The following is a 113,132-nucleotide window of genomic DNA, read 5'->3' on the forward strand; positions in this document are numbered from 1 at the left end:
AAAAAAAAAAAAAAAAAAAAAAAAAAAAAAAAAAATTAGATCATTTCATTAAAAAAAAAAGAATAAGAAATGAGAAAAACAAGTACAGGGTTAGACGAGCCAGCAGGAGTCTGTGGAACTTGAGATTTCACTGCAACAGGAAGGGGACGAGAGTGCCTTTTTTTTTTTTAGATTAAGGTGTTTTATTATTATTATTATTATTTGGCTGCGCTGCAGCATGTGGGATCTTAGTTCTCCGACCAGGGATCAAACTCAGGCCCTCGGCAGTAAGAGCATGGAGTCCTAAGCACCAGACCACCAGGGAATTCCCAAGGCATTTACTTTAGTTTGAATGGAAAGCGGCAAGTGGCATAAGCAACTGAGAATGTGCCCCTAATAGAGAGCTCTCCCCTCCTTGCACTCCTTAGTCCAAGGTATAATTTCAGGAGAAAAAAGCATCCTGTATCTAGTTAGTTATGTTATCTACGATTACACCTCTAGTCTGTTTCCCTACACCAACCGATTCAGCAGGACTGAATTGAGTTTAACTCAATTCTGACACTATCTACCTGGAGGTAGCGTTAGATCCCACAGATTAAGGGCTTAGTCCCACAACACTGATGCCTATCACAAATCTGGGACAATTGTACTTCTGACTCAGCGGCTAAAAATTGGGGATTTACATGACCTCTTCCTCGGGTCCCATAATTTGCTAGAACGGCTCACAAAACTCAGGAAATGTTGGTTTACATTTACCAATTTATTATAAAGGATACATAAAGACCACAGATAAACAGCCAGATAAGGAGGTACATAGAGTGAGGTCCAGAGGGTCCTGAGCACAGGCGCTTCTGTCCCAGTGGAACTGAGATGCTCACAAAAGATTACCTGTGAATAGCAGAAGGCCACTCGTATCGCTCAGGAAATTCCAAGGGTTTTAGGAGCTCTATGCCAGAAACTGGGGACAAAGACCAAAATATACTTCTCTGCCACAACTTTCTTCTAAGGCAGGCATGGCATTGACTGATACCTGGTTTAAAGTCTAAAAATCGTGTCCAGATAAGGCACACCAGCAGATAAGACTCTCATTCCGGTTAAAGTTGAACACGTGTCTGAACCACTGATCTTGACTGAGTTAGAGCAAATGACTGTGATTTGTCCACATTTCCACAGTTGTTTCCATGTAAAAATCAGTTTTATAGCGACTTTTATTAAAAAACATTCTTTGTTTAAATAGCTATGGCTTATTTTATCATAAGGCTTTTCTTTCTTTTTTAAAAATTTTATTTTATTTATTTTTATTTTTGGCTGCATTGGGTCTTCATTGCTGCGTGTGGGCTTTCTCTAGCGGCAAGCAGGGCTACTCTTCATTGCGGTGTGAGGGCTTCTCCCTGCGGTGGCTTCTCTTGCTGCAGAGCACGGGCTCTAGGTGCACAGCTTCAGTAGTTGTGGCATGTGGGCTCAGTAGTTGTGGCTCACGGGCTCTAGAGCGCAGGCTCAGTAGTTGTGGTGCAGGGGCTTCGTTGCTCCGCGGCATGTGGGATCTTCCCGGAGCAGGGCTCGAACCCATGTCCCCTGCATTGACAGGCGTACTCTTAACCACTGTGCCACCAGGGAAGTCTGCCATTAAAAAATATTCTGATCAAATAATCTTGCAAAGGAGATAAGCTTCAAGCCTTCAAGCTTCAAGCCTATAATATAAAAGCAAAGAGTAAATGATTTTCTGCTCAGTTATCACGTTTAGGATCTTTACAAGGAGTGTGCTAGGCCCCAGGGAGCACTCCTTGCTGTTCATGCCCAAAATTTCACGTCCTGTCCTGTCCTTGAGCGTGGAAATGGTCAGCCGACTGGTTGCAGTCCACACTGTTTCTCCCACAAACATCCACACAGCTGTCACATAGTTCTTTCCATCCAGTGTGAAGCAGTGATAAACTCCTGCAGGATGAGTTATCACATTTCCTTTCTCCATGAAAATCTGAAGTCCTCTTTATCTCTTTCATCAAAGTATCCACTGCCATCCAAGATGTAGCAAATTTTACATCCTAGTACAAATGCTCCCAGCAAAACATCTTAACCTTTTCTTCATAATTTGGAAATTTATTTTTGCATATGTTTATTATGACCATCCCAGAGTAGTCTAATTCTGGATCATTCTGATATTTGCCAGCTTCCAGTAAAGGACTCCAAGCTGGTGCAGCTGCTCCAGGAGGACTGGGCAGCTGGGCTCCAGGCCAGGGGGCCACCTCAGGTCATCTTGGGACTCCTCCATGTACCAGACCTCCTGCACCATGGTCTGGGCCTGGGATGGGGGTGGTGCGGTGCATCACCCGGGGCTCCCTGACCTGCATGGGCTGAGCTAGGTCGAGGCCCCAGTGGCCATTTTTTAGGGGGGCATCCCAGCTTGGGCCACTGCCCAACCCCCATTTCCCGACTGGGCGAGGCCTGACCCACGGTATTCACTTACAATAACAAAATGTACAAGTGATACTTTCTCAAAGGTTAACTGCAATGTGGAATCTGAAACAACACCAATATGCCTTTCCTACTCTGTTACATTCAAACCCCTCATATTCAAATCCATTCTGGAATAGGTCTCTTACCCATGCATAACTTTTTAACATCATGCATTGGTCATTTAGAAAATACTGGCTGAGTTATGCAGATCTTCCAAAAGTTGACACATTTCATTACACAATATGAAAAAAAATCACATTTGGTAGACCATTAATCTCATTAGAAACATCATGAAGAATTGGGAAGCTGGGACTTCCCTGGGTCCAGTGGTTAAGACTCCGTGCTCCCAATGCAGGGGGCCAGGGTTTGATCTCAGGTCAGGGAACTAGATCCCACGTGCATGCCGCAACTAAGAGTCCGCATGCTGCAACTAAAGATGCCGCATACGCCAATGAAAATCCCGTGGTGCCACAACCCAGCGCAGCCAAATAAATACATAAATAAATATTAAAAAAAAAAAAAGAATTGAGAAGCTCTCAAACTCAGGGTATATACAAGGTTTCCAAAATTTTAGTTTTCCCTTGAAAGCTCCAATATAAAAAAATCATTGGTAACATATACTATAAGCTATTTCCTTGAAGTGACTGGCTCATTTCATTCATTTTTGAGAAAATATCTGCCAAATATTTGAGTCCAAATGGCTTCTGCATCGGTTGTTCTTTTCAGCTGAAATGTTGTTCTGTGAAGAAAGCAGCTGCTTCAACCCACAGCTCAAATAAAGCACTCCCGCTCTTCCTCAGTGCTTTTCCAGGAGACAACCATCTTTCCAGGGTCTGCAGCACAAGTGCTTTGTATGTACTTCCATTTTTATTACGTAAGATATTAGAAAGATATATACCCAAGAGTTACGATTTAATCAAATTATTAATTTCTACTGCTTTATTTAGTACATCGTATTAATAGACTTAAAAAAAAAAAGACAGAGAGTGCACGATGGTGAGCAATAAAATCACTACTAGTATAGTTTGGTGCCTCTGCCATGATTCAGGGTAAGGTATAAGCGGTTTTCCCCACCGTTGCTTTTGTACCATTTGGGCAAATGTTAACACAGTGAGAAAGGCAAGTGACTTCTTAGTATTACGAAAATTATTTAGATCTCGTGGTGCCCCTCCTCCCCCAGGGTCCGCGGACCACACTTTGAGAACCGTCGTTTGCTCTAGGTCGCAGCATCTTGTCCTAACCTCCACTTAACTTTATATTCATTAAGTTCTGATCTTTCGTCCTTCTGAGACCGTAAAAACAGCCCAGCAGCCTCCTCTCGAGCACCTGGGGAGGCTGCTTCCAGCGGGAGCCAGAGCTGCGGGGCGTGGCCAGCGCCTCACCGCAGCTGGTACCCGAGGGGCCCTCACCCCTCTTTCCCTTACCTCACTTCCTCTTCCCCTCCCCAGCCCCTTTAACCCTTCGTTTTCCCCAAAGACGGAAAGAACGCGAGAGGAAATGCCTCAATTTAAAAGAAGCCGCCAGAGTGAATGGTGCTGGGACAGGGGACACTCTGCACAGCACATAAACGACTGTGACCGTTTGTTTCAAAAAAAAAAAAATCTATCTACCTATCTATTTCTATATATATCTTGATTGTTCTTTTTCTGGTTACAAAAGTAATAGATGCTTTGTTATATAATGTTCAACCCCCACAGAATTGCATAAAGTAGAAATTGAGTCTCCCACTATACCCCACTCCCATACCCTCTTAGGTTTCTGTGCCTTTAATTTTTCATATATAGGTATGCATGTATGTTAAGATATTTCTCTGCAACTTTCTATTTTCACTTAATTTATCACAATGCATTTTTCTTTTTCTTTTTTATTTGAGTCTTAACCATGCAGAGTCTTAACCACTGGACTGCCAGGGAAGTCCCCCAATGCATTTTTCTATATCAGCAAATATTTACCTCATTCTTAATGACAATGGACATTTAGGTCATTCCCAATTTTTCCCTATTACAAACAGTGCTGCAGTGAACACCTTGCACTTATGTGTCTGTACAATTTGGTAAGTATTTCTATGCTGTCAGTCTCTCAGAGTGGAATTTCCAGATGAAGAGTTACGTGCACTTTATAATAGGATGGATGATACTAAATTGCCCTCCAAAGAGATTGTACTAACCAACACTCCATCCAGCCACAGCAACGATATTTTGAAATGATCTGTTCATATCTCCATCTTCCGGATACCCTCACTGGACGCTGGTCCTCTCAGGAATAGAATGTGCCCTCTTGTCCATCTGTGGGTCACACCTGTCATGTCGTAGGAGCTCAGTAAACTGGTGTGGAGTGGATGTGAATGAACAGATAACATTAACACTATGGCCAGGCTTCTCCTATGTGTGCCAGGCACCATTCAAAGCAACTTATCTGCATGAATTTATTTAATCCTAGTAACTGCTAGGAGTAGGGATTTTTATTATCTCCATTTGCAGTTGAAGAAACTGAGGCTCAGAGAAGTTAAGTGACTTGCCCAGGCATGAGACAATCACGACAAAAGACTTCCACGGGACTTTCCTGGTGGTCCAGAGGTTAAGACTCCGCCCTTCCACTGTAGGGGGTGCGGGTTCCATCCCTGGTCCGGGAACTAAGATCCCTCATGCCATGCGGCCAAAAAACTTAAAAAAAAAAAAAAAAAAAAGACTTCTACAAACAGGGAGAAAGCTTTATACTCTGGAAATCTGTTACCAAGATGGTAATGTTGCTTTTAGTTCTTTTTAATCCCTTTCAATCATTTCCCCTTCCTCTAACTTTGGACGTCTAGTTTTATTAGGAATCTTGAGGATTAATTAACTTATGCAACCTAAGAGAAAATTTCACAAAATTTAATAAAGTTTTATTTATTTATTTGGCCATGCATGTAGGATCTTGGTTCCCTGACCAGGGATTGAACCCATGCCCCCTGCAGTGGAAGTGCGTAGTACTAACCACTGGACCACCAGGGAATTCCCTAAATAGTGTTTTAAAATCTTCCAAATTTGTTTCTGGACCCCACCTGTTACTGTCCATAGATTTATTTTACAAAGTTAAAATCAGAGTAGTAGGGTTTCCCTGGTGGTGCACTGGTTAAGAATCTGCCTGCCAATGCAGGGGACACGATTCGAGCCCTGGCCCAGGAAAAACCCACATGGCGCAGAGCAACTAAATCCATGCACCACAACTACTAGGCTGCACTCTAGAGCCTGCGAGCCACAACTACTGAGCCCACGTGCCACAACTACTGAAGCCCACGCACCTAGAGCCCATGCTCCACAACAAGAGAAGCCACCGCAATGAGAAGCCCGCGCACCGCAACGAAGAGTAGTCCCCGCTCGCCGCAACTAGAGAAAGCCAGCGCACAGCAACGAAGACCCAACGCAGCCAAAAATAAATAAATAAAATAAATAAATTTATTAAAAAAAAATCAGAGTAGTAGTTTGTGTTCTTTTATTGGGGGGGTCTGTTTACCTTTCGTGATGATTCAAGTGTAAATGAATGCTATACCCCCCCTTTATCCCCACCCCCAGTGCAGGCTTGAGAGGGTGAATTTGTACTTGGCCTTCAAGGATGAGCTGGGTCTGGCAATGCGGAGTGGAAAGAACCCACTTGATGGAAGGAAGGGACAGTGCAACTGCTCAGAGTCAAGGACTACTCAGGGGAATGGCTAAATTTAGGGTTCTTGTGGAGAGGGAATAGTAACTGTGGGGGGTAGGTGAAGGCCATGAAATGTTATAAGCTATTCAGATTTTATTGTATCAGGCAGTGGAGAGCTACTTCACTATCTGAGCTGTGGAGTGACTGCTCAGGGCTGTGCTTAGGGTGACAGCGCTGGAAGTGGCGGGGAGGGCTGATAGGAGGGGGAGGGAGCACAGACTGACTACTGGCAGGGAAATCAGTTTAGAGATGACCATAAATAGCTCTGCTATCAACGCCTCCCCCTCAACCTTCCTCCCTCCCATCTTCTGATTTCTAATAATGGCATCACCATTCTCCCAGCCCCAGGGATGGAAGTCTGAGTCACTGTGACTCCTCCCCCGTCCAGCTAGCTGCAGTTCCTGCATACGCCATCTCTACACTGCCTCTGCACTCTTGCACCTTCTTGAGGGTCCTGCCAGGACCCTGTGTCAAGTCTCTCCGGTTCAAGAACCCTGGCCTCCCTTCCCCAGGCCTGATTCTCCACTGTCTGACATCCCCTCACTGCTGTGCCAGATGTTACCAGATGTTACTCCCTGCCTACAAACATAGCACGAAACTAATGTCCTGGTGTGTCCACCTGGGTGAAGTGCAAGGCCCTCACTCTACTCGTGTCTGCATGGTCAGCCTCCTTCCACGTCGTAAAGATCCGTGAGAACACACTTGATGGATGTTCCTGCCCTGAGCTCATCAGGGTCTCCCCCATCAGAGGTGATTTTCTCTTTGCCAGATGCCTAATGTGTCATCTACACTCCTCCTGGGACACTTTCCCCTTGTGCCTGGTTTGTGGTGATTTGTGGTTCCCAGAGGGTAGAGACTGAGTGATATGCATTTCTGTGCCTCCACGGGGAACTTGCACATGACCTAGACTCAATAACTAATTGAGGTTTGATTTAAAATATGTAAGGGGACTTCCCTGGCAGGCCAGTGGTCAAGACTCTGTGCTTCCAATGCAGGGGGCGTGGGTTCAATCCCTGGTCAGGGAACAAAGATCCGACATTCTGTGTGTGGCCAAAAATTATAAATAAATAAATAAATAAAATCTGTAAGGGTGAGAGTTTCCAAATCTGCTGACCCAAAGGAGGATATAAGCACCTTTCCTTTAAATATCACCTTTCTCTGAGGTGGCTTACAGGGCCAGCAGTTATCACCACAAAAAATTCCAAAGAAGTACAATAAATAGGGGCTCTGGGTCCTATTTTTTCTCCTTAAAAGAATGATGGACTACTAGCCAGGTATACGAGTATGAACTAGAGCTCTGCTACTTCCTAGCTGTGTGACTTTGAGCAAGTGTCCTAACCTCTCTGAGCCAATGGAGCTGACATCAGCTGCCTCACCAAATAGATACTGCATGAGGAAGGCTGGCATGGAGCTGGAGCCCTGGGACGTGGGCTGTGAGAGCAGTTTAATCGGAAGATTTTGCCTTGACTGTCCTGGGCTGCTGCTGTGCTGTCAAAGGACCCATGTGCTCCCACCCTGATCCCTCTGCAGGTGAAGGCCAGACTCTGGAACACACTGAGGCTCTAGTATTGCCTCTTGCCAGGCCTCTGACACCTTGGTCCACCATACAGAGAAACAAATGAGCCCCTGGTGGGGGGAGAGCAATTTCTTTATGACCATTTCAGAAATGGCAGTATAGGTAGTTGTCATACATAACAGAATCTGATTGTTTGGGCCAAAAGGAGCCTGGGGGAGCAGTCATCCTCCCAGTTTATAGGTATAGACACTGAGGCCCTGGTGCCTGATAACACTAGGATGGCATGAAAGCCAAATACCAGAGGCTTCCATGGTCTCTGCTGTGTTTTGTTTTTTTTTTAATGTTTTGTCTTATTTTGTTTTTTGGCTGTGTTGGGTCTTCGTTGCCACGTGCAGGTTTTCTCTAGTTGCAGCAAGCGGGGACTACTCTTCGTTGCAGTGTGCGGGCTTCTCATTGTGGTGGCTTCTCTTGTTGTGGAGCATGGGCTCTAGGTGCACGAGCTTCAGTAGTTGTGGCGTATGGGCTCAGTAGGTGTGGCTTGAAGACTCTAGAGCACAGGCTTAGTAGTTGTGACACACGGGCTTAGTTGCTCCATAGCATGTGGGATCTTCCCAGACTAGGGATCGAACCCGCATCCCCTGCATTGGCAGGCGGATTCTTAACCACTGCGCCACCAGGGAAGTCCCTCTGCTTGTGTTTTGAGTAAGAGAATTGGAACAGAATGAAAGGGATAATGGGTCACTCTAGGACATGCTGGCTCAAGGTTAGGCCTTTGAATGAGGTCTCAGACTTTGGGGGTGGCCCCAGAACAGCCTCCCCTTAGGTCCAGTCTACTAGATCTCTGGGCCAAAGTAGTAGCTTTGCCTGGCTGAGACAGGGAGAAGGAAGCTTTGAAGTCACTAATTCAAGGTCACTTTCCTGGCCCAGCTCCATCTGGCAATGTTGACTCTGAGGCAATGAAGGGGAGAGCTGGGAACACAGGGCAGAAAGAGGTGGCTAGCATTCGACCGGGTTGGTGTAGCTGGGAAAGTGGGGGCTGGGGTCAGATTTTTCTAAATAAAACCCAGCCCCAACTGGTGTCTCATTTCAAGAAGATGAGTGAAGAGAGAGCGAGAGACTTTGGTTGTTTATGGCAGAACCAATCAGTATTGTCTTTTGTATGAAAGCAGGCAAAAAATGGAACCGTTTGCCTGAGTACTGTCTGACAAGCATCGTTGGTTGTCGTTGAGCACAGGGTGTGTCCCAAGTCTTTAACATAACGTTATTTCACCCAAGTCTCCTGGCAGCCCTGTTGCTGTTATAGTTCCCATCTCGGAAAGGAGGAAACAGACTCTGGCTATGCTTAATGACTTCGAGGACTAGCAGCTTGACCTTCTGGTGAGAAGCTGAGGGATTTCAACTCTTTTTTTTTTTTTTTTTTGCGGTACGCGGGCCTCTCACTGTCGTGGCCTCTCGCGTGGCGGAGCACAGGCTCCAGACGCGCAGGCTCAGCGGCCACGGCTCACGGGCCTAGCCGCTCCGCGGCATGTGGGATCTTCCCGGACCGGGGCATGAACCCGTGTCCCCTGCATCGGCAGGCGGACTCTCAACCACTGCGCCACCAGGGAAGCTCGGGATTTCAACTCTTGACTCGCGTCAGTCTACCTAACGCGTGGAGGGGATAGGAGGATCTGAGAGCGAATTTGAGGAGACCCGAGGTGACCACGGTCTTAGTTCAAGAACACGGAACGCGCACTGGTTAAATGCGCCTTGGAGTTTCAGCCCAGCTAACGCGAAGGACGCAGGAGTTTGTTCAGATTTGCCTTTTGGGGCTTAAGCTGATGTGTCAGCAACTGATACTCTGGTTTAAATAGGGCATCCTGGAGAGAGGGTTTTTCCTCGCTAACGGCTCCCCTAATCCTCCAGTTCCCACCCCCAGCTCCCGGGTCCCGGTGGGTCTCACCCCTCTCTCACCTCAGTAGCGCTGAGCTTTCCGCGGTGCCCAGAGACGCGCGCGCCGGGCGCGAGGGCGGGGTCCGGGCTGGTGCAGGGCCCAAGGAGGAGTCCGGCCCCTGCCGGCCCCGCCTCCTCCCGGCGAGGCCCAATAGGGTGGCGGGCCCCGGCAGTCCCGCCCCGGCGCTGACCGCTCAGCCCGCGCTTAGCAGGCCTAGGTAGCCCGCCGCCAGGCAGCTGGGAGCAGTGGCCGGCGCTAGGATTTCGCCTACCCCGGTTCGTTCGCTCGCTCGCCAGCCAGTACGACCCCTCACCCGCTCGGGATGGCTGGTTACCTGCGGGTTGTACGCTTGCTCTGTAGAGCCTCCGGTTCCGGGCCGGCCTGGGCGCCGGCAGCCTTAACAGCCCCCAACTTGCAAGAGCAGCCGCGGCGCCACTGTGAGTGCCACGAGGAGGGTCCGGGCGGGGTGCGCGCCTGGCACCGCGACGCGGCGTCCTTCCGGGCGGGGACCAGCGAGCGCGACCCAGGACGCTCGCGAGCCGGGGACGGCGGGGTAGGGCACACAAAGAGCCGGCGGACGGGGACGTGCTCCCCTGCCCCACCTTCCAGGCCGTGCCAGTCGCGGGGGGCGGGGGGAGGACTTGAAGGAAGGTGGCAACTGGTGGCCCGGGCGATGCCGGCCCTGCTGCCCTGCGCCCCCAGATTTTCCTGCAGGGGGTGCGGGGGGTATCCCGGGCTCGGAGCGTATTCTGCCCGTCCTGCGACCCTGGAGGGAGACGAAGCAACCGAGTGGGTACTGGAGCGCCTGGCCCGCTCCACGCGAGTGAGGTAGGGTCCCGGCGCGGTCCGTGCTCAGACAAAGGAGGGGAAGGAGGAGGTATCCACTTCCCCTGCCTTCTCACCCGGGCGCGCAGTGATCCCTCCTCGCTGTCAGGCCCTCGTCAGCTATTTTTGGAGCCTTTTACGCGAGAGTTGGAGGAGTCTCCTTTTTATTTTCGCTTTGGACGCCCCCATTCTCCTTGTCGACCCACTTGAAGCTCCATCCTGGGGCCTCTCCTTGGCTTGACCTGTCTCTTCTCGCCAGCCCGCTCCTGAGCTGCTCCTTGGCCCTGCCGCGCTCACCCGACTGGGGAGACCCGGCAGCCGCGCCAAAATGTCACTTTCCCGAATTGTTCGTCACAGCTTCTGTGATACCCTTAGTTTCCTGCTTAGGAGAGAAGACAATAGTCTTAATAAGCAGGGCATAATAAGCAAGAGTTAGCCTGAACTTCCACTACCAAGGCAGGCTGCCAGGTCTGGCATTGGTCGGCCCCCTGGCTCTCCATCGCCAGCTACAAGAGACAGGGAACGATGTAGGTCCCTTAGCTCTGTCGAATGCCTGTTGCCACGGAAACCCCTATCCTGACCTGGCCAGCAGCTCCCTGGAGTGAGGAGGAGGGGATGGGGCCCAGGCAAGCTGGTCTTACTGCTAGAGTAGGTAATCTTTAACCTAGTGTGGGAGCAGCTGACCAGAGCTGAGAAGAGCCCCAGCACCCCACCTCCCCTTTCAAGGAGAAAGGGGCATTTCTGTTTTTCTACTCATGAGATTTATCTCTAAGGAGTCGGCCCTGCAACTCAAGGTTCTAAGTGTCCCCAGGTCCCAAAAAAGTTTCCCATGTGGCACCACGTTCAGCAAAAGATGGTGGAAGTTAGATACATTTTCCAATTCTCCCCTTTTTTTTTTCTGCACTGATGGTAAAAAAAGAAACAAAAAACCCCACACAAACAAGAAAAGCCCCTTTGAGGCCTGAATTTTGATAACACATGAAAAGAGCAGTCAGTTTCAGGTCCTTCCAGAAGCCCCCAAGTGGGGTTGGTTATTAACGAGGAGAACTTGGTTGGACATGAGACTGTACAATTGTGACCTCTGCTAGCTTGTTACTTGGCAACACTGCTGGAGACAGAATACTTGGCATTCCCCTTGATGACAAGGAAAGAATATGCTTTGGCTAAAATACTTTTGTGTTTTTGCTGCCAGGTAATTCCCACATGTGTCTCCTTCTAGTTTTGCAACTCATAGGCCTCCAGCGACTGCTGGTGGTGGTTCTGATTAAGTTAGTTTGGGGAAGTGAGGGACACTGCTCAGTGGGAGAATTATCTATCCTTCCTTGGCTCAACTCCTAGTCTGGGAACTTCTTCATTTCCTCACCCTGTCCCTTAACTTTTCAGATCTTGGTGATTCGCCTGCACTCTTAGATTCCAGAGGAAATTATTTAATGATTGTTCAGTTTTGCAGACCCACCAGTAGGGTTGTGTGTTCTCCACTGAGCCTTGTTTCATCCACATCAGATAAGACCACAGCTATCCCATCAGAGCTATTTTTGGGTAGTTGTGTTTAGGCCCAGTAGGTTTTGACGAAAAGCCTCTAGAAAGGCTTGGGGCCTGCCTCCAGATCCTTTGTGTGAGGCTGAGGCCTCTTTCACTGATTCCAGGATGGGGTGCTGGACACTGCTGTCTGATTACTGGAAGCCAGCCTCTGTGGCCTGCCCTGGAGTTTACACTTCTGTAAACCATGTTTAAAATGCCAGCGGATTGCAAATATTAACACATGATAAACTGTGAGCTACTCCTGGTGCAGTTTTGTGGTGAGGACTCACTGGCCTCTGTGTGGTAATGCATCCCAGGATGGGGGAGGGGAAGGAGTACTTTTCATCCAAACAGGAGGTTATGGCAGAGCAGTCCTTAGCACAGATTGAATTGACCATAACTTGACATTCATTCATGGATTCAACAAATATTGTGCTTCTACTATGTGCCAAGCACTGTGCCAGGGACACTCTGGGGACAGAGTTGGGAATAAGAGACAAAAACTTCTGCCCTATGGAACTTAAATTCTAATGTGGGGACGGACAGTAGACAAGAACTAAGGAGAACAAATAAGCAAGGAAGGTGTGGGTGAAAGTTTGGGTCGGGCTGCCAGAAAAGACCCCACTGAATGCAGTACTGAGGGAGTGAGGGAAGCAGGCCATTTAGTGTTCAGGGGAAGAGAGGACTGCAGGTGCCAAGGTCACGATGCAGGAGGGCACCTTTGCTTGTTGGAGAAGCAGAAAGTAAGGCTGGCTCAGAGTGCAGAAGGCGAGTGATGGGACATGAGGTCAGACAGTGGAGGTCATGGGGGGCTTGTAGGCCGTTTTTGAGGATTTTGGCCTTCTCTGAGTGAAAGAGGCGGCCTTGCAGGGTTTTGAGAGGAGTGTTGTGACCTGATTTACATTTTAACAGGAGCATTCTGGCTTCAGGGACCTGGTAGGAGGCCTTAGTCAGAAGGCTCTGGCAAGAGAGCATGGTGGCTTTGACCGTGGTGGCGGTACTGGGGTGGGTGGATTCTGGATGAATTTTGACGGAAGAGCCAGTAGAGTTTTTTTGGTGGTTTTGATGTGGGTGTGAGAGAAAGGGAGGAGTGAAGGATGACACCAAAGAAAATACTAGAGTCTCTTCCAGAACTGCTGCCCTGCCTTCTTGAGCCCTCTGGAATTGGGGGCTTCCCCCTACATTCTTCTGGGCCATGCTGGCTGAGCAGCCTCTCTTCTGCTGACAGCAGCATGGGTAGGAATGTGATGAAAGCAGTTCAGTTAAGTAGACTGGGAGGTGGAGGGGTGGCTGTCTTGGGAGGAACCTCTAGCCTGGAGGCTAGGTCTACTTACTTGAGCAGCAAGTAGATACTGAAACCGGGATGGTTTTGTTGTTTTTGTTTTTTAATGTTTATATATTTGGTGGTGTCGGGTCTTAATTGTGGCAGGCGGGCTCCTTAGTTGCGGTTCCAGGGCTCCTTAGTTGCGGCATGCAGGCTCCTTAGTTGTGGCATGCAAACTCTTAGTCACAGCATGCATGTGGGATCTAGTTCCCTGACTAGGGATCAAACCTGGGCCCCCTGCATTGGGAGCGTGGAGTCTTATCCACTGCATCACCAGGGAAGTCCCTGGGGATGGGTTTTGAAATCCTTACTTGGTGTTCGGTGCTAGGAGTTGGCCTAATGGGCCTCTTGTGACTGATGTAATTCCATCCCACACCCTGGCCAAGAGGACAGTGTTTGTGCAGCCTGTCATCTGAAGAGATCATGGCGGCTGTCCCTAGTAGGCCTTCAGGGAGGCCCAGCCACTGTTCTTTGAATTTCAGGTAACCTGTCACCTCTTGTCTCCCAGAGAGGGGCAGACGGTGTGGATGTCTCCACCATAGTGGCTGAACAACAGACATGGTCTCAAACCCAATGCCTTGGGGCACTCTGGAGGGCACGTGGCAGGCCTGGAATGGAGGGAGAGGCTGTCCTCATACCAGCCCATCCTTCATCCTTGCCAGGAGTGAGCGTGGGCTCAGTGGGACGAAGCGACTCATTCTTCAAGAGGGACTGGATTTTTATGTAAAATCTTCTCGGTGTTTTTTTTTCTTTTGGTGGGGCGACTGGTTTAAATTAAACATTAAAGACTTTTTTAATTTCTTATTTTTTATTGTGGTAAAAAATGCATAACAAAAATTTCCATCTTAATCATTTTTATGTGTGCGGTTCAGCAGTGTAAAATACATTCACATTGTTGTTCAACGATCTCCGCAGCTTTTTCATCTTGCAGAACTGAAACTCTGTACCCATTAAACAACTACCCTTCATCCTCTCCCCCCCAGCCCCTGGAAACCACCATTCTTCTTTCTGTTTCTATAATTTTGACCACTCTAGGTACCTCATATAAGTGGAATCAGACAGTATTTGGTTTTTTGTGACTGGTTTGTTTCACTTAGCAGAATTCCCTCACGGTTCTTCCATGTTGTAGAGTGTCAGCATTCCTTCCTTTTTAAGGCTGAATAAGATCCCATTGTCTGTATATAGCACATTAAAAAAAATATTCAAGTTAAAATCTATTGACCTTCTGAGTAAGGTGTAGGAATTGTGAAAAGCTTAGGTGATATAGTTATTAAATCCTTACATATTTAATACTGTTTCTAATTTATCATGAGTTATTTCCCAAAAATGTTAATCACAGCTGGATTGAAAAAGTATTTGGGTAATACATAAAGTGTCCATAGGAGCAAGCACCCTAAGTTTTTATCATATGCTGATAGAGAATTGTTTTAGGTGTTAGAGCTTATGAGGTCCACAGTTTGACTGAATGGGTTAAATAAGCCTCTGTTGCTGTTTAACTGCATTGTAATTACCAAAAGTAATAATGCATATAATTAAAAATAACAGAGAAGCTTTTTTAATTAAAAGATCTTCTGCTCCAAAAAACAAACAAACAAACAAAGTATTTGGGAAAGGTGGTGATGTTGTTTATATAAGTATACCACATTATAAGTCTACTGGTGATCCAAAGAGAATTTGTCTTTGTGGAGTTTGAAGCAAAAGAACAAGCGGCAAAAGCTATTGAGGTAGGTCCAGATCCATCACTAAAACATGGAAGCACTTCCTTTTTTAGTTTCAAAGCAAGTACATCCATGTTGAAGTGGTGGGCAGCCCAGTTTTGGAAAAAAAACTTGGAATCATGAACATAGTTTAACTTTTTGGAGGAAAGTTTTTCTTAAACTTCCTGGGTTAGTTCCCAGAGTCCTATTCTCCTCTTGAAGGTTCATATCACATTTTGTTTATCCATTCATCTGTTGGTGGACACTTGGGTTGCTTCCACCTCTTGGCTATTGTGAATAATTGTTATGAACATGGGTATACAAATATACATATATATATATATATATTTTTTTTTTGCGATACGCGGGCCTCTCACTGTTGTGGCCTCTCCCTTTGCGGAGCACAGGCTCCGGACGCGCAGGCTCAGCGGCCATGGCTCACGGGCCCAGCCGCCCCGCGGCATGTGGGATCTTCCTGAATCGGGGCACGAACCCATGTCCCCTGCATCGGCAGGCAGACTCTCAACCACTGCGCTACCAGGGAAGCCCTATTTTTTAATTTTTTTGAGGAACCATCACACTGTTTTCCATAGTGGCTGCACCATTTTACATTCTCACCAGCAATGCACAAGGGTTCCAGTTTCTTTACATCCTCACCAACATTTGTTACTTTATGTGTTTTGGTCTTTCGTTTTTTGGGGTTTTTTGATAGTAGCTATCCTAATGCGTGTGAAGTGGTATCTCATTGCAGTTTTGATTTGCATTTGCCTAATGATTAGTGACATTGAACATCTTTTTATGAGTGTATTGACCATTTTTGGAGAAATATCTATTCAAGTCCTTTGCCCGTTTATTAATCAGGTTATTTGTTTTGTTGTTATTAAAATTGCCTGATTTTTAAGCCTTGGTCACCAATCAACATTAAAGAAAACCCCTACGACCTGGGCCAAACAAAATGAGCCTCTGCTGCTATGACTCACATCACTGCCCCCAGTCCTCAGCTCCTCTGGGAAGTTGCTTTGAGGGAGGCTGCACACCTGACTTTGATAACAGCGCTGCTTGCTCTCTCCATTACTGATAGGTTTTCCCTTCCATACTCACTCTTTGAGGACAGGCATTGTTGTGTTTAGGTGTTTCAGGAAGGGGTGCTTACCCTTAGCACCTGGTTGTAAATAAGTGGGCCCTGTGGTCTTGAGGGTTTGACACCTGCATACACAGCTGGGAAGGCTGCCTGCTGTGATCTTGATATTGAGCTCCCCCATCGAGGAGTGTGGTGTCCAAAGACACCAGCTGCTGTGCCTGAAGCCCAAAGCTTGAGCAGAGCCCAGGCTGAGGCTGAACCCTTTAGGACTGGCCCCAAATGGGTCTCTACTTAGGGAACTTGATTACCGTAGGCTCGGTACATTAAAAAAAAAAAAAATTGATTGGCTCTCATCACATTAACTCATAGAAGATGCTCCTAAAAACTAAGCTAGCTCGCAACAGCCCAACAGACTTTCTGCAGGTCCTAAAGCCCTTTCCACTCAAGCTTTAGACCAGAAATGCTGAAGGAATTTAGTAGCTTGGGTCCAAAGTCCCCACTGCATCTTGGGAGGAGCTGAAGCGGTGTCAGCCGTGTCCACCATGTTTTCTGGGGAATGAAATATTTTGAGTCTGTGTTTGCTTTCTGCTTCTCTACATATGGCCCACAAGGGCATCCAGAGGCTGCACTTGAGCCAGGGCCCTGGGACACAGGTGAGGCCTATCCTGACCCTGACACAAGCCATGCTTCCTGGGTCTCATTTTTCTTCCCTTTTAGATTAAGAAAAAAAAAAATCTGTTTGCACATCTCTGGAAAGTGAGTTATTCTGCTGCACATAATTCACCTTTTTCTTAGCGGGTTGGGATGCCATCATGAGTCATGGCAGTGGTGTGTTTCGTAGGACAGTGATGTGTTTGGGGTCTTTTGGGCTTTGGTCCCTTTTGTTTTCATGAGCCTAGGTAGCCATGCTTCTTCATTTTTCTAGGCCTGCTTTTCACAGGCTTCTGTCCCTTGCTGTCAGCCTAGCAGATGTCACTTGGGGTTTTCATCCTGTCCCCTCTTCTGATTTGCTGTGTCTAATCTTTGGTGAGTTGAAAGACCCATAGCTACATCTGTAAGGATTGTGTATAACATAAGACTAAACGGGCCCTAAGTAAGGGCTGAGCAGGGCCCCTTTGGAGACAGGGCCCTGCTTTCATCTGGGGTTCAGCAGAAGGTGACACTTCCTGGGGTGACTGAGGCAGGGTTGTAGGTTTCACATAGATCTTGTTGCCGTGCTCTTCAGCTGCTGTTTCTTCCAAGGCTGTGGCCAGAGGCACGTGCTGGTGCTTGGGTGCCCCTGCTGCAGGTTAAGGGTCAATAAGCCTCACCCACGGCAGCCTGCACTGATAAATTGGATGGGCCATTTTCTTTCTTTTTTGGGGGGCTGTGCCCCACGGCATGTGGGATCTTAGTTCCCCGACCAGGGATCGAACATGTGCCCCCTGCATTGGAAGCACGGAGTCATAACCACTGGACCTCCAGGGAAGTCCCGTGGACGATTTTCTTGAGTTTTGTTTGGAATTCGCTTCCCAGACTGTTGGTTTTTCTCATGAGTCAGACTTTCCTTGAAGAGCCTCCACCAGCTCCTGTTTCCTCCTCCACCATCTCCCTGGGCCTGGATCAGTCACTCGTCCAGTCCTTTGATGCATCTGTGGCAGGACTGGCGGACCTGAGCCTGCGTGGATCAGGGCTTCTGCATTCCATTCCCAGGTGCCCATCAAGGAAGGTGTGGATCTTCCTGGATCTGCTGTTTTCAAGCTGTGTGAGCTCTGGCAGTGAGCTGACAACCTCTCTGAGCCTTAATTTCCTCACATTTAAAGTGGAGATAATGATACAGTAAGTCCCTTACATATGAATGAGTTCCGTTCAGAGAGCGCGTTCCTAAGTCCGACTTTTCGTAAGTCCAACAAAGTTAGCCTAGGTACGCAACTAACAAAATCGGCTCTATAGTACTGTAATGTAATAGTTTATAATACTTTTCACACAAATAATACATAAAAAACAAACAAACACACAAAAAATAAAACATTTTTAATCTTGCAGTGCAGTACAGTACCTTGGAAAGTACTGTAGTACAGTACAACAGCTGGCATCCAGGGGCTGGCATCGAGTGAACAGGCAAGAAGTTACTGACTGGAGGAGGGAGAGGAGGTGGGAGGTGGTAGAGCTGAAGGATCGGCAGCAATAGGAGACAGAGGGCAAGCGGCAGTTTCACTCATTCACATCCTGGGCTTGAAATAAAGATACTGTACTACTGCACTCTATACAGTACTGTACAGTAAAGTACACAAAAGCACACCCACTTGTAGAGGATGCGAGCATGTGACAATGTACACCAGACACATGAGCTAACTTACATGATTGGACATGCGAACGCACGTTCGCATCTTTGAAAGTTCACAACTTGAAGGTTCGTATGTAGGGGACTTACTGTACTCCCCTTGGGAGTGGTTCAGAGGATTAAATGTGAAGGGTGTGGTACACCCTCAGGCCCATGGGAGGTGATCTGTACAGTTTCCCTGCTCACTTCATGTTAGTCAGGCTCTCAGGTTGCAAGCAACAGTTAGAGGAAGTTTTTGGAAGGACACGGGGTAGCTCAAGGAATTGCAGGGATTGGACAGGAGGGGATTCCAGGCTACCCTGGGGAACTGGGTGGCAGCAGCCGAAGGCAACCTCTGCCCGGCTTGCTGCTTGACAAGGTGACCCCAGCTGGCTCTCATTCTCTGTGTTGGTCTCCTCTGCTGTCAGGTTCCAGGAGAAAGGATCTGACTGGCCAGGCTGGCATCTGGCTAGTCCCAGCTGGCCAGACTCAGCGGGGGATCCAGCTCCCCCGGGCGGTCCCGGAGCTGCTCCTGCAGGAGGGGGAGTGAATGCTGGGCAGCTGGGCCCTGGCTGACACTCCTCCCTCCATGGTGAAGGGTGGGTCTGGCCAGAGAGGAGAGGGGCTACCCCACCAGCCTCCCCAGGGGTGTGATGTACTATGTGTGTCTGGTCCTAGATGCCGACAAGAGGATCAAGGTGGCGAAGCCAGTGGTGGAGATGGACGGCGATGAGATGACCCGTATTATCTGGCAGTTCATCAAGGAGAAGGTAGTTCCCTCCCGAAGTGGGCGGCCTTCCACATGGCCGGCCGGGCTCAGTGTTCAGTCCCCACTTCGGGTCCCCAGGGTTCACCCGTCACCCTGGTGGGCAGGAGCAGTCCTGATTTTCCCCTTCCGTCCACCCTTCTGTCATGTCCAGACCACTCATGGCTCTTATGACGTCAGGCAGGGGACTGTCCTCAGCCATCTGTGTCACGTGCTCGTGCCAAAGCCAGCATGTTTTCAAAAATGTGTGCAGATTCAAGCCTGACCCTGTATCATGTCGTTTTTTTGTTTTTTTCATTTGTTTTGTCTTTTTCAAACTCGTGTTTCAGCATGAATTGACTATCCTTCGGGAATTTCTTCTTTTCCTTTTTTTAATTTATTTTTTATTGGAGTATAGTTGAATATACATTCCTATGTGCACCCTTGAGGGAGTGAGAGAAGAACAGGGCCGGAGTGTGGGGGGACCACATCATTAACCTTTCCTTAGCGGTTCAAGGATGTCATCGCGAGTTGTGGCGTGGGGTCTGTTGGAGGACAGTGATACGTTTGAGCCACCATGGCAGACGGTTCCCAGGGTGGCTGCTTGGCTTCTCCAAAGTCGCTGTGGGCTGGGTCTGCCTGGGAGAGCACCTTGTCCATGTGCCTGTCCCCAAGAAGAAGGTTGAGAATCACCACTTCTGAATGGGGAAGAAGAGGGAACCCGCTGTATAGAGAACCCTAGATGCACTTGGAGTTGGGGTTTGGCTGAACTGATGGGCCACCGCAGGGGGTGTGTGGTCCACGCTAGGGGATGAGCCCTCCGAGGGGCTGCAGCCTGGTCTGCCGGCCTCTCTCCAGAGCCCCGGCCTCTTGCCAGCTTTGGCGAGCCCACCACTGGCCTTTCCTCTTCCCTGCCCTGACGGGGTGTCCCCTGCCACCGTCCCCACATGCCCCTGAGTCACAGTCATCTGGGCTGATGCCAGGCCCCGGCCATCTGTCTCTAGCTCATCCTGCCCCATGTGGACGTCCAGCTCAAGTATTTTGACCTGGGGCTCCCAAACCGTGACCAGACCAATGATCAGGTCACCATCGACTCCGCGCTGGCCACCCAGAAGTACAGCGTGGCTGTCAAGTGTGCCACCATCACCCCTGACGAGGCCCGTGTGGAAGGTGCGAGGGGCGCGGGGGCGGGCGGCTGGGACAGTGCGGGCTGGGACGTGACCCTGGTCTCCCTGCGAATGCCCAGCACTCAGCGGAGCCTCCAAGGTTCCTGTGGAGGAGGCTGGGGAGGGGAGGTTGAGGGCTGGCCTAGGTTCCACAGTTGGGGGTGGCAAAGCTGGGGCCAGGGTCTGTGTCCCCTGCTCCCAGGCTGGTGGTGTTTCTGCTGTGCCGTGTGGCTCTGGCCAGTGTGGGTGTCACTGGTCACAGAGCTGATGCTGACACTGTCACAGTGAGGACAGCCTCTTTGGGCAGCCTGCCCCCCTGGCCTCCTGGACTGCTTTGCAGGCAGGTTTACAGAGAGACTCTGGGGCCCCCTCTGTCCAGGGTAGTGCTGGGTGTCAGGCCTGTGTCCTTCAGAGGCTCGGAACGTCCCTCGTGTCCCGCCACTGTCTTGGCACTGCAGGTCTGCCCTTTGCCTCTGTGGCCGTGGAGCGGTCTCAGGTGCCCCACCGGGCTTGGACAGGCCGCTGGTCCTCGGTTCTGGGGGCTGCTCTTGAGGGTTCCATGAAATGGCACCAGCGTGTGGGTAAAGGATCCGGGTTTGGGAAATTCAAGAAAGGGTGGTTTCAGAACTTGGCAGAGTTCTGTCTCCCCACTTCCTGCAGTATGAGGGGCCTTAAGGAAACCTTCAAGACATCTCCAAACTCTGCAGGCCTCCTCCTGTCAGGCAGGTTGTTCCTGACCTCAGGGTATGGAATCATTTTAGTGCTAAGCTCTTTCAGCTGGTTTTCTTTGATTTCTCCTGAACCCTGGGATTCATACATCCCCACTTTATGGACAAGGAAGTAGAGGGTCACAGTCTTAGTAATTTAGGCTGAACCCAGCGGTGAGTGGCAGTGCTGGGGCTAGAACCAGAGCATCTGGAGTGAGGCCGCACACTGCCAGGTTCATCAGACAGCTATGTCCAAGTGTGATGTGGGAATAATAATAACTGACAGAGGGGACTTCCCTGGTGGTCCAGTGGCTAAGACTCCATGCTCCCAATGCAGGGGGCCCAGGTTCAATCCCTGGTCAGGGAACTAGATCCCACATGCATGCCGCAACTAAAGATCCTCCTGCATGCTGCAACTGAAGATCCTGCATGCGGCAACGAAGATCTCGCGTGCCACAACTAAGACCCGGTGCAGCCAAAAAAAAAAAGTATATATATGTATATGTATATACATATATGTGTGTGTATATATATATATATATATATATATATGTGTGTGTGTGTATATATATATATATGTATATATATAAAATAACTGACAGAGCCCTTACCACGTGCCAGCCACTGTTCTAGGTACTTTACACATGCATGCATTTAATCCTCACGACAACCCAAAAGGCCAGGTGTTTTATCAGCAATTTCATTTTATGGCTTAAGTTCAGCCACTTGCCTAAGGCTGACAGTCAGAGGTGGTGCCACAGCTGGACCCTGAAGACAGGAAATCTGATTCGGGAGCCCACGTGCACACTCTAGACTCTGCTGCTGCTTCCCCGCAGATGATTTTTAGGACCCCCATCTGTGTTCTTGCTTGGGGTTCAAGTTCTGGTTGGAAGGTGGGGGCTGCAGTGGGGCCACTTCATCTTTGTCCTCATAGAGTTCAAGCTGAAGAAGATGTGGAAGAGTCCCAATGGAACCATCCGGAACATCCTCGGGGGGACTGTCTTCCGGGAGCCCATCATCTGCAGAAACATCCCACGCCTCGTCCCTGGCTGGACCAAGCCCATCACCATTGGCAGGCACGCCCACGGCGACCAGGTCGGCCACGGTGGGAGTGGGGCTCCAAGGGCCTGGGTCCCGCATCTGGAGCACTTGGCCTGAGCCACCCTGTCACCTCTGCAGTACAAGGCCACAGACTTTGTGGCTGACCGGGCTGGCACATTCAAGATCGTCTTCACCCCAAAGGATGGCAGCGGAGCTAAGGAGTGGGAGGTGTACAGCTTCCCCGCTGGTGGCGTGGGCATGGGCATGTACAACACGGATGAGGTGAGCAGCGGCTCCCCGGCTCCCTCCCCCCACGCCTGTCTCTCCATCTCCAGCCACGTCGGGTTGGTGGTTCTGACTATTCCTGCATCGGTGGCCTGAAGGTCTGAGGCCTGAGAGCAAATGCATCTTAGGTGTGTCCGAGGGCCCTGCGGTGGGCCCGGTGTGGAGGGCTGTCCCACTCCTGCCCAGCCAGGTGCTTGTGCTCCCCACCATTCCTAGACTCCCTCTCGGGTGCGTCCTTGGGGGCACATTGGTGGTCAGCTCTTGGCTTACAGCAAACTGGGTAAGCACTTCTTCCCCTCCCTACCCCCACCTCTTGGCTTTCCTTTCCTCTGTGGTTGGGCTCACTCTCAGGCTGTGAAGAAATGGCCACCAGTAGCTCCAGGCTTATCGCTGCCAGCCTGGCTACCCTATCAGAAAAGAGCCCCGCCTTTTTTTTTTTTTTTTTTTGCTGCACTGTGGCATTCAGGATCTTAGTTCCCGGACCAGGGATTGAACCCATGCCCCCTGCAGTGGAAGTGTGGAGTCTTAACCACTGGACCACCAGGGAGGTCCCGGAAAAGAGCCTTTTTGCTCATGATTCCAGCAAAAGTACAGGCCTGGGTCACATGGCCATCTCTGAGCCAATCATGGAGGCCCAGGGGAGGAAGGGCTCTGATTGGATAAGCCCAGGACACACTATCAAGTCTAGAGACGGGCAGGTGGGCTGAGGGCATTAGCCCCACCCCAGCCATATGGTCTAAGAAGTGGGGAGGGTGGTAGCTTTCCAAAGCAGTTGGGGCTACTTCGTCCCAGAAATTGGGAGGGGGATGCTGGGCCAGTAGAAACAATAGATGCTCACTCCAGGGAGGCTGGGTTAACCCCGGCTGCCTGCGAGGGTCCTGTGGAGGGAAGGGATGCCGTTCCCAGGGCCTGGGCCCGCCCTGGGGGACCACACCAGGGACCTCTCTCTCCCTGCAGTCCATCTCGGGTTTTGCGCACAGCTGCTTCCAGTATGCCATCCAGAAGAAGTGGCCACTCTACATGAGCACCAAGAACACCATTCTGAAAGCCTATGACGGGCGCTTCAAGGACATCTTCCAGGAGATCTTTGAGAAGTAATGGCCCCTCCCTTTAATACTTCTCAGGGACGCCATGGCCCTTCTTCCCTGTCCCCTCAGCCGCCCTTACCCACCCAGGGAGATGGCTGTCCCAGTGCACCTGTCTCAGCTCTGAGGCTCAGGGAGGGATCCCCAACCTGTCAGCCTCCCGCTCTCTCCCCACAACAGGCCCTTTTGCTCCCAGGCACTACAAGACCGAGTTCGACAAGAATAAGATCTGGTACGAGCACCGCCTCATTGACGACATGGTGGCTCAGGTCCTCAAGTCTTCGGGCGGCTTTGTGTGGGCCTGCAAGAACTACGACGGAGACGTGCAATCAGACATCCTGGCCCAGGGTACGCTGGCAGCACCTGCTCCCTGCGGGGATGGACTGTTGATTTTCCCTAGCTGGGGGGATTTTCTCCTTCGGGGAGAACACTTCTCTAGCGGAGCAGCAGGACTGGGGCTTGCCTGCTCATTTCAGGGTCTCCTGTGGACAGCAGGGGCCAGGGGCTCCCTGGTGTCTGAGTGAGGAAGGATCCTAAGTTAGCTTTGGACTGGGGTATTACTAGGGCTGCCGTTCCAGAGGAAGGAGGACGTAGGAATTCAGGTGCTAAAGGGCTAGATGTGTTAGCCCTGAGGTTGTTCCTGTCCATGAAAGGGCCAAGTGACTCTGCTTGGCTCCAGGTTTGGACTAGGTTTGGCTCTAGTAGAAAAAGGGGAGTAAGCACAACCGGATGCTCTTTACATTACAGAGAATTTGTTTTGCACAGTAAACCTTTTGGATGTAGGAGAATATTGGGGATGATGCAAACCCCCAGGCCCCAGAGCATCCTGAAACACAAGTTGGGTTGCAGCAGAAAGCCTGCGTGAAGCCGTTAGGGAAGAACAGAAAGAAATAGCCCAATTGTATTGGGAATGAGAGCAGGAAAGAGTGGGAGGAGGCAACATGTATCCATAGCGAGTGGAAGAGAAACCAGGCTCTGTGAGAGGGGGCGAGGTCTAGCTCCTGATAAGGAGAAAAGTGAGGCGCACGCCAGGTTGTGATGAAAAGGCAGAGGGTCTCAGTGCTTTATAAAAACCTTTGACTTTATTTTGAAAAGTTTGGTGTGATCCTCTCACTAGAACAATTCCCATCTAGGATGGGAGCATGAAAAGCCCTAGCAGACAAGAGAAAGGCGTGAAAGGTACCCTTAAGTGTATGAAGATTGGTGAGTGTGAAGGTCCCAGGTGCAAATGGAGAAGGGATTCCCCCTTCCTCTGCCCCAACAGCAAAAATTCTTACACAAATAATTTTCCTCTAGAAGTTGCCCACTTTTTCTTTCTTGGGCATTCAGAATTCTTATTTTGGTGCTGTGGGGGTGCTTTTGAAAACTAGGAGACCTTGGCCACAGAAAAGGTTGACATCTGGATTTGGGAAATCTTGGAAATAAATCACAAAGCTTTAAAGTGGCCTGAAAGAGCAGATAAAGTGATCACTGTGAAACAGCTGGCTGCAGGCTTTATTCTTTCCGCTTGAATGAGCCTCCTGGTCACCAGCCAGGGTGGGTGGGCAGAATTTTGGGGGATCTTATGCCCTGGGGGGACCATAGACTCTGGGGCACCTGGAGGTAGGGGATGCAGAATTATGCTAACAGGCTGATGACAGCCACCTCTGAGTGCCCCTCTGCCCTGTACTGGGCCCTGGAGACCCAGGACAACAGTAGACAAGCCTGAAACAGTCTCTGTTCTCCCAGTTATAGGTGGGGGTGGGTGGAGACACAGCAAGGAAGCAGCTACAACAGCTGGAGGGCAGGTGGGCTCAACCCCAGTGGCCTGAGGAAAGGTGCCGGCACCGAGAGGATGTCTTCCTACTTTCCAGGCTTTGGCTCCCTTGGCCTGATGACGTCCGTGCTGATCTGCCCGGATGGGAAGACCATTGAGGCTGAGGCTGCTCATGGGACGGTCACGCGCCACTATCGGGAGCACCAGAAGGTGAGTGCGAGGACCGTGGCCTCATGACCATCTGCCCCCGGGGCCCGAGCCCACTGGCCCTGAGGGCTGGGAGCACGGGCCTGGTCCTGTCAGTCTAGAGGTGGGCAGCTGTGTCCAGGTGGCCCTCTTGTTGGCTGGTTGGCTCTTCATCCCCCTGTGACCCCTTCCCCCAGGGCCGGCCTACCAGCACCAACCCTATCGCCAGCATCTTTGCCTGGACGCGTGGCCTGGAGCACCGGGGGAAGTTGGACGGAAACCAGGACCTGATAAGGTGAGTGCAGAAGGAGCGCCTGAGCCGGATCTGGGCAGGTTATGGGCCCTGGCTCCACACAGCTGGGGTCTCACTCTGCCCTGTCCCCTGCAGGTTTGCCCAGACCCTGGAGAAGGTGTGCGTCGAGACAGTGGAGAGTGGAGCCATGACCAAGGACCTGGCGGGCTGCATCCATGGCCTCAGCAAGTGGGTGGCCTGGGGTAGAGGGCAGGGCTGGCCTTCTGGGACCTCGGGGTCAGGTGGAAAGAAGCCCAGGGTCCTTCTTAGAGGCCTCCTCCTGAGTTAACTTAGCTGCCGGGGGCAGGACAGGTCCATGGCCCTGGGGGATGGCTCGGGCCAGCCTACGCACACCAGGCGCAGCGAGTGGGTCCCCATCCCTGAGGCTAGCTGCTCAGAATGTTTCCATCCCCTGCTGCACCCATCTCCCAGCTTCTCCCCAGAGAGCTTGTACCTAGTTGCCCACTCACCTGGAAAAGCAAAGACAGGCCTTACTGGGTTCCTGCCGAGTTTGCTGTGGCCTCTTGACCGTTGGCTCCAGGTGCCTCTGGCCTGTAGACCTCCCCGTGACCGCACGAGGGGGCTGCCGTCCGGATGCCTGAGCTCAGGCTCTGCCCTGGGAGGGCCCGGCTGGAGCGGCCCTCACGTGCAGGTGCTCTCTTGGCAGTGTGAAGCTGAACGAGCACTTCCTGAACACCTCGGACTTCCTGGACACCATCAAGAGCAACCTGGACAAAGCTCTGGGCCAGCAGTAGCGGGTGGGAGCGCTGCTGGCTGCCGTGGCGGCCGGGCTGGGGCCGAGCGGGTGGCCACAGGTCCCCCCCAACCCCGACACGCCCCCGCAGCGGAGGGTGAGCTTCACACCCCCTCTTTGGAGGCCTTTCTCGGGGACACTCTTTTTTATAAGCAAGATGTTTTTAAAAGTATCTGTGTGTTTCCCCTCATGGTGACATGAGGCAGGAACGGTGTGTTTTACCTCAGCCAGTGGTATGTTTTGCATACTGTAATTTATATTGCCCTCGGAACACATGGTGCCGTATTTAGCTACTAAAAAGCTCTTCACAAAACAGTCTGCTGTGTTCGTCCCTGAGGGGAAGGAGGCAGCTGGGGCCTAGAGGCAGAAGCCCTCAAAGGGCTGGCGGATTCCCCCGGGGGCTGCCCGGGGTGCCTTGGGTCACAGCAGGCCTCTGTCCAGTCAGGGGGCCACCGGGGGGAGGGGACCAGGCAGAAGGCCTGTGGGTTCCCTGGAATTTCCTAGCACGACCTGGCTTCTGTATCCTCTTTTCCATTTTGAGATTGTCACTTCCGATAGAGTACGGTTATATATATATATTTTTTTTCTTTGATAGTTTTAACTTTCTAAACGTGCCCAGACCTCTTTATTTGCCTGTTTCTCAGTCCTTGAAACAGGTCCCACACAGTGGCCGCCTCAGTTCTCTTCCCCACGGCTGCCTGGGACTCGGGCCTGGGCCTGTGAGTGGGGCCCCCATGTGGTCCAGGCTAGTGAGTCCCAGACTTGGGTTCTTCTTCACCATTCTGTGGCAAAACTTGGAAAAGTAAGTTTACGAAGTTGCTATAAAGCTAAACAGATCCAACTTAAAGGGCTATCCTTTATTCGGGGATTATGTTCTACTTTTGGTGTTAAAATGTCCTAGGGAAGAGTTGTGTCTTTTTTTTGGCCACATGGCTTGCTGAGTCTCAGTTCCCTGACCAGGATCTGCAGTGAAAGCGCAGAGTCCTAACCATTGGACAGCCAGGGAATTCCCGAGTTGTGTCATCTTGACTTGAGAAAATAAATACTTGGCAACCCAAAGTCCATTTCCCACATTTGGGTGGGCTCTCATGTATTCTGAAACCCAATAGCTGGGAGCCTTGGTAGCTTTGAGATGGGCTTCAGCTGCCCACCTCCACTGACAGCCGCCTTCTGCGCTAAGACCACTCTTCCTCAGTAATCACTGGACTCCCGGCGCTCTAGGAGGAAAAGCTGGCGTGATGACTCTGGCTGGCCCAACTCCTGGGGGGAAGCTCAAGGTTTCCGGCCTCTTCCCCATCAGTAACGAAGGGCTGGCAGCTCCCCAGAAGGCACAGCCTCTGAAGCCCAGTCTGGCATGGGGAGCTGGCTTCTGTCCTGGTGGCCTGTTGGTGGGGAAGCGGCTTTTTCTCTTCGAGTGGTGGGAATTCTGGGGCCTTGACCTGCGCCCCTTTCTCACGGGCTTGGAGCTCTGCAGGTGGCCATTCTAGTGCAAAGGATGGGCTGGGGCTCCTCTGGGCCCCCAGAGAGGGAAGCCTTGTAGGGAGCTCCTTCTGAGGGAGGGGTGAGGACCGGGTCCCCAAGAACCATGGAAAGAAGCACTTGCAGTCACCTCACTAAAGAATATTCATTTATTTATAATTATTGCTAAGTAAACTTCTCTTTTAAACAGGAACATAAAAACACAGTAGGGCTTTGCACAAGTGGAATTTCTAAACAGTTGGTTTGTATACACGTCAAAATAAGTTAGAATGGGATTTGTCCAGGAGTTTCCAAGTCACCCGAGAGGCTGCACGCCTCTTTTGAAAAGGTTGGGGTGGGGTGGGGGTGGGGACCGGAGCCTTGCCAAGACCACCGCCCACCCAGCTCCAATTGTGAGTTGTGCTGCTTCCTTCTCTCAGCCTTGCCCAGGTCCAAGGCACAGGGCATGGGGGGCGTTCAAGTATTGAACCTTGCAGAGGGCTGGTGCTGATGGCGGGGCTGGGGGCAGAGAGGAGAGCCCCACCCTGGGGGCCAGACCGTCTCTCATGGGTTTCCAAGACCAAGGCCACTGCACTGGCAGGGAAGAGGAAGAAGAGGAGGTACAGGGTTCTTTTTGGTACCAGGGGAGAAAGAAGTTGTGGGAAGAGGTAGTTTGCGGGGATGATGCTTCTGCTCAGCAGGAGAAAATGTCTTCTACAGTGACGGGGTCACTGCCACCTGAGGGTCATCATGGCGGGCACCTGGGAGGCTGGGGGGCCTCAGGGTCTGGAGAGCCACAGTCGGGGCGAGGCTCCCGTGAGCCCCAGCCCTCTTATTTGCTGCTTAGCATGAACTCTAGCAGAGAAGGAAGGGGCACCTGGCTGCCTGATCCCGAGGCTACCTTGTCCTCCCCTCCGTCCTGATCTCAGCCACCCTGAGGCCTGGCTTGGTCCTTCACTAAGGATACGGCCTTGGGGGCACCTCCCTCCTCAGCCGCTCCCCGCTTCCTGGTTTCTGGGCTGAAGCTGGTGGCTTCACCTCCTGTGCCTCTGGGAATGGCCTTGCCTGCTCCCCTCCACGGAGGCCGCAGGGGGCGAGTGGGTGGGCGTCTGGGTGCCCCAGCATTCCTGAATGTGCTCTTTCACCGCCCTGGGCCTGCAGTCTTCAGTTCCGGGGCAGGAGCTGGCGCGGGGACCGAGGAGATGAGAGCGGGCTGGCGAGGGAGCGAACCGTGGGCTGAGCAGGGGCGGCAGCCCGGGCCGCTGCTCTGGGTGGTGCAGAGCAAGTCACTAGCCGGAGGAGCTGGGAGAGGGTGGACGGCCTGCCGGGCTCTGCCTCCTCCTGCCTCTCGCCTTGGCCTCCGGAGGCTTCCTGCCAGCAGCTGAAGCCCCAGGGCCAGACCGACAGTGCCTTCCGAGCCCGAGTCCCGCCAGGGCAGGCCGCGCTGCTCTCGGTTGGGGAGGCACAAAGCACGCACAGCACACGAGAAAGCTTCCGCTGGCAAAAAGAAAACGATCTCCATCAGAAAAGATAATAGGTGACACAGAGTTGGAAAGGAGAAAAATAAATTACCTTCAAAATACCCCCCTTTGCTCAAAAAACCTTTTTTTTTCCCTCTATGGTCTTCATTTTCCTTTTTAAATATGTTGCTCTTCCTGGGACCCTGCTGACTCTTGGCTGTCCCCATCCTCAAAATGGATACTTATTAGACCTTAAATAAGAGGAAAACTCCAGGCCCCCACCCCTACATAGGCCCTCCTTGGCCTCCTTAAGGACAGCCCCTCTTGGTCCCCAACGACCCCATCACTGGTCCCCCCACTCAAGGGGCCTCCATCTGTCTTTGTTAGTGTGTGTCTGACGCAAGGCATGTCCTGGCTTTGTTGGGGGACCCTGGGGTGGTGCCCCACTTCGAGACAGAACTGGATAACAGTTTGCTGAAATCCACTTTAGGGACGCCCACTTCCAAACAGGGCTGTAAGATGCGAGGCTTCTGGGGGTCGGCTGGAGAGGACGGTAGCTAGGGGTTGGGCTACACCCCGCTTTCCTAAGGCCAGGACCAGGCCGCATGCACACCTGGCTGGAGGAGAGAGCGGGAGGCACCAGGAGGTAGAAGGCAGAGGGCCCTGCCTGGCTGTCCATGGACAGGGTGGGGGAATGGGCTCTGGGCCTGGGCTTTTCGCAGCCCAGGGGCCGGTGGGGGGTAAGGGTGGGGGGCAAGGCTGACCAGCACAGGAGCTCAAACATCCCTAGAGGCAGGAGAGGGTCCAGAGGAGAAACAAGACATGGCTCAAGAGATCTCCCTCCAGTGACAGGAGCCCCGAGGAGCCATCAGGATGGCCCTGCCCACACAGGCCGCCCCAGCTCTGCTGGGCCTGGAGAGACTAGAGAACCTATGCCCTTGTGACCTGTCCCCAGACGGCCCCCATCTGCATTTCTCCCACAGCAGCAGGCCAAGGAGACCCAGACCTGGGCCTCCCGTGTTACCCTTCCTTCCCTAGGATGCCTGGGGCCTGTGCCTGGTTCACAGCTGAGGCCAGTAGTACAGTCTCCATTTGGTCTACAAGTCCCTAGTGGTGCAAACGACTGAGTGGGAGGGAGGGCTCAGGACAGTGGGGCAGTAGCTTGTTTTTCAGCTGCAGGAGGTGCAGCCTGCAGCACATGGGTCTCCCCCCACGCCCCACGCCCTCCTTGCCCCGTCCTGGGTGGCCTGGCCTGTGCTATAGCACGTTGTAGTAGGCCATCTCTTTCATGGCCTGTTCGGTGAGGACGCTGGCCTCGGCGCTGCTGTCCACACCGGCGTAGGCGTAGGCGTTCTCCTCGAAGTCCTCGATCTCCTGCTGGCTGTCAAGCTCGGAGGGGTCGGTGCCCGTCAGCTCCATCATGGGGTCTGCAAGAGAGGGCACAGTTAGGCCTGGATGCTGCCTGTGGTCACTCCCACACGGGAAGCAGAACTAAAGAAGTCATTGCCAGTCACTGCTTCCAAAAGACTCTCAGCTGCCTCCTCTGCCCTCCTGCTCTGGGAGGCCCCCGACTCCCGTGGCTTCTCAAATGTGTGCCGAGTGGGTACAGGCTTGGACTTGAACTCTTGGGGTCATCCCTCTCTTGCACCTCCTGAGTCACTAAGCCCTTATTTATTCTTCGCAACATTACTCATTAGTCTCCTTTGCCATATGAAAGCCTCCTGTACTATATCATGTCTGCAATACCACTCGTTTGGCACCTACTGTATGCCAGGCACTTCACATATATCATCTCATGAATGCTCACAGCAACCCCGTTTAGGAGATCAAAAGGAAGTTCAGAGAGGTTAATCACCTTGCCAAAGGGCACCCAGCAAGTGCTGTTGTTTTGATCCACTGTGCAACTCTACCTCACTTGGCTGGAAGGCGCTGTTTCTCCTCTGACCTGGCGCCAGTTCTACCCAGTGGTATCCTCAGGCCTAGCTCTCCAAGGCCAAGCACTCAAGGTAGGTTAACAAAGACGATGAGATAAAAACTCTAAGAGGCCTCTTGTAATTTTATCAAATTGAAATCTTTTATAAAGCTCTTAGTGTTGGAACAAAAGCCAGATAGAAAACTCCACAAAGGAGCTTGGGTGGGGCTGCCTTCCAATGAGTTATGGAGGGAGGGAGGCCCAGGGTGTGACCTGGGGACCTGGGAGTCTTGCTGGCAGGGACTGTGGCTGAGCCCCAGTGTGCATTCTGCCCCTGTCCATCTGGGATATGTGATGTGTGTTTGGGGAGAAATGGACCCCAGCCCAGGGGTAGCCCTGATGAGTCTAAGGCAGGGTTTTCCAACCTTGGCATTATTAACATCTTGGGCCATAATTCTTTGTTGTGGGGGACTGTCCTGTGCATTGTAGAAGGCTTCCCAGCATCCCTGGCCTCTATCAGCGAGATGCCAGTAGCATTGCCCCCGCTGTGACAACCAAATGTCTCTAGACATGGCCAAATGTCCCTGGGGGGCAAACTCACCCCCAGCTGAGAACCACTGGTTGAAGGGTAATCCCACTCATTGCCAATGAGTGGCTCAGGGTTAGGGATGGGACCCAATTCTGGCCAGTGAATCATGAGGAAAGGCCGCTAGTGAGTTCTTAGAATGTTCTTATTAGTTTCACAGAGCAAAGGAGAGCAGGCTCTTACTCTTCCAATGGAGGTGAACAAGGAAGCATATTGCCCTAAAGGCCACTGGCAGCTATTCTGCGACTATGAGGAAAAGCACAGCTAATAATGTGGACAGAGAGAGGGAGCCTCACCCTGTCATTGTTGAGGGGCTGAATCAGCCAACTTTGAAGACAGCCTGGACTACAAGTCATTTCTTAATTTATTGCTTTATTGTTTAAACCAGTCTGAATGGGGTGTCTCTTACTTGTGCCCATAGCATCTGACTTTATAAAATGAGGCCAGCTGTACCAAATCTCTTTCAGTTTAAATTTTATTTATTTATTTTTTTGTGGCCGCACGCACCACACGGCTTGCGGGATCTTAGTTCCTTACCAGGGATCAAACCCCGGCCCTGGGCAGTGAAAGCATGAGTCCTAACCACTTGACCTCCAGGGAGTTCCCTCAGCTGTACCAAATCTTATAGCCCCTAGGCACTTTCCTCCTCAAATCCTAGTGCCACACCTTCATACCATATAGTTGATTAAAAACAAGCTAAGTAAAGACCCTGGGAAAATTTCTACCTCTGGGTCTCTGTTATCCTCCCAACCTCCCTTTATTAACTCTATTTGGCCTGTCCAGTTGGCCCCAGGGAACACTCTGTACCATTTTTTACAAAGATGTTGATCTACCTCCTGAATTACAGTCCTATCGTTTATTGGGTGGTTCCATCTAGACTGTAGGCTGCCTTCCTCCTGCACAAATGTCAAGCCTGAGCTTCTCAGACCAAGGTTATACGTGAGTGGTGGGTGGACCTGGGCCCCAGCCATTCCCGTGCCAATCCCTGCTTTACTTTCTGTCATCTGGTACAATCAGGAACAAAGCAACCCCTAGGCATCCCAGGTCAGGTGCTGACCTCAGGTGGAAACAGCTTAGGCCTTAACCACCCCCTGGGAGCGAGGTGTGCAGGGACAGCTACTTCCAAAAGGACCAGTCCTGCTCTGGTCCCTCCTGATGGGTTAGCTACCTGGCATGTCCACTAGAGTACTGGCTCTCAAACTCTACTGCGCATAGAATGAACTAGGGTGCTTAAAAAAAAGTCCGGATCCTGGGCCACACGCCAGATCAGTTACATTCGAATCTCTGTGGTTGAGACTCAGGCATCAGCATTTTAAAAATTCTCAAAGTGATTCCAATGTGCAGCCAAGTTTGAGAACAGTTCTCTGGAGTCTAGGTCAGAGGTTCTCGAAGTGAGGTTCCTGACCAGCAGCTTCGGTTTGACCTGGGGAACTTGTTGGAAACGTAAATGATCCGACCCTACCCCAGACCCACAGAATCAGAAGCTCTGAAGGTGGGACCCAGCAATTTGTTTTAACAAGCCTGGAGTGATTCTCATGCTCCCTTGCTCAAGTTTGAAAACCATCACTTTATTCAATACTTCCTCAAACTTTCCGGTGCAAACAAATCACCTGGGGATCTTTTGGAAATGCAGAGCCTGATTCAGCAAGTCTGGGGTGGGGTGGAGCCTGCCACTCTAGCAAGATCCCAGGTGATGCCAATACTGCTGGCCCTAGAACCACATTTTGGGTAAGAAGGGGCTACAGAGCAACTATATGCAGCCAACAGCGTTTCATCCTCACCCAGAATGGAAAACTGATGACACCTGTTTCTGCCAGAACACTCCCGGCCATTCACTGCTCCAAAACTAAATCAGGGTTATTGCAGCATCCCCCAGCATCCGATTGACTCCTAGAAAGTAACCTCACATGGCAAGTCAACTCACCCGGTGATTGTCGGGGCACATTCCCAGCTAATTTGTCTCAGAAGGAGCACCAGAAAGTCAAATAGCTCCAGACTATACAAGGAACCTTCCTGAAGTGTGGTTGGCTTCTCCTTCCTGTAGGATCTCTCAAGTGCCTCCTCCCCATGAGAGGCCAGAGCGACCACAGTTCTTCCAGTACTGACCAGTGTTGAGGGGAGCAGCTATCACTAACATGTAGGGATGTTATAACCAACAGCCAATGAAACCTCCACCAACTGCAGAGGTAAGGACACTTCTCCTGAGTATGTGGGCTACATTCTTTTTGGCAGGCACTATGAAGAATGTGACTGATTGTATATCCCTTTTTGCCTTGGCGACTAGGAAGCTCAGGGCTCCCCTCTGCATGCCCATAGGACCTCCCATGGTGTACTTGGGGTTGTGACCTCACTTGGCTCTCCCTTATCTTTACAGTTGCCAATTTTCCTTTTGTTACTTTCTTTCCCATCCATTTAAAAAAAATGTCATCTCTCAGTAATGAACTTGCATGAGTTACCTAACTTCTCTGTCCTTCAGTGCCTGCATCTGTAAAATGGCGATAATAACAGAGCCAACCTCACTGTGAGGGTTACGTGAGTTAATAAAGGCCTGGCACACAGCACTCAACAAGTTATTTTTATTATTGTTTATGTGAGCCCTCGTAAGTCCTCTGAAGAATACACAAATATCCCATCATTATCACCATGGTGACCCTCCAGGGTGCTCCCTCTCCAGACCTGAGCCCACCCCAATGAGGTCTCAGGCCTGGCCAGCCTCCCCACTCCCCTCACTGGACAGGAGGCTCCTGAGTGTGCCATGACAGTACCGCTCCTGCTCTGTCCACTGCGTGTGGCCCACCCACCTTGGCTGTCCAGGCCGATGTCCATGACGCCGTGCTTGACCTTCATGTGCCGGCTCAGGTTGCCCTTGAGGTTAAACTTGCTGGAGCAGTAGGGGCACTTGAAGGGCTTGCTGCCCGCGTGCAGGTGCATGTGGCCCAGCAGGTTGTACATGCGGTTGAAGGACTTCCCGCACACCTGGAACACACCCCACCCGGCCTCATCAGCCCGGGAACCCGCGCTCTCCGGACCCCCAGCCACTCCTACCTCCACGGCTGGGCCGGAATCCCATCGGCTGTGGACAAGCACTTACTTCGTCCTTTCCTATGTGACCCCAGAGGCCGAGGACTGAGCCACTCCCTGCTGGTCACCGTTCCTGTGTGTCTGCCCCACGATCCCTGAGCTGAAGCTGTCAGAAACCCAGGGCTCGGATCTCCGGGTGCACTGAGTCTCGGGTCGGGGCTCTTTCCCTGCGGCTGTACCGTTACCTTCACCCCCTCCTCCAATTCTCAAAAAACAACCTCAGTAGCTTGTAGGACCTGAACCCTCACCGCCCACCCCAACCCCCAGAGCCCAGGCAGTTTCACCCAACCAGGGCTCCCTTGCCCATACCGGGTCCCGGCTGCTGCCGTCATGCTGAGGCCACTCGTGGGGAAGTCCCACCTGGGGGCCCGAAGGCCTGGTACCTTGCATTTGAATGGCTTCACGGGCGAGTGTACAATCATGTGGGTCTTGAGGGTCTGCTTCTGCACGAAGGTCTTGAAGCAGATGTGGCACTGGTAGGGCCGAACGCTGGTATGGATCAGCATGTGCCGCTTCATGTTTGCCTGCAGGGTGAACTCCCGGCCACACACCTCGCACTTGAACTCCTTCACACCCTGTGCGGGGTGGGAGCGATGGTCAGGGCCACACAATGGACACAGGCTCTGGAAGTGCGTGCGTGCGTGCATGTGTGTGTGTGTGTACCACAGGGTCAGTGCTTCTGGGAAATGACTTCCTGGGGATGTTCCAAACAGGGGCCACTTGTTTGAAATGCCCAGGAGGATGTTGGGGAAGAACCATTTACTATGGAAAGCATTCCAGTGATAGGGAGAGATCGGCTGAGTCTTACTGTTCTGACCCATACACCTGCTGTCTCCTGCCCAAGAGGGCGGGTGGATTTGTAGGTCTGTACCAGGGCACCGAGGCAAGCGTGTTCGTTTGCACATTAATTCATTCATTAATTCATCAACCATTTACCAGGCACCTGCTATAAGCCAGCATCACATCAGGCACCAGAGGCCTCTGGCCAAGAAGTCACAGCCTTAGCCTGGGGGCCTGGATGGCTTCCTGAGATCAAGATGCATGTATATATTTTTCGCCTTAGTGCTGTCTCTCAGTGGTCTTTTTGGTTCACAGACCCCTTTGAGAGTATGATTAAAGGTATGAGCACCCCAGGAAAAATGAAAAAACATTCAGGTCTGTGTAGAATTTAAAGAGTTCTCAAACCTCGGAGCCCGTCCACGACCCCTGAGAGTGTATTCTAAGCTTCTCTTGTGATAAGAACAACCTGTAGCTCTTGTGGAACATAAAGCCTCTCAGGCCCCTCCCTGGAGATTCAAATTCCCACGAATTTTTAATCCCAACAGGTTCCGCAGGTGATTCTTATCACTGATGGACTTTGGAACACAACCCCAGGAGACAAAGATTCCAAGGGAAAACCCTCTGGTTTGGATGGTCAACATGTTTTCCATGGTCTGGAGGTGACCCCCAGAGCAGGACAGGGTGCTGTGTGCACAGGAAGCACAATGTATTGTCTGGGGAGAAAAGTGAGGACAAAAGTTCCTAGAACCCCAGTAATTCAGTAGAACTCCAGTGGCACAGACACATTTCTGTGGTCACAGCTGCTGTCCCAACTGCTTGTTTGGTACAAAGTTTCATGTTATAATTTAACAGTTCCCGTGTCTATTTCTCTCAGCAGACAGGCTGTGTCTCCTGTCTTGTATGCTTGCCTGACAGAGCGAAGATGATGTGTATGACCACGAAGGGGCCCTGCCCTTTGGGATGGTGTGCGCATGTGTAAACTGAGGCTGATAATGGGAATGTTTTCAATTTTATCAGCCTCTGATTTTTGCTTTTGCCTTTTCTTCACAGTATTATTTCTCTTTTAACACTTTGTGGACTTGTGGGGATTTTTAAGTCTCCTAGTAGAGGAGAAAGATGGCAAATATATAGCACATGTACTTATCACTTTGCACTCTCCCCACCCTCAACCCCTGCAACCCCCAACTCCCCGCAGGCGGAAAGAATCAATCATCTGGTTTTACAGCTGAGCCCAGATTCAGCTTCAGAATCCTTCTTAACATTACACTCTAGGTAGCTACACCAATTGAATGAGGAGCACCTGCAATGAAACCTAAGAATCACCTCTGCTCCAGCAGAAAGAGCTCCCAGCGCTGGGAAAGGCTGGATTCTCGGCCTGGCAGGCTGTTTCTTCCCTACTCACCGTAGTGTCCACTGTGAGAGATAAGGACATGAGTTTGACCAGGAGTGTCTCTAAGTCCGCAATTATGGAGAGTGGCAGCTCTAGGCATGTTCAGCTTCAAAGAGTGAAGTTGGTTGGATTTGGGGTGGAAACCATGGGTCAGGACAAGTGCCAGAGTGGGACTGTGGGACCTGAGAGGCCTCATTCCCCTTCTGGACGTAAGAGCCTCTTAAAGGAGGTGACGTTGGCTGAAAGGCAGGGTGGCCAGTGGACTGAAGGAAGAGGAAGGTAGGGGAGAACTGGTCAAGTTTATGTCTAGGGACACAGTGGAAAAGGACAGTGTTGCTCCACCTTCTGTCCCCACAAGCCACTTTGCTTCATTTTGTCATATTCTAGAACCAATTGTACTTTTCCATAGCAAATATTTTTCCTTACATCTATTCCCTTTTTTTTTTTTTTTTTTCCGTTACGCGGGCCTCTCACTGCTGTGGCCTCTCCCGTTGCGGAGCACAGGCTCCGGACGCGCAGGCTCAGCGGCCATGGCTCACGGGCCCAGCCGCTCCGCGGCATGTGGGATCTTACCAGACTGGGGCACGAACCCGTGTCCCCTGCATCGGCAGGCGGACTCTCAACCACTGAGCCACCAGGGAAGCCCACATCTATTCCCTTTTAAAATGAAATATATTTAGCATTTTCCTAAAGGGAAGGCACACAGCTTTTGATAGACTCGTGTAATTACAGGGAGCAAAGGAAGCCCTCTGAGCTTCTGACCATCTATCGCATCCACCTCCCCGTGGCACCCTGGCCTCTCTCCGGCCTCGGTCCTCCCAGCCACAAGATAGAGAATCAGCGATTCTCCAACTGTGCTCCTTGGGTCCTGCAGGGGTTCCTCAAACATTTCAGTTAAAAAGTTTTAAAATAAGTCAAGTTTTACTGTTTAAAAAAACTAATTTCAATTACATTTTTTTCTAACACTCGTCAAAAAAATATAACTATAAAAATGAGAGATGTTCACCACCTAAAAGATCTCAGGCAGTGCTTCGGGAAGCACTGGATGAAAGCACGGCAGGAGGAGAGGGCAGAGCCTCAGACCTGGGGCCAAGCCCCCGGCGGGAGGCGGGGGGAGACCCCAGGGGCCGGGCCCTTGCTGGGGGAGGCCTGTGGCGTCCTTACCTTGTGGGTGAGCGAGTGTTGCTTGAGGTGGTGGATCTGGCTGAACTCCATGCCGCACTCGGTGCACACGAAGGGCCGCACGTTCTGGTGCTTGAGCATGTGGTTCTGCAGCTGGCTGCGGTAGTGGAAGGATTTGTCACACTCGAGGCACTGGTAGAGGGTGGGGCCCTGATGCGAGGCCAGGTGGCGCTTGAGCTGGGTCAGGGTGGAGAAGTCCAGGCCGCACTCGACGCAGACGTGGCAGCGGCCGCTCTCGTGCTTCACCTCGTGGGCCTTGAGCTCGCTGGGGTAGGCGAAGCCGCGGCCGCAGAAGTGGCAGCTATAGGGCTTGACCTCCGAGTGCAGCAGCATGTGGCGCTTGAGGTGGCTGGTCTGCGTGAAGGCCTTCTGGCACACCTGGCACTTGTGCGGCCGGGTGCCCTGGTGCGTCAGCAGGTGTGTCTGCAAGTGGCTGGGCTGCTTGAACAGCTTGCTGCAGTGCGGGCACGAGTGAGGCTTGATGCCATTGTGGCCCAGGATGTGCGTCACCAGGTTGTACTTGGATGTGTAGGACTTCTCGCACATGCGGCACTGCCAGCGCTTCTGACGGTCGCCTGCCTCCACCAGGTACGAGTCGTCGATCTGCACGTTGATGTCCAGCCGGTCCAGCTGGGCCTTCTTGTGGCGTTCCACCGTCGAGCCGGCTGCATCGGCCTCAAACTCGCCTGCCTCCTGCCACACGAAGCCCTGTTCCGGCTTCACGGGCTCCGGGGACTCCATGGTGGGGGCCTCAGGGTCGCTCAGGGGGGCCAGGTGCGGCGGCTCGAAGCCACACTCCGTGGGCAGTGCCTCCGGCCCGGGCAGCACCATGCTAGGCTCAGGGAAGCCGTCCCGGGCTGGGTCAGGGAAGTGGGGGTCGAAGGGGGCTACGTCCAGCTCTGGCCGTGGGGTTCGGGGCAGGTGCCGCAGTGTCCGGGGCTTGCGGCTGAAGACGCTGAGGTCGATCATCTTGACAGCGCTGCTCTGCACCAGGGCCTCGCAGCCGCCACTGGCCACCTCGGTGGGGGCCTCCGCTGGGCCCGCATCCTTGTCGTCGCCGGGCACGGACACCTCGTAGACCTCCTGATCCTCTTCCTCCTCCACCTTCTCAAACTTGACCTTGGGCACCAGCCGCACGGGCGGCCGTGTCTTCCGCCGGGTGTGCTTCTCGAAGGCTGCCTCCACCTCCAGCACCTCCTCCTCTGCCGGCTCCTCCAGGGCCCGCCCGTTGCAGGCCAGCTGGTAGACATCTGGGCCCGGGGCCCGGGGCTCCCCCATGGCCACCCCGGACAGCTCCGGCCCCAGGTCCGGGTAGAAGGCTTCGGCGCTTATGGTGGCTCCAAAGAGCTCATTTTCTGAGACCAGGCCCAGCACAGCGGCCTGAGCCAAGGACAGCACCACCACGGCATCCGTCTGTGTCCCTGAGTCCATGAAGCCCTCCATCCCGTGGCGGCTGGCTAGGAGGGCATCGCTGCAGAAGGAGAAGGGAACGTTAGCACTGCCGCTCAATGTTGCGCAGACAGACAACAGACAGACAACAGACAGACACACTCAGCAAGGGCTCAGCCAGTTTTGGGCGTGTCTGTCCCTGACGCCTTTCTATTCCTGCCTTGGGAACAGGGCACGCTTGTAATTATGGGGAGCAATGATAACCCTCTGTGTATCTGATCATCACCATGTCCTCCATCTCCCGGTGGGATCCTGGGTAAGCCCTGCCCCCTTGCTGACCTCAGTCTTCCCATCTGTGATACAGGGTGGTTGGATTTCCTCAGTGGTTCTCAAACTATGTTCTGCATGTCCTTCAGGAGTTCCAAAAAAAAAAAAAAAAATCGGATCCAAAATTGCAAAATATAAAGATTCTGCTATTTTAAAAATCCATCTACTCAAATGTAATATATACCTCATTCCTGCACATTCAGTAGGCCCACTGGCTTTGTTGCCAAGGTATAATTAATTTTGCACAGACCTTGAGACTGTACAGTGAGGTGTTAAACAACTGTCACCATTTGTAACGGCTTGGCCATGTGAATGTGGTCTTTTGGGTTTTTTTTTTAATATATTGGGCAAAAACAAGGCAACACACAAAAATCAACTAGGTGCCGAGGCCGATCTCAGACAGCAGCTACCTCCTGTCAGCCCTGATGCTAAATGATTGTGCCCATCACAACAGGTCACTGTTCTTGATTAGCTAAATGTTAGACATTTAAATACCTAAATTTATACCGTGTAAAATATAGCTTGTGGGGACTTCCCTGGTGGTGCAGTGGTTAAGAATCCGCCCACCAATGCAGGGAATACGGGTTTGAGCCCTGGTCCGGGAAGATCCCACATGCCGTGGAACAACTAAGCCTGTGTGCCACAACTACTGAAGCCCGCGCACCTGGAGCCCATGCTCCGCAACAAGAAAAGCCACCACACTGAGAAGCCTGCGCAACGCAACAAAGAGTAGCCTCCGCTCGCCGCAAATAGAGAAAGCCTGCGCACAGCAACGAAGACCCAACGCAGCCAAAAAAAAAAAAAAAAAAAAGATATTAGTGGGTTTAAAAAAAAAACATGTATAGCTTGTGTCTGATTTGTACACTGGAATTCCATGTGAGATCTGATTTGAAAGAAGGGCTCCATGATGGCTACCAAGTTTGAGAAAACTGGCTGAAATGAATGCTAAAACTGGCTCCCAGGGCTTCCCTGGTGGCGCAGTGGTTGAGAGTCTGCCTGCCGATGCAGGGGACACGGGTTCGTGCCCCGGTCCGGGAAGATCCCACATGCCACGGAGCGGCTGGGCCCGTGAGCCATGGCCGCTGAGCCTGCGCGTCTGGAGCCTGTGCTCCGCAACGGGAGAGGCCACAACAGTGAGAGGCCTGCGTACCGCAGAAAAAAAAAAAAAAAAAAAAACTGGCTCCCAGGTTCACAGCTATGCTCTCTGATCCAACAGGTGTTTCTAAAAAAGCCAATGAATCCACCTATCAGGGTCCAACCCCCGGTGCATCAGCTTCCTGCCTTCATAGAGGCTCCAGGTGCACCAGTGCCCTCCGTGTAGCCCGGCCTTTGCACAGGGATTCTCCCACCCAGGTGCCCTTTCCCCAACCCCGGGGAGCTGCCGGCTCCTCCCACCAGCGCCCCAGGCTTCCCTCAAATTCCCCCTGTTCCTGGGGCTTCCCAGCCCTCCCTGCCAGCCCGGATGTGGAAGGGCCTCCTCCCTGGCCTGGGATACTCATCAGATTGTACCCCGCCTCCGGCTCAGTGCCCAGCACAGCACATCAGAGGCACCCCATAAGGAAGGGGAAAGGAAGACAGGACTGGGGTGGCTCCTGCCTGCCTTGCTGGCTCTTCTCCCAGGGCCAGGGTCAGGTGCATGGCCGGCGGCGGCCCTTCCTCAGGAAACCAGCTCCCGGCCTGGTGCCTCCCTACCCCCACAGGCCAGAGGAGCTTCCCCTTCCTGAAGCCGGCTAAAAATAAAATACCCCAGGGAGGAATTTAGCCTCCTTGAAACAGACACTAAAGATTAAACTATTAAGCTTAAACCAGGGCTCTCATGGAAGGGGTCAGATGGAAGGACACCTTTGGGTCCACCTGGAACAGGCTGGGGGGTTAGCCCTGATTTAGAGCCCACCTCCCACCCCCTGCTGGAAAGAGCACCCAACTTGAGCTTGGCCTCAAGTCCCAGCTCTGTCGTGTACAAGTGACTAAGCAAAGTCACTTCAAAGTCACTTCTGCATCTCAGTTTCCCTGTCCAAAAATGGGGATGGAAACCCCTACCCACGGGAGGGTTGTGAGAGCCCAGAGGTCAGAACGTAGATGAAGGGGGTTCGTTAATTATAAAGCCCTCACCAAATGTAAAGCGTCACTATTATTTATCTGCCCAGATCTCTGGAAGCAGCCTTTTCTGATGAAAACCACAGAGCTAAGAGACTTCTCCATTCTGGGGCCCGAAATTCAAGCAAAGGTTTGGGTGATTCTGTGACAGCCTCTAGAGACTAAGAACTCATTCACTGATTAGTGCAGCAAATATTTGCTAAATCCCTGCTATGGGTCAGGCCCTGTGCTTGGAGATGTAAGGGAGATGAGGACACCCCTGTGGTGTCCAGAGATGACCCCTGTGCCCACCGGAGCCCCTGTGGGGGAGCATCACTGCCTTGGATGGCAGCGGCCCATCTGACACAGCGCCCAGCAGCACCCAGCAGCAGCCCTCGTGTCTGCTGTGGGTTTGAGAAAACAAGCAGTTCAGCACTTTTGTCTAGACTTCCTCAAAGGCAGGGCCAGCGGAGGGGAGGGACTGACCCTCAACAGCGGAGCCTGTGCTAGGACTTGGCCCTGGATTCTAAATTCAAATCTGGACAATATCCTTTTCTAGCTCAGGTATATCCTGTCACATCCTGAGCCTCAGTTTCCTCATCTCTGCGGAGGGGGATATAGTGCCTGAGTCCTGGGGTGCTGAGGAGATGAGATGAGGATGCCAGTGGAAATGTTAGTTCCCTCACCTGTGCTCTTCTTCTGGCCCCAGTCCCTGGCACCACCCCTCTTCTGGCAGCTGAAGGGAACGGGAGCAAAGAAACCCATAACATCACTTTACTGGCAGATGAGTCGGCGAAAGAGTCAGCCAATGTCAGCCTGTGGGAGCTGGAGCACAGGTCTGCTGTGGTCCCCTACACGGAGGGTGATCATGTAACATTCCATCCCTGTTAGGAGGGACCTTCTAAGAGTGAAAGGGGCCACTCCCAAGGCTCACACCAGGATCCCAGGTGCAAGCCGAACCTGCCCTTGGCCACCACGCGTCCCCCTCCTGCAGGGACAGGTGGCAGGTTTCACTTTGGGGCTGAGGACTGGAGCCTGTGCCTGGGTGTAAACGGGGACCTGCCCACAGTCCTCGCTCTCAAGGGGTTCGAGCCCACGTGCAGGGACGCAGAGGTGCCAACAACTAACCACAAAGGTGGTGACTGAGTGCTCACCAGGTCCCAGGAAAGCCATTTCATCCTACGAACAATGCCATGGGGGCGGCGTGGGGGTGGAGGTAGTGAGCGCCACACTGCACAGCCCAGGAATCTGGGGCATAAGTACCAACAGCAAGCTCAAGAGTGCCCTGGCAGTGAGGGCAGAGCTGGGTCAGCACGCGGGCTCCATCCAGGCTCCACTGCATCTTCTGTGCAACCTGGGAGGTCATGTCATGGCTCTGAGCCCAGCCTCCTCAGCTCCCAGGTGCTGCCCTGCCCCCCTCAGGCTCCCAGGAGCCAGCAGCAAAGCTCGAGCAGGCTCTGGGCAAACCGCAGCGTAAAGCCTCAGACCTGTCCCTGCCTGGCTGGTCCAAGGCTCCGGTCGGACTGGGGAACTGGGGTCCCCCTCGAGGGCAGCCACAGCCCTTCCTTGGGTCTCCACTCAGAAGGAGACCTCCATCTCCTTTTCCTGGGAGCCTCCATCAACCCATCTGCCCATCTGGCCCGTCAGGCCCCTGCTTTCTTTTACTTGCCTGACCAGACACATATCACCCTGTAAATACATGTTTAAGGGGCTTATGGGGCTCAGTGTTCACTGGGGCAGCCAGGCAGGCTGTGTGTGTGTGTGCTCATGTGTGTAGGAGGGGCTCTGTTTGTTGCGGCAGAAGAAAGACGACAGAAGGAAGAACGAAGACAGAGGGAATCTAATTCACCTGCGTTTCGCATATGTGTCAGTCCGCCTATCACACACAGGGCCGGGGAGTGGGAAACTGGTGGCTCTGCAACCCTGGTGCCATTATTCCCCCTCCTCCTGGGCCATCTTTTTGGTCCCCCCCCTTCTCAGAGGCCACAACTCTCCCGTTTTATGTCCTGGCACAGGCTGCCCAGGGCAGGACGAGAGCCCGCCAGGTGCGCCCCACCTGTGTGCCAGGGCGGGCCCCACACCTCAAGGACCCTTTTGTCATCTTCCTGGGCCCCCCGTGGCACCTCCTTTCTCAGGGCAAGGCCTCTCTCCCCCCTCTTGTGCCGCGGGTTCAGAACAAAAGCTCTCTACGATGTCCAAGAGAAAGGGGAGCTCAGACCGCCCCGGGCTCTGCACAGCCTGGACTATGAGATGAGGGGCCATCAGAGCTGATGCAGCTCAGCCTCCTACCAGGACACCCTCGGTCTCCAGGGTGGAGAGAAAGGAATGGCAAAGGCAGGGAAATAGAGGAAATGGAATCACTGCCTGATTGTAGTTTAAAGACTTGCACTGGGAGTAGGGGGAAGGGAGGCCATAGCAGAAAGAGAGTGAGAGTGAGAGAGAGAGAGAGAGAGAGAGAGAGAAGAGAGAAGGGCTGTGGAGGCCAAGAAACAAAAGCAGGGGAGGGGGAGGGGAAGGAGTAGAGTGGAAAGAGAGGAGGGGACTTTGTCAGTGACACCAGAAGCCCAGGGCTGCCCTATTTCCCAGGGCTTAGCATCACCCCCTCCCAGGCCTGAGCACCAGGCCAGCCCTGGGGAGTGACCCAAGTCTCATCCCCTGAGGCCCAGCAGGAGGTCTCCCCAACCCAGGCAGACACCCAGGTCCTCCAGACCTCTCCCTGTTGCTTCATCTATTGCTGTACTATGGTTCCTGTAAACACTGACACAAGCTTGTCAAATGAATTAACGAGTGACTTGCTATGTGACCCTGGACAAGTCACCTGACCCTTCAGGGTCTCGGTTTCTTCATCTGTGAGATGGACACAAGAGGCTTCTTGGAACCTTGAGGGCAGGTTAATCCATTGGCTTACCTGCCTGTCTTCCAGGGTCCCCTCCCCAAGACGAGACCTTTTCTCATCCACACTGCTTTAAAAGATCATTTCCTCTCACTGAGACCCCCTTCAAGGGGGTCAGGAGGGTCAGGGAGCTCAGAGTAGCTCTGGAACGCAGAGAGTGGGGCAGAGCACTTGAGGCCTGGTCTGGCCTGGGGCTGGCGGGACAGGAGCCATTTGGAAGGAAGAACCAATAGGGCCTGGTGACCACCTGGCTATCCTTTGCCTCATGCTCACCACCAGGACATCTCAAACTTAAGTCACAGGAATGCTCTGGGGCTTCTGTGAGCCCAGACTTGGGATATCACGAAGCACCCTGATGACTATTTTGAGGGCCTAGCAAGTGCCAGGGCCTGCTCCCTGACACAGGCCCTGCAGTGCCCTGGGCTAGGGGGAAACGTTCGCCCCTTGGCTTTGAATCACCAGGCGACTCTGAGGCTGTGGTCTCCAGTCCTGCCACTGAATCACTGACTCAACACACCTGCCAGGTGCTGGGTGCCATTCTTGGTCCTGGGGATACAGCAGGAAGCACGATAAGCTCCCATCCTCAGGGAGCTGCTCTGAGTGAGCTCAGTCTAAAACCTGAAGCGCCAGGATCTTTGGGAGGTAGGAGGTGCAGCGCTGGGGTCGGGTCGGGACAGGCCCAGCGGAGCAGCCCCTGGGTCCTGAAAAACTGAACCCAGAGTGGGGCAGAACAGGTAGCTGGGCCCGGGGAGGGGAAAAGGAGGTCCAGGTACACACACAGCTGTAAAAAAAATACACAAAACGAAACAAAACAAAAAAACCCCAAAAAAACAAACAAAAAAACCACTCACGGGACTTCAACTTATAGCAAAACCACCCTCTTTGTTTCCTCTCATGTCCCCCTGATGGTAGACTTAAGGGTAAACTCTGCTCACATCCCATGAAAGGAAGAGGAAGCGAAAGCAAAAGCTGGAGGTTTGTGCAAACCTCAGAGCTCCTTGCACAGCCTCACTTCTGTCCAGCCCACAAGGCCTCACTCGACTCAGCAGCTCCAGGCCCAGCGCTGACGAGGCAGCTGGGTTGGGGGTGGGGTGGCCAAGGGGGAAGTGTATGAGTCTCCTTCTTATAGGGGCCTCTCTCTGCCTCAGCTTCCCCTTTTCTCTGTGGACAGATTTGCTAAGCCCTGCCTCCAGAGGCCAGAGTGGCTGGGCCACCAACCCACAAACCACAGGAGGATGGGACGTTCACCATGTATGGCTACTTCCTTTTCCAGAAAAGGAAACTGAGGCTCAGGGAGGGGAAGGGACTGGTCCAAGGTCGCACAGTGAAATGCTGGTAAAGCAGGTCTCTGGCCCGGAAGCCCACCCTCAGCCACATGACCTATAGGATGAAGTTCCTGTGCCTTAGCTGACTGCCGAAGGCTGTCCCCAGCCAAGCTCTACCTGACCCTCCTTTAAGCCTTCCTGTCCCTCTGCATCACACACACACACACACACACACACACAAACACAGACATACATGGAGCTGTTTCCTACCTCGGGGCCTTTGCACAGCCTGACTCCCCTGCCAGGACTTGCCCTTCCCTTGCACTGGGTGAATATCCCTTCATCTTTTCGGAGTCAGTGCAGGCACTGCCTCCCGGGAGATATTCCTTAGCCAGGGGCAGGGCGAGGGCCTCTTCCACAGCCTGAGAACATCAAGTTAATTTTACATGTGGCTAGGCTGGGTGCCCAGTTGTTTGGCCAAACGCTAATCTCTTGATAGATGTTGCTGTGAGCCACACAGCAACACATCTACAATCTGTTGACTTTAGCAGATTACCCTCCTTATTGTGGGCAGGTCTTATCTAATCAGTTGAAGTTTTCAGAGAAAAACGGAAGTTTCCCAGAGAAGAAGGAATTCTGCTTCAAGACTGTTATCACAGAAATCCTGCCTGGGTCTCCAGCCTGCCAGCCTGCCCTGCAGATTTTGGACTTGCCAGCCTCCACAATCGTGTGAGCCAATTCCTTAAAATAAATCTCTCTCTGTGTGTATATACCCTGCTGGTTCTGTTTCTCTAGAGAACGCTGATAAAATCATGTTGATTCATAGTTGTATCTGTTTATGGGCCATCTCCCCCACCAGACATCCACCCCAGAGGATGGTGACTGCAGGGTGGGGCAGAGAGGGCCCAGCAGGGGAGTGTCCCGAGAGAAAGACGCCAGGGCAGGGAAAGGGGAAGGGAGGAAGCCTAGTCGTCCAGGACCCAGAACGAGTGAATGAATGAATGAATGAATGCGACTGAGGGGAAATCCTTGCCTCCTTGCAGCAGAGTTCTACAAATGCTGGGTTCTTCCCCACGCCCTGACCCATCTCACCTCCAGGACAGTCCCGCCTCCTCCCTGGGGTGGCCTCCAGGCTGCACAGAGAAGGCCCAGGAGCACTGAGGTCCCTCCAGCCCTATGACAGCGAGGACTGTTCTGAAAGCGCTTCCCCTCCTGCTCTCCCAGGCCTGGGGCACCGAGACCCATCCTGGGAGCCACACCTCTGCCTCTACAAGCTGAGGTAAGCTGGGCTGAGGCACTCCTGGCTGCCACAGAGCGGCCACTGTGTGAGGGCCCCTCCTCCAGGGAGGTCACAGGGACCCTTAAACCCTAGGAAAGGAGGGATGGAGTCCCCACGGCGAGAGGCACAATCTTGGGCCCGCTGTATTCATGAGACCTCTCAGTTCAAACTCCTCCAAGGGCAGAGACCCTGGCTCCACAGGGTCCGACTGGCATTGTTTGATGAGAGCACCAGTGTCCGGGCCTCACCCCAGGCCAGTTAAACCAGAATCTCTGGGTCTGGAGCCTGGACATGTATTTCCCCCAAACAACCCCAATTTATTCTGATTCTCGAAATTAATTGGTAAGAGCTGACAAGCACTCTCACGTGACCTGGCCTTGAAGCCCAAGCAGGTTCCTCTCTTGGAAACGCGGCTATGCACCAAGCCTTACACTCTCAACCAAAGACTACGTGAAGGCACGCCGTGAGGTGGAGTCCGGACCAGGGGGCAGAGACCCTAAGCAAGCCGGGTGGAGGAGGAGGGAGCAAGTGCGTCCAGAGAAGCAAGCCTGTGGGCTCCTGGGGAGCCCTGGTCCCTGGATGGGGCCAGCCCCTGCTGCCGGCCTGGGGAACCCTCACTGACCCCTGTGTCCTGAGGAGAACTGAGTGGGTCCCTGACCCTTGTAGAAATGAGCCCAAACTAGCAGGGCGTCTGCCACACTAACTGCTGGGGGCAAACGCTGAGCTTCCCGCAGAGCCGCACACGGAGCACATGTCCACTTCCCGTGGATGCGGGTAAAGGAGTGATGTGATGCCTCTCATTTGAAGTCACCAGAAGCCGTGGGCCCTGGGTCCTCCTGCCTGACCCCTCACTTGTCACAAAGGAGGAAAGCTGGGCTCTCCCACAGCAGGACAGTGGCCTCACTGAAGGTCCTTTGCCCAGGCCACTTTGGCTGTGTACCCTCGAGGTTGGTCTTAGAATCTTCATCAGCAGGGTTGGAAGGAACTTTGGGGACCCTCCTGTGCAATGCTGTCATTTTACAGATGTGGAAACTGAGGCCCCCAAGGCTCCCAGCCCACGATGGGGACCAAACTGAGAGCTCTTGATTCCCGGTGCATTTCCATCCATCCATGTCAAACATGGCAGCCACCCCACATACTTGGGCCCTCCTACCAGGCTGTTGGCCTGCATCAAGTCCAGACACGTTACCAAAGACCTGTAAGAACTTGCTTGATTGGCCCCTGCTTATGTGGCAACTTCACAGCACTTTGCTTGTCCCCTTACTCATCACCCTCCAGCCACGTGGGCTTTCCTCATTTTCTATAACAGACTTTCCTGCATGAGGCCTTTTCACATGCTGTTCTCCGTGCCTAGAATGCTGTTCCTTGTCCCTCGTCCTTCAGCTTTCAATCAGGCATCACTTGCTCAGGAACCTTCCCTGACGCCCCTCTCCCCAACCAGGTCTGGACCCCCAAGTTCTAAGCAGTTATAAGGTTAATACTTTTCCTTCCTGGGCTTTATCACAATTTTTAATGACAGATTTGATTGTATAAGTACTCGCTCAATGTCTGGTGTCCCCATTAGATCACAGATTCTACAAGAGGACAGAGAACTCGTCCGTGTGCTCACAGTGCATTCCTTGCAGAGTGCATGTACAGAATGAATTGTTGCCCTTTTGAGAATATCTATATTCAAGTGCAAAGAAAAAAGAGGCCCCTTGCCGAGCCCCAGGTGGAAATCCCCAAGTCTGTACTTCCTTTCCCCGAACTTCAGGACTAGTCCCTGTTCCCAGGGGAAAGGACAGCAGGTCTCATGTTTCTGGAAGGCTCTGTGTCTTTTCTCCAATTCCAGAAGCAAAAACCACATCTATCCTCCAAACAAGTACACTCTGCTGGACCCAAAGATCACCAGCTTAATGTTAACAAGGAAAAACAAATAAAACTTGGGCTCACAAGTTCACAGACAAAGATAAGAACCACAAATGAAGGAACAACGGGAGCATTTATTGGGCTTGAACTTTGTTAGGCCCACGTGCAATTTCTAGGCTTCTAGGCAGCCCTCTGGGGTTGGGAGTGCCACTTCCGTTCTACGGTTGTGGAAACTGAGGCTTAAAGAGTGGCAGTCCCTGACAGGTAGGGTAGAGAAGACCCCAGCTGGGTCAGCCCCGGGGGGCCCAGGCCCAGCTCTCTCCACCCTACCACCTTTGGGCGAGGATGAGTTTTCTGGGTCCGGTCTTATTCCCTTGCCAACCTCAGTTTCTCCACACCGGGGCCTGATTCAGACCTGGAAGCCCCTCGTGGCTTCCCTTCCTCCTCCCCGAGCCTTGTCTCGGGCCCCGCCCGCACTGAGCTCTCAGCCCTCTCCATCCTGTCTTCCTCTCCCTCCTTCCGTTTCCGTGGCAACCCCATCCTCCGCTCTGCCACTCGGTCCTGCATTCCCATCTCTTTCTTTCCTCTTTCATCTCTCCCCTCATCGCAGTGTATAGTCCAAATCCCTCCCTGTCCTTTGCTTCTGGTCTCTAGTCCCTTTTACTCGCCTTTTATCTCTTTCAATGTTCTCTTGTCATCTCAGGGCGACATTTATTTATCTCTTTGCTTAAAAAAAAAAAAAAAGAAAGAAAGAAAGGAGAAAAAAAGAAACCCCATTTCATCAGCCTGAGGCTTCTTTCTCTTGGGTTCTCTCCAAGGGCTAGACTCAGACAGATCCCAGAATGGACCCCCTGCCTTGCCACCATGCAGGCCCTCTACTGACCTCACTTACTGCAGGGAGGAAGGAAACACAGATGGGAGGTGTCCGGGGGCGAGGGCTCATTGGGGGAAGGCACCCTAAGGGGCTTGGCCCTGCTCCTCTGAGGCCAGGCTACAGGAGGTGCCAGAGGCCCCCTCAGGAGAGAACACGGCCGGACCTAGACCCAGGGCTAAGTGGGGGCCCAGCATCCCTCTGCAGGAATTCACTGCAGTTCAGGGAAAGTCCACGCATACACTGCCCCATGCCCCATACCTCCTCCAGGCTCCACCCTGCCTTGTGTGAATGCATGCATGGGACACAGGGCCTGGCCCAAGGCTGGGGCACACAGCAATGCTCAAGGTGCCCAGCTCCCCTCACTCCAAACAGGATAGTGAGATTCACACCCATTCTTCAAAATTCACTCTTTCGCTGTGATCCTAAACGGCCTCTGAGAAAAGGAAGCACCCACTTGTGGGCTGTCCGACCCATGTCTCTGTCTCCACTGTTTAAGGCAGGAGGAAGGGTTGTCAGTTTTTTCTAACTTCTTTTTAGCCATCGTTAACTGAGCTTATACTAACGAACAGGCACATGATCCAGGCCATCCCAGGGAGATGAGCATTTTAATTTTCATTTTACAGATGAGCAAACTGGGGCTTGGAAAAGCTGTTACTTGTCCAAGTCACAGAGCCAATAGGAGGTAAAGGTGGGATCTGAGCAGGTTAAAATCATGCTCTTCCCCTTTTTCTTTCCTTCTTCCTGTGTTCCCCGGAGGGGAGGGTCACACCAATCCTGCACCCAGCCTCCCCAGCCCCTGCCTTCTACATTTCTGTGTTTAATCTGGAGTGATCAGAAGTGACAAGAGAAACAGATTTACCACAGAAAACAAAGCAAGCTGATCGTGGCTGGGGCCCCAGTGTCTCAAAGCGACAGAGAGAACACAGGGGTTTGTGGAAAATGGTATCAAGTCCCCTGGGAAACCAAAACCACAGGGAGAAGAAAGGGGCCCTGGACCTTCAGGAGCCCCACAGGCAGTGTGAGCATCTGCTGGAGCTGTGATGTGTTGTTGACCAGGGGGGAAGTATCAGTGGCCGCTAAGTCCTGGGACCCAAAGTCCCCCCCTGGAGTAGCCCCGGCCAGCCCCGTCAGGGGCGGCTGGCAAGGCCCGGCCCCAGGACGCAGCAAAGCCCAGGAACCCAGGCCTGCCAAGCCCAGGGAGGTGTCAATGACACGACAGCTCTGCTTCTCCCCTAAAAGGCTGGCTTAGCACCTCAGGAACTCTGGGAGCAGGGTCCGAGGAGGAAGAGGTGGGAAGCAACAGAGGGGGAGGGGGAACGGGGAAGGACAGCCCCTCACGCTGCAAACAAACAGAGCGGAAAGGAGCCCGGCTCTCGGTCTGGCAGGCCTGGCCGGCCTCCCCATCTCTGCCACATATGAGCTGGGTGGCCTTGGGCAAGTTCCTCAACCTCCCTGGGACTTGGTTTCCTTGCTGTAAGATGGGGACAGTGATATGAAAAGGATCCATCACGTACAGAGCCCTTCCTTCTGGCCAGGCTTGTGCCTGATGAAATCACGTACAGAAAGCATGCCATCTTGATAACAAACCCACTTACAGAGGAGGAAACCAAGGCATAGAGGAGTTGAGTGACGCATCCAAGGTCACCAGATACACGAGAGGAGTAAGTGGAGTTCAGGTTTCATTCTTGGGTCAACTTAAGTGCTCTTTCAGGTAAAGGAAATAAGGGAAATACAGGTATCCATGAGGAATAGGTTCCAGGACCCTGGTGGATACCAAAATCTGCAAATGTTCAAGTCCCTTATATAAACTGGTATAGTACAGTCAGCCCGACTGAGACGAGTTTGATAACAAGGCTGGTGCATAGTAAGGACTCAATTACTGGGAGCTGTTGCTATTGTGATCATTCCGTTCATCATCCACTCCCCGGGCCAGGCTGGTGCTGGCTGCTGGCGGGACACAAAGTTGCCTGCTCTCAGGGACCTCACATGTTGGTTAGAGAGACAAGACTAAGAACCACGAAACAGGACAGCAAGATATCAGAGAAGAAATAAGCACAAAATGCATGGGGTACCACAAAAGGACAGAGTAATCGCTTTTTTTTTAATTTAAGGGGTCAAGGACATTCTTGCATGTAAACCAGCACTTTGGGAGTCAACAGAGACTCAGAGCATGGGCAGCAGGGGTCCAGCCCCACCCCCTTACACACTGGTTTGGGTGAGCCTCAGTCTCCTCATCTGTAACACGGGATGATGGTCCCACTTCCCAGAGCTGAGCCCATTAGCCCAATGAGCACGTTCTGTGGTATGCAGTACACAAAGGTTGTGCGGAGGGGATGGGGAAGCCTAGAGATGGGAGAACCTGGCTGGGAAGCCCCCTCCCCCATCTGAGGCAGCCAGAGATGAAGGGAAGGTAAAAATGCAGAAGAGCAGTGGGCCGAGAACAGCCGAGGAGTGTGGCCTGGCCTCTCCTCTCTCACAGCAGCCAGCGTGATTCATCCCCAGCCTCCATCCCAGCAGCGTCCCTGGCAGCGTCTGCCTCCTGAAGCTGATGCTGTAATCAACATTTATTTTGCAGTCACCCACACACCCAAGTCGAGTACGGATTTATGCCAGGAGAGGAGTAAAGAATGCCTCTCTCATTCACGTAATGCCTCCATGTATCTCCTGAGGGGAGGGACAGCTGGGGAAACATTTAGGCTGAGTGTACACACGCAGACATCAGACGCATACAGCTGTCCATGCAAGCTATCATCAGTGGCAAGCAGGAACACCGTGCAGCCCATTCTTTCCTTAGTCACCTAATGAACCACACTTTCACACAGTGAGATGTGGGTCAGGACCCACATGATGGGTGGATGCCCGTGGACTTGAGTACTTTGCAGTCCAGCCGGGAGGATGCATGTGGGGGCATGGGGCAGCCCATGATGCAGACATGAGATAAGAGGTTTAGGGGAGACTGCAGAGAGAAGGCAGGGGGAAGAGGACGGGGCCACCGCAGACAGGCCCTGCTGGGGTCTGTACACTGCTAGGAGCTAACAGGGAAGGGGAATCTCATCCGCAGGCTGGACTGAGAGGTGGGAGGAGAACCGGAGGGCAGTGGGGCCCGGGAGGTCCTTGAGGGCAGGTCCCTCGAGGAGGGTGGGTCCACAGACATCAGAGGAGAAGGTGCTCAGGGTGGCCAGCTCAGCCCAGAGTGGGAACTGGTTTCCTCTTTGATCTGGATCATAAAGGATGACTCTGAGGCCCATTAGAAGACCTCACCTTGGGACTTCCCTGGCGGTCCAGTGGTTACGACTCCACACTCCCAATGCAGGGGGCCGGGGTTCGATCCCTGATCAGGGATCCATGCCGCAACTAAGAGCCTGCATGCTGCAGCCAAATATACATACATACATATATATATATATATATACACAGAGAGAGAGAGAGAGAGAGAGAGAGAGGGAGAGAGAGAGGGAACTCACAGAAGGCTGAGCTCTGGGCCATGTGTCCCCAGCCGCTAAAGTTCAAATGCATGTGGTGTGTGACCCAAAGGCCAAAATGATTTAAATGGAGGTGACCATTACAAAACAAGCAAATTGTCTGGCCATCGCTAGAGATGTTTGCGGTGGGCTTGGAAGGTTTCCTCACCACGCTCCCTGTGGTGGGGACAGCCTGTGGGGTTGAGGGTCCTCAGGGCAGGCCGTGGAATGCAGGGTGGGGCCCCTTGGCTGAGGGCAGCAGGAAGGTCTGGAGTGAGCTAGGCCACTTCCTGGCTGTAAGTCCTTGAGCAAGTTGCTTCACCTCTCAGAGCCTCAGATTCCTCAACTGTAAAATGGGAATGACAGCTGCCTTTCCCACAGGATGGCCAAGATGATGTGAGTGAAAGTACCTGGCACAGGTGCTGCCATTTGACAAATGGTAATTTTTCGCTTTTACCATTGCAACATATGTAAACACATAATGTGCATCACCTACGGCCCCGAAATATTTGATATTTTCTTACTGTCACTAAAAATATCTGTCATAAATCCCACAAAGGAGTGGTAAGTGCATGAACATTTGGAAAAAGCAGCTATTTTGAGGGAGAAAAAGTAACCAAATCAGGTGCAAGGGGAGAGATGCTGGAATTGAACCCCGTCTCGAAGGAAGGTTCTAGCTCAAGTTTTTGGCCCACACAAGAACCCCTGGGTTGCCTGAGGGGGCCGTGAGGGTCCCTTGGGCCCCAGGACCCAGAGTGGAGCCGTGGAGAGGTGGGAAGACCTTTCCTGGGACACGTGGAGAAGCCTTCATCACAGATGCCAGATGTTTTCTCTTTAGTGAAATTTTGCAACTCAACGGGGTAGCTCAAAAGACTAAATTTCTAAGAGAATTACAAAACCCAACTCTCCTCACTAGAATGTAGTCTCTTTCTGGGATCGCTGGGCACCTTCTCAGTCTCACCACTAATAGCTGGGATGACCCACCCTTAGCAAACAGAGCCCCGATAGGTCACAGGGTGAAGGGGAGATTCCGAGAATAAGACCCCTGTGCTGACCTCAATTCCTTGAAACTAAAATGCCCAGGAAGCTTCTTATGTGAAGACCATGCACGCTTACATGTGCACCGGCCAGGAGGCAGGCAAGGGTCAGGAACACTCAGGACCTCCTCCGAGAGGCTCAGTGGATTCCCTCCTCCGAACACCCCCAGATCTGAGTGTCAAAGTGCACAATGAAACAAATTCTTCTGGGACCCAGAAACACAGGCTGGGCAGGGGAACGAGCACACCCACCTCCACGGGCAGAGCCCTCGACGGCTTACAAAGTCCTTTCCAGGCACGATGCCACTGGGTCCTCCTCACCTGGTCTGAGCAGCCAGCCATATGGGCAGCACCTGTGTGGGCAGTGCTCTTATTCCCATTCGACAGGTGGCAAAATCCTGATGTTAGTGGACTGGCTGACGGTCCTGAGAGCTACAGTGCCAGCCTGTGCCGACTCTCAGCGCATTATCTAATAGCGACCGCAGTCTGTGTGGTTGGTACTGGTACCACCCCCCTCATTCTACGTATAAGGAAACTGAGGCACGGAAAGGTTAAGAACGCCTTTAGAACGGTGCGCTCCTTGTGACTGCTTCCACAGAGATAAGCAGCAGCATTTAGAAACTTTTACAGCAATTTGACGTTGCTATGGTATCTAGGCAAGGTTGATAAGTTATCAGTCTGCAAGGATTAGAAATAATAATAATAGTTTAAAAACAGGTTGAGAAGTACTGGTTTAGTGTCCAGACTCTGGAATCTGAAGGCTTGAGTTTGAATCCCACCTCTGCTACCTCCCATCATTGTGACTATTTCTCCTGACTAAGGGGGGAGTGGTGCTGACAGCACCTGCCTCACAAATGAAAATATTCAAAGCGCTTATAGCAGAACCTGGCAGCCTATTTGCTACTATTATTAGCATTCGGAAACTTGCCTGGGGCCACAAAGAGACTTACTAGAAGAGCCAGCTCCTTGCGGCCAGGTCTTAAAGGGGGGATTGACCATCAGGCCCTCTGCCACCCTGGAATCGGGGGACCCAGGAAACATGTCTGTCTCCGAAGCCTGTTCACAAATACAGACCCTCTTGCTCCTGCCAGGAGCGAGCTGCCTTCACAGGCTCCCCTTTCATCTCTAGGCCAGGGTGCTGTGGTTGCCTTAATGGGGTGTAAGGAGATGTTCTTGTCCAAACTGGAAAAACCTGATGAGCAGCCAGGCCCGCCCTGGCAGGCTTGGGTTTGGCAGCAAGGTGTCTTAAGAGGCTGGCAGGGCCAGGGGGGCAGTGGTAGCACCCAGGGAGATGCTGCAAGGGATGGTGTCTGCTCGCTGGGTATCTCCATCCCTTCTCTGGAGTACAAATCCCTACATCCGTGGAGGCAGGATTTGCTACCTCCACCCACACAGCTCACCTGTCTCGGTCACCCAGACTCAGAGGGAGGACACAGCCTCTTCCCAGCCCTTTGGAGCCCCAGGCTGTCCTCCTCCCGAAGGGTATGTCATCCACTGAACTTGCACACAGTAGGTGCTCCACCCGTGTCCCCTGAATAAACCATCCTTCGGGGGGTTCAGATCCACCTCCCTGACGTTCTTCCTCCAATGAGCCTTCTCATCGTCCCCACCTGTCCTGCTGTCCCTCCCTGCTCATGCCACCTCTGTGCCCGGTGCTGACTTGTCCTTCTACCTTCCTCCATGGATGTGGCTGGGACCCTGCCCCAGTTCTGCTTGGGGGGGGTCCTGTGCCCTGAGTGGGTAGGGGATGGAGCCCTCCTTTTTTGGGGGCTCTCCAATTACACAGCACTTGGCTGCTAAGGACAAATTCAATTGACACTTCAACAAACATTTATGAGGGACTTCCCTGGCAGTCCAGTGGTTAAGACTCCGTGCTTCCAATGCAGGGGGCACGAGTTTGATCCCTGGTTGGGGAACTAAGATCCCCCATGCCGCGTGGTGCGGCCAAAAAAAAAGAAAATATAAAACAAACATTTATGAAGCGCCTACTACGGGCCAGCTGTGCTGGGTGGGATGGAGATACAGGGCTTACCTTTGGGAGGTTCCCTTCAACCCAGACCTCAAGGCCTGGCAGCTTGTGCCAGGACACTCGGGCCTGGAGCCCAAGCTCCACCTCACCCAGGACACACAGCCCAGAGATCCCTGTGTCTCTCCAGGTGCCCTGGCCCCGTCCTGGGGTCCCTGGGCAATTGTGAGCTAAACTGAGGTCCCTATGTCCCGGGGACCAGAGCTGCAGACTTGGCCCTTTGTCTTGTGTTCTGAAAGGGTGCAAAGGGACTTCCAGACCTGCAGGCTGAGGCCGTCCCTCCACAGGGAAGAAATAGGCCCCCAGACCTCACCCCTCTCTCCTCCAGGCCTGCCCCGGCCTCTCAGGCAGCCCTGCTCCTCTCACATGGCTTTCGATGTCTAGGTGCAGCCCCTGGCACTCCCCAATTTCTTGCCTTCTCTCCACCTCCTGAACGGGGGTCGGGTCCCCGTCTTCCATCGCCTCCTCCACCCCTGCTCTCTGTCTCCTCTACTGAAGCTAAACTGTCCTCTGGAAGGTGACAGGTGAGTCCTGCAAACAGAGGCTCTGATTTGGGTCTTCTCCCCGACAAGGCAACAGCTGCCTCCCCACCTCGGCTCCGGCCGGTCGCGCTGCCCTCTATCTCTGCCTCTCCTTTGCCTCCTTCATCAGGCCTTGGCCTCTGCTTTCTCATCCTACAGGGGTTCCCTCGGAGAAAGCCTCTCCCCTGTGTTTCAACTCTCACCTCCGTGCTGATGCCACCAGACCCACGCCTCTACCTGGGCCCTGCAACGTTCCCTAGACGTCAGACCTTCAATCAGTCAGCACCTGTCTAAACCCCAAGGATCACTCGGCTCCTTGGGGCCAGCCACTGCTGCCAGCTCCCTCCTTTCTGCTGTCCCAGTTTTCCAGCCTCCTCTCCAGGACTCCAGGGCCAGCCAAGGCAGGCCCGCTGTCTCCACAGCCGGGGCCACGCCAGACAACCATGAGGCCGCGTGTGAACCTGGCCTTCCTCCCTGTGCTCAGCCCTGCCCCGGGGTCCCACGGTCTCCCTGAGCCCTCCCCAGGCCAGAAGGCCAGGCTCCCACAGAGGAGGGAGGTCTGGGGGCTCTTCATCCACCTCTGGTCCTCACCTTCACATCAAGGCCCGCCCTGGGGCCACGCAGAAAGGGAGCCCGTCCCCAGGGCTGTGTCTGCATCCTGCAGGCGGTGCCACCAGGTCTGTAGCCAACTGTCCTGGTGACCGATTCAGGAACTGCCTGACCTGTGATGAACAGCTTCCTCTGGTCTGATGGAGACCCTTCCCGAACAGCCTTCCCTCTCAAAGGAGGAGCCCAGAGTAAGCCGGTGTCGTGCATGGTGGTTCTTTTTTACACATTTAGAGCATGGGGGGAAAATGAAAACATCCACATTCTCCCTTCCTCAAATAAACCGACTTCCCTACTCATCCCGTCCCTTGGAAACAGAAGCACCATTCAAAAAGAAAAAGGAAAAAAGAATTAAAAAAAAAAAGAGAGAAAAAAAGAGGCAAAAAGAAAAAAAAAGCAACTGAATAGAAAAAGAAGAAAAGGGACAAAAAAAGAGAAGGAGAAGAGAGCGGTCCCCGAGGGAGCTGGTGAGCGCTGAGAATGAAAGGCAGAAAAGTGAAGGGAAGGAAAGCAGAGATACAAAGGGGGAGAGAAAGACAGAAGCTTTGAAAGAAGGAATGTTCCAGCGTGAATACAGCATGCAGGGGAGAAGGGAGCGCTTGAAAAGGAGCAGCCAGACGCAGTGACCCCTCATTCACAGAAGGTGCCAATCACCGGGACAATGCAGACCCTTTTTTCTTTTCTCCTTCTCTCCTTTCTGGGGAGAGAGGGAGGGAGGGAGAGGCTGGGAACTGCAAGTTAATTCCTAAAAGTACAGAAAATAAATGCAGTTCCCCTGGAGAAGCATCAAAGGGCTGCTTTAAAGGCTTCCCCCGAAACTCACTACACCCACAAGAGAAGTGCTCCCTCTCAGGGAGCGGGGGGCACAGGCCGGCGGCCATCAGCTTTATTTCAGGGTCAGCCGCCCCTGCACCGTCCTGGCCACCCCGCTGTGGCTCCTCCCACTGGGTCCCGGGTGAGCCAAGGCTGGGAGAGCCCCAGGCCGCGACACTGTGGGTGAAGCCTGGCCTCCGTGGGCAGCTTGGCCCTCTTGGTTCTCCTGCTCTAGTCTGAGAGTTTGAGAGCCCAGGTAGGAGGGCAAAGGAGGAGGGTCTGAGCAAGGCAGCTGTTCTGGCTGGAGGCCAGCCTGGGCCGTGTCCGCTCAGGAGGCACTGGATACCAGTGGAGGGAATGACATTTTGAATCGGCCCTGGGACGGGGTGTCCTCTCCTGGGACTGCTTCAAGGAAGCCCAGTGCCTGCTCAGGCCAGGCCATGGTTCCAGGAGAGTGAGAGGGTGGTGGGTTCGTCCGCTTCACTGGCTGCCAACTGTTGGATCAGTGTCCTTACAAGGCAGGGGCCTCTGTGGGCACTGTGGGCACAGATCAGCACTCTGCTGAGTTGGCCAAGACCCAAAGACTAAAACACATGTAGGTGCACCGAACTATCTCAAGTCCCTCTTTCGAAACAGGCCTGGATCTGGACTCTGTCCTTCCCTCTTTCCTGCAGGCAGACATCGGTTATGACGGGGTGTCTACCATGTGTGGGGCCTGTGCTATGCTCTGGGGTAAGCAGTGCACAGGATGGTCCCCGCCCGCCTACGACCCTCAGTCTAGTGACCAAATGTCTTCCCAAATGTCCCTCTGAGATCGCAGGTGAGCGTCCCTGGCCCCTCTCTTTGTCTTCCCTTCTCTTGCTCTTCCTGTCTCTCAATACTCAGTGAGTCATGACGAAACCTGAAATGGGGTCACCTTTATGCAGAGGTTTCTTTTTCCTTCTGATCATCCAAACGCTGGATAATGAGAAATGCCTGGGAGCAGAGAGGCTGAGTGGAAGAAGACTGATTGGTTTATTGATTGATTGAGCGAGCCTCAACCTCACTCATCTATTGAGCAATCAGTCTGTGCAGAGCTCTGCGGCGTGGGCTGCGATTATAAAGCGACGAGGACCAATCCGAGGCCCTGAGATGCTTGAGGCCAACCTAGTGGGTGATGGGGGTGGGGTGCAGCACAGATCCGGGAATGAAAACCCTGCCTTTGCTAGCTTCACCTGGGAAAAGCTGTTGTTAAGTTGGAACAGGCCCAGAAGGGCCTCCAAACCCAAGAAAGGAAGCCAGGAGAAGGGGGCACACAGAAAATGCAAGGGAACTCAGGGCCAGAAAAGTCACCGAACCACCAGGAGCGTATCATGACGCTTGCATTTCAATCCAACAAATGCGAATTCCACAAATATTTACTGAGCACCTGCTATGTGCCCACCAGCTCCTCAGCATTCCTAGGAAGACAGCAGTGAACAGGACCCAGCGGGGTGGGGGTGGGCGGGGGAGGCCACAGGCAAGAAAACAGGCGACCGTATTTAGTGCACTAAGGTCTGTGTGACGGTGACAGCAGGGGGCTATGGGGGCCCAGAGGAGGAGCAGCCTACAGGAGGTGGCAGGCGGGGCAGCGGAGGGGGTGGGTGTGTCAGGGAAGCCTTTTCAGAGGAAGCTGCATGGAGTCTTTTTAATATATCAAAATGAACTAAATTTTCATTTGTTTTGAAGAAGCTTGAAAGAATTTCACTGGTGAAATACCCCAGTGTCCAGAAAACAAAAAAGAACCGATGAATGAACTAATAGATAAAATATCTGACAGATGTTTTCTCGATCTTTTGGTGTACTGGGAAGAATCAGAGATAGAGAAAACCAAGCAGGTGAGGACAATAATGAATTCTTTTTAAAAAAGTAATAGCTCAGGGACTTCCCTGGTGGCGCAGTGGTTAGGAGTCCGCCTGCCAATGCAGGGGAAATGGGTTCGAGCCCTGGTCCAGGAAGATCCCACATGCCACATGCCGCAGAGCAACTAAGCCTGTGCACCACAACTACTGAGCCCACGTGCCACAACTACTGAAGCCTGCACGTCTAGAGCCCGTGCTCTGCAACAAAGAGAAGCCACCGCAATGAGAAGCCTGCACACTGCAACAGAGTAGCCCCCCTTTGCCACAGCTAGAGAAAGCCCATGCACAGCAATGAAGACCCAATGCAACCAAAAAGAAAGGTAATAGCTCAGTGCTAGGCTCAGCAGTGAACGATATTTATATTGTGTATTTATCCCCAAATCATGATAGAACGATATTAGCAGGAAAGGCAGTAATATGGAGGCAATAGGTAACATCCAAAATTGGTAAATTGAGAAGCAGTGAATAAACATTTTTTTCAGAGTATAGAGGTGAAAAACAGAAAGGAGAAACTAAAAGGAATTGAGAACAGTGAACCGGTCTGGAGGGCTGGAGTGGGGGGAGTGAGGTGGGCAGGGGGCCTGCTGCTTTATCCGTGTAAGCCCTTCAGTACTGTTTGACATAAAAAAAAGATGCATATGCATTACTTTGATAAAAGACAAAATTAAATGCAAGCAAACAAGCAAAAGAGGCTTGGCAAAGGAGTCACTGTTAAGTCAAATTGGGATCACTCTGAACTCCTTGGAGGACTCAGCCAAGAAACAGAAAGGGCACCGCACTTCTACGCTTATGAGAATAGAAACTGCTTTGAGAAAGAACAGAATTCAGTGGGCTCCTGCCCAAGATAACACAATTAGGGGGAACAGGACGGAGGGGAAAAATCTTGCGGAAAGAACCTGCAGAATACAGGCATGTGGCTTTAACAATGAGACCCATAGCACGAGGAACCCTTCCCTGGGGACCAGGAGATCCAGAGACCAGGGTGCAGTTACCTAGCGCTCTCCTGCAGGGGCCCAGATCCTCAGGGGGTGTATTCATGCAGCCGAGTTGGGTGAAGGCAGCATGATCTACATACAGGGAGGGTGGTGGTCGAGTGCGCCAGCCTGAGCCCAGGGACCCTTCACTTCACCCCACCCCAGCCCGAGCTTACACTCAGCGTCATGGCCGCCGCACCCAAAGGGCCCTTGTGCTCTGGCACTCACACACGTGTTCCTTGTTCCCACCAGCCACTCCTGCTGTATGTTACAGTCTTTTCCAAACCTTTTAAACTTGAAACATGTCGGGCTTCCCTGGTGGCACAGTGGTTGAGAGTCCGCCAGCCGATGCAGGGGACACGGGTTCGTGCCCCGGTCTGGGAAGATCCCACATGCCGCGGAGCGGCTAGGCCCGTGAGCCACAGCCGCTGAGCCTGCACGTCCGGAGCCTGTGCTCCTCAACGGGAAAGGCCACAACAGTGAGAGGCCCGCGTACCACAAAAAAAACAAACTTGAAACATGTAACAGCCAACGCCCCACTTGTCCAGGGGTCTCCTCTCTGGCAACCTCAAATTCCCCCAAGAATAGAGAATGCAGGGTATTATCCCCAAAAGCACAGAAAGGCTACAAGTAAATCTGAAGCGAGTGCCTCGAAGAGGGGCCTTTGGTGTCACAGTCACTCTTCCCTCTCCATGGGACAGAGACCCTCACTCACAGCCTTTGGACTCAGTTCTCACAAGCCTGTTTATCTGGCTTCCCAGACCACAGCAGATGCAAACTGCAAATTAGAAGGAGCAGGGCAGTGGGAGGCATGCCACTGCTGCAGGCTGTAAGAACTGACAGCGAGGGTGCAGGATAAAAAATTCACCAAACGGCAGCCTGGGACCATTTGGGGTGGGGTTAACAACACCTCAGAACACAGTTCAGGAACTAGACTCACATCCATGACTCAGAGTCATCAAGACAGGTGACAGGTATTGAGCATATTCAACAGTCACAGTCTAGCACTCCGGGATGCGCGTGTTGGGTCCAGGGCTGAGGTTCGGTGACACCACCTTGTAACTTACCCAGTCCTGGGGCAAACACAACAAAGGCATCAACTCTGCCCAGTCTCCCAGATGCCACTGCAGTGGTGGGTCAGCAGGGCTGGGCTCTGGTCCAGTTCTGCCAAAGCCACGCACCTGGGCACAAACTCAACCTCAGAATCCCATCTACTAAATGAAGAGAACACCTTGCCCAGTCAAGCTAGGCTTGCTGTGGATCAAGTGAAATGCTCTTTATAGTCAACTGAAGCATTTTATGAATATAATGTCATGTTACGAAAGCCCCCTCTTTTTCTGGGTGGCTGGACAGGACATCCCATGACTCACACAGGGGTAGGGGACAAAGGAATTACCCTCCACTGTACCTTCTGCCTTAGGACTTTTTTTAGACACGACGAAGCAATTATCAGGTGAGTTTCAAAACCATGCAGACTTATACTTGAATGTACTCAATCAGACAAAGCCAGAATCCATTCTACAAGGCCTGCCTGGACTCTTCAAAGCCAATGTCACACACGCACACACAATACAGGACTGTTCTAGATTAAAAGAAGCTAAGAAAGCTTAACCAAATGCAACACATGAGCCTTCTTGGACCAGGAAAAGAACATAAAAAAGACATTTTTGGAGGACAACTGGGGAAATTTGCATAGGACTGTTTATTAGGTGATATTATTTTAAAAATTTATTTATTTTATTTATTTATTTTTGGCTGCATTGGGTCTTCGTAGCTGCATGTGGGCTTTTCTCTAGTTGCTGTGGGTGGGGGCTACTCTTATTGTGTTGCGTGGGTTTCTCATCGTGGTGGCTTCTCTTGTTGCGGAGCACAGGCTCTGGGCACGTGGGCTTCAGTAGTTGTGGCTTGCGGGCTCTAGAGCGCAGGCTCAGTAGTTGTGGCGCAGGGGCTTAGTTGCTCCGCGGCATGTGGGATCTTTCCGGACCAGAGCTTGAACCCATTTCCCCTGAATTGGCAGGTGGATTCTTAACCACTGCGCCACCAGGGAAGCCCTAGGCAATATTATTGAATAAGGGTAATTTTTTAGGTAATTTTTCTTTCGCTCCTAAAAGATACCTGCTGAAGGATCTTTTCAGGGGTGAACCATCATGCTACCTATAACTCACTTTCATATGATTCAGCAAAACCATTTGAAAGAGAGTGAGATAAAAGATAAAACAAACATGGAAAAATGGTAACAATTGTGACCCTAGATGAAGGTTCTTAGCTTTTCTGTTAGGCTTGACATTTTCAAAATAAAAAGTGATGAGGAAACAGACCATGCAGGCGAATTGTGACTGTTCTCTGCATTTGTTGGGCCGATCTTGGTTTGTTACCCAACCTGCCCGATGCAGAAAGTGATGTGCTAATGATGAAGAGATGAGCCACTGCAGTGCTTCCCAATCTGCACAGTTCATGCAGGAAAATATAATGGGGAAATATACTGGCACTGTACACTGGGGTACACAGCCCTGCCCCGCCCAGGTGCCTGAGGGCTAAGGGGAAATCAATACCTGGGCACGGCTTAGTGGCTCCAGCACTCAGCTCAGCATGTTGGCAGGCAAGCCAGGCCTGTGGGTCAAGGAGGGTAGACACTGTCAGGTCCTCACTTGCTTCTCTGCTTCCTCATCGAGTCTTCCCCTGGAGGAAGGGGGGACCTTCTCCCTCAAACTTATCTCCCTACAGGTCTGGAAACACAACATCCAGATTGTAGTACTTTATGCCTGGGCCCATCAGTCCCCAGATCCCGAGTTCTTTGCGGGCAGAAGACAAGGATGCAGACTGTGGGAATTATGAATGCCAAAGATGCTCTATCCGTTAGAACCACAGCACACCTGTTGGAGATCATTCTGACTGTTAACGTTCTAGTTAGCCCTCACCTAGCCAGGTGGTGGCCTGAAACTCCTGGCTCTGCTGCCCAGGGGTGGTACTCACTGGTGATTAGGCCTCAGTTTCCCCTTCTGAAGAAGGTCCCTTCCAGCTGACTCTCTAGGGGTCCCATATCTGCTTAGTGCTCCCTTAGTTCATCCTGGTCAGGGCTTAGAGCTGGGTGAACAAGACAGCCTTCCCATCAACAGAGAAAAATCCTAGAGCATTCCTGTGCTGGGCAAGTCTGGCAACCGCCTCCTGCCACCTTCCCAAAGTGTTCATAAGCGATTCCTGGACTTGTGGCCCTGGGGGAGCAAACGCAAACACCCAGGATGGTCCACCTCCAGAGACTCTGGTAATTTTTAAAAGCCCCTCTTATGATCTAAATGTGACCAGGGTGGAGTCCATCTCCCAGGGGACCAGGTCCTCAGAACTGAGCCAGACTTTTAATTCAGTCCCGCTGCCCCTCCCCACCCCCAGCTGTTCCTGATGCCCACCTTCGGAAGCCTGCCATCCCTCTCCTTCTCCCCACCTTCTGAGACTTCTTGCATTCTTCAAGACACTTGTGGCTCAAGTGTCCCTTTAGAACCCCAGGCTGCCTGCCTCTCCGGAGGGCAAGGCCGTGAAGGCCACACATAGGATCTGGTGCCTTTCACAGGCATCGGGAAACCAGAGGGGCTTTTAGGAGAGGATATATCATGATCCGATGGCTGTTTTGAAAATCCTTCTGGTTACTGTGTGGAGAGGGTGAGGGAAGGCCAGGACAGTGTCCCACTGGGCTTATCTACTTAACCCCTTGTAGCACCCTGCCCCCCAGCTCCAGGCCTGCATGGAAGTGTGGAAGCTGCTGCCTTGGGAGCCATGACCAGGTCTGTCCCCAGGGCTCACGCGTGTCACGAGGAAGAACGGAGCAGGCTTTCTTTCCACTGTGACCAGTAGTGCTGATAGCTGACTGTGGGGTGGAGGCAGTGAGTGACGAATGCTAACAGTGAGAATTCATCCCAGGCTCCCAGTGGGCAGAGACCATCTGGACAGAACCAGAGGCCACTGAAGGGACGTCCCTCGTACCTCGGTGGGGGAAGATGCTTGCTTGGACCACTCCAGAGAGAGGCTTTGGAAATCCAAGGAGCACTCTCCCTTTGCCCTACAAAGGGACATTGAACTCAAATGGCACCAAATGAATGGGTGGAAAATGTTATACAGCAAACATGGGAAGGGTTTTCCCCCAGATAAAAGCAATGGAAGGAGGAAGAGAGAAATAGAGGTGGAGGGAGGGGGGAGGGCAGCAAGGATGGAGGGGAGGAGAGAAAGAAGAAGGAGGGATGGGAGGGAGGGAGGGAGGGTCTCAGAGCTTTCTCAGGTTACAGAGAAAGGGGGAAGCAGGGGCTGGAGGAACAGAAAAGAGAAGTTGAAGTGGGAGTCACTCCAGCCCTTGAGAAGAGCTGCCCATGGGGCAGAGTGGGGACAGCGTGTCTCAGAACTCGCAGCTGGTTTGGATGTAAAGTCCCTCCTCTACCCAAGAGAAGCCTCACACAGAAGTTCACAAGGCTGGGCAACGCTGACCTCGGGGTGCCGTCCCATGGGGCCCCAGGCATCATGTTCTGCTGTGGCCGTCTAGGAATTCGTACTAATTCTCAAACAAGGGGCCCTCATTTCCATTTTGCACCAGGCCCTGTGCAAATTATGTAGCCAGTCCTGGCTGACCTTTCCAAAGGACGTTTTGCTACAAAGGCAGAAGCAGGAAGGCCGGGGACCGGCTCTGGCTGCTCTCCCTGTTTGCTAACCAAATACTCACCTGGCGTTGTTGACTCAGCCACCAGGTAATAGTAAGCACAGGGCTCCCCACCTCAGCTGAAGAGCCTGACTCCGGTGAAATGTGCACGGAGCTGTGCCTGTGCATGTGCTGTAAGTGTAAGCGTTCAAGAGGCTGAGAGGGGGACTTCCCTGGTGGTCCAGCAGTTAAGACTCCACGCTCCCAATGCAGGGGGCCCGGGTTCGATCCCTGGTCAGGGAACTAGATCCCACATGCGTGCCGCAACGAAGATCCTGTGTGCCACAACTAAGACCCGGCGCAGCCAAATAAATAAATAAATATTTTTTAAAAAAAGAGATTGGGGCTTCCCTGGTGGTTGAGGGTCTGCCTGCCGATGCAGGGGACGTGGGTTCGTGCCCTGGTCCGGGAGTATCCCACATGCCGTGGAGCGGCTGGGCCCATGGGCCATGGCCGCTGAGCCTGCACGTCTGGAGCCTGTTGCTCCGCAGCAGAGAGGCCACAGCAGTGACAGGCCCGTGTACCGCAAAAAAAAAAAAAAGAGAGAGATTGTGAGTGTCTGCTACACACCAGGCACCAAGGGGTCCTGACCTCGGCGCTGCGTGCAGAAAGCATGGCCCTGCTGAGGCTGAGAGCCAGCCTGACAAAACCAGCCCAGTCCCGGGAGACCTGCCTTCCAGGTGGCTGGCGGCTGAGGAGGCATCAGGACCTCCTCGCCTCCGGATCCTCCACCGTGGCGGATGCCAGCTAGGGTGTTTGGGACCACGACTACGCCTTGTGCTGTGGCTCCCACATTATTCGAGAGACCACTGTAGGGTCACCAGGTCTCCAAGTGAAGTGCTGAGGCAGACCCAGCTCAACACCATGGCCAAGCCCAGGTCCCTCCCCTACTAGTGCTCGCCTTCTCTGCTGGTCCTTCACTCAAGGGCCAAGAAGCAGGCCAGGGACCCCCAAATCCCAACACTATACTGGCCTCTCTCCCTGCCAGCACCTCCTTTCTGAAGACCAAAGGCAGAGTCCCTGCAGGCTCCCCTCGCGCCAGCAGGGAAACCTTGGGGTCTGCTGCCCCAGCCTGGGGTTCTTCCTGAGGCCCCTGCCATCAGGCCTCCTCTCCTGAAGGGGCAGAGGACCCTAGCAGCATCATTTCCAAGGGCTTGTAGTTCACATCATCAAAACCTCTCAAGCCCAATCTGGAGGGTAACTTGGAAGGGGCTCAAGTCCCCGCAGGTGCCAGGTGTGCAAAGGAAACACACCTGCAGGCAAAACCAGAGGCAGCTGGACACCGGCACCCTGCCCATGGCCAGGACAAAGCCAGGCTCAGCAGGCCTGCAGGGTGTCCGGGCCAAGGGCAGGCAGGCCTCTCAGAAGGGGCCAGGAGAGCAAGCTGAGGAAGCAGGAGGCCAGGCCTGAGAGGGAGGGCCCACCAGGAACCGAATTAATCAGCAGGAAACTGATGGTTATTTCCTGACAACTCCACCACCACTACCACCACCAAGAGCACAGAAAACACACACACAGGAATTCAGAAACAGGGAGGGCAGCTGGCAACTTCCTGGAGACCCACAATGCAGCCACTTTTTCAAATACTCTAGACAAAACAACACAGAGCACCCTCCCTTTCCCAAGTGCAGACGGTGTGCGGAGCCCCTCGTGTGTGTTATCTCATTTCTATCTTGCACGAAAACCTTTCCAGGAGGGACTGTCATTCCCCGTTTTCTGAACTCTGAGGCGCAGAGCAAAGGGAGAGGACCAAAGTCACAGCTAGTGGTGCCCGAGTTTCCAAGGCCAGGCTTGGCAGGTCTCCAACGGCCACCCCTTAAGCCACCTCGCTCCACCACCCTGGACCAACCAATCTCTCCCCAGGCTCCACGACCAGGGTTTACAGGAATCCTATGGCACGAGAGGAAGGGCTCAAAATAGAGGAGTCAGCTGGTGTGGCAGTGGACCCCCTTCTGCATGAACTGGCCTCTTGGGCTTTGGAGGGTGGGGGTGAGAAGTCTTCCGCCTCTCCCCCGACTCTTCTTCTGCTTTCCACTTCTTCAACTTAAGAGCACATCTTTTAACATAGCCAGTGCTTCTCAAACTCTCTGCATTGGAAGATCTGTTTTATTTTATTTACTTCTTTTTTTATTTATTATTTTGGGCTGCGTTGGGTCTTCGTTGCTGCACGCGGGCTTTCTCTAGTTGCGGCGAGCGGGGGCTACTCTTCGTTGCGGTGCACAGGCTTCGCATTGTGGTGGCTTCTCTTGTTGTGGAGCGCGGGCTCTAGAGTGAGGGGGCTTCAGTAGATGCGTCACATAGGCTCAGTAGTTGTGGCACGAAGGCTCAGTAGTTGTGGCTTGCGGGCTTAGTTGCTCCGCGGCATGTGGGATCCTCCCGGACCAGGGCTCGAACCCGTGTCCCCTGCATTGGCAGGCAGATTCTTAACCACTGCACCACCAGGGAAGCCTTGGAAGATCGGTTTTATTTGAATCCCTGGAAGGACTAACAGGCAGCTCCTGGTCCCTTGACCTGTCACATTAAGTCAGTGGTGCCCACCCTGGTCCACACCCTGATCAAGATGGAGCTGCTGATCACCCACCTGGATGTCGTCATGGCAACATTAAACTATAAAAGTTTCTAAGCCTCATTCTCAATTTCTCTTGGCTGGCTAGCATCGGTCCACGGCCCATCCTTCTGTGTGGCACTGGCCTAAGAATGTATGACAGTGTTTATAAATTCAAAATTTTTTAATGCAGAGGTGTATCTTTCCTCTTAGATGAAAATTCTACCCATGGGTAAGAGAGCCTCAAATTTGCCCTTTCTTAATATTTCAAACATGCGTTCTTAATCTCCACTGTTTGGGGGTGTTTGATTTTCCACAGTCATCTCTTCTGCCTCTCCTCTCTCTTAAAAATAGAAAATAATACATTTAAGTTCCTTAAGTGTTCTTGGAATTTACATTCAACGACACGTGACCTGCTGAGTTCCATGAAGCTGAGGTGTGAAGAAAATGTTCTGTCAATGAGAAATTCACAAGTGCTCAGAACAGAGCACAAAATTTGCAGTCCTTAACCATGGTCATAGCTCCAATCGGTTCCTACAGATGAAAACGGGCTTTGGTTTATACCAGCCGAAGCATTTATAGGTTAAATCTCAAAAGATAAAGGCCGCTTCAACAGTTCAGTTGGCCCACGTTGGCCGTAACAAGATTGGCAGCTGGGAACCACCTGAAGGCATTACGACATGCAGATGCTTGGGTCCCGCCCAGATCCTGGGGACTTGGGGCTGGACACAGGGAACTGCATTTTAACCAGCTCCCCAGCAGGGAATAACAAACAGTGTGGCCACTGAAGGTGCCCTCCTGCGTAAGAACCAGGAGTGAAGGGGTGTGACCAGTGGCCCAAAAGATTTGGTCTTGGGAAAGTAAAACAAGCCCAAAGAAAACCAACTGGGTTTATTCCACTGAGGCAAGTGCTACGTAAAGCCCTGGCATAGAGAGACCCACGGAATAAATTCAGTTTATTTGTTTGTTTGTTTGTTGAAGGTGGTCTCATATTCTCCACTTAGCTGGGCCTGGCACATAGCACACTCTCAACTAGTGTCAGCTGTTGTTCATAGACCAGGTTATTAAAGCCCAGAAGGCTTGTGATTTTGCAGAAAGTCAAGTTCTTGGTGAAACCAAGACTTGCCCTGGGACTCATGCCTCTGTCCTCTGTGTCTCAGTTTCCTCATCCATAAAATGGAGATAATACTTGCTTATTCTCATGGCTGTTGTGAAAATTAAATGAGCGAATGGCTTTGTAAGCACATTTAGCCTGGTCTCTAGTAAGCACTTAATAAATAATAACTGTTCAGATAACCATTATCAATTTTGAAAGTCCAAGATGACATAAAATCTGTTTCCATGTGAGCTGGAATTTGTTTATTCCAGATGGTTCTTATTAGCACTAAATGCCCTGGACATGCTGAGTGGCCAGAATAGTCTCTGTGCCTTGGTGGAGACTTTTGTTATGGGCCGGGAGAGCTAACCACCCTTCAAATATCCCACCCCATGACACACACCTGGCTTGCGCTTGTTCTTGGGGAGACCAGCTGGCTGGCGGAAGTTCTCTGCAAACATGTCCCTGGGCTGAGTCCCTCTGAGAGGTTTTGCAGTGGGCACTCGTCCAGAACATTTATTATGTCCATAATATGCCGGGCATGGCGCTGGGCACTGGACAAAAGAACAGCAATAAAGAGAGCAGAGCCTTCCCCTGCCATGAGCTTACAAAACTATAAAGTGGGTATAAATTGTTTTTGATTAAAATTTCTATTGTAAAGTTAATAAAACCACCCACTACAAAGAGTTTGAAAACGATGCAAGTGAAAAAAATTAATACTCCTTCTCATCCTAACTCAACCGCTTCTTATGTATTTCTTCCTCGTCCTCTTCAAGCGTATGGTTTTCACATGTATTTTTTTTTTTTTTTTTTTTGCGGTACGTGGGCCTCTCACTGTTGTGGCCTCTCCCGCTGCAGAGCACAGGCTCCAGATGCGCAGGCCCAGCGGCCATGGCTCACCGGCCCAGCCGCTCTGCGGCATGTGGGATCTTCCCGGACCAGGGCACGAACCTGTGTCCCCTGCATCGGCAGGCGGACTCTCAACCACTGTGCCACCAGGGAAGCCCTGTTTGTTTGTTTTTTAATTTATTTTTGGCTGCGCTGGGTCTTTGTTGCTGCACGCGGGCTTTCTCTAGTTGCGGAAAGCGGGGGCTACTCTTTGTTGCAGTGCGCGGGCTTCTGATTGCAGTGGATTCTCTTGTTGTGGAGCATGGGCTCTAGGCGTGCTGGCTTCAAGTAGTTGTGGCGCTCAGGCTTTGTTACTCTGCGGCATGTGGGATCTTCCCGGACCAGGGCTCGAACGCGCGTCCCCTGCATTGGCAGGCAGATTCTTAACCACTGAGCCACCAGGGAAGCCCTTTTCACATGGTTTTGATCATGGTGTGTACAATCTGGTGTCCTGCTTATTTTCCCTGGATGACACTGGCAAGTTTCCATGTTTCATGTTCATAATCAATAATCCATGTTCATAAACACAGAACATTCAGAAGAGTGCACAGATCACCATTCGCCTGCCCATTCTTGCAGTGAAGGACATTCAGGTTGCTTCCAATTTGTCCACACTGCCCACAAAATGCCTTCATGCATTCATGCAGAAAGATAGAGGGAAGAGGCAAATGCTATGTAATTTGAAGGTGTCAGATGGGTCTGGTTGAATAATGCCACTGTGTGAACTTGGGCAAGTTACTTAACCTCTTTGAACTTCAATTTCCCCCCAAATGGGCATAACACCTCCATCATACAGTTGTGGAGAGGATTTAACAGGAGACCATCAGTAAAACACCGGGCAAGGGGCCTGATACTCAATAGATGTGTGCCTTCTTTTCTCTCATATATCACAAGGTCATGACTATGACTCCTGAGTGCCTTCTCAAGGACTAGGGCAATCTGCAGAGAAACCCTCAGAGCATGGTGTGCCAGCTCCCCAAACCCTCCATACAGATTGCTAAATTCTGGGAGACTTAGCATTTGCAAGCTGAAGTATTCAGGGGAGAAGTGATATGTGCTCTGCAATTTACTTAAAAAATGGTTCAGGACAAAAACATACACATGTACAAATAAAGCAAATATGGCAAATGTTCACCTCTGTTATATCTAGTCGGGTGTACGAGTATTTACTGTACTATCCTTTCAACTTTTCTATATATTTGAAATTTTTCATAATAAAACCTTGGGGAAAAACCTCTTGCTAATTTAAAAGGCAAAAAATGGTATCATGCTTTAAAAATTTGCATTGCATCCATTTATTTGTTCAACAGATATTAATTCAACACAGTCAACAAATATTACTTCAATAAAGTATCTGTCATGCCGTGAGTTGACCTGGTCCCTGACCTCATGGAGCATACCATCTGGCATTTCTTTGGGTTGGGTGTTTATTTGCTAATTATTAATATAGTTTGTTCACTTTGTCTTCAAGTTTAAATCTTGATTTTTAAAACTAATATGTATAGGTTCTTGGTAGAATTAAAATATTAACCCTTCAAGTGTCTCATGAGAAGCTCTTTTCCCCGCAACTCTCAATTGTTTTGTAGAATTTACATAGCAGTTACAATTTTTTAAAGGTAGTCAAATCTGTTAAATTTTTTGATGACTTTTTTTATTTCTCAACTTTGGAAATCAACCTCCAGCCCAAAATTTGTTATAGAGTAAATTGTACATACTGTTATGTTTACTCCTTTATATTTCTGTTTCAGTATTATCCTGGTGACTAGCATTTTAAAAGCCACGTTAAACAGTGATGGTGATAGCAGGCCTCCTTATTTTGTTACTGGTTTCAACAGGAATGCTTCTAGTGTTTCTCAGTTAATTAACATTGGCTATTGGTTTGAAATTGATATCCTTAATCAAGCTGAGAATGCAGCCTTCTATTCCTTTTTTGGTGTATTGATTAGTTAGAAATGGATGTTCGATTTTAATCAATTATCCCCCTGCATATATTGGAATCAATCTGATTTTACTTCTTTAACCCATTAGCATGACGCAGTTACTATATTAAGCTTTCCTAATATTGACAATTCCCCCCCACTTGCCCCACTGGGTTATGGTGGATGACTTGTTTAACATATTATTGAATTCTATTTCCGACACAGCATTTTCATTCTTTAATATGGTCTTTTTGCCATGTTTAATATCAGGCTGATTTTGCTTTGAAGAATGAATTGGAGAGCTCTCCATCTTTTGCTAAGCCATGGAATAGCTTAACATTATCAGTATTATCAAATCTAAAACAATTACCTAGCAAAAACACTTGGCACTGGTGTCTTCTTTAGGTAGAGGGGGCAGTAGTTGATGATGATTGCAAATTTTTTTCTCAATTAACAACATATATATTTTCAGAAAAGCATTCGTTTAAATGAGATTTTCAAATTTAAGCCTAGTGTGCACATATTTTTATTTTTTAAAACCTCTCTACCTATTGCAGTGTCCCCTTTCTCATTCCTATTATTTTTTTTCTTTTCTCTCTTTTATTTTTCAAATAGATCTGCCAAAGGTTAGGCCACTTTACTGTTTGTTTAAAAACAGAATCAGCTCTTGGATATACTTGCTAATTTCACTGTATTTCTATTTTCTAATTCATTTATTTCTGCCTTTATCTTCACTTTTTATCTTTCCCATTTTCCTTAGGGGCTGTTTTTTGTTCTTTTTTTCCCTCTAAGATCTCAGGCTGAATGCTTGGTTTATTTATTCTCTTTTTCTCTCTCCCCTTTTAATAATAAAAACATTTAAGGCAATGAGAATAGTGCCAGATGTCTCCCATAGGTTTGGTTATGTGGCACTCTGGTTTTCAATGCTTTCTAAATATTTGTCACTATGTTCTTTATTTCTTCCTTGACCCAACAGCAATCTAGGAGAGTTTTAAATTTTTTCAAGTGGTTAGGCTTTAGTTCTAGTATGTTTAAATTTATAATATTTTGGCAAGGTTTACTGCATGGTGATCACAGGACTCTCTGACTGGCACAACTTCTGTTTTGGGTAGACCGTGAGTTCTTACAGTTGGTTACTGGTGGCTGACAGAAATATTTGCAGAGCATATGCTCGCTTGCAAAGCCCAAGTGCTTTTGAAAAGTTTTTGCTTGCCATAATGTTATGTCAAATGAAAAAGGATATAAAGTTCAGGGTGTTTGTAACCAGTTTAAAATACAATATATTTACCTATGTGCATGGAAAAAGACTGTGAAGAAATATATAAAGGTACTAAACAGGGTTGGTAATTTCTAAGGGGTGAGATTATGGGCAATTTTTATTTTCTTTACAATTTTCTGTATTTTCAACTTTCCTATATAGGCATAAGATTTACTATTTTCATAATAAGATTTCTTTAAACGCTTGGTAACAGAAATGCTTGCTCTGAGTTTTGTCTTTGCAAAGCTCCCCCTGGCCAGAGAGTTAAGAAGTCACCAGGCAGAACTTGAGGGATAACTGGATTTGGACCCCAAACAGTGTCCACACCTGAAGACGGTGGCCCTGAGAGGAGCCCACAGTCACTCAGGCTGTGGAGGTCCCCCCTGCGGGAGGGGATTCACTCCCTAGGGGCCCCCAGGAGCACCACCTTCGTCCCTCCATGCTCCTCATGCTAATGACCATCCCCCCATTACTGTCACGGAAGAGTTTTCCCTCAGAGGGAAAGAGTGAAATCCAACTACTGCAACTGATGTGTGCAGGCTTTTATTTCCTTTCTACCTCAACACGATCTCTGAGGCCCGCTTCCAAAATGGCATTTTCAGCCCAAGGTCAACTGCAGAGCCCGTGTGAATCCAGAGGAGCTCTGGCCCCTGGAAATAGACAAGGTGGCTGTACCCCCAGATCCTGCCACTCAGCCCAACACCAGCAGCTCTGGAGGGGGGTGGCCACGTTCCCACGAGCTGCGCGCTCCGTGTGTGGGGCAATAAACTCCAGAGACGTCCAGAAGCCTGCTCTGGGACGGAGGAGAAAACAGGGAGGGAAGCTAAGGGAGAGGCTGGGAGACCCATCGTTTCAGAAGCATTTCACAAGCGTGCGACTGGCAAAGATACCACACAGGCGCCCTGGCCCTGCGTTTATTACCTTTACTAGGAGTCATCTCACACTGGGGTCTTTCTGCTCTGTTTCTCTGTCCTCCATCCTCGCTCACCCAAGTCCTCTGCTAGAAGACAGATGCCTCGGCTGGCTTCCACTGAGCCCCGGGGAGTCTGGGGACGCTCTTAGAAACTCACAGAAGAGAATCCTGACCCACAGGGAACGTATTAAGATGGCCAAGCAAAGATGGCAAGGGCCAGAGGAAGTGCAGCGACAGGCAAAAAGATGCTGGCGTGTGCCGAGCGCCCCAGGAGTGGCTTGTCCCTTGGGAATACGTCTTGTCTCTTTCTCGATAAACTTTCGCCCCCCACCCCTGTGGCTTCCTATATCCAGGCAGCTCTGCCCACCACCCTGGCTGTTCTGGGCAGTGACCTTCAAGTATGTCTATGTTTCATCCTGATGCCACTTACAGGTACCAACTTCCTGCCCTCTGCTCCATGCAGTGTCTACACAGTGGAATGAATCGCCCAAATCAGAATGTAGCCATTGCCCTTTGGAAGAATGCTCTTCAGGGGAGGGGTGCTACCAGTGCATCAGCCCCCAGAACTTGCTGGGGGAGAATGGGAGTGGGCAAGTGTTTCAGCTCTAATTTTTGCCTAGAAATCAATAGGCTCTCCAGTGGCTCATCTGACCCACCTCTGCATCTCCTGCTTTACTTTTCTGGGGTGTCTTGAGAGTTAGGTGGCAGAGAGGTTCAATGAATGGAGTGTGAACTCTGGATTCAATCATACCTGGTTCAAATCCTGCTACCATCCCTTACAGGTGCAAGGCCTTGGGAAAGTGGCTGCCTTCATGAACCTCAGTTTTCTGCCTCCAAAATGGGTCAGGGGGACTTCCCTGGTGGCGCAGTGTTAAGAATCTGCCTGCCAAACCAGGGGACATGGGTTCGATCCCTGGTCCAAGAAGATCTCACGTGCCATGGAGCAACTAAGCCCGTGCATCACAACTACTGAAGCCCACATGCCTAGAGACCATGCTCCGCAACAAGAGAAGCCACCGAAATGAGAAGCACATGCACCGCAACAGAGAGTAGTGCCCGCTAGCTGCAACTAGAGAAAGCCCACATGCAGCAATGAAGACCCAATGTAGCCAAAAATAATTTTTTTTTTTAAATGTTAAAACGGGTCAGGAATGCTGTTTCTTACAGAGTCACTGAATTAGAAGAGTCTAGCCCAGTGTCTGGCCCAGAGCAAGTGGTCAACAAACATTGGTCCTCTTTCTCCTTCCCTTGCTGGGATTGAGGAAACCCATCCTGAAGATCTTATGCAACATTTCAGAAGACCTTCCTACATTTTCAATTCAGTCACTATGTGTTGAGAATACACCTCAGTGGAAAATTTTTACTTGGGGTTATTTCTTGGTGAGTTCTAAGAAACACGGTCAAGCACAGAAAACGTACTTTTATACATTATCTGTAAACAGCTGGTGCAGAGCAGAAATTTTAGTTGAAGTGAGAAGGAATTCAAGCAAAAGTGCTATACTTATTCCTCTGAGGGATTTCTCAACCCTCAGATCAATTTTTCCGAGGGGATTTCCCCACATGGAATAACAGCATAAGCCCCGAGTGCCCTGGCTTATGCCAGAGTGATCTGTCATGTTGTTTCTTTGCTCAGAACCCACTGGTGGCTCCCCCAGGCCTCTGGATGAAGTTCAAGTCTTTGGACACATTCCCAGATCGGCCCCTCCAGCTCCATCTTCTACCATCCCACCTCTATACCCTCCCTCCCATCCACACCAAACCACCACTGACTCTTTGAATGCGCCTGCACTTTCTGCCTTTGTATATTCTAGTCCCCCAATGGAACGCCCCTGCTTCCCTTGTCTGCTGAGACTCAGCGAAACACCACCTCCACCAGTCTTCCCTGCACTCCTCTGCACCTTCACCACGTCCAGAGAGCGAATTTCCTGTGCTCTTGTCTGCATATCCCATATCCCTTCTGGCTGAGGGCCTGCTGGGAACAAAGACCATGCCATTCCCCTTTATATCAGAGTTTAGTAGGTGCTTGGGAAATGTTTGCTGATTGAATGAAGAAATAAAGAAATGACACAGGGAGGTTTGTAACAGAAAAGAGTTTTCAGGATGGTGTGGGGTTCTCCCCAACTTCACAGGCCTGTGGTCCACAGGTAACAATGATTACCACGTATCACACAACACAGAGCACACCTATGAAAAGTAGGCACATGAACCCATTTCGCAGGCCACGAAATCAAGGCTTGGCTGGGAAGGCTGGGACTCATCAGGGCTAGGAGATGGTGAGCCAGGATGGAAGGCCATGGCTCCTCTGATCCTAAGTCCCACAACTTGCAGTAAGGTCCTCCCCTTGCCTGTGAGCCCACTTCCACGGCAGGCGACCTTTTAGATCCATCCCTGCCTGTGGGGAGAAGAGCAGCTCTGTGTTTCTGTGATTAATGTACTTTTCGTCCTGCAGAGCCTCCTAAGGCCAACAAAGGGCCAGGTCAGAAGTTACAGCACACACGGGAGCAAACAATCGACTATATCTCAGGCCACGCAGAGCCGAGACCCTCACTCTTGGACCCAACTCTCCCACACTGCTAAGGGTGGGGGCCACGCCGTCTCTCACAGGACACCAAAGCTGCCCATTTCTTGTGCCTTTGGTGGGTCCAACATCATTAAAAGTGGACCCTGGTTTTCTCCAAATCAATTAGTTAAGAAGCAAGGTGACGACTTTCATTGGAATCTAAGGTTACAGAATGAGGTCTGTAACATTGTGTCTCAAATGGGGGAAGGGGGTAGAGACTGAGGAATGGGGATGGGCCATTCAGGGAAGAGAGGCAGGACCTGGCAGATAAGAGATCTCATCCACCAGATAGATAACAGGGCTAAAATGACAAAGGAGCTAGAAGCCGTGCTGGCCTGTTGAGAGAAAGAAAGAGCATATTAAATTTTAAACAAAGCCCACCCCAGGGGAACCTCCAGCCTCCCTCTCCCAACCCATGCCTCCCATTTTCAGCACACTAGTCATCAAGTTCATAGAAACCGAAATGTCCCTCATCTCTAGGGGCTGGGTTTTGTGTTTTTGTTTTTCTGTAATCCAACGGGCAGCAGCTGGCACACTGTGTCTCTGGGGGATGGTGGGGAGGGAGTTTGGGACTCCCTGAGCCCCTGTGGCCTTCCCACCAGGCCTGAGAAAGGAGGGCAGGCTGGAACCAGCTTCGGCTGGGACAGCACCACCTGGACAGGGGATCGATGGGGGGCTGGGAACCAGAGCAAAGCGGGTGCAGGGAAAGAGCAGGAAGTGAAAGGTCCAGATGGTAGGCAGCAGCCTAGGTGTCACTAGGAGCCAAGAGGAAAGAAGGAACTAAGAAGTAGGGAAGGTCCTCAGAGGCCTCATCAACCAGCGTAAATAATGTGCTGGTATGGAGGAGGAAGAGAGCAGAAAAGGAGGAAGAGGCAGCTAGGAGCTGGAAAGGAAGGCCCAATTTAGCCCAAGCAAATGTTACTTCCTCAGTAATTCCGTCAAACCTCCCTCCCCCGCCAGCCCCCCACCTCCACAAAGTGATGGATGGGAATCGGGCTGCAAGGGCTGAAGGTCTGGGCAGAGACACTCCCCTGGGCAGGACCCGCGGGACAGGGTCTGAAGCCTGCACAGGAAATCTCCATGCCACCCGGACAAACACCAACCAACCTCAGTCTATGGAGTTAGGGCAGGATGTTTATTTTATAAGCATCTTCTTCAAAGAAAGACCGGCCTAAGCTCCCTGAGAGAGTCTGGAATCCTCAAAGCCAGCACTGCCCCAGGCACCCTAAGGATGGGCCCCCTGGGGTTTCCCTGGGGAGCCACAGGCCTGCCCAGGTGCCTGCAGAGGAGACAAGAAAGGCCTCCAGCCTCAGTGCTTGAGGCCCACTGCAAACAAAGGGACAAGGATGGGAGGTTCTCCTACATAGGTCAGCTGTGCCCCGGGTCTCTCAGGCCTTTCCCGGGCCGGTGCCTCTTAACCAACATGAGTGAAACAGTTGAAAAGCGGTGTCTTAAAAACGCATAATCAGCTTTTAAAAGAATAAGACTTAGTATTCACCTAAAAGGAATCAAAAATACTACACGACATTTCTGGAGGCCAATTTAACCATCTATATCCAGAGCATTTAGAATGTGTCCTTGGCCCAGTGGATTCCCTGCTAGAAATATATCCCAAGGATATAATCAAAAAATACCCAAGGATGTTCACCACAGCATTCTCTATAAGAGAGAAGAGGAAAAAACCTAAATTTAGGGGACTGCTTAAATATGTGGAAGGGTATATCATATACTGAAATATTAATAATTATAGGTGGTTTTAATTTTCTTCTTTTTGCTTGTTTCTATTTCCTAAATTTTCTGCAACAATCATAAATCTCTCTGTAACAAGAAAAAAAATCAATAAAAGCTATTTTCTAAAAAACAAAAGGAACAGATCCAAGAGACTGTGCATTCGTTGGACATTCAAATCTGAACTGGATTTGAACAAAACAAAACTGGACAGAGACACTTAAAACCACCTAAGAATATTTTCAAGGACTAAGAGGTGGTTTCCAGTGAAGGGAAATTAAAATCCTCCAGAAGGCCTGAGTGAGTGCAGGAAGGGTGAGTCAGGAGCAGGGAGCCAAATCCCCAGAAGAGTCAGGACCCAACATTTCTGTCCTTAGAGTAACTGCCATGGTGGGGGAGGGGTTGGGGTAGAGGGCGGGGATGAGAACAGGCAGAGGGGCCGGAGGTGTGAAAAGACAAATGTTACTTTTGTCCCTGATCAAGGAAAGGACAATGGCCATCTCTTTAGACAGTGAATTCAAGCTCAGTGAGATTTGTTCATCTACCTGGCAACAGGGAATGAATTTTTACAACCAAGGTATAGAAGCCCCCAAACAGAGGTGTGGAAGAGAAATTCTGACAAGCTCTGTAACTGAAGCAAAAGAACTTAGCTGATGTTACACAGAAATTTTTCCAGATAATGAGCTAGAACACAAGAAGATAACGGAGTGGAACGCTCGGGAGGGCGTTAAGAGTACCAGGTGTAGCATTAACAGAAGGTGGCCTTTGCGTAAGATGACCTAGAGCCCAAGGAAGGAAAAATCCCACAGGACGTGGACTTAATTATTCAAGCATCAGGAAAACCTGAGGAGCAATGGGAGATGTCTAAATTTCTCCAGTCCTCTTTCTGATCAAAAGCTTTAAAATCTATCTCAGAGATCAAAATTCATCCATTTGGGAAACGTTTATGGGGTGCCTCCTATCCATGCACGCATTCAGCAGACAGCCAGGTGCAAACTTGCCGTGGGTGCCACTCTGTGATGTTCAAAGCACTTCCACTTCCACTGGCCTAACAAACAAAAACGGATAGCATGGGTCACTAGCATGCATCCCTCATAAAGATGCCAAGTAGCACAGTGACAGGGTGCTGGACATGCTAGCTCAGGTCCACGGATCCTGAAGACTTCCCACCCCCATGAGCATTCCTCAGCCCCAGTGGACCTTGACTCTCCCTTAAGAAATGATGACTCCAACTTGGAAAATAAATATGACACCACACATGAGGACAGCTGGTGCTGGATGATTCTGTGTCTCTTAAAGACATCAAATTCTTCCCCCAGGTGAAGCTGTATCCTATAAATTACAGCCTCGCATTATGTATGGCCAACACCTTTAGCTTTGTTCTCCGTGGAGAATTTCTCTTCAGCAAAGAGGAAGCAGTCAATACCCTACTTTGAAAACAGCACAGGTGTTTCTGTGAGACAAAAACCAAAACAAAAATCAAAAAAACACCTCTTCCTCCCTTTAATTAAAGGGATTGCACCTGTGTATAGAAAAATAGGAAAAAGTTGTTCTTCCAGAATCTTCCATGTACTAAGTACTTTCAGCCCTGAAAACGTCCCCACCGTAAAACAAAGTGAAGGCACCAGCTTACGGTACCAGCAAGTGCTCCCTTGGCACCTGGCAGCAGCTGGTACCTACCTGAGGCCAGTTCATAACGACAGTAATAAAAGTTCCCTTGAAATAGTGTTAAGGTTCAGACACTCTGATGAAAGCTGGGAACTTCAAAGATAGGACTGCAAAGCCCATCCCTAATCCTCCTCATTGTGTCTGATGCGGAGGGCTGGGTTCTGGGCTGGCTCCACCACCTACTGCCTGAGCTTTGCCCAGTAGGACTTGTGAGCCTGCCAGCCAGCTGGAGGAGGCGGGATGGAACTTTGCACTCACTCCCACAGGGGGTCGGGGGGGTTGTCCAGGCCATGGTGCACAGCCATTGGTCCTTGACCTATGAGAAGTCGGTTAAAAATAAAGGAAGGAAACAAGAAAATTCTGATCTACAGACATGAGCCCAATGATTCTGGAGTGAGAACTGGATTCAGTGCCAGGTTCCAAGGCTCTCTCCATGAACCTGGGCAAGTCATTGCAGACTTCCAGGCTTCAGTTTCTTGGTCAATAAAAATGGTAACCTCCCTAGGGGCTGCTGAGGGGAGTAACTAAAATACCCTGTATGAAAATGCAGAACAAAAGTGTGATCCCTATTCCCTTCCTCCCTCCTTCCCACCCTCCCTTCTTTCCACCCTAACCTCCTTTAAAAAAAATTTTTTTTTAATTAGGTAATATAGGGAATTTCCTGGCAGTCCAGTGATTAGGACTCCGTGCTTCCACTGCAGGGAGCACGGGTTCTGTCGCTGGTCAGGGAACTAAGATCCTGCAAGACACGCAGTATGGCCAAAAATAAATAAATAAATTAGGTAGTATACGCACAAAGTACAAAATTCAAAATGTAGAAAAAGGAACACAGTGAAAAGTCAGCATCTGCTGTGGGAAACCACTATTACCAGTCTCCTAGGTATCCTTGCAGAATGCTGCATAGCCAGGCATTCTGTCTCTTACTTTCTTACTTAAGAAAATAGCTCAGCAACCACATCGATACATAGGGAGCTTTTACATTCTTCTGTACAGCTGCATAGAGTGGCATTGCATGGTTATAGGATAATTTATTTACCAGTTCTCTAGTGATGGACATTAAGGTTGTTCCCCCCACCCCTTTTTCGCTTTTATAAGCAATGATGCAATGAACTATCTTGAAAAATGCATCATTTCACATGTATGCTCATATCTGTGAGAGGAATTCCCAGAAGTGGAGTTGCTTGTGCACTTTTAATAAATATTGTCGGGCTTCCCTGGTGGCACAGTGGTTAAAAATCCGCCTGCCAATGCAGGGGACACGGGTTTGAGCCCTGGTCTGGGAAGATCCCACATGCTGCTGAGCAACTAAACCCGTACGCCACAACTACTGAGCCTGCGCTCTAGAGCCCGTGAGCCACAACTATGGAGCCTGCACGCCTAGAGCCCGTGCTCCGCAACAAGAGAAGCCACCACAATGAGAGGCCCGCACACCACAACGAAGAGTAGCCCCCCGCTCACCGCAACTAGAGAAAGCCCGTGTACAGCAGCAAAGACCCAATGAAGTCAAAAATAAATAAAATAAATAAATTTATTAAATAAATAAATATTGTCAAAACCCTCTTTATACAGGTTGTACCAACTTACACTCTTTCAACAGTTACAAGAGCATCTATTTCCACTGTCACTTCTCCATAGCAGAGTTAACACTTCTCTTATTACTAGTGGGGCTGAACACCTTATATGGTTAAGAACCACTTGTATTTCCTTTTCTGTGACTGGTTCTTAGCCCATTTTAAAAATTGGGTTGATAGTCTTTTTCTTGTTGATTTTCTCTTTTTAGATATTATGGAAATTAGCCCTATCTCTGATATATGTTGCAAAAATGTTTCCCCAGTTTTGAGAAGTGGAAGACTCTTTTGACTGTTTATAATAATTTTGCCTCACAGAAATTTTTTACTTGTGTAGGGTCAGATATATTAATCTTTTCTTCTATGGATTCTGGGTTTTAAGTCAAAGTTAAAAAGTATTTTCCCTGAGTTCATTTTTTACATTTAACATCTTTAATCCATCTGAAATTTATTTTGTTATAAAGTGTTCTTTTTTTAGACAGCCATCAGGTTGTCTCAAGTCACAAATTTTAAAATGCCACCTTTCTAAAATGTCACCTTTCATATTAATTTATCATTGAGTCCCTTTTCTTTCTTCTCTTCCAAATCATGCCCCTTTATCTCAGAATCACGCTCTTTCTCTCCAAGGCCCTCCCATCCCTTCATTCCATTTGTGAGTCAAGAGTTGATCCATGTTAGCATGACTGACAGTCACACAAATTATGTTGAATCTCAGTATCTTAGAGCAAGTAGAGATCTCAGAAGCGTCCCTTCATTTTATAGCTAAGGTCACTCAGATCCAAAGAGGTAAACTGGACCTGTCCAAGATCACAGGGTAGCTTAGTGCTTGTGATTTTTTTTATTACTATTCAAGAAGAACAGAAATATTGATTTTGCCATAAATTCCACTCAGTCAATAGATATCTATTAAGCAACTACTCTGCCCAACAGTGAACAGGCACTGGGGCTCCAGAAATAAATGACACAGCTCTGACCTTTCAAGAAGTTCTAAAAAAAAAACAGAAGTTCTGAGTCCAGTGTGGGGTCTGAACACACACATCCACAGACTAATAGATAAGGTGAAAATGGCCAATGAATGTAGAAGGACTGGTTAATTTTGCAAGGGATGGCATGGAGAAGGCTCAGAAGATGCATAGTTTTCAGTTGGGCCTGACATGACTAGGACTTTGTCCAAATATGGAGAGAAGGCATTTGGCAATAAGGGAACAATGGGACAAAGCGGGGGGGTCTGGTGGTATATCGTCAGGAAGGAAGTACTCTGGCTTAGTGTTAGCTCTGGGCAGAGTTTTAAATGAAAAGGCTCCTCTGAGAATCTGTGGTCATTAGCCAGCCAAGTGGGTTTGGGCTCTGGTCCTCAAAATTGCAAGCTAAGAATTATGAATAAATGACCCATCTGTAGGGTCTTAAGGTGTCTGGCAGAAGGCAACACATATTCTCCCTGGAAGAATGTACTCTCATCCCATACATTAAAGAATTCTCACAGATAGAATTCTAACAAATATAAGCTCACAATAGAAAATCACAAAAAGAAATAAGCCCTCATGAGTGAGAGGGAGCAGAATCATCAAACAACAGAACTACACCTGTAAATACTTCAGATACTAGAATTATTGGATACAAAAAAAAAAAAAAGGTGTTTAATATGATTAAGGAAATGAGGAGTTAAAAACCCAGGTAAAGGGCTTCCCTGGTGGCGCAATGGTTGAGAGTCTGCCTGCCGATGCAGGGGACGCGGGTTCGTGCCCCGGTCTGGGAAGATCCCACATGCCGCGGAGCGGCTTGGCCCGTGAGCCATGGCCGCTGAGCCTGTGCGTCCGGAGCCTGTGCTCCGCAACGGGAGAGGCCACAACAGTGAGAGGCCCGCGTGCTACAAAAAAAAAAAAAAAAAATCTCAGTGGAAGGGCTGAAGAGAAAATTAGAGATAAGTGAAGAGAGAATTAATGAGCTGGAAGACAAATAAGAAATTACCCAGAAAACACTATAAAAAACCAAAAGATTGAAAATGAAAAAGAAGTTAAGAGAGGGGGGTGTGGGATGAATTGGGAGATTGGGATTGACATATATACACTACCATATATAAAACAGATAACTAATGAGAACCTACTGTATAGCACAGGGGACTCTACTCAGTGCTCTGTGGTGACCTAAATGGGAAGGAAATCTAAAAAAGAGTGGATTTATGTATATGTATAACTGATTCACTTTGCTGTACAGCAGAAACTAACATTATAAAGCAACTATACTCCAATAAAAATTAAAAAAAAAAAGAAGTTAAGATGTCAAGGAGATGTAAAGGATAGAATAAGATCTAACATATATCTAATTGGAGTTCCCAAGGAGAAACCAGAGAGAGAATGATAGACAGATAAAAGTCAAAGAGATAAAGCATGAAAATTTTCTAGAACTGATCAAAGTCACTAATCTTTGGTTTCAGGAAGTCTAACGAATCCTTAGACAAATAAAATAAAATCCACTCCTAAATGCATTAAACTGCAAAACACACACACACGTGCACACGTGTGTGAACACACACCACCACCAACACCACCACAACAACAAAACAACAACCAGAGAGAAGAAATTACCTAAGATCAATAACTGGGCTACTACCTTCTCAATATCAATAAGGAAAGTCGGAAGATAGTAGAATACCATCTTTCAATACTAAGACGAAATAACTGTCAAGCTAATGTTTTATACCCAGTAAAACAATCTCTTAACAATAAATATGAAATAAAATTTTAGCCAAACAGGAACTGAAAGTTTATGATTAAAACACCTCCACCACATGATGTTCTGATTCCAGAAGGAAAGCCTGAGATGCAGGGAGAAATATGGGTAAACAAAATGGTAACTATGTGGAAAATCAAAAGTTAACCAACCTTTCATTGCACTGCATTACTTGAAAAAAGATATGGATACCAACTAACTTTAAACCTTATGCAGTCTGCATGCATCAAAAGGACAGAAATAGAGTATGTAAGTTCCAAAGCAGTAAAGAAAAAAAAGAGTAGAGAAAAAAAAAAAAAACGTTTGCAGGGTGAAGCCATAGACATGGACGGGAAGCAAGTAGCAAAGAACCGTGGCTGAGGCACCAAAGCATAGCCAGGAGAGGAAGGAGTGGCAGAAAAAGCAGGATTAGAGAGGCAGGAGCAGGACCCAGAGTGATGAGCCAGAACCCACGACAGGCAAGAGTATCACAACAGTACAGCTACAGAGAAGCCAGGTAAGTAGAGGCTACCAGATGTGATCAGGAGGTGGCTGGGAACCTCTGGGAGTGGAGTGGGGGTGAACCTGATGCTTCAGAGCTGGAGAGGAGAGGGAGAGAGAGGAAGTAGGGATGGAAATTGTGGCCTCTTCTTTGTGAAGTCCCAGGGTGAAGAGAAGTGAAATGGGAGGGGGGCAGGGGAGAGGCAGGGCCAAAGGAGAGGGAGACAGGTGTGTCGGGAGCTGTAGCGGGGAACTGGGGCACAGGAGGATGTCCAGTGCTCAGTCGTAGGCAGGCAGCCTGGGCAGGACATGGGAATAAGTGTTGATGGTGGGCATGAGGCCCAGGTGAGCAGGCAGAGGTATCCCAGCTTGGGGCAGGGGTGGGCGGGGTTGCTTCAAGTAGGGCTGTGCAGTGGGGGGCCTGGAAGGATTCAGAATTTCAGAGGTGACCTGCTTCCAGGTAATGGCGAGTCCACAGTGGTTCTGTGGCTAGCAAATGGATGGGAGGTTGAGACTGTGGGCCTAGGGACCCCAGGATTGGACATCACAGGGTGGGGTTAACCAACCAGCACCGCCAGCCTCCAAAGGGTCCCTAATTCTTACTGAGAGGCCCGCTCAGGCGTGGTCCTTGTGAGGACATTCTGGCGTGGTGCATAAAGCAACTATTAAAGTTTGTACAATTTTTTTTTACCAAAACCATGCAGGACAACCTTCCCAATCCAGAAGACAAACAACACATAACCAAGAGTCATCACAGAAGTTCTAGTCTCCCATGTAAATCTGCAAGGTGGACATTCCTGCTTTCTGTAGTGATCATTCTTACCTGATTTTGATTCTCTGTTTATTATACCCTGGGGGGCAGGGAAGGAAGAAAGGGAAGGCAGTTGGGCCACAATGTGATCCCTTATTCTCAACTTCCAACTGCACTGAAAATCCTCACATTTCCAACAGTTCTCTCGGTACTCCCAAAATATACACATGATAGAGCATATGTATTTAATATCAGAAACTCCTTTCTGATGATGGTTGTAGAAGACAGAACCAAAACCCCTCTAGAGATCAACCCACTTTTAGTAGTCTCTTTACTCCATTTACAAATATATAGATGATAAAGATAATACATACTGGTAAATATTCAAATGGCACAGAAATGAGTAAGAGAGATGACAAAAGGCCTCTGTACTTGGGGTAAGGCACTAGGGGTGGCAGAAGGGTCAGGTCTGTGAGCTCCTCTTTAGTGCTTACTGAAGTCAGACCAGAGCATGGACTAGTAGCATATGCTGGCCCCCACCAGGGGGAGGCGCCGTAGAGGTGGATGCTGTGTAAGCCCAGGTCCCTTCCCTCAGTAAAGCTTGGAGACAGCACACACCAGCAAAAGCCAAAGATCTGAGAAGCCAGAAGGAACTTGTGATGATCTAATTCCCTCGTTATTACTCTTCCAAGTCATTCCAAGTTGGGTGACTTGCCTGAGTCACCCAACTCATTCGCAGCAAAGCTGTGAACCTCCCAGTTCGGTACTTTGATTCCATCAGTATTTCTTAGACTTTACCACGCACGGGAATCTTGTTAAGATGCAGATTCAGTAGGCCCGAGATCTTGCATTTCTAACAAGCTCTCAGGTGATGCTGATGCTGCTGGTGCATGGACCACATACAGAGTAGCAAGAGTTTACATCAAGGCTAATGGACTATCCCACCTGGTTAAAGCCTCTTCACCCACCCTTTGCGTGGCTGTTTAAATGACCTTTCTTCCGGAAAGCCTCCCTTCCCCCATCCTCCCTGATTATCAGCTCCCATGGTCTCTGTACTTTTTCCTTTGAAGCATTTATAACAACTGTAATTAAAGAGTATTTGTTTAATTATTAGTTTAATGTCTGTCTCCCAGGGAGACTGCAAGCTCCATGAGGACCGGACCAGCAGACTGTCGATAAAAGGGCAGCTGTTGTGGGCTGGAGCAGCCTGGACCAGCATCCTTGGAGGAGGAAGGGAAGGCTTGTACTGGTGGGAAACACCTTCTAGAGGCCTCATGGCCAAGGGTGACACTTCTGCCGTTAAAATTCCCACCAGTTTCAAATACATGCCGACTAAAATGTAACTTGAAAAGCAACCTTTGAAAAACAAAAAGTCTCCTAAATCTTTATCAAAGATGTACTGAACAAATATATGTGGTAAATAAAAATAAATTTGAATAGTGGGATAAATTTTAAAAAAAAGTCTTTATCAAGTGCAAAACAGTCCCAATCTGGTACTAGCCACTCTGCCTGGGGAATAATTAGGTCCCCAGTAAATATTCCCTTACAGTCCTCAGACACTGTGAGGGCCTTGGCAAAAGAAGCAGAGGGCCTGCTCCCTGACCAGCCTCATTCTGTTGCAGACCAATTTCTTTTCCAATTTTTCTGCTGCCATCCTTTCTAGCAACCCCAAAGCTCTGAATGCCCAGCTCCTTGGAGTGGGCAGAGATATCTGAACTCATCATCATTCTAGGGTGGCCAAGTTTGAAGTCAGTCTGCCTGGGTTCAGACACCAGCAGTTCTGTGCCCTTGTATGTAACTAATTTCTCTGTGCTCCAGTTTCCGAATCTGCCAGATGGGAATAACAATGCAGTAACTAGCACCTGTGAGGACTAAGGGAGATGATACACATAAATCACTTACACAAGCCTGGCCCAAGATCTACGATTATTATTATCCTCCCCATATCCGGTCCAATTCAAGATCTCTCTATTGTTTCACACAAGTCTCCACCCAGTGGCTCCACCTCATTCAAAATTTACTCTTCCCAGCCCCTCCTGCCTTACCTGTCTGGAGCTTGTTCGAAGCAATGACTCACTGCAAAACTCTGCAGCTCCCATCAATCACCTCCCTGTCTCTGCCTCTGTGTGTCATTTGTGGGTCCCCGCTGGGAGGGAAATCTTTTTCCTCATGTCCAGTACCTTTATTCAACAAGTATTTATCGAGGGCCCACTATGCTCCAGGTCCTGTTCTAGGCACAAGGGCTTAGCAATTAACAAAGAAAGACCTCTATCCTCATGAACTGAAAGTAGTAAGAGATCTAACCCACGAATAGAGATCAGTTCGGGTCTCTGGCCCTTCCTTACGTCCCCATTCTTTTCCCTGACCAAGCCTAAATAAATCACACACAAGTACAAAGCATGAAGAAAACATTCCAGATCAAAAAATGCTCAATGTGACTTGGGCACATCCCGATGACTAAACTGCTGCCCCGTTAAACTGGTAGACGTTGAAGAAGTACGCATTATAACAGCCAGAAACACCCGGTTTCCCCAAGTAGTCACACCAGCCGTCAAATCCTCCAGAACAGTATGTGTAACACAACTAGAAAATAAGGTCCTTCATTTACTTATCTCATGAGGGTAGGATAAGCCCACGTTTTCATGTTCTCACAGCCACATTCTTCAGATGAAGCCTGATTCGGGTTCCCCAGCAGGAATACAGGCAGCAGCCTTGTGTTAACAGCACTGGAAATGGACTCTGAAAGCCCAGGTTTTCAGTGCTGGCTCTGTCGCTTACTGTGTGATTTCAGGCATGGAGCTTTTCTCATGCCTCACTTTCTTCAGACAACCTCTAAGGTCCTCTTCCAGTTTTGCAGTCTAAGGGCTGGGATCAACCACCATTAACATGAGACACAGCAGATTCACAGATTCCTTAATTCAACAAAATGAGCCCCTGCCCTCAGATCCAGGGGGTGAGCAAGCCGATGAGGAGCCTGTGGACAGCATCCTGAGATGCACCCGACTACTCCTTTACTTATTTACTCCCATCTAACTTCAAACCTGAGCTTTCCAAGCACAACTCTGATAGAAATATCCCTGGGCCACAAGGCAAACCCAAAACAGAAGGCATGCAAAATCTCCGGTGGGCCCATTAGTCTCCCTTCCTCCAACTCAAAAAACCATTCCAGACCATGTCCATCTCCTTGTCTCTAGACAGGGAGCCTAAAATTAGTCTCCCTGGTAGAAAATACCTCGTTAGAACGGAAGTGACCCAAGTGTAGAACAAATGTCCCGCTGGCCACACACCACAGGACAAGGACTCACCCGGGAATCCGCTCTGAGAAGAAGAGTGAACCTCTGCTCCCACTGCAACTCACTGCATCTGCCTCCATGGGCATACAGGCAACCAGGTGAGCCTGGAGGAAAGAAAAATGTGACCCAAATGGCCAACTCCCCCTACCCTAAAGAAAGCAGCCCTACCCCCACTGCCCTCATGCAAGAAAGCCGGGTCCTGCAGGTTAGTGGAGCACTATTGCGGCTAGAACTACAGGTGATCAATTAGAGGTCCTGTTCCCAGACTGGCAGGTGCCTGGCACAGAGCGACGCGAGGTTCGAGGGCCAGCTGACAAAACCACCATGAGAGCTCTAGAAAATAACATTCGCTTTAAAACAAACAAGAAAGGGACAGCCATACTAAGTCTCAAAAATCAAAACCAGACAGGCCCATGGCTTTGATCACAAACACTAAGAATACATTTTCTAAAGTCTAAAGACAATTAGGGGTGGTTTATTTCCCCTCCCCCACCTGGCCTGGCGGGTCCTTTGAAGGCCCCTGGTGAGGGCAAAACAGGGATGCAGGCTCCAGGCCCTCTACTTGGCAGAAATGAACTTTGACTGTTTTTACTTACACGTGTACAAAGGCAGGACTGAAAGAGCAGCTTCAAAGTTGGCTGGGTGACCCCCAAGGTTCAAAGTCCCTCTCCGCACACCTATGTGGGAATCTTGTGAGTTTCCCAGGCGCCCACCGGAACTGGTTATGTCCCCTCCAGGTCTACACCTGCTGGGAGTTTCCATTTTGCACAGAAATAAAGGCGCTCTGGGTGCCCTTAGCAGTTAGGGCGCTCGGTCCGCTGTTCTAGGGTGGGCCACCAGGACAGTCCCTCACTGGACCGCTCAGACCGGGAAGGACCAGCACCTCGTAGTGACCCTGTAAAGACGCACCGGGCTGCGGCTACGCCTTGCCCGAACCATCGCAGAGCTCAGAGATACATTAATGACCGTTTTGCGTTAGTTAAAACCTACGCAAGCACCTCCCTGGCCTCTTAAATCTTCCCAAACTACTGCTCAGACTGGAGGGAAGCAGTTGCAGCCACCATAAAAGTCATCTTAAAAGGCAAGCTGGAAAAAAAACCGATACGCACTAGTTAGCAAGTCCGCGGTTAGGGGGGCGGTGGCACGAGGGCCGGATCTGTGGGCTCTGCACGCTGGCGGGGGCTGTCCCGTTGGTCCCCGAGTCCCCGCGCCCACCTGGCAGCCTCGGGGCCACTAATCTGACGCCGGCGATCACACCCCACAGCTCTGTCCAATTAGGAAAATGACCGCGAGGAGACGGAGAGAGTGGGCGACAAGGAAGGGGAACTGAGACTGAGGAGGCTAAGGACAGGCCGTGGAGACCCAGCCGGCCGGCGAGCGCCTTCAACAGGTCCCCGCCCCGGAGAGCGGGGCGTGCGGCGGCCTGCTGCCCCGGGGGCGCCCACGACACCCCGGCGGCGCGCCCAGCCCTCCCCCACCCCGGACGGCGGGGACGCGCAGCAACCCCACCCGCCGGGAGAATAAAGTTTGTGGGCAGCGGCGGGGCGGGGCGGCGCGGCGAGGGGGTGAAACTTTGAGTCCCCGGCGGGCGGCGGGGGGAGAGTACTAGGCGCCGGGATACCCACGTGCGGGCCCGCGAGCCGCCGCCGCCGCCTCCGGGCCTCCCGCCCCGCCGCCGCCGCCGCGCTTTCCTTTCATTTTTGCTTCTCTCTCTCTCTCTCTCTCTCTCTCTCTCCCCTCCCTTTCTCTCTCTCTCATTCGCGCGCTCTCCTCGCTCTCGCCCTCTTTCGCTCGCTCGCTCCCTCCTTCCCCTCCCCCCCCCCCTCCCCCCCCCCCCCCCGCCGCCAGACGCCATCTCTCCCTCTTTCCCCGGCTCTCCATGTCTCCCTCCAGCTCTCCGGCATGAGGGAATGTGGAAGTGAAAGGAAAAGACGACATGTTTGCGGCGCGGGCCTGCGCGCGGCCGTCCCCGGGGAGAGGCGGGGGGCGGGTCGGCCGCGGCCGCAGTGACCCACCCCCGCGCCCCCCGCGTCCCCGCCGGCGCGCCGCCCGGGGCTGCTGGGTCGGGGGCCTGGGGCCGCGCGGGACACTCACCCTGGGTCCGGGCGCGGCTCCTACGCTGGGGCCCGTGGCGGGCCGGGGCCGGGGCCGGGGGCTCCTGGCTGCCCACCGCCCGGGCTGCTGCTGCGCGCCCGCCGCCCGCCTCCACGCGCGCCCGCCGCCTGCTCCTGCCGCCCTCCCTCCGGCTCCTCTCTTTCTCTCTCTCTCTCTCTCTCTCTCTCTCCCCCTCTCTCTCTCTCTCTCTCTCTCTCCCTCCCTCTCTCTCCCCCTCTCTCTCCCTCTCCTCACTCTCTCTCTCTCTCTCTCTCGCTCGCTCTCTCTCCCTCCCTGGAAGAAGGGAATGAGGCAGGGCTGACGTGAAGGGATGCAAAACAGCTCCTCCTAACCCAGCTCGCGGAGGAAGAGAGACAGAAAAGCAGCCCTTTTATCTCTCTTTTGTTTTCTCACTTCCTTCCACCCCCCAACACCCCCCTCTTGTCAGCCCAAGTTTTCTTTTCTCTTTCTACCGCAGAGAGGATTTTTCTTCCTTTCTTTCTCTTTCTTTCGGTTCAACTCTCCCACTCAAATTGAAAGCCTGGAGGGTTTTCTCTCTCTCTCTCTTTTTTTCTTCCCTCTTTTCTTCCTTCTTCCTCCTTTCTTATTTCTCTAAAAGGGTTTTGTTTGCTGTGGGAGTTTCGTTTGAAAATCAAGTCACGCCTTTTTTCCTCCTTTTCTTTCTCTCTCTTTTTTTCTCCTCAGCAGAAAAGGGGAACAAAGATTAACTGAAGCGGGAGAGAGGGGGAGCATCAGAACCTCGCATGGAAATGGGGGCCCGGTCCTGCCCGGCACAAAGGGGGCGAGCTTCCCCCACCGTGGGAAGCTTGGGGCGTCCTCCCGAGAGAAGAGTCGGCGGGGCTGGGGGGCGGGGGACGCGGGTTCCTTCCGAAGTGCGGGCGAGGGCCGCGGAGCCCAACCCTCCCCAGGCAGAGGTGGAAGGCTGGGTGTGTTCTTCACTTATGTATTTTTAAAGTAGGCAGATGGGCGTGGAACAAACATCCCCGCGGAGCACTAAACTGTAAGAAGCCTTTAAACAGCTGTTTGCAGAGCCCTGGACGTCCAGACTCGAGGGAGCGGTGCGGACTGCGAGCGCCAGGGCCCGGGTGGGGAAGGGGCTCCAAGGAGCCGCTGGGATCGGCCCCTCGTGGGCTCGCCAATCCCACGGCCCGGGCCTTCGCCCAGGGCGCACTGCTGGGGGGCGCCGAGGCGTGGCCGTTGGCAGCGCGGGGGTCAAGCCCCTGGCGCCTTCCTACAGGGCCTCGGGGCTTGGCACAGCCTTGCCCTTCCCCGGCTTCCGAGACGACCCTCGGCATCTAACCTCCAGCCGCTTCTCCACTCCGAGCCCTCGGACAGGACGCGGTAGAGCCTCCCCGAAGGGTCAGTTATTCATGGGGCGCCTGGGCGTGTTCCCAAGACCTGCTCTGCCTTCTGCTTCTCCAGAGATGGGGGGAGAAAACAGGGGGAAAGTTCCCAGAGCAAAGTTGGCCACATTTCTCTTTTGCCCAAGGAAGTATTGAGCACCTGCTGGATGCCCGGCACTTGGACTGGGGCTACTGCCAGGGGCTGGGGAGAAACGTGAGTCTTCATGGGCCCTGAGAGTTTCCACAGGAAACAATGTCAGAGGAGACTGCAGCTCAGGACCAGGTCATCGAGAGGAAGGAAAGCCTGGATCCTCTCCCCTCCCTCCTCTCTTCCTTCCCCTTCTCTTCCTTCCTCCCGGCTGCGTCTCCTTGGCTCCACCCCTTCTCCTCATCAATTCCTCCCACACTTCCCTGCTCTCCCTGGCTTTTCACTGGAGGGTCCCTTCTCCCAGCTAGGAGCAGATGCTGAGCCTCATTGTCTCTCCCCCTCAGTGACTGCTGCCTCCCGGGGACAGGACCTGCCACTCTTCACCCCTCCCCCCAGCCCGCAGGCCTGGGCCTTTACAAACTGGATCCCCAAGGTCACTGACCCTCACCCCACTCTAAACCAGCTCCTGGTGTTGTGAGCAATGACTCCAGTCACTCAGAACATGATTTGTTTCTGACTGGGAGTGAGAAAACAGTAGCTTGGTACTTGCTTTAGCAAGGAGGACACCATGATTTTAATGTCAGTGCACTGAGCCCTGGATGACCCCAGAGCATCCCCCCGACTTTGCCCTCTTAGTGGGATATACAGGGAGCTACATTTCTGTCATCTTAGATCCTGTTTAGTGCACCTAAGGTATACCCTCCAAATAAAGCAAAACAGCTCTGACAGTCCAGCATTCACGTAACAAATGCTTACCGAGTACCTACTCTGCCAGCTCCTATGCTTGGGTGCTAAGGCCCTAACAACCAATGGCACACGCGGTCCTCACTTAGGCTTTGCAGACTGGCAGGGGAAGAAACAAGAAGACAGGCAACCACAGTGCCACATGTTACATGTTAAGGATGAAACAAGGAAGCACCTAAAAAAAGGGTGCTTGGACTAGGGTGGTCAGGGATGGCTTTTCCTGGAGGAGGTTACATCTAGATGCGTAGGCCTGTGCCAGGTAAACTCATAGGAAGGCACAGCCTGTCCAAAGTCCCCAAGGGAAGAGAGCACATTCTTGCAGTTTCTTGGAACCTCCACAAGTATTTGCTACAGTGGGGAGTACAGTGGGGGAGTGGGGACACTTTGGTGTCAGGGCACAAGGCGGGGCAGGGGAGAGTGGGGAGTGTGTCAGGCAATAAGTAAGGGAGGGGGCCGGATATCAGGGGGCTCTTCAGATTTTAGCCTCTCCCACTTGCTAACTTCATGAACTTGGGTGATTATAGTTTCCTTCCTTATAAGATAGGGGTAAGAAGACCAGTGGGCTGCAGAGACAGCATCTTATGTTTAAGCTCCCAGGCTTATTTGCTGCATATCCCTGGGCCAGTTGACCTCTCTGAATATAAGTTTTCTCATCTGTGAAATGGGGTGAAAACACTTGACTCAGGGTTTCTGCAAGGCTTAAAAGGCTTAAGACATGCCTAGCTCAGTGTCTGGCACATAAGCTCCAATACATGGTAGCTTTTATTCATTGTTATTATAGATCAAGGAGTGACAGGGAGGTGCCCTTACAACCCAGAAATGAGATTTATGTTCTGGGTTGAAACTAGAGTGAGTCACCATGCCCGAAATGCAATGAGCTGGCTGTGGAGGAAGCATTCCTTCAGAGGATACCCTGTGTGCCCACAGGTGGCTGGGATTGGGGAATACCTACGTCTGACCAAGACGGCCAGTGTGTTGTCTCAGGAACAGGACCGGAATGTGAAGACTGTGGTTACCAAGGCCTGGCCTGATCAGTGGAGGTGTAGCTCGCCTGAAGAGCAAATAGGAACCAGAAGAGAGTCAGCCTCGTAAAATCCTGGAGGGCCCCTTGGAGCAGGCGCCTGGCTGTGTTTGCTCAGTGGAGAGAAGTAGACACAGAAGTTCACACTGGGGAGGAGAGAGGGGGAGAAAGAGACTTTTGACTCTTCCAGAGCCTGAATTAAATCTCTCAAAACCTCTTAGTCCTTTGCTTGGGTTCCTCATTCTCCAAGCAACCTGCAGATGAACTTGGCACCAACAAAATGCCCCCTGGGTCCAGACAGACACCAGGGTTCCAGTTCCTGCGCTGTAAACCTTTTACGCTTCTATTATTTCTTTATGACACAAGTTCATTGTGAGAGAATTTGATAACCAGCTAAGCAAAACTGAAAGAGAACTCCAGTAGAGACATTATATTTTTGTGTGTGTCCTTGGACGTTTTATATCCACATATCTACATGTAAAATGCACATAGTAATAAAACTATGCAAAGTGAATATTGTTAAATGAATGACTATACATGTAAATATATTAACAAAATTTACAAAAACGACGTAACGCTATTCCTACTGAATGGCAACCACTTTTACCCCGTAATATGTCACAAATAGCTTTCCCTGTTTGTAAACATCCATATTATCATTCCTAACAAATAATATTATTCCATGGTATGCATTTATCTTACCTGTTTAAACAAATTGCTGGACTAGTGGGATATTTCCAGTCTTTCACTTTTATGGACCCACTATGATAGACATACTGTACAGTCACCTTTGTGCCAGGTAAATATCATATTCTTCCCCCCGGCCGTGCTGCATGGCATGCAGGATTTTAGTTCCCCGACCAGGGATCAAACCTGTGCCCCTTGCAGTGGAAGGGCGGAGTCTTAACCACTGTATTGCCAGTGAATTCCCAATGTCATATTCTGATCATCATTTTACAGCTGAGGAGACTGAGGCACAGCAAAGTTTAAAAGTTTTCCAAGGTCGTAGCTACTGAGTGACTGAGCCAGAATTTGCAGCCAGAGCTTCCAGTTGGGAGTTCCTTTCAGCATCTCTGTTTTCTCCTTTTCTTTAGTGTATCCCCTCCTCATACCTCCCTGTTTTCTCTCCCAGATCACCTCCCTGTGAGAACCAGTCTAGGCAGGTGACCCACTGCCTTCTCTGACACCTGAGTAACTTCAGTAATGTCCATCTCCTGGGGTTGTTGGGAGGAATGAAAGCAGGTAATAAATGACATGTAATGCATGATACTGTATTTGGGAAATTGTGAAGCCTGTGCGAATGAATGTTAGGAGGTACTAGCAAGGGCCTAAGCTCACAGTCAGATGCCACCACCTTTAGCCAAATCCCCTGACCTCCTCAAACCCAGGAAGGAAGCCTCCAGATTCACACTAGAGAGAAAGAAATCAACTGTTCCGACGACGCAGAAGCAATAAAGGAGGCGTCCCCCGGGCATTTCAGGAGCCCCACAGCTGCTCCCCACCCCCACCCCAGCCCCACAGCTGGAACGGGAGGGAAGATTTGTTAGTCTAAGGTTTATTCATACTTATGATTTCCCTGAGGGAGGATGCATTCATGTCACAGGCCTTCCAGAATGTTTGTATCCATCTCTGAAAATCTGAGGAATCGAGTAAGCCGAGTAAAGGGATGAAACACAGCTCTTCCGTGTTTCAATTGACGTGTCTATCAGAGTAACTGCTGGGAGAGTAGCAGATGATTATTAAAATCTGTTTCTTTCATTGACAGAACCAAACAAACATTAAAAATATACATCAGTGACTTAGCAATGTCTAATATTTGATTTTGAGTATCAAACCTCCCCACTGGATTCCAGCCAATGGAAGATGCAGGACCCCAGGGCAGAACTAAATGAGGCTGCAGAGAGCAGAGGTGGACCTAGGGCTCCTGAAAGGATGGGCTTGTGGCAGGAGGACCCAGAACTGGAGAGTCACCGAGAACTAAGTCAATGACCGGAGTCACACAGAAGTTGTGTTGGGCAGCAGCTCAAAATTCTCATAAGTGTAGTAGCAATTTAGGAAGACTCAGGGTTTGCAGGGAAAACCCAAAGAAAGCAAAAGTCTGTGTGGATAGATGGGGTGAACATTTGACATTTGTGCATTCTTTTTCAAGGAATAATGACAGGGTACACCTCCTCTGATCCCCCTTATGACCAAGGGTGCATAGTTGCATGGCTTTATTCCCATCATGGTTTGGGCCAGTAAGTTAACTGGCCTTATTTGCATAAATATAAGAATAAAAATAAGCTAAAAGAAACATGGGACACCTACCACAAACAGGAAACTGCTAGCTTCACTAAACAGTTAAAAAAAAATTAAAAACATAAAAGCCACAATGATGGGACTTCCCTGGTGGTGCAGTGGTTAAGAATCCGCCTGCCAATGCAGGAGACAGGTTTGAGCCCTGGTCCGGGAAGATCCCACATGCCACGGAGCAACTAAGCCTGGGAGCCACAGCTACTGAGCCTGCGCTCTAGAGCCCGCGAGCCACAACTACTAAAGCCTGCATGACACAACTACTGAAGCCCGCACTCCTAGAGCCCGTGCTCCGCAACAAGGGAAGCCACCGCAGTGAGAAGCCTGCTCACCACAACGAAGAGTAGCCCCGCTCGCTGCAACTAGAGAAAGCCCGCATGTAGCAACGAAGACCCAATGCAGCCAATAAAAAAAAAAAAAAAAAAAAAGTTTATGTCTTTTGATTAGTAACTTTAGTTCTAGAAATCTATTGGAGGGAGAGTCATCAGTGTGGACAAAGATTTGAGTTAAGGGACTTCCCTGGTGGTCCAGTGGTAAAGAATCTGCCTTACAATGCAGGGGACTCAGGTTCCATCCCTGGTCTGGGAACTAAGATCCCTCATGCTATGGAGTAACCTAACCCGCACGCCACAACTACTGAGCTTGCGCACCTCAGCTAGAGCCCTTGTGCTACAAACTATAGAGCCAACATGCCCTGGAGCCTGTGCACCACAACTAGAGAAGAGAAAACCCACAAGCCACAACTAGAGAGCCCACGCGCCTCAACTAAGATCCAATGCAGCCTAAAATAAATAAATAATATATATTTTTTAAAAAAGATGTGAGTTAAGGGTGTTTATCAAAGTGTCATTTATGTTGGCAAAAATTACCACCACCCCCCCAAAAAAAGGAAAAGAACAGAAGGAAGAAAGCAATAACCCAAATATTCAACAGCAAGGAAATGTTTAAAGAAGTTATGGCATGCGCATTTGATATAATACTGCATAGCTATTAAAAACCATGTTTTTGAAGAATATTTAATGACCTGGAAAATGTTTGTGATATAGTGAGTGAGATACAAAATTGCATGTGCAATTATATTTTTGTCCAGTTTTGTATATACATATATATTTATCCTGAAAAATACATATAAAATACTTGAGAGGAAATACAAACAAGTTTAAAAGTTATTTGTGTTTGTTGGAATTATAGGTGATTTTTATTTTCTTCTTTGTCTTAGTGTATTTGATAAATTTCTATAATGATTATATTATTTTAAACAATAACCTATATATTTAGAGAACAAGACCTGGGTTTCTCATTCACTCCACAGTCAACGGTGAAAAGACCCAGGCCAGGCCTTCAAGGATCTTCCAGTTCACAGGAGAAACAGCCAAGCAAACAGGAAGTTACACTACAGAATGCAATTATTTCTCCTCCCCTGGAAATGTTTGAAGACCTAGGAGGAAAGAGGAACCAGCATTTTGGTTGCTGATGATTTGGGCTCTGGGTTGAATAGACTATCTATTGTGAAAGTGTATTGTGCAAAAAGTGAATGGGGCTTTTTGTGAAGGGAGAAAAAGAGGGTGTGGTTTGGGAACTGGGAGGGTGGGGGAGGAGGAGGCAGGCCTGCAAGTGGTGGGCAGAGCCGCCCTGAAGGTCCCCCCAAGTTGTCCTTCTCAGCCTGCACCTGGCTCTCAGTGTCCAGGGTCAGCAGAGTACCTGGCTCTGCATCCGTAACAGGGGCTCAGTAAATGTTTAGTCAGTGTTTATTGTCCATAAGAACAGATGAATGAATGAGAATGTAACATCAGGGATCACTCTCATGAATTTCCTTTAAGGCATTAATTAAACATGTCTGAAGAAGAAAGACTCCATTGTGAAACCATGATGATGAGCAAGACAGGAGGGGAATTTAAAGTCTTCTCCACCAAGGCAGCAAGGGATGTGTGTGTGTGTGCACGCGCAGGAGTGTGTCTGCATGTCTGCTTTAGCGTCAGGAGGGACCTGGGTCCAAGTTTGAATGTGGCATTGAGTGAAGTCTGAGGAGCTCTTGGCTATGGCAACTTGCAAGCTGTTTGCTCTTGGCCAGACTCCGTTTCTAAATGCTTTACTACCTAGAAAATGGGGCTTAAGGTGACTTATGTTCTTGGATACCAAATGAGATAATGCAGGTAGGATAATGCTGCGTAGACAGCAAACACTCTGCATATAGAACAAGCTATTAATGTCAATATTATTACTTGTAAACCCCGAGGCATCACCTGCTTGGCAGGGGACGGGGAGGAGTACCATAGGGTGATGGTGTTGCCATGTTCATTCTTCATACAGGAACTCTCTTTTTGTCCTTTCTTTTGGTCTTTTTACCTTTATTCTTCACTTCATCAACAAATATTTATTGAGAACGCACAATGTGCTGTCCATCCTTAAGGGTCTCCCAGGTAACCAAGAGTGACAGATATGACGAGGGATGACTTTTACAGGAGTAGAAGAGGGGTGCCCAACTCTTCTCTTTGGGAAACCTTAGAAGAGGTGATGTTTAAAGTGAGTCTTGAAAGAAAAGTGGGAACATGCTCAGCAAAGCAAGGGAGTCAGGGCTGTCAGCAGGCAACAGACTTTAGGAAGTTACTTAACCTCCCTGGGGGGCCATTTCCTGCTCTGAAGAATCCTGCCTCACCTTGAAATAAGACAATACATGCAAAGTGCCTAGCATAGTGCCTGGCCTTTAGTCGGTACTGAAAAAAACCAGTTCTTTGTCCCCTCTGTATCAAAATCACTTCCTCTTTGAAGCTTACTTCCTGTTCACATTTTGTTCTTTTCCCCAGTTCCTGAAGACATACTGACTTTTGGCTTAGGCTGTAAATTACTCAGCCTATTTTCCAGGACGCAGAAAATAATTTTAAGAATGGATCACAGTTTCATCCACAAAGAAAATCCCAATAAATTCGAAGTACAAATGTCATATGGATCACATCCTTTGTTCATAATACGCTAAAACTAGAAGTTAATGTTAGAAATTGAGTATTTAAATTTTCCAAAATAGCTTTTGGATAAAGGAGGAAGTCAGGAATTAAGTGGGGGTTTTTTTTGTGTGTGTGTGTGAGCCTCGCTGCCTTTATTTTATTTTTTGTGTGAACACAGTTTTCTTTGTGTCTAACTTTTAAAATTTTTATTTATTTATTTATTTTGGTTGCGCCGGGTCCTAGCTGACGCACATGGGATCTTTAGCTGCAGCATGTGGGATCCTTTTTTTTTAGTTGCAGTAGGCAAACTCTTAGTTGTGGCATGTGGGATCTAGCTCCCCAACCAGGGATCAAACCCTGGCCCCCTGCACTGGGAGTGTGGAGTCTTACCCACTGGACTACCAGGGAAGTCCCACATCTAACTGTTTTTTAATTGAAGTATAGTTGATTTACAATATCGTGTTAGTTTCAGGTGTGTAGCACAGTGATTCAGTTAATTTTATATATATAGATATATAGATATATAAGGAGTGTGATAATTTAGAAAAAAACACAAAGAAGAACCACACCTAGGAAAACCAACAGTATGCGTGCAAAGCTTCACTCAAAATTTTGTTTAGTTTTTAAAATGATTTTATTATTAAACCCAGAAAAATTTAAACAAACAAAATATTCATTAAATAATTTAGAAATGTGCAAAAACAAAAACCCCAAATAAAGATGAGGAAGGAAGAGATCAGGCAAAGAAACAGAAAAAAATAAATTAGAAAATAGAACAACTGTTGAATTATTACATACGTCCTTGAGTTGGTTCTTTTTGTAAAAAGAAGATCTAAATAACACAATGGACAAATGTAACTAAGGAAAAAAAGCAGAAACAAACACAACTTAGGGTGAAATGGTGGAAATGTCAAAAATAGACTTAAAAAATATAAAAGAGTATGATGTGAAATTGTTGACAAATTTGAAAACTTCAGGGATAATTTTTTGGAAAAAAAAAATAGAGAAATTTCTCTGACAGAATCAGGAGTAGAAAATCTAAACCACCTCCTTCAGCTTCTGCTTAGAAGCAGTGGACAGAGTGCCTGCCCCTGACCAGCTTTCCAAAGCTGCACTTTTTCTCGGCAGCATTTCACACCATCTGATGTGACATATGCCTAATTGCTTACTTGTTTCCCTTTTTCTCTCCCCACTAGAATATGAGCTTCCTGAGAAGAGAGAACTTTGTTTTGTTTTTTTAATTAAACTTTTTACTTTGAGATAATTGTGTGTGTGTGTGTGTTTAATTAAACGTTATATTTTTGAGATAATTGTAAGAAAACTGTTTTGGGAATTCCCTGGCGTCCAGTGGTTAGGACTCGGCTTTTTCACTGCCATGGCCCAGGTTCAGCCCCTGGTCGGGGAATTAAGATCCTGTAAGCTGCGAGGAGCAGCCAAAAAAAAAAAAAGAAAGAAAACTGTTTTGCTTGCTGCTGTATCCCTACTGCACAGAACTGGGTCTCGGGCATAGCAGGCACTTGAAATAAATACTAGTTTAATGAATTGAGGAAGAATTTAAGACAGATATCAAGAATGTTGTTCCCCAAAGTTGTGAGTTCAGGCGGTTTTACTGGGGAAGAGGGTGTGTCTTCTAAAGTTTTGAGGCGTGGGTTATATAAACTAATCCAGAATATAGCATTTTCTCTATGAAGAAAACTACATTTTTTTTTCCTAAGGCGTAAAGGACTTTTTTTTTGGTGTTTTTTCTTTTTTTTCCTTTGGCCGCACGGCACATGAGATCTTAGTTCCCCCACCAGGGATCAAACCCGAGTCCCTTGCATTGGAAGCACAGAGTCTTAACCACTGGACCGTCAGGGAAGTCCCAAAAGAAAAGACTTGACTATGGAGAGATATACTTTATGCCTGATGCAAAAGCTAAATGATGTAAAGATGGAAAGGTCAAATTAATTTACAGGCTTAATGTAAATCCAAATGTGATTTTTTTTCAAACTTTTACAAAAAAGATTATAAAATTCGTTTAGCAGAATAAATAGGTAGAATTTCAAAGAAAGTTTTGTAAAATAAGAGTAAGGATAGGGCTTCTCTGGTGGCGCAGTGGTCGGGAGTCCACCTGCCAATGCAGGGGACACAGGTTCGTGCCCCGGTCTGGGAAGATCCCACATGCCGCAGAGCGGCTGGGCCCATGAGCCATGGCCGCTGAGCCTGCGCGTCTGGAGCCTGTGCTCCACAACAGGAGAGGCCACAACAATGAGAGGCCCGCGTACCGCAAAAAAAAAAAGAAAAAAAAAGAGTAAGGATAGAAGGAGTAGACCATCTACCCACAAAACATATTAGAAAATTGTGACATTTAAAATTCTGTGGTATTAGGACAAAAATATATAGTTGTTTTAGTAGCTTAAAATAGGGTACTCAGAATGAGATGATGATACACATATTAATTTAATGTGTAATAAAGTACCATCATCAGGAAAAGAAAAGGTTATTATTATTATTTTTTAAATAAATTTATTTATTTTTATTTTTGGCTGCGTTGGGTCTTTGTTGCTGCATGCAGGCTTTCTGTAGTTGCGCTGAGTGGGTGCTACTCTTCGTTGTGGTGTGCGGGCTTCTCATAGCAGTGGCTTCTCTTGTTGCAGAGCACGGGCTGTAGGCGCACGGGTTTCAGTAGTTGTGGCACGTGGGCTCAGTAGTTGTGGCTTGCAGGCTGTAGAGCGCAGGTTCAGTAGTTGTGGCGCACGGGCTAAGTTGCTCCGCAGCATGTGGGATCCTCCCAGACCAGGGCTTGAACCCGTGTCTCCTGCGTTGGCAGGCGGATTCTTAACCACTGCACCACCAGGGAAGCCCAGAAAAGGTTATTTTAAAAATTATTTTGGGCTACTGGCTGGCAGTTTAGGAAAAAAAAAATTATATCCTCACCTCACATAATACAACAAATAAATTCTATCTGGACTTAATAACAATCATAAGATCAAATGTAAAAATATTGTAAGGAAGAGAAAATAGACACTTTCAAACACCTGGAGAAGAAATGACTTCCTAAGCTTAGAACGAATGGAAGAAATCAAGGGAAAAGAGAATATTTTTGGTTGTATAAATAAGTCAAACTTTGCCATGGTAAGAAAACAAAAATTATCTCTAAGAGATATTAAGCGAAGAAGGCAAGTTGTGGTTAGTTCACATAATGTTCACATAAAGAAGAAAAGTGTACACAAAAGAAAGCTATATATTTTTGTGAATATATTAGGTGTGTAAATACCTAGGAAGTGGTGAGGAGGAATATACACAAACTGATAGCATTTGGAGTGGGCTAAGGGGACATTTGCTTTATTTGAACTATATGAATTTTAATTTCATACAAGAATATACTCATGTATCACTTGTGTAATTTTTAAAGAAAAAGTGATGACAAAACTAAAAAAGACTGTGTTAAATACTTTTAAAGCTTTTTTAAAAATTATATAAAGAACTTGTATAAATGATTTTTTAAACTGTAAAATCCCAATAGATAAATAGTTAAAAGATATCATGAGTCAGGTCACTGAAAAGAAAATACCAGAAACAAAACTAGAAGAAAATGTTTGCACTCACAGTCATTTAAATAAATCCAGAGTGAAAGCTGTCACTGAAGATCAGAATTCCAACTTCTCTTCTGGGCCCCGGAACCAGCTCAATCTTGGGAAATGGGCAACTTGCGGGAACCTGCAGCAGAGAGGAGGATGGGGGGCCCTGCCCGGATCCTCCCAACTGGAGATTTTGCTGGTGTTGGTTGCCCATCCCTTCCTATGGGGTAGATGGTCCTGTCTTGCCCCTACTTTGCCTCCCTGCCTTCTCTGCAACAGAGTGCAGTATGGGGAGAAAGAAAGAGATCTGCAGAGAGCTGGTGGGGTGGCCCAGTCTGCAGACAAAATTGAGGCTATTTTGTCTAGTGCCCCCACACAAGTGTCCTTTCTTAGGGACTGAGCACCAGAGCATGGGGGGAAGGTTGGCTTTAGGACTTCCTTGAGCTGGTAGGAAACCATGGGAAGAAGTGGGCAGGAATGATGAATACAAAGGGATTCTGAAGCACTTGGAGTACAGTGGACATCCTTGGGGATAGGGACCTTCTCTTTTGCTGTCTAGATTCCCCAGCATGTGTTCACACTTGAGCTGCACAAGTCTACACTGTGTGGATTAGCACAGTGGAGCTGCTGTGTGCCTGCAGATGATTCACGTCTCTTTTTCTGGATCTGGACAACCTGGGTTGAAACTCAGCTCTACCTACTACCTACTTGACACCAGGAAAGTAATCGAACCTTCCTGAACTCATTTTTTACTTTTCTAAATGGAGGACAAGAACAGAGCTCCCCTCCAAGGGCTGTGGAGAGGATTTAATGAGAGAGTGAAGCATGAGCATCGGGTCAGGCAGAGTAAAGGGTTAGCAAATGGCAGCTGGTTCATCATTCTCTAAAGACCTGGCCTCTTACAGCGCAGCACAGGTAGGTCATGGATTTGAACTTGTGCATCTCGTGGCTGCTGGCCATCTCCACTTGCATGTTCTTATTTTTTTTTTTTTTAATATTTTATTTACTTATTTGGTTGCACCAGGTCTTAGTTGCAGCAGGCGGGCTCCTTTGTTGCGGCACGCAAACTCTAAGTTGTGGCATGCATGTGGGATCTTAGTTCCCTGTCCAGGGATTGAACCCAGGCCCCCTGTGTTGGGAGCATGGAGTCTTAACCACTGTGCCACCAGGGAAGTCCCCACTTGCATGTTCTCTTTACACGTCACTTGTCCAAAACAGACAAGTCTCCACGCCAAACCTGTCCCCACACTGGGCTCCCGTCAACGGCACCGCTGTCCATCCAGGGCCAACCAGAAACCTGGCACTCCCTCTCTTTCACCCTCAGTGGCCATCAATGACCAAGGTGTATGGATTCCACCATGGAAATACTTTTCAGGATGCATCACCCAACTCCCACAGGCCTGGTCTAGCTGCCAGTGTTTCCCTCCCTTGTACCAGCCTTTTAGCTACTCTCTCTGCATCTAATCTGGACTCCTTAGACCTATTCTTTTTAAAAAAAAAAAACCTCTTAATAACTTAAAGCTTTTAATGGCTTCCCACTGGCCTTAGGATAAATCAAAATAAATAGTAAAAGTTATTGAGCAACCACAGTCCTTCCTATCTGTGGGGGGTTGGTTCCAGGATGCTCAAGTCCCTTATATAAAATGGCACAGTCTTTGCACATAACCTAAGCACATCCGCTTGTGTACTTTAAATCATCTCTAGATTACTTGTAGTACCTAATACAATGTATATGCTATGCAAATAGTTGTCAATACAATGTAAAAGTTATGTAAATAGTTGCTGGTTTGACAAATTCAAGTTTTGCTTTTCGGAAATTTCTGGAATATTTTTTCAAATATTTTCAATCCAAGGTTGGTTGAATCCGGGGATGTAGAACCTGGAGATAAGGAAGATCAACTGTATTGTGTACCAGCCACTGTCTTAAGTGCTTTACCTGCTTTATCTCTTTCAACTCTGGAAACCCTATTAGATAGATACCATCACTTCCAGCTTGCCCGGTCACCTTCAACAGGTTAATTTAGTGACTCAGTTTCATTATCTGCTAAGTGGTGATAATACCTTATCTCTTAGGGTTATTGTGAGGATTAAATTAGTTATATCATGTAAAGTGCTTGGAAAAATGCCTGGCATGTAGTAAGCGCTTATTAAATTTAGCTAAGTGTTGGAGAAGACACCCCATCTTGCAGCTAGGGAAATGGAAACAGAGAGGTTAAGAAACTCGCCCACCGGCCCCACCAAGCCCCACAGAGGGGAAATGGCCCAGTCAGGATTCAACCCAGGCCTCTTGACACCAGTCACTGAGCTGAGTCTTCAAGGAGACTGTTACTCACCAGCCTGTTACTCACCAGCCTCTTCCAAAGCCACCCTCACCTGCTGTACTCACTGCAGCCCCTAAAGGCACCTCAATCTGTCTTCTGCATGCTGTCCCATCTCTTATGGGCCTTTGTCTCTTCCAGGAAGCCCTCCCTGGACACCCAGACCAGGTTAAGTCCTGGGTATGTCCCTCCCATAGGACCCTCCCCCCACTTCTTGGCAACACTTTGCACATTAGCAGTTACTGAATTGATCATAACACTGTGTTTCCTACCTGTCTTCCCTGGCCTGTGGTGAAGGCGGGACAACGTCTATCTTAAAACCTGCAGTGCTTTATCAATATTTGTAGAATGAATGAATGAATGTACCTCAGGGGTTCAGTCATCCTTGTCAACTACATGATGCAAAGCTCTTTTCTAAGAGGGAAGTAGGTGGTGAGGGGAAATTTGATTGGAGACCCAAGCCAGGGAGATGTCTAGGATAATGGAGCGGGGGCTCATTGGTACCAGGGGCTGTGGGGGCCGAGTGGAAAGGGGTATCAAAGCATAGAAGGCAACAAAGTCATTCTCAGCATCTTAGCATTCTTCTCCAGCACCGAAGCCAGGGACCTGAGTAGAGAAAGCTGATTGGAGGGAGCCTGGCACATAGTCAGTGCTCAAAAAGCATGCGTCGTTCATATTAATAAAATAATAATCTGCATGGAGCTCCTGCGAAAATTTGTTTTATTTGGAAAAACGAAAAGGGAAGGAAAAGGGAATAATGTGAACCAAAATACAGAGAAATGAAAGTGCAAAGCATTTGTGTGTGGTCAGTGTGGTGGGAACTAGGGTGCATCTGTGGAAGAACTCTGGGTGGTGAGGTTCGAAAGGCTCTAAAGCGGGGTCGTGGCCAGAGTGGAAGGGTCTTGGATGCCGTGTTAAGGTATCTGGGCTTTATCTTGTAGGCCAAAATGTGTTTGTTAAATGACATTGCATAAGAAGGGCTTCAATGTCAAATAAGGTTAAGACAAATACTGTATGATATCACTTACATGTGGAATCTAAAAAATACAACAGACTAGTGAATATAATTAAAAAAGAAGCAGACTCACAGATACAGAGAACAAACTAGTGGTTACCAATGGAGAGAGGGAAGGGGGAGGGCATTGTAGGGGTAGGGGATTAAGAGGTACAAACTATTATGTATAAAATAAGCTACAAGGATATATTGCACAGCACACGGAATATAGCCAATATTTTACAATAACTATAAATTGAGTATAACCTTTAGAAATTGGGAATCACTCTACTGTACACCTGTAACATATAATACTGTACATCAACTATACTTCAATAGGGATTTCCCTAGCGGTCCAGTGTTTGGGACTCTGCACTTTCACTGCTGTGGGCCCAGGTTCAATCCCTGGTCAGGAACTAGGATCCCGCAGGCCATGCGAGGTGCCGCCAGAAAGACAAAACAGAAAAACAACAACAACAAAAAACTATACTTCAATTAAAAAAAAAAAAAGAATTGACAGAGTGAAAAAAATGAAAGAAGTCCTTTACTGAGAGACTGCTGCTTGGAGCCTTTGTCATTTTGTGTTTGGATTCTCTAACATGGGTATGCTATAGAGGATTTCCTAAACTTATGTGACCAAAGAATGAAGCTTCTAAGGAATGCACTTGGAGAAATGTTGCTGTAGTCACTGGGCAACGCTGAAAGGTTCTGAGGGGCACAAAGTGATAAGGTCAGATTTATGTTTTATGCTTTTTTTTTTTTTTTTTTTTTGCGGTACGCGGGCCTCTCACTGTTGTGGCCTCTCCCGTTGCGGAGCACAGGCTCCGGACGCGCAGGCTCAGCGGCCATGGCTCACAGGCCCAGCCACTCCGTGGCATGTGGGATCCTCCCGGACCGGGGCACGAACCCGTGTCCTCTGTATCGGCAGGCAGACTCTCAACCACTGCGCCACCAGGGAAGCCCCTAGATTTATGTTTTAGGCAAAGTAATTCTGTGGCCTGGTTGCCAGTGGCGGGAGAAGCACAGGGAAAAGGAGAGGAAAGCATCTCTACAATCCACCAGCTTCAGGGAAACAGAAGAAGCTCACGTGCCTGTCAGAGAATTGACTTCACCGACCAACAGGGGGGCACGGGGCCTAGGCTTAGCTTGGTTGCTGTCCCTATGCTTCTAGATGGTCTGACAGGCGAAATGCCCAGTGCTGGAGAAAGGCGGCTTTGAATGTATCTCGTGTCTGTGATAAATAAGAGGAGACTGGCAGCTTTCTCCTTTACTCCCTCCTGAAGACTCAGGTATGTCCTCTGCAGGCCCAGCCTCTCTTTTCACTGTCCAGCCTCTCAGGCCCTCCCTTCCCCCCAACCCCCTTGCCACTTCTTGCCCAGGTGCAGTGGGACCATCTCCTGTTCTCCTCTCCCTCCCTTGGATTTCATTTGTGTGTCCAAAATGACCTGAATCATGGTGGGGCTGCAGACTCACGTCTTTCTCGCATGCTTGTAAAAAGAAGATGTAAGAATGTTCTCCTTGACACACCTCTATCAAGAAAAAAGAAAACCATAATATGTGAAGGGAAATTCAGCCTAACAGAAAGCCCTATAGTCAACCTCCTGAGCTCTTGGAAATGCTCAGAAGCCCCTTTCAGATCCCCACTGGAGTCTCCATCTGCTAGCATATTCTCATTAAACTTTCTTTTTCTCAAGCATCAGCACTCATAACAAAGGTTGCAGATCCAAAATCATTTTATCATCCACAGTTGCAAGTTTTGCTTTCTATTTTTCATTGCAAACATCCAAGCACTTCCTCAATATTACGGATTAAATAAAAATTTTTAGTTTAGCCTGGGAATTTTACAACTAACAATTCCCCCTCCCCTCTCCCCACACGGGTAAAAATGTGCTGAGTGCGAAGCTGATTTACAAAACTGATTTACAAATGAACTTTTGGAGCATAACCTGTGTGGAAGCTCTTAGGTACATCTCTGTAACCACATAATTGTGTATCTGTTTGTGAGTTTGTTCACCCAAAGTAGACTTTTGTCTTTCTTTCTCTTAATCTTTCTGACATCGAACGCTCACCTAACCTGCTTCTTAATAACGCATCCCAATATGGCTTCTAGGGCACTACCCCTAGTCACTCTAAGTCCATGCTATTGGGTGGGTGTTGGCCCCACCCCTGAGGGCCCAGCCAATCAACACATCACATTTCCGTGTGTCAGTGTTGAGCCAAGTCAGGCCAGCGAGAGCCAGTGAAACTCAAGTTAGTCGTCTGACTTACTGGATTACTTTTCCCCTTTTCCTGAGAGGCTGTAACGTTTGGCGCTATGGCTGCCATATTGCGCTGACAGGAAACTAAAGCCAACATGGAGGAGAGCAGAGCTGAGAAGCGGGACTTGGAGTCAGTCATCCTTCTATCCTCTGATCAAGCTGCACCTGAAGCTCCACCTACACTGGGAGTTCAGCTCTATGCGTCAGTAAATACACTTTGCTTAAATCAGTTTGGGTGGGGTTTTCTCTCACTTGGTAACCAGAAGAGCGCTCCCTCTAACAGCAATCTACTTCTGCATTAGTAAGCCTCATGGCAGACTCACGGATCCTGCACTGTTGATTCGAATACCCGACTCTTCTCCCTGTCTTTGGAGGATAAGCACTGCACACACGTCTTGCTGAAAGAAAAGGAACTGTTTTTAAACAGTGTGAGCTCCAGGCTCCTCTGTACCTCCAAATAGGCAAGTCACATATGTTCCTAGGGCTCCAGCAGACACTCTAGCTGGTATCTGGCATCTGTCCTGAAACCCAGAGTGGTTCTCCTGCAAGGAAAGGCAGCCAGCCTCAGGCAGAAACAAGGTGTCAGGGAACTCAGGGTGCTCTGAGTCTCCTGATGGCCAAATTGACCAGACTTACCTCTCCAGGCCCATCTCCGGAGGCAGAGAGAATTCATGCCATGTTTGGAAAAACAGTAAACCTAGTAGGCAAGGTAGGGAGAGGTGATTAAAGGCGAAGGCTCAGGCATCAGCCAGGTCTGGGTCCAAATCCTCATCTTACTACACACAAGCTGTGTGCTGGTGGCAAGTTACTGAGCCTCCTGAGCCTCAGTTATCTCATCTGTAAAATAGGGATAGCAGTATCCACCTCACAAAATATTTGTGGGGACTGAATGACATAATGGGGTAAAGTGCAATGCCTAAAGTAAGCACTATATGGGAAAAAATAATTATTATTGTCATTAGATATGTCCAAGCCCGGTCTAACCTATAAGCACACTAAAGCATTCTGTTAACTGGAAGAGTTCCAAAGACAGAGAAGGTCAAAGCTGGCTACAGGTTGGTTACCCCTCAATAGGAACCAAAGGGTGAAGAACATGGACTTTAGCTTCAGGAAGACTTAGGTTCAAGTCTGGCTCTGTCACTTACAGTTGTGTGATCTTGAACAAGTCATGAGTGACCTTTCTGAGCCTCCACTGCCTCATCTGTAAAATGGGCAAATGGAAACCTACTTCAGAGACTTGTGGTGAGGATGCAATAAGCTATGCATGCACCTGCTTGGCACATTGTTCAAAGCTCAATAAGCAGTGGGTACACCTCAGGTGTGTCCACAGGCAGGCTATGCAAGTGACAGTTCTTAATTATGTGAACAGGGGAATGAGGCTGCTGTTATCTTTATTTACACAGCATTGAGTATTCCTTAGACAAGGGATGTAATTTATGGTGAGAGAAGAGGAAGAGAAGAAAAAAGAAGAAGAGAAAATGGCATGTGCTGGGGAGGAAGAGCATGGAGAGATGTTGTCCTGAGATCTTTACGCAGACTCCTGCTTCCTGGAGCTGATGGCAGGAGCTCTGGTCCAGGTTTCCCAAGAGCTTGGTTCTAGCCAGTGCCTCTCCATCCAGGTACTCAGACCCCTTTAGTCCTGGGTGAGACGCTTTCCTTAACTGTGTGACCTTGGAGAGAAGTTCAGACAGCTTCTCTGAGCCTCTTGTCCTATCTATATGAGTCTCTTGTCCTATCTATATGAGCCCGTTGTCCTATCTATATGTCCTATCTATATGGCATTATGAACACTGGTCTCTTTCACAGGATGGATGTGGGCATTAAATGAAATGTGGAATGTGGAAACACTTCAGAAACTCTCCAGAATCTTCTTATTGCCCCAGGTGGCCTTAGTATTCTTTGGTTTGTGTCCTGCCATTTTCCAGTGTACGTTACACATTTTATTTAATTAATTTTGGGGGCTGCGCCAATTGGCGGGCGGAATGTCAGTTCCCCAACCAGAGATCGAACCTGTGCCCCCTGCAGTGGAAGCGAAGAGTCCTAACCACTGGACCGCCAGGGAATTCCCACGTTACACATTTTAAACACACTTTTTCTGTGTCTATTTCATGGCCTGGAGGAGGGATGTGGTGGGAATGGGGTAGGGGCAGCAACAAAGAACTGGGCGTGGGCGGAACTCCCTGATGGAGGTGGTGGTTGGGCTGGGGCTATTCAATGGGGCAGGGGCTGAGCCCGTGGAAAGGAGGCGGGCTAATCCGTTTAGGTGTCAGACAGACCTGAAGCTGAATCCTGGCCTCCAACTGGGACACCTTGGGCAGATCATCTGTGAACTTTCCAGCTTCCTTTTATTCATGGGGATGAAGGTGTTAGTGTGAAGATTAAAAGAGAAACATGTTTAAAGCACCTAGTATGGTCCCTGGCTTGTTTTCACTTGCCGTACTTTTTAAATTTTTGTTCTATTACCAAAAGAAGGGAAATAAATCAGAAACTCAGGAACATCTGAATCCAGCCTGGGTTAATTCAGAAATGAACACTTAACCCTCTCAGGGTTGAAACCGCACACACAGATTGGGACCTGAACCCAGAGGCTGGGTCTCCAACCACTGTCATTTCATTAAAATCACACACCTGGTCTCAGGGCTTACTGAAGCTCAGTTTCTTTAGGTCTCAGTGCAGAAGGGATTCAGCAAGAGGCAAAGTGATAGGCAAGAAGTAGATTTATTAATATAGGATGCTTGTGAGTAGGCAGGCAAGGGGGCTCTGCTCCGAGAACTAAGTGGTAAAGCAGGTTTATTTAGAGAGATACACATTCCATAGGTAGAATGTGGTCTGTTTCAGAAAGAATGGCCCCAAAATATAGAGTGGTTAGGTTTTTTTTTTTTAATTTATTTATTTTATTTATTCATTTTCGGCTACGTCGGGTCTTCGTTGCTGCACGTGGGCTTTCTCTAGTTGTGGCGAGTGGGGGCTAATCTTCGTTACAGTGTGCAGGCTTCTCACTGCGGTGGCTTCTTTTGTTGCGGAGCACGGGCTCTAGGCGCCAGGCTTAGTAGTTGTGGCTCGTGGGCTCTAGAGTGCAGGCTCAGCAGTTGTGGCGCACGGGCTTAGTTGCTCCGCAAGCAAGGCATGTGGGATCCTCCCGGACCAGGGCTCAAATCTCTGTCCCCTGCATTGGCAGGCGGATTCTTAACCACTGCACCACCAGGGAAGTCCTAGAGTGGTTAGTTTCTATAGGCTGGATAATTTCATAGGCTAATGAGTAGGAGGATTTTTCCAACTATCTTGGAGAAGGGGCGGGGATTTCCAGGAATTCGGTGGGTTTCGGTCAGTCTCAGAACTGTCATGGCGCCTGTGGGCATGTCGTTTAGCATTTGCTAATGCGTTACAATGAGCTTATAATGAGGCTCAAGGTCTACTGGAAGTCCAATCTTCCGCCATCTTGGGCTGATAGGTTCTAACCAGTTTTTGTCATATCCTCAAGGGCTATGTCATGCTTTAAGGGTTGTGCCATGCCCCCTTCCCTCCTGTTTCACGGTGAGTCTGGGATTTTCAAATATACTTGCCTTCCTGCATTTAATACTATTTGATTGACTTAAAATAGTGGAGTGTGGACTCTTATAGTTGGAAGGGATATTAGGGCTTGTAGCTGTGGCCCCAGGAATCCTGGGCTCTGCAGAGCTGCCTCAGAGCCAGGAGTGCCCAGCAGGCAGGGTTCCAGGGCTTGGCTGCTAAAAGAGGTTTGAAAACCCCATTAGCCCAATGCCTGAATCCATTATGGTGTTTCTGGTATGAGGCTGAGGCCCTCTTGGAAGAATTCTGGTACAGTAGACTTCACTATCTTTCTTCATTGGAGCAGGAATTGACTGTCCTGTCATGG

General features: G+C 50.0%; 2 protein-coding genes, 2 long non-coding RNA genes and 1 pseudogene across 8 annotated transcripts in view; 2 read left to right on the plus strand and 3 right to left on the minus strand.

Annotated features, from left to right (window-relative positions):
* The window catches only part of LOC113610835 (uncharacterized), a 25,783-nt gene extending 24,518 nt beyond the window's left edge, over positions 1–1,265 (minus strand). Inside the window, exon 1 of the long non-coding RNA XR_003429241.1 lies at positions 868–1,265. This is a non-coding gene — a long non-coding RNA (uncharacterized LOC113610835). The remainder of the gene's footprint in view (positions 1–867) is intronic.
* Positions 1,266–1,676: 411 nt separating this feature from the next.
* LOC113610818 (1,2-dihydroxy-3-keto-5-methylthiopentene dioxygenase-like) lies at positions 1,677–2,832 on the minus strand (annotated as a pseudogene).
* Positions 2,833–9,762: 6,930 nt separating this feature from the next.
* IDH2 (isocitrate dehydrogenase (NADP(+)) 2) lies at positions 9,763–26,933 on the plus strand. The gene is made up of 11 exons (XM_027089176.1): positions 9,763–9,997; positions 18,989–19,080; positions 20,060–20,225; positions 21,863–22,023; positions 22,108–22,251; positions 23,212–23,348; positions 23,536–23,687; positions 25,193–25,305; positions 25,479–25,576; positions 25,670–25,762; positions 26,241–26,933. The coding sequence occupies exons 1-11, from the start codon at positions 9,883–9,885 to the stop codon at positions 26,326–26,328; spliced, it is 1,359 nt and encodes a 452-aa protein (XP_026944977.1). The 5' UTR covers positions 9,763–9,882; the 3' UTR covers positions 26,329–26,933.
* Positions 26,934–27,934: 1,001 nt separating this feature from the next.
* Positions 27,935–92,435, minus strand: ZNF710 (zinc finger protein 710). Of its 4 annotated transcripts, none has more exons than XM_027089172.1 (6): positions 91,615–92,435; positions 89,533–89,624; positions 38,159–39,647; positions 35,208–35,399; positions 34,545–34,719; positions 27,935–30,672 (listed from the first exon to the last, which is right to left on the minus strand). In XM_027089172.1, exons 2-6 carry the CDS (start codon positions 89,604–89,606, stop codon positions 30,503–30,505), a joined length of 2,100 nt encoding a protein of 699 aa, XP_026944973.1. In that variant the 5' UTR covers positions 89,607–89,624; positions 91,615–92,435; the 3' UTR covers positions 27,935–30,502. The 4 variants fall into 4 exon arrangements, with proteins under 4 accessions (XP_026944973.1, XP_026944974.1, XP_026944976.1 ...); XM_027089173.1 differs by lacking the exon at positions 91,615–92,435 and adding an exon at positions 90,630–91,224; XM_027089175.1 differs by lacking the exon at positions 89,533–89,624 and having other exon boundaries at positions 91,615–91,951.
* Positions 92,436–92,524: 89 nt separating this feature from the next.
* LOC113610774 (uncharacterized) lies at positions 92,525–95,405 on the plus strand. 2 transcript variants are annotated; one of them, XR_003429211.1, is made up of 2 exons: positions 92,525–92,994; positions 93,125–95,405. It is a non-coding gene; the product is annotated as an uncharacterized LOC113610774 (long non-coding RNA). The 2 variants fall into 2 exon arrangements; XR_003429210.1 differs by having other exon boundaries at positions 93,129–95,405.
* Positions 95,406–113,132: the final 17,727 nt, after the last annotated feature.

Source organism: Aethalodelphis obliquidens, unplaced genomic scaffold, assembly GCF_003676395.1.
Source record: "Aethalodelphis obliquidens isolate GAN/ISIS:26980383/991018 unplaced genomic scaffold, ASM367639v1 scaffold65, whole genome shotgun sequence".
In the NCBI taxonomy this organism is placed as follows: Eukaryota; Metazoa; Chordata; class Mammalia; order Artiodactyla; family Delphinidae; genus Aethalodelphis; species Aethalodelphis obliquidens.

Excerpts from the sequence above, each read along its gene's own strand:
- ZNF710 (XM_027089172.1), bottom strand. The coding sequence starts at position 89,606 with ATGCCCATGGAGGCAGATGCAGTGAGTTGCAGTGGGAGCAGAGGTTCA. Across the intron at positions 35,400-38,158 it reads AACACTCGCTCACCCACAAG|GGTGTGAAGGAGTTCAAGTG; the intron begins GTAAGGACGCCA and ends CACCCCGCACAG. Across the intron at positions 30,673-34,544 it reads CATCGGCCTGGACAGCCAAG|ACCCCATGATGGAGCTGACG; the intron begins GTGGGTGGGCCA and ends CCTCTCTTGCAG.
- IDH2 (XM_027089176.1), top strand. The coding sequence starts at position 9,883 with ATGGCTGGTTACCTGCGGGTTGTACGCTTGCTCTGTAGAGCCTCCGGT. Across the intron at positions 22,024-22,107 it reads GGCACGCCCACGGCGACCAG|TACAAGGCCACAGACTTTGT; the intron begins GTCGGCCACGGT and ends TCACCTCTGCAG. Across the intron at positions 22,252-23,211 it reads GCATGTACAACACGGATGAG|TCCATCTCGGGTTTTGCGCA; the intron begins GTGAGCAGCGGC and ends CTCTCCCTGCAG.